This window comes from Myodes glareolus, chromosome 18, assembly GCF_982192425.1.
Source record: "Myodes glareolus chromosome 18, mMyoGla1.1, whole genome shotgun sequence".
Taxonomy (NCBI): Eukaryota; Metazoa; Chordata; class Mammalia; order Rodentia; family Cricetidae; genus Myodes; species Myodes glareolus.
This window is the reverse complement of record NC_142043.1, coordinates 41553626-41675521: the sequence shown is the minus strand read 5'-3', so window position 1 is coordinate 41675521 and position 121896 is coordinate 41553626. Positions and strand designations below refer to the sequence as shown.

Below are 121896 nucleotides of genomic sequence, written 5' to 3'. Positions count from 1 at the left end.
GATGGCAGGGGTTTCAAACAGTTTGCTGGAACTTCAAAGGGAGCTTCCGCTGTGAGCTCTTTGACTCACGTTGCAAGGAAAAATTTAAAAATCCATGCAGAACAGGGCAAAGTAGGCCGGCAGAGACTGTCCGGACCTGTGTATCCTGGGAGGCGTGGAGGTTATGGCTGAGGGAGGGCTTGTGCCAAGCCGAGCTGGCCAAGCCGAGCTGGTGGCAGGTAGCCAAGCCAGAGGCCGAGCTGGGGGTGGGAGGGGGTGGGGTGGTTCTTAAACCAAACGCTGGGCGCCAAATAACGGTGAATCAATCCCACACCAGTTATGTTTTAAGGGGTTATTTATTTTGGGGGGTAAAACTTACATACACCATAAACCGTCAGGAAGGGAACCTAGTCGCTGGAGCAGGAGCTGGGAGCAGGAGCTGGGACCAAGCGCTGGAACCGAGCTCTGTGGCTCTTTTTAAAAGAGAAATATACCACGCCCCAGTGGGCTGGTATTTCAGCGGCTATTGGCTGACGGAGTGGAAGGCTGGAAGGCGCTCCCACAGCACCGTGGGCTTGCTGCTTCAGCAACTATTGGCTGAAGCAGCGGAAGATACTCCCGCAGCATCTTAACAGTTTTCATTTGTGTCCCATAAATTTGGTTATGTTGTGTGGTCATTTTCATTACATTTTACAACATCTTTAATTTTTTCTTTTACATTTGATTCACAATATCTGTTAGTTCCCTTATTTCTCTTGTTAAGTTTCTGTTTGGTAGACCTGTCCAGTGCTGAGTGTGGGGTGTTAACGTCTTCCATTATTAGTGTGGGGTCTAATGCGTGATTTAAGCTTTAATAGTATTTTTTTTTTAACATATGAGGGTGTCCTTGTATTTGGGGCATAGATATTCAGTATTGAGATTTCCTCTTGATGGATTTTTACCTGGGACAAATATGAAATGTCCTTCTATGTCTCTTTTGATTGATTTTAGTTTGAAGTCTAGTTTGTTAGATAGTAGGATAGCTACACCAGCTTGTTTCTTAGGTCCATTTTCCCAACACTTTACATCCCAGGCAATGTCTGTCTTTGAAGTTGAAGTGTGTTTCTTATAAGCAGCAGAAGGATGGATTCTGTTTTTGTATCCAATCTGTTAGCCTATGCTTTTTTTATAGGTGAGTGGAGTCCATTTATATTATGGAATAGTAATGACCACTGATTGCTAGATTCTGTTATTTTAGTTTCCTTGTTGGTGATGTTACTGTGTGTGTTTCCCATCTTTGGGATTTGCTGCTGTGAGATCGTCTACTGTGTTTTTGTGAGTGTAGCAAACTTCCTTGGGTTGGAGTTTGCCTTCTAATACTTTGTGTAGGGCTGGGTTTGTGGCTAGATATTGGTTAAATCTGATTCTGTCATGGAATATCTTGTTCTGTCCATCTACAGTGATTGAAAGTTTTTCTGGGTATAGTAGTCTGGGCTGGCATCTGTGGTCTCTTAATGCCCACATAATGCTTGAACAGGACTTTCTGGCTATCATTATTTGAATTGAGAAGTCAGGTATAATTCTGATAGGTCTGTCATTATACGTCACTTGGCCTTTTTCCTTTGCAGCTCTTAATAGTCTTTCTTTATTCTGTATGTTTAATGTTTTGATTATTATGTGGCAAGGGTGGTTCTTTTGGTTTTTTTTGGTCCAGTCTATTTGGTGTACTGTAAGATTTCCGTGGTTTTAAAGAATTTCTTGACTTCTTCCATTTTTTCTTTGAGAGAATTTTTTATTTCCTCTTTAAGGGCCTCAAAAATTCTCCTAAAGTTATTCTTTAGGTCATTTTCTTCTGTTTCATCTGTACTGGGTGTTCAAGTCTTGTTGTTTTAGAGCCACTAGTTTTTGTTGGTGTTCTTTGTGGTGTTAAGTGTGCTCTTACTTTCTCTACCCATCTTTTCCTCTGATTGGAGTAGCTGGGACCGTGTCTCTGGTGATCACTCTTCCAGGTGCCAGTGGATCCAAGGCTGAGATGGTTGCTCCTTGTGGTAGAGTTGGGGCCACAAAGCCAGTCATCCTGGGCATCACTTGGCATTCCTGAAGGTTGCTGCAATCTTGGAGGTCATTCACACCTGCTCCCATGGAAGTTGCTGGCTTGGGCCTCTTCTGCAGAGGTCATTGGCTCAGGCCTGGTGCCATGGAGGTGGTTGGCTTGGGCCTGCTCCAGTGGAGGTCGCTTGCTCTGGTCTGTTCTGGCTAAGGTCACTGGCTTGGGCCTGCTCTTGTGGAGTCACTGGCTCAGACTTGCTCCCACAGAGGTCATTTGCCTGAGCCTGGTCCTGATGAGGCCACTGGCTCGGGGCCTGCTCCTGCAGAGGTTGCTAACTTGGGCCTGCCCCTGTAGAAGTCTCTGGCCTGCTCCTGTGGAAGTTGCTGGCTCAGCCAGGTCCCACAGAGGTTGCTGGCTCAGGACTGCTCCCTTGGAGGCCGCTCCCTCATACCTGCTCCGGTAGAGGTTGCTCCGGTGGAGGTCACTGGCTCCCTGGGAATGGTATTTTATGACAGCTATAGAAAAGTAACTTAGCCATAACCCAAAGCATAAAGTTTCCTTGTATCTATATATAGATTACTGAATAAATTATTGGTTTACACCTCGTCATTCCATGTTCACTGGTCTACCTTCTCCATGGAATCAGGAACTGACACACCTCACTCAACCCTAAGATACACATTATCAGGCATTTAAAAATATATAGGAACTCACATTTTTATGTTTTATTTCACAATAAGGAAATTAACTAAGTTATTAAGCAACTAAAAAGATTAAAGATATTTCAGTTCATAAAACACACTAGTAAAAATCAACCAAAAGCAAGGGAGAGTTTTGTCTTTGCAGTTATTTTTTGCTGTTGTTGTTCAAAATGGCAAATTACCAGAATATTTTCCAAGTTCCTTGATTATAACTTCAGTCTTCAAATGCAGTAACATTAAGATCCTGGCTAAGGAATCAGTCATTTAAGCTCAGGGCTGTGCTCCTGACCCTGAAGAGGTATAAGCCAGAGGGCTGTGGTGAGGCCACCTCTGAAAAGTGCTCACCCTCCCCGGGGTGGGGGTGTTCGCTGGTGACTTCAGGTCATTTGCCCTAAGTCAGGTCAATCAAATTTCTGCTTTGTCCCATTTACTCATTGTTCAGGAATACTTGGGAATGTGCATCTTCATGTCAATCAAGATGTCTCAAACATGGCATCATTAACTGCCCTCTTGATCACAACAGGTGATCAGGCTGGGCTGTTTGAGCACAATGAATGCAATATAGAAAAGATTATGCTACACACAATGATACTTCCTGAAGCAGTTTCTTCAGTCACATCAACTTAAATGAATATTTTTCCATTTTATTTGTTTTGCAAATGACAGTTCTGCTCAAGATAATTTTATTCAGTTTATTTAAATAAGGACAGGGCTACTTAAAAGACTATACATACAAAAACGTACATTACAAGGTCAACCTTTTCTATACTGAATTACAAAACTTACACAAGCATTTAGTAAAAGCACACTTAAAAACATGTTGACCAATTAGTAGCAACTCAACAAGGCTCAAGTTCCACAGCAGTATGTAGAGGAAGCTCTAACACATGGGGGTGAGTTAATCTACTGGCAGTTTTACTTAATGTAAGTTTTTAAAAGATTCATTGCTGTTGAATGAGTCTCTACATCAGTTTTAGAACTGTCTCTCAAAGTCAACCAAACTAGAATTTCAAATAAAAACTTCGATTCTGAAGATTTTAATACCAGCCTCATGGTAAGAGTGAGCTGCTCTTCCAGTGTCTGGCAGCTGTCTAGACCAATAAGGCTACTTTGGAAAACTATGCTGCTGTAACAGCCTTTGGGAAGCAATTTAGTGCCCTGGTGCTGCAGGGCTCCAGACTGCAGGACCCACACAGTGGTCTATGATCCCTCAGATGTAAGAGGACTGGGGTCAGACTGTCTTCACCCCTTAGTGAATGGAGTAAGGTCACAGATACAATACAACTTGCAAATCTAAGTCTGAAGCTGAGACCTAGAGAAAAAGGAGAATGGAAACGAGAGTAGGATATACACAGGTGGGAGAAAACACGGCCGACTTGCTGATGGCAGATGTGGTACCTCTTGTACCTCACAGGCTACCCACTGACTCTACTGCCATTTGTTTGTCCAACCCAGTAATCAGAACAGCTGGCCTCATTGGGACACAGAATCAGAAGCAACACTACAAACCCTATGTTAGTAAGTGAAGTTATTCCAGAGTAGCTCGGCACTCACACTGAGTCCTTCTAACCCACACGGAAACACTTCTAAACAAGACTCCCATAGTTGCTTCTCCAGATTCCCAGGGCTTGGCATGCTTCATCACATGCAGGAAGCCAGTTCCATGATCCCTTAAGGAGGCACAGAGCTCTGTGACAGAGGGAGTATGTAATACACAGTGCCTGGTTCAATGCTTCTCCACCTCGCAAACTCAAAACAGCTCAATAATATGCTGCTATGTGAGCGTAGATGCTGAATGTTCATAGTATAAACTTCAATTTGAAGCAACAATGTTACACAGTTCAGCTGTTATTACCAACCTACTCTGTAAGTTAAATATACAAATTAAAAATTAATTTCACTGAGTAACTAAAAATAAGTTCCCACTGACTTAAAACTGTCAAATGGCTAACTCTCTCTTCAAAGAGAGAAATGCCGGTGGAAGCAGAAGGGTCAACTGAATATAAAATATAATATGTCATTCTACTCTAAAAGCTGCACTTTTAAAATTTCCCTTCACAGTTACATATAGGAGCACAGTTCCCATCAACAATGTTAATTAATCAGCCCTGCAGATAACAATATATTTAAATCTTACTGTAGCATCAACAACTCATGCAACACTAAGATGCATCAAATTTGTCTTATGTGTACAAAGTCTGGAAAAAAGCAGAACACTAAAAAACTACAGGATTGCTATCTAAGAACAGTACATACCTGCAAGGCTGAATTATGGTTTGTAAGGCTAGTCAATAACTGATCTAAAACGCTTGTTTTAACAAATCAAAGTAAGGAGATGACCCTAAGGTCTACCAACAAGGTAAACAATCCAATCTCAAGATTACACATGGAAAAGGTATAAAGTATCTTTGCTGTTAGTTAGAAATATAAAGAGGGGAACAGATACTAGAAGACATGAATGTAAAGCAAATAGTATGTTTTCACTTGCCATTATTATACAAGTGGATAATGCTACTTGCACAAAAATAACCCTGCATGGGACAGCCCTGCAGGAAGCCAGATTATAGCCCAGGAACCTCGTTCAGTTAGGAGTCCACTTCTGTGCTGCACTCTACAGTGAATTCCAATTCCAATGGCCTGACAAGGATGACTGTCCACCTCCCACCACCACTGCCACATGGTCTGGACCTTCCTAATGTCTAGAATTCTAGCACCCTCATCCCATGCTCTCTGCCATCAAGTACTGCCTCTCACCTGATCACCCAGCCTGAAGACTTTGAAGTCAGTCTCATTTTAACAAGATAAAGCTCAGAAGAAATAGCTGAACTCACAACGAGACCTCAAGATGCACAAGAAAAGAATAGGCAAGACCCTGCACGACAGAACATTCTAAAACTGCATGAGTAGCTTCTGACGCTGAGAGGGAAGGGACAGCAAGCCTGACGTCCCTCCTGCCTTCTGTGGGACAACGTGGCGCAAGCAACCCAAGAGTAGAACGCTTTTCCAGCAACACCATCAACACTTTCTAGGTGAGCCCTTCACGAAAAAGGTGGTAATACTTCCCAGAATACTGAGAACTCTTATATGCTTTTGCTTGGGAAGAGAAATTTATAAAGGATGTGTACAAAGTTATATTTAAAAAAAAAAATTCTTCCCTAATTGGGACATGAAAGTCAAGACATTTTAAGGAAGGAAAGAAGGAATGGGGGAAGGGAGGAACAATACTTTTATTTTTCCCAAACCTATTTTAAACCTCAAGAAAATCCCACAGTGATCAGGACCTCAGTAAACACTGTGGACTCATCTGAAAACTGCAGCTGCAGCTCTGGTGACTTCCCAGAGGCGCCCTTCACGGCCACGTGACGTGTTGTATCTTCCTCTTTGTTTCTGGAGGCTTCAGGGCATTCTGGAAGACAGGAGCAGAACCAGTTTACAATGGCAGATGCCTCAGAACAGCTCAGAGGGGTACACACTCAGCCAGGGGCAGGCAAGGCTAAGTCACTACAAGAGCTCTGCTGCCACCTAATGGGAATGGTGCTCAATTAAAAAGTAAGTATATCTGGCTCCCATTTGTCTATTCCTGGTTCTCAAATGTTCTGCACCAGTATCTCACACACACACACACACACACACACACACACACGCACACACGCGCACACACGCACACATCCTGACCCTTATCCCACAGTAGTACCATTAACTGCAGAAGACAGAGGGACAGGCCTCTCTTGGCTTTCTAGAAGCTCTTATAGTGATTCTAACAGGAAGAGCTGATAAGTCTGGCTGCTGCAACCTGCCTGCCTCCTCCCCACCTAGCCCACCTCCTTCACCAACACCACAGTCTAAACTTCGTGAGAAACTGTGACTAAATATTACATTTCTAAATGGTACATATACACAATCATACAGAGATCATAGCAACATAAATGTCTATTTACGTTGAGTGGACCTCAAAGGCTCACTCCTCATAGTAACTGTATTTCAGATGTGGCTTACTTTTCTGCCTTTCATCCCATATTCTCCTGTCTCACAGGTGGTTAACACAAGTATGGGGCAGACTGGTGTGCCATGTATGCCCTGTAATCAAAGCGTGGTCTACCACCTAACTGGGAGCCATGCACCTGCGACTCGTGTACAAAACCCAGGCACCCACCCAGACACTTCAGTGTAGTAGAACACACTGTATGTGAGAGACTCCCCTCAGAATTCCTCTATCCTTCCAAAGTAAAGAAATCTGGCGTTTGGGGAAGAGCAGTCTCTAGGGTATGTTTTATGTAAGTACAAACAGATTTAGGTCCAGACCCAAACACTACTGCATAAATGAGCTGCCCCAAACAGTAGCATTTTGAGCATCACTAACAAGTGAGTATTTAGCTTTTTAATCCCTAGAAAGAGAACTTTTTAGGAAATCTGCCTTCCTGCACTCATTTTACACAGAAAGAAATGCAGAAAACTTTCAAAAACAATAATCATTGTAGATTTTTAGATTCCAGGATTCGAATATATGAGCAACGAGACATAAAAACCAGACTACTGTGGGTGGTGGTGGTGCCCACCTTTAACAGGTGGATTTCTGTGAATTCAAGGCCAGCATGGTCTACAGAGTGAGTTCCTGGACAGTCAGGAACACACAGAGAAATCCTGCCTCAAAAAACCAAACCAAACCAAACAGACTACCGCAGAGCTGAAGGGCAGCGAGGGGGCACTGTGGACTGCGGAGTCAAGCATTTGCAAGCCCTCTTCCCTGTAGGCATTGATGAGCCTCGGAGATGCAGCACCCACCCACCCTGGAATGGCACTCACTGAGTCATAGGGACCCCACCCTCTGCTCCTCAGCCCAGCTCAACCAGTGAGACATGCTGTGCTGCTACCAGCAGCACCGGACCTACTGGGGCAGACTGAGAGGCTGGGGAGGGGAGGGGAGGGATCGTTCTCTCAGGGCTTCAGTGGGTTCTGTGTGGATGGATCCACTAAGCCTTCCCTGCTGCAGGGACTGGTCTTAGGGTGATCCTTCACAACATCATAGTAAGGAAAGAGGTATCAGCTTAACTATCAAAATTCCACAATAGCTTGACATGGAGTCAAATTTTAAACTCTAAAACTCTTTTCAGATCTTAACCCTTTAAACAGGAAATAAGCTTGTTTTTAGCACCCCATCCCCAACAAAAGACAAGAAGCATAGTTGGCTGATCTGGGGCTGCAGAGTAGATGCTTGGTGCCATGGTCAATATGAAAGACACACTTACCGTGGTCTCTGTCTCTTCCTTAGGAGCAGCTCGCTTTAATTTTATGGGAGTAGTTCCCACAGGGGACAAAGGCGGCGACTTCACAGGACCGGAAGGACTTTTCCTATGTGTTAAGTCATGGTTCTGTTTAGTGTCATTATTACTGTGCTCCGTTTTATTGTTCATAGGCAAATTGGAAAACAATACTAGGGGTGAAACCCTCGAAGAGGAATTTGATAATTTCTGCAAGGCATCACGGGTAGAGCCTGTCTGGGCAGGGGGCTTGAGGCGCTCGTCTGCTCCATTCTCCGTCTTTTTCACTTTGATGCTTGTGCTTGTTGAGCTCCCATCGAACACGATGAGGGGTCTTTTCCTTAATCCATCCACAGCACCACTCCTGAAAGCAGAGAGACATTCTCTTGAGAAGCACCACACGTGCTGGCAGATCAGAACAATAAGCAACAAAATTTACTGACCAGACTGAGGTAAAGGGTCCAAAGAAACAGTTTTCTAGTGCTTTAAAGTAAAAAGGTATTTTTTATAATAAATTCTGTCATCTTTTATAAAAACATTTCTAAAATGTTGAGTGAGATGCCCCTCATAGTCTTGGGAATTGAATGCTTGATCTCCTTTTGGTGATGCTGTCTGGGAAGTTTAGGAGGTGTGGCCTTGCTATAGAGGAGTACCTCGGTGAAGGAGGGTGTGAGAGTTAAAGACTCCTGCCAATCCCAGTTTGTCCTCTATTTCCTGCCTACAGTTCAAGATGTGAGCTCTCAACTGTGTCAGCATGATGCCATGATCCTGTCTTGGACGCATCCTGGAACTGTAAACCCCTCTTTCTACAAATTGCTTTGATCTTGGTGTTGTATCAAACAAATAAAAAAGTATGGGAAATAAATATTAATTAGCTCCACAATAAAAAAGAGCAGCTTATTGGTACACTATCCTGACCATGCAATCACATCAATTATTGTTTACAAAGAGAAACTATAAAACAGCAACAAGACTCCCACAGTGGTAGCTCACAAACAACAAAGAGAAACCCTATTGTAGACATGAAGTGTCTCTAATGTCTGAGCATTTTATAATTAGTGATTAAAATATTTGTACAGCTTTAAGTATGAGGTTTGATGAGTCATCATAACCACTGGTTAATTAATTGGTGCATCTCAGTACTCTGAAGCACAGGACTGAATATTGCAGGAAATTATATTTGTGAATTTAAACACATATAAGCACATAACGCATAAAATAAAAACAAGGTATAGAAGATTTGAATGGTAGCCAGCACAGGGCACTTGCAGGGAATGGAGCTTGCGGGGCTGGGTACCGCTCTGGACGAACGATGGGAGAGGGATGGTGAAAGTGAAGGCAGGGGCTGTAGGGACGCTTCAGTGAGCTAATTTATTATTTACAGAGCACAGGTACTCTACAAATCTGCTGTAAACTAAGTGCATGGTGTTTATAGGCCAAGGGAGCGGGCTCATACTGTGAAACACAGCCTTATTCTTCATTCAGGCAGGGCGAGGCCTCCATGTCCACTTTCATCTTAGGTCAGTTACATCATCTGAGGGAGGGCAGGCATTATGGAGCCACAAGGCTCTAGAGCAGTGCTTCTCAACGTTCCTAATGTTGTGATCCTTTAACACAGGTCCTCATGTTGTGCTGACCTCCAACCATAAAATTTTTCATTGCTACTTCATAACTATAATTTTGCTACTGTTATGAACTGTGATGTAAATACCTCTGTTTTCCATAGGTCTTATTGGTAAGGGTCCTTCAACCTGGGTTGAACCAAGGGTCGAGAACCAAGGGTTGAAAACCACTGGCTCAAAGACTCGTACCATTTGGAGTTTGCTCTGATTCCTGTGTGGAGTTTGAGATGTGAGCCCTCAGCTGTTCCTGCCACCCAGCTTTCTACAGTGCCCTCCCTGGGATGGTGATGGGCTCTCTGCCCTCTGGAGTCATAAGCCAAATAAACTCTTCCTTCCACAAGCTGCCCTGGCCATGGTGCTTTATCACAGCAACAGAAACACAACTAATAGACTGTGTGGCACCTTGGGCAAGTTAGGGCATTCCTCTGAATCTCAGTTTCTCCACACAAACAATAATGAGTTCAACAAAACAGGACACTTCTAAATCCTTTCAACTATAACGCCCTGGTTCCAGAGCCAAATTGTAAAATTCTGGGTATGTGCATGAGTGGGGTTGGGGCAGGGGTCAAATGGTGCTGGGTATCACACCCAGACCCTGTGCACTGTCTAGGTAAGTGTTCTACAGCTAAGCTGAAACTCGGCCCCCAAACCGCTAATTGTTAAAATAGAGCCAAATCTTTTCCAAACAATACCCAGCGGCTGTCACACGAAGTTTAGCTTTGAAGGAAAGTATGATCAGCACTCAAAGTTTTGCTCATTACTAGGACAAGTGCTAATAATACTGCTTGAGTTTATGAATATAAACAAGTAAACAAAATGAAAGGTATATTTAACAGTTAAGAGGCTTGTGAAAGTTCCACTATGTGCAGCCTGTACTAACATCACTCCTGCGCAAAGGCAAGACTACATCCGTATTCCTTTTCCCCAAGACTGAGAGCATACATATATCCAACTACTCACACTGCCCAATGACCTCAGCTAAGAGACTCAGGAGGGATCAAAACTACTGATTAAGTTAGACTTACAGCCTCCTTGTCTCCCCAGCTCTCCAGTCCTCACCCTCTTATCTCTAGTGCACTGCCTATGACAGAGCCTTACATAGAGTAGAGAAAGCCCAAGTAACTGATCAATACTATTACATATTACATAATACATACATAATATACATAATACATATTAGAGCAAACACTCTTTAGAATGCCATCCTCACCAGGTAATAAGTAACATTCATTAGTACTATGTGATTTTCTTTTAAAAAATAATTTGCTTACAGTTTTATGATAATTTTTCTGAAATTTAAGTCTTTTAAGAATTAAACGACAATGCCCAAAGTTAGGTAACAGATTCTTCATTTCCACATTAGTCAAGTCTTACCTGACTCCTCTTTTTCCTCAAAAGTCAACAAATACTACTGGTTCTACCTACAAAATACATCTAGACCCTAGTCCATCAAATCACCTACTTTAGTCAAAACTATCGTTTATTGCCTGGGTTATAGAACTGAACTCAGTTCTCAACTGAGTTCTGAAACCATTCTTGAAACTGTCCATGTTAAATTACTTCTTAGTTCAGTAGGGAGGGTGATCCTGTTAAAATGCTGTCTAGTGGGGTCACCACTACCACTACCTCAAAACCTTCTCACTGTTTCTCATCACAGAAGAAAGCCAAAATCCCCCAAATCCACAAGCTTCACTTGAACCCACAATCCCTACCATTCACTAATAGTAGATGTTTTATCTCCATCTCTTTCCAAACCTAGACCTGATACGTGGCGGGCACTCTGTAGATCCAGGTTCTCAGAGAGTGGAATAAGAGACAAATCTCTACTTCTTACAGGTCTATCTACTGAAATGTCACTCTGTAATGAAGCAGTTCTTGGCCATTTTACCCAAAACTGCCATTACCTCTCTAAGGTTCACCTGTCTCCATAGCATATATTCAACTTGATGGAGTTTCTCTCAATGAAAGCAGGAAAGAAGGAATGTCAACATTGTCGGCTACAGCAATCACAGTACTTGGTGTTCGATTAACAGCTACCAAATAAATGTCTTTTTTTTTTTTTCTGCCTAAGTTAATCTGGTAGGAAAAAAAAAACAAAAACAAAACCCTTCAGTCATGAAGGATTAGATGAAGCCATGAAACCTAAAACCACTAGAAAGTACCTTTTGGTCTCAATTTTTACTTCATGTTGTTCTCTTTTCTTTTCCATCATCTTCCCCCATCTATTCTTTGGCAACTCCCTCTGAGGCAGTGGTATGGCATGCTGGACGTAAAGGTCAGTAAGGTTGTCTTTGTTTACTCTTACATCATTTTCAACAGCTATGTTCTTCTGTAGGAGAGGAAACAAAAATTATCTCAAAACAACATCTTTTATTTAAAAAACTACCTATTTGCATAACACAGTAAAAAGCATTATGCTTAAAAATAAATTATCAAACTATTTTCACAATTATATCCAGTTAAGAGTCCTATAAGGTATTATTAGATAGGGTATTAAAGACCCACTAAACTCTACAAATATTAAATTGATTCTCATCTTAGAGTGGTCACATGCCCTCACTGTAGAGGACTTCTGCCTATAACCGTCCAATTCTTGCAGGACAGGGCCATTACTGCCACCACCACCTCAATCTAAATGAAAATGGGGCATTATCTGAGAAACATAGAAAAAAGAAAGCGTATTATCCAATTCTGTCCATAAACTACTTTGAGTATCATCATCAAGGTCAAATTGGTGGGGTAGGATCTCAGCCTCACCCTGTGTTTATTTTTCTCATGTTTTTTTTTTAATGTGGGGGGGTGGGTACCTGCTTTTGTTTTTTGTTTGTTTTATTGGTGCTGGGAACTAAACTCAGTTCCTTTAAGTATGCCAAGCACTGCCTTTACCATGGAGACCCCCCACCCCAACACACACACACACACACACACACACACACACACACACACACACACACACGGACACACTGATATTTCCTGAATTGTTTTTGAAATGACAGTCTCCTGCATAGCTTTTTGAAATGAGCTTAAACTACTCCTGCAGAAGGCAACTGAACTCCCCATTCTGACGACAGTAACAGAACACCACGCCCCACATTTTCACCATTCAACTCACTATCCCACCCCGCATGCCTAAATAACCCCATTCTCTCACATTCCCCAACTTCCTCTCACCGTCACGAAGTACACTAAAGCAAAGCACATTAGCAAAAGCTGGAGAAATGTATGAATGCAAAACTGAAAAAAAATCAATGCCAGCTGGACTAGCTTGACTACTCCATTTTTTAAATATTAAATCATGTCTCCCTTATATAGTGTATTGCTGACTTTCATCTTGAATTCGCTCAGGGGTGGAGTACCCTGAAATTCTTACACAACATTCCCAGAGGATGACATTTGCCTGGAAAGCACTGAAAAGCTGGCTTCTAGCAACAGTGCTTAATTAAAACTTGCTGTCCTTAGCCGGGTGGCACAGGCCTTTAATCCCAGCACTCGGGAGGCAGAGGCAGGCGGATCTCTGTGAGTTCGAGGCCAGCCTGGTCTACAAGAGCGAATTCTAGGACAGGCTCCAAAGGTACTGAGAAACCCTGCCTCGAAGAAACAAAAAAGTGTTGCTCTTGGGTCAAGAGCAAGAATTAGTTAAAATGCACTTTCTGGGCAAATCCGGAACCTACTTAATGAGACACTGACGATGGAGGTCGGTATATGTTTATAAGTCCTCGCTAATCCTTGAGTGCTTAAAAGCTTCAGAACCACGGGTTAAAGGCCACCTTTAAAATAATGTACGGAGAACTGCAGTTAATGAAACATAGGGTAGTTAGGGGAAGAAAAAACACATGGAAAACAAAGTGTGTCACATAAAACCCTAGCGCAAATTTCATCAATTTGGATAAAACTGATCACGTTTTTCTTTGATGTTTTGCTTATTATCTTAGGTCACGCCAGCTTGGGTGGGGGGAGCAGACCACGGGAAAGCCAGGTGCCTTAAGTTCTCCTAAGGGTGACCGTGTCCAGCTAGTGATCCTAGGAAGTAAGGCCATCTCTCTGGGACTCAGTTTCTGGGTCTCTAAGGGAGGCGAAAAGCTGAGTAACAGACTATTTTTCAGATGCTCTGGATCCAGCCCTGGCTGCACCAGACTTTTCCCGTATGTCTGTTCCCCCAATCCCTCTCTTCCGTAGGCCGTTGCTTGCACAGAGGCAGCGGAGGTCGTCCGAGACGCCCTATCCGAGCTACTGAGGATTTTTTTTTTCGGGGATTCCAGCCACTCTCTCGAGGTTTCTTTGGAGCTGCGAGTGAGGCAAGCCCCACCGGATCTGTGTGGGCGGGGAGCGGCCACGAGCCTCCCCGCAGGCCTGCCCGTCCGCCCGGCTGCCCGTCGGTCCTCAATCGGGCCCAAATGCCCCACCTGCTCCAGGGTGAGAAGGAGAAACTCCTGGGACAGCAGCTCAGGGTGCAGCAGCAGCTCGGCGTCCGTGCAGCTGCGACCGCCCACATCCCCCGCCATGGTCGTCGCCAGGAGACCCCGGCCGGCTACCCACAAGGCACCGCGGCGGAAGTGTCGCGGAAGTGACATACGGGGGCGGGACTCCGGTGTCACTCGGCGCGCCCGAACTCTGCCTGATGCCTTCTGCGGAGGGTGGAGTGTGGGGCCGGCTGCCCTGGTTGAGGCAGCTCAGCCGGGAGGATGGGCTAGGATACCGAGCTCTGGGACGGCCGGGCCGGGCGGGGTCTCGTCGGAAACACGGAAGGCGAAGCCACCCGAGCGGGCCGCCATTGGTCGCGCCTCCTGTGACGTCCCATGGCAGAGGCCGCAGGGATTCTCCCGACTGCGTGGAGAGACAGAATCGAGCGAGAGGGCGGATAACCCTGACCCCGATTGGCACGTCCTTCTTTTCGCTTTTTACGATGTCTCTATCGTTGATGGCCTAATTTCCCTTCTACATAAAGTAAGCCCGATATGGCCAGGCCATAGAATTAATTCTCTGTAATCCCCGTACCTAAGCATCTAAGTTTTGTTCCCTGGAACGATACTTTAAAGCAACCAGCTCACATGTGAAAAGTGACTACCACTAGCAGAAAAAGTGGTAGCGACACAGTTATTCCGCAGAACAGCCTGGTGTATTACTAGGATGCTTGTTTCTCGGTTGGGGAAAATGAGGCACAGAAAGGGTAATTGGAGATCACAGACTGACAGTAGCGAAGAATCAAGCAAATTGCCTCTGCGCTTACTAATAATTACAATGAAGTAATAGTTTTTACTTAAGACAAAAAGTTGTTGGCTTCAACTATGTTTTAATAATTGTGAGAAGTCTGTTCTGCTTTTCTTTAATCATTCATGGAAAGAGATGAGACCTCGAGTTTTGCACATTTAAAAGTTGTACTTCATACGTGTTTTGAGCGCTTATTTTTTTATGTTCTATAATATAACCCTTTATTGGAAACCGTTGAATTGTCTATGAAAATATGAACAGCTGGGAGTGAGCTGCTAAATTATGAGATAAAGCTGAGAGACATCTTGCAAAATTTTCAAGTTGTTTATGTAATACTTTAGGGATAGGAACAATTTCAGAGCTGGGGGAAAATTTTAAAGTTGGTGTACAACACTATCCAATCCAGTGCTTTCCTTTTTGTGTCTAGGAAGCTGATCTAAAAGAGATCTTATGACCTACCCTGAAATGAGCAGTCTTAAAGCTGGTCTGAATGTACAGGATTGGAATTAAGTGCCTTAGCTTTGTAATATTGCAGTGATGTGCTATATTCAAATTAACGTTTATGTTGTCATGTAATAATGAAACCAGTTCGGGTGGCATCGTTGTCTCCATTTCCTTCACTGGGCGGTCATCTTAAGTGGCTAAAGCAGGTGCCTTTCAGGGAACCTGTACTTGAAACCAAGCCCAGTTTTCATTGCTGCACAGTCATTGGGCGAGCAGGTCTCTTGGCCTCAGTTCCTTCCTCGGGAAACAGTTGAGGAATGAGAAAATAGAGATAATACATGAGGTGTATGTATTTGTGAAGCACTGAGTGGTGTTAGAAAGGTGTTGGTCAAAGAATGCAAAGAAGGAGAGAAGGGGCCGGTTTTGGAGTGGGTCAGCCATGGATTCTAACCCCATTCTCACTCTCACTGAGGACAGCTACTTCCTCTCCCTTATAGCTTCTTATCGCCAAGATAAAATTATAATTGTCTCACACCTAAAGTATGTCAAATGCCTCTCCAGTTTCTTCCATCTTGTAACCTGTTGATTGACATCACGGGAGAGAAGGAGCAAGAAGCCAGTGTATGAAGCAACAAGTTTAATAGTCTGAAAATGTGGTCCCAAGCCCTTGCAATACTCCTTTTCCTTGTGGCTCTCCAGACCCTTCACCCTAGCTGAAGCTTCAGATTTTTCATCTGCAGACATATTGTGACAGGTAAGATCTGTCTTTTTTTTTTTTTAAAACTACTCCCACTACCCAAAGCACTTCTTGGCTTAAAATAAATCCACTAGAACTACTCTGGGTGCATCTAAAACAGAAACCACAGGGCGGAAGACAAAAAAGAAAAAAAAAAGATTATGAGAAAAGAAACTATAATGAGTTTCATATCAAACTTTTCTGACCCCAGGGGAAATAGGCTCCTGTTGCGATGCCTGCCTACTCCTCCCCAGGCAGAGCCTCTACAGAAGGAAGCTCTGGGGAGTCTACACTTTGCCAACTGTGTTTCACTGGAGTTTATTTCTTAGGCTAGTGAAAAAGCCCTAGACTGGAAATTTAAAAAAAGAAAATTGGGATCATACTTTAAGTATGTCCAAGCTGAAGGGCTGCTTCAAGAATATTTCAACCACACTAAATGACAAAGATACCAACATCAAGCTCCAAAGCAGAAGCCAGGAACCCAAAGACTGAAAATCAATTATCAATGAGGGAAAGGACTCCCGTGGGCTGTGAGAACCTAATGCCTCTGGCATCTCCTCTTGACATATATGAGCTTTGCAGTCTAGACACAGACCGGAGGAAAGTCTACCATGGTGGTGAGAATATTGTCACTGTAACATGATGGGAGCTTCAAACAGAAATACTCGTTAACATTCTGATTTGGTAACTCTAGAGAACAGAGACAAAGCCAAGGGGAACCAACCAGCCATGGGTTTCATTCACCCCTCCCTCGATGGTGAATAAGGCAAGTTCCCTGAGTTTCTAGCCACTCCCACACCAAGTTCACTAGTGTACATCATGTTGCATTTAGTTGGTTCTCAGCAGGTTTTGGTGGCCAGGATGATGAGACATGCCTTTAATCCTAGCACTTGGGAGCCTGAGCCTGAGGCAAGTCTGGGTTATGCTATGAAATCGTGTCTCAAAACGAAAAGAAGAAATAAAAATGTTTGTAGGATGAGTAATTGAGGAGAAAAATATTCTCTATGAACTTTAGGCATTGATTCTGTTTGTAGATCAAGGAAACCTTAAGATACTGTGCTACAAATGTTTATTTATGTAGTCTATGGTTTTTATGTTTGTGAACTTTGTATGTGCCCCGTGCCCAAGGAGGTCAGAATAGGGCATTGGATTTCCTGAAACTGGAGTTACAGATGGTTGTAAGTTGCCATGCGGATTCTGGGAATGGAACCTGGGTCCTCTGCAAGAATGACTAGTGTGTTTTTAATGACTGAGTTGTCTTCCTAACCTCTAGAAATGTGTGTTATTTCTCAATAATTCATCTGAGCATAAGGTAAGGAACTTTAAAGTGAAGGTAACAGTTAATGAAATGCTTCACATTCTGGATTTGTGTTTTTGCCTGCAATATTAGTGCTTCTCATTCCTCAGTGTCTTAGTGTGTACAGACACACTGACGAGTACTAGGTGGCTCACAGACACCGGAGACACATTCTCACAGTTCTGGAGTCTGGGAGAACGAAGGCACTGGAGAATTTGGCATCTAGTAAGCATCCATTCCACAGAGGTGGTGACATCTCACTGTGTCCTTCATATGGCACGTGGCAGAGGGGTAAAGGGTTCCACTCATGAACTTTATCCTAAAGGCATTGCCTCTTAATACTGTTTTCTGGGGAATACGTTTCTGCAGGAATTTGGGAGCATGGAAACATTCAGATCAGGGCACTTTTCTCACAGGTTACCTCTTTTTATCTTTTGAACTTGAGCCTCCAGCACATTGCCTGCCACACAGCAAGAACTACTAAGTTTGTGCTGGATGATTCTTAGGCACTTCCTACCTGAGCTCCATTGTCACCAAACCTCTAAAGCACATTATTTTTGACTTTGTAGTTTGGTTAGGTAAGTTTTTATTGCGCACATCTTTCTAATTTTGTGGTTTTCAAAACAGTAAGCTCCCCGAGACAGTCTGACTTAGCCTTTGACATAGCACTTGGCATGAAGGAGCTGCCCAGGAAGTAGCTGATTGAGTAATAACTGAAAATTTTATTTTGCTAGAGCTAAAGTACAAGTATATGAAATGATTATATATCATTAAATAAGCTAGTATTATACAATAAAAGCTCCCACAACCTAGCATAAGCCATGTTTACTTTTAAAATCATAAATGTCTTTAACCTGGTCTTTAAAAGTGATGTCCAAGCATGATAGATATTAGCTAATCGTCAACCATTAGATATTTTCTTAAGAATGTATACATATTAGAATCAGAGATTATTAGCATTAAAACCTTCTGGGGTTAATAACATTGCTGTGTGATAAAGAGCATCTTCAACATGAACAGGTCCCCAGTTTCACCCCAGCATCACTAGTAAGGGGCTTTTAAAGATACTTTAGTATATTAATGTTGAGCGTTAAATCACCCAATTTTTAAAAACTGGCTGAGTGCTTTTTATATTTTATATAAGAAGATAAAACAGAGCAAGCGCGTAATAGAATTGGAGTACATAGCACAAGACAGAAGATACTACCTTTTGGAAGTGTTTGCCAACTGTTGAAGCATGCAGTCGTAGTTAGGAAATGCCTCATTTTCTTTAGTCTTCTGTCAGAACACATCTTTTCACATCCTGTGAAATGTCACTGCAGTGTTTGATATGGGCCCAAGGGTTTCATTTGAGGGCTAGAGATGACTCAGCAGTTGAAGTGCCTGCTGCTCTTACAGAGAACCTGACTCTGTAAGTTCTGTAAGTTCTGTAAGTCTCTGTAAGTTCTGTTGGTTCCCAATATCCACCTGACTCACAGCCATCTGTAACTCCAGGTCCACATTTGATGCTTTCTCCTGAGCTCTGTGTGCTCTTATACCCACGTGATGCACATACATGCAAGCAAAACACTCATACATATAAAAGTCATTTTTAAAACATTCATTTGAAAATTATGACACCATATTTGTTTTTAAATGGACCCAAAAGAAACAACGTGAAGATATCTAGGCATGTTTCATAGTCCAGGCATTACCTAAAGGGAGTTCATTTGTGATGTAGATGAATCATATGTCCCAAGAACAGATGTTTCAACCACAGAGCTTGCTATTTAAAAAACCTATGGTAAGCCTTCTCATGAAGAAAATATTTATACTGGACAGTGGTGGTGCTTGCCTTTAATCCCAGCCCTTGGGAGACAGAGGCAGGCAGATCTCTGTGAGTAGACCAGTCAGTCTGATCTGCAGAGTGAGTTCCAGGGCAGGCTCTAAAGCTATACAGAGGAACCCTGTCTCGAAAAACAAACTAAAAGAGAAAACATTTATTTCTGATTTACATCTTTTTTGATTACTCTCTTCACTCCTGGGTCATCTAAAGTGGAATGTAAAAGTTGTTACATAAACTATTTTAATAATAGAGCTTAATTTTTTGTTGCAAACACACTGTTATTGAATTCTGAGTTTCTTTTTTGAATCTTACTAGAATGAGACTCAGGACAAGTCATTTACTTCTCTTTGCCTCAATAAAATGGGGAAATTGAAGTATGTACCTCGTAAGGGTAGGACAAGGTATAAATTGCTGGACAGCAGGTCCCCTCAGAAGCTAGTCTTTCTAGACCCTCATCTCCACCAGCTTTCCTCCTCTGAAAAAAAGACTACAGAATAGTGTGTTGCCCACTCTTGGGGCTTGGGGTGGCATCTTTTCTACACACTCTGGGGACAGGGCCATGTGGGTGGGGAAACTCTAAGCCACCTCAATAGCGCGCTCTCAAGTCAGGGGAAATAACTGGAGGAACCTGTCTGGTTTATTTGTTGCTGATAGTACTGATGATTCTTCCTAACCCTTAATCGGGAAACTGGGTTTTAATTCTACACGGAAGAAGGATTCTAGGATTCTTCACCACGGCTTGACACAAAGGAGTGGCCATTGATAGATAGCCCTAAAAGAAGTGGGTGGAATCGCCCCGGGGCTCCCAGCTAAGAAGGAATAACCTGCAAAGACGCTCCTCCCTCCAGGACCTGCAATCCTACATACAGCCTGGATTAGCAGTGGGCCTGGGAATCTACACGGCGTGCCCCCAGTTGGCACACTGCGGTCCAGGAGGCATCCCCACTCGCCAAGTCGGGTCCGGGCTCTCAGTCCGTCCACCCGTCTGTCCAGCAGGCATTTCTCCGAGCCTCCACCTGCCCGGCGCTGCTGTGTAGTAGGCAGCCATGGAGGGGAAAGCAGAGAAGATGAGGCTGCGCTTCCTCCGCGCTTCCCAGGCGGCCGGTGGAGACTCTGCCCTCCCGGGGGTGGCGGTAGGGGTCGGCGCCGCCTGCGCACTGGCCGGCGCGCGCTCGCCCTCCGTCCGCACCACCGAGGCCTGATGCGGAGCCCCCCAGCGGCGCACGGCGGCCTGGGCACCGGCGAGCGCCCGCCCTCCCTCCGCCGGCGCCGGGCGGCGGCCCACGTGACGGGAAGCGGCGGCGGCGGGGCCGGCAGCCCAGGAGCCGCGGCCGAAGCGGGCGGCGGGGCCCCAGGCCGCGGGCGGCGCGGGACGGCTGCGCTGCGCTGGTAAGAGGCGAGGGACGGCCTGGGGGAGCCGCGGGGGTGCGCGACCGGCCCTGGCGAGCGCCCGCGCAGGTGCAGCGGGGCGGGAGCGGTCGGGTGCCTGCATGACTGGGCCAGCTGTGCCGCCGGGGCCCGGCGTGCAGGCTGGGGGAACCTGGGGTGTTCACCCGCGCGGGGTCACTGTGTACCCTGTGATCTGGGGGTGTGTCAGTGTAAGGCAGAGGAAAATCCGAGAGACCTAGCCCTTGAACTTGCGTTTCTGGGGAGAGAGAGATCAGGATCAGGAAGGACTGTGTTGGTGCGCCTCCACCCTTCGGGTGTAAGGGTTGGGATGCGTGCTGGAATTGAAGTTTCCCGAGCTCTGTGGATTAAGGGTTGAAATCGGGGTCGGTCTCAGGTCTGAACTGAGAGACTGGGGAAGACTAGGCGGGGGAATGTTGAAGAGGAAAGAGGAGGCCTGTATCTGATCACCCTGGTCCCAGTGTTTACCACGGGTGCACCAGATCAGGGAGTTGCTCCCTAGTGGGACTTTTCCTTCCGTGGCCTTCTGCCTGACTTCTTAAGAATGCTTCATGAGGCTGTCCAATTGCCTTCTGGTCTTGCTTCTGTCAAAGGACTGTTGGTTGAGTCTCAGAGGCCGCTGCTCTGGGGCTACACCTGGGTGCTGAAGAGTTCACACTGCTTCTTAGTTGGGGACTGGAGTCCAACAGATATGATTGATCACCCCTGTGTTTTGGACAAGGCCTGCTGGGGCAGGAGGGCAGGCGGGCAACATTGGTGTTAATGTGGTGGCCTGGGAAGACACTGGGAAGGGTTGCCCTGTGAGCTGGCCTGCCTGCTGCTGGCCGGAGCATGCGGGCAGAGACCTACTGGTGTGTGCTGTGTGCTGCACTCTGTTGTTGGTGGTCAGGATTCTTTCTTGGTCAGCAAAGCTGAGGACTCACAGCTCCAGGGTCAGAAAGGAAGAGACATTTGGACAGCTGCTTCCTTTTCATTTTCCTTTCCTTTCTGCTAACCAAGCAACTACCATGTTGGTGTGGAATCAAAGACTGTGCTTGACCAGAATCCCCAAGAACCTGCCCATAGCACTTTTCCCCAGACCCTGGTTTATCACACTCTGTGGCCATGATGAGGGTGAGGCTGTGGGTGTAGATCCCACTCCTGTCACTTCCTAACAGTGACCTTTGGGTGCCATTTTCCTGATCAAAATGGGACTAATAGCAGGGTGTGGTGGTACCTGCATTTGGGAGATAGAGGTAGAAAGACAGGGAGTTCAGGACCGTCATCAGTCATCCATGACTGTATCACGTTTGAGGCCAGCCTAACTTACACAAGGCTGTGTCTTATCTCCCTTTATTCACTAAGTAGGGCTAATTTTACAAAAGGTGTGTGGACTCCCATAAAATATTCATGGGAGGCATCTATCATAAGACCTGACACATAACAGAAATACAGTAAATGATTGCTCACCAGTAGAAATGAGAGCATAAGGCCATGCTTCCACTCTCAAAACCCAAGGTTCTGTGCTGTGAGCAATCGTCGATCCCATGGAGGCGTGTCTCTGGAGTTAAGCTGTGGATTCTGGATTTCAGTTCACCGTCCATGCCAATGTGAGCGTTTTCAGCTCATTGGTAAGACTTGGTAGGACTCTTGGCCTTCCTTTCCTCTCCCATTCTTCCTCCACTCTTATCTGAGGAGCAGTCCTTTGGCAATCCTAGAGCTGGGGACGGAGCTGTTCACTGCAGCAGGCTTGCAGCACCGAGTCAGCCTTGGCCTAAACTCTCTGGAGACAAAGATTGGTACTGCCCTGTGCTTCACAGTAGCTTCTACTAGTTGTGAAGCTCACAATGCCTGGAGTCTCCTGTTTAAGAAGCAACTCTGGGGGCCTGAGGATGGAGCTCAGAGGGTATGGAGCTAGCCTGTATGAAGGAAGCCTTGGGCTCCATCTCTAATGCCACATGAAGGCAGGTGCAGTGGCACAAGGCTGTCATTCCTCCACTTGGGAGGGGAAGCAGAAGGATCCGAGTTCAAGGTCTTCTTTAGCTACAGAGGGGAGCCTGGGCTACCAAAGTCCCTGTTTGTTTGTTGTTGTTTTTTTTTTTTTAAAAAAAATTCTGCCCAAATGAATAGGGGCCTGGCACAAATGTAAATGAAGGTTTTGAAAACAAACAAAAACGGTACATGTTTTTTTCCAGACCTGACTTGCAATTAGCATTTCTGCTTTTTACAGTTATTAACAGCCTTTTATACTAATGTTAAAGCTTTGATCCTTTATAAAAAATGACTCAGTTTCCCTGAATGGGTTAAGCATCTCTTCTTGGTCAGGATCCAGTCCTCATCAGAAAGACATTAAAGTCATGATTTGTGGCAGGCGGGTGTTTGGGTTCTGCAGAATAATTTGGCTGAGATCTCACAACTCGTCTCCTCTGTGGCAAACCCGCCTGCTTTACTATATGAAAAAATACATGACCACTAAACAAACGCAAAACTTAACTCAGTCTGGGACTGCCCCAAATAAGGTTGAATGCTTCTTGCAAAATACCCTTAGATATCTTCCTGAAGTCTGGAGATCAAGACGTTTCTTCATAGTCAAGTAGCTGCTGGAGAATAAATTAAAATCCAGCAAAACAATGTATGTGCACGAGATAACTGCCTGACGTCTCGTCGGCATGTGATAATTCTTTGCTGGTGTTTGGGGATTCAGTGGTAGGATGGTGTTACACGGTACATGCCTGCGAGACCCCATTATCATCTCGTTCCTTTCCACTTCCCTCACACCTCGCTTCCTCAGTTATAACCATTGATGTAACTCACTTAGGATGTGTATGATATCTACATGCCTAGAGACACACTAGTCATACTTGTGTCCATACCATCTGTCTGGTAAGTGCATACTCTATATGTGAATATATAGTACGTGTATGTGATGGACAAATATATGTACACAGTCACCCTTAGTATCTATAGATTTAGGTCCCAGAATTCTCCTTGGATACCAACTCTGTGGGGCTTAAGTAGTATAGAATATAAGATGCTGCAGTATAGATGTATGTAACATCTATATGTGCAGCCATATGCTTTAAGTCATCTCTAGATGAACATGTTTGGTACGGACAAATATAGAAGCTTTACATGATACACATGACATGTGCCAAATGCTTTTGATATGGGTTCCATTGAATCCTCCATCCATGGGTTCAGATATGGAACCCATGGATAAGGGGACAACTTATACTTCCATATTTTTATTAGCATTTGTATTTGCACAGTGAGGAGTTGTTAGGTGCAGATGTGTGCCAGAGTAGTATCAAGACAAATTAGACCACAGCTGACTTCTCCCCTCTATCCCCTCCCTCTGTCTCTCTCAGGTCACTGGAACAGGCCAATGTTCTATGACTCTCTCTCTCTCTCTTTATGCACCTAGTTTTTTGCTGTCTCTTTTGTACTCGTTTTAATCAAGTGTTGTCTGGTTACAAGCTAATGCATTTGTTGTTGGCTTCTAGCAAATTTCAGGGTTGAGTCACTAAACTGAGGTGCCTGTCAGCAAGAACAATTTATGTCAGGTAAATATATATCCTGATTTGATGGGAATGTACCTGAGTCTCAGCAAGGTAGGTGGAGTCTGAGGCTTCATCCTTGGGGCCCACAGCAGAGAAGTAAGAGCCCTGCTGGTCTCAGGAATCACCTCAGGATCAGTTACTACTGGACCAGCTGCTTTGAATGATCCAAGCCTCTTGTTTAAAGTTGTCGCTATGGTCAGGAAGACTTTAGCTCAGAGGAACTAAAGTCAGCACGATCCATCAATCAGTAGAGTTGGGAGAATGTAGAGTTAAAAAAACTGGGCCCAATCCCCGTGTGGCTGTGTACCATTAAACAAGCCATAGGACATCTCAGTTCTCTGTCATTGCTTCTCCTCAGTCTGTCATGTTCTCCTCAGAGTTGTTGTAAGGAAGGAAGCTGGGCTTGCTGGTGCATTCTGGCCATCCTAGCACCCCAGAGACTAAATCAATGGAATTCTGTGTTTGAGACTAGCCTTGGCTACATGACAAGGTCCTGTCTCAATCTAGGCATGGTAGTGCACATCTGTAATCCCAGTACTCAAGAGGCCAAGATAACAGGATCAATTTGAGATAGAGGCCAGCCTGGCTCATAGTGAATTCAAGACCAACCTGGACTACAGTGGTCTCAGACAAACAAGTAGCACCCTGCTACCACACAACACAAACAAAATACGAAGAGAGAAATGGAGAAAGGAAAAGAGGAAAGGAATGTAGCGAATTAGAAATAACTATGACCAAGCCAGTCCTTGGGGCTCTCATGCAGGTCAGCCATAGTGTTCTCATGGGTGTGTTGCCTGGTACCCATCCAGGCTTGAGCATCCTTTGCACTATACATGTTAAACACAGCACCCATTCTTGAACCAGCATGACACCTGTTAAGGGCCTGTTGCTTTGGCGTTAAGATGCCTAGATTGGAGTCTCAGTTCTCCAAATACCAACCATGGTCAATCAAGCCATCTAAACTACCCTGTCCTCCTTAGGCAGCTAGGTGACAGTGTTGAAGAAACCTACAATGGAATCCAAACCCTGTATATAGATGTAGAGACACCACCTCACACAAGCTCACAAGCAGGTGGCCAAGCCATAGCCAGAGTTCAGATTCTCAGTTAACACTGGGAATGTCTGTCACTTACTGTTCCTACTGTCATCATTCTGTGGGATAGTCGAGCGCTGGGAACTTGGTCTTTCCAGAGTGCTTTGCCCTTTCCAAGGCCCATCTAAACATCTCCGCTGACTGTTGCTTTCAGCTCAGACTCCAGTTCTGCCCCTACCAGGAGTCTGCTTCTAGACTGTAGAGGTGCATCAGTGGTTAGTAGCACTTGTATTCTTCCAGACAACTCAGCATTGGCAACATAGAAGTGCCTGTCACTCCAGGGGATCTGGTGCTCTCTTCTGGCCTCTGCATGCACCTACACATGTGGCATACACAAATAATTTTTTTTAAAGATTTGTTTATTTTGTATATAATTTCTGTTTGCGTGTTTGGCTGCAGGCCAGAAGAAAGCACCAGATCTCATTACAGATGGCTGTGAGCCACTATGTGGTTGCTGGGAATTGAACTCAGGACCTCTGGAAGAGCAGCCAGTGCTGTTCTACTGAGCCACCTCTCCAGTCCACACAAATGATTTTTTAATAAAAAAAAAAAGTTAATTTTCATTGCCCCAGTCCAGTTTAAGCCAATCCATGTAAAATATTTCAAATGAGCAAAAGTCCCAATTTTCCTCTTTCTGGGGTGGGGTAGAATGAGGAGATGGGGCCATAGTGCGCTTCCTGCCTAGGTTTGTCTTGAACTGTGATCTCAAGTAGTCATATCCTGCCCCACCTTCCGAGTCGCTGAGACCTGAGGCTGGCTAGGCCTCAGACTGCTCTGAAAACCTTTTAACTCCCAGGTATTGTCAGGTGGGCGCTAAGCTAGGACGCTCTAGTGGAGAGGTCACCTGCCAAAGTCATTCAGTGCAGATCCTAAACCACCACACAAGCCCCAGGTATGTAAAGGGAGCCTTCTCATGGACAGCTGACATGCTCTGCTTCCTACTTAGTGGCTGTGGGCATGCACGTCAGACCAATTCCTTTCCTTCAAAAAAAGGAGTCTCAGTCTCCCAGAGTCACCCTGTCCTTGTCTCTCTCTTTCCCCCTTTTCTCCCCTCTCCCTTCTCCTTCCTCACGCTACCCTCACTCATTTTTCTCTCCCTCTCTCTTAGGAAAGCCTTGCCTTTGTCTCCTCCAAAAGGCTTCCCTACAGAAGCATTGTTTGCTGTGCCCGTTTCCTTGTAAAGCGTTTTAAAGACTGAATGACCTCGTGTTCTGGGCACAGGGTCCACCTTGCTGCCCACCTTTCCACCTGACTGAACTGTGGTCCAAATGTCAGAATGAGCATTTGGCTCCTGTTCACTTTAGTGTAACTTCATAAACTAAAAATGAAAAGAGCAAAAATTGACCTTGTTATGAGGAGGAAATATCAGAGCTAATTTTAGGCAGGATGTCTTTTCAAAAATGTAGATGAATTAATCTTCAGCTTGTTGTAGGAGGCACCTTCAGCTATAAGGCTGTAGTACTCATCCCTTGAGTTTGGGGATCTCCGCCTTATGCCCAGTACTGACAGTACTGACAGTGATGCTCTGGTACACATATAGCTTCCCAGGGGCTCTCCAGAATGTATCTCATTTAAAAGTGTTAGGTAACTCCAGAATATTGAATATTGAGTGTTTGGGTTTTTTGTTTGTTCTACCAGCTGCTCAGGACACCAGGCCTGTCTTAAAGGTAGCCTTCTTCTCAATGTCTGTGTTCTGTGGTACAGCTAGAAATGTTACTCTGCTAAAACGCCCGTCTCAGTAAATGCCACTTTGTCACAGTCTCTTGCAATATATATATATATATATATTTTCTGTCCAGAGCAGGAGTTGGTCTAATTTTATGTGTACATAAATTAAGATACTGTGATGTATCTGCAAACGTCTTTCTGCTTTTAGATAACTGATCTTACAGCTGCCTTTATTTCATTTGTTCTTGTGCTGTGGCTTTTCATTTTGTTTGTTTTTACGTGGACTTTTTGTGTGCATGAGGATACATGCATGTTTGCAGGTTGGAGAAGAGCTTGCAGGAATAGGTTCTTTTCTTCCACCACAATGTGGGTTCCAGGATTAAACTCAGGTCATCCAACTTAGTGGCAGGTGCTCTTATTTGCTGAGCCACCTCCCTAGGCGTCCTGCAGCCAACAACACAAGAGGTAGTGGGTGGCCTCGTGTAACCTGCTGCTGCAGACGGGGCAGACTCACCTAGTGTACGGCATCTGTCTCATTGAGCAGTCTCCCACATGCTCGCCTTGCCCTTTATCTTCTAATATAAGAGGCATTTATGGTTAATTATTATGAAGATTTCAAATATCTGTGATATTTGAGAAAAGGCCCTTAAATATGGATTTGATATAAACTAAGTACTGGATTTAGATGAACTCAGAAATTGTGAGTAGATCACTTACATATGGGATAAATATATGCTTCCATGAAATGAAATTCTAAATGAAAACTATGCAAATTGTAAATTCTAGTGAGTTTGCTGAATGGATACTTTTTATAGTCTTATCATTAAACTAGTTTGGGAAAGCAAATAATTTGTAGGTAAACATGTATCGTAAAAATTAATGTGTAAAGCTAATAAGAAACTGTGTGGTTACCCTACATCAGTCATGCCACTATTGCACCAGTCAAAATACATTATATTCATGTATGGAAATGTCATAATGAGGACGGGGAGATGACTCAGTGGGTCAAAGCACTTGCCACACAAACATGAGTATCTGAGTTCAAGACTGCAGAATCCATATAAAGCCAGGCATGGTAATATGTGTCTGTAATGTCAGTACACCTATGGCCACATGGATGCCATAGACAGGAGAATTCCTGGGAGTTCATATGTAAGTGGAGGCTGCACTTTTGCTTCCTGACCGCCCAGACCCAAATAATCACACAAAAACTTTATTAATTATAACACTGTTTAGTCAATGGCACAGGCATATTTCTAGATAGCTCTTATATCTTAAATTAACCCATTTCTATTAATCTATTTAATCACTATGAGTCTGTGGCCCCCTGTAAGGTTCTGGTGTCTTTCTCCTTCGGCAGCTACATGGCTTTTACCTGACTCTGTCTGCTTTCCTCCCTGCATTCAGTTTAGTTTTCCTGTCTAGCTCTAGTCTGCCTTGCCATAGGCCAAAACAGCTTCTTTATTAACCAATGATAATAAAACATATTCACAGCATATAGAGGGGAATCGCACATCATTCATAGGTTAGCTAAAGAGGTGCCTTCAAAATGGAAGGTAAAGACCAACATCTGAGGTTGTCCTCTCATCTCCACATGCATGTCTTGGCATGAACATACCTGCACTCATACATGAACATACACATCTAAGTTCCCATTCCCACAGGTACACATAAAGATTTTTAAAAAGACAAAACAAAATGTGATAATGAAACCTGTGGCATGAGTAATAAAAACCCAGAGACAGATACTGGGGTTCAACCTGAAGATCAGAAAAGCAAAGCAACCAGCCACAGGCTCTTACCTCGACCTCAGTCCAAAATAGTGATCCTGCCTCCACGAATCCTCATAATGAGACTGAGCATGAGCCCTGTCTCCTCCCATCTTATATCCCTCTTTAGTGCTGAGATTAAATATGTGCACCACCACCACCCAGCCTCTATAGCTAAGTAGTGTGGCTGCTGGTATTAAAGGTGTGTGCAACCACTGCCTGGCCTGTATGGCTGACTAGTGTGGCTGCTTTGCACTAACCCTCAGGCAAGCTTTATTTATTAAAACAAATAATACACCACTACGAAATTCATTATATAATTGATATATACTAATAAAAATTTAAAATTGTTTAATAACATGTAGAAAAAATTTATAATCTGTAAAGATGCAGTAAATAATAACAGCAACATTCAATTTAGGAAACTAAACATTCTGTTGTTTTAGAAATATGTCATCTGCCCATTTCCAGGCTCATTACCTATGAATTTATTTCTTCTCATGAGATTCCCCATGAATGGATTCAGCCCTGTACATAGCTGTAAGTCATTTTCTTATTGCCTTGTGCAGTCCTCTGTCCTGTGGAGGAAAGCTGGGGCGTTTCCAGTTCCCTCATCTCAGACACGATCGATGTTCCTTCCTTGTTCTCACCTTTGTGAACATAAAATAAATTCCATGTGGGGAATCATCAGCTTACTCAGCTGTGTCAAGAGCTTCACAGAAAATGCTAGAACAGTTTTAGCAGTTTGGAATCTTCCACAGGCAGTGGAGTTGTCATTGTGTCCTGTTCTTAGATTCATATGCAGTTACCATGTGCTTGTTAAATTCATGGATATAAATTAAAATCTCTTACAGTGGTCACCTGAAGCTTTGTGCTCATTGTAGCGTCTTACCTTTTCAGGGAAAAGTCTGTGCTGGTGATTTGCTGGTTCCCCATGACATCCAGATACCTCTGGTCAAATATATGAGCTCCTTATTATAATTTCAGGCAGTCTCCCTGTGCCGATTAGGCTGGCCTTGAACTCCCTGTCCTGCAGTCCTCCAGCATCCTCGTGTATCGTCTAGGATTACAGGTGTGCCTGGGGAGATACACATGCCATACAGGTTAATTAAGTTTGACAAGTGTAGTAGTTTGGATGAGAATGGCTTCCACAAGCTCATATTTGAAGGTTTGGTCCCTAGTTGATGGAACTGTTTGGGATGGATTAAGAGGTGTAACTGAAGGTGGGATTTGGGATTTTAAAAGCCCATGCCTTCCCAGTTAGTGCTCTTGCGCGTGCTCTCTCCTTTTCCTTCCTGCCCTCCCTCATCCTCCCCCTCTCTCCTTCCCTCCCTCTTTCATGCTTTGCTCCTCGCCATAACAATCTGGGACTCTAACTCTCTAAAACTATAAGCCTTGAATAAACTCTTCTGTGAGTCGCCTTGGTCATTGTAGTAGAACAGTTACTGAGACAGCACGTCTCCATGCTTTCACAGCAGACACCTTAAACGAGACGTAGACTCTTCCTGTTCCCCAAAGAGTTCCCTTTGTCACTGGCCATTTAGTCACTCTGTTCCTAAAATAAGCATTAATAAGAGTTAAATCAGCACACATCAGTGCTGTCTACTTTTGATATTCATGTAGTGGAAGTGTATAGGATGTGCAGTCTTATTATTTATCTTGTGTTTACACGTGTGAGAGTCAGAAGGTCACTTGCAGGAGTTGTGTCTCTCCTTCCACCATGTAGGACTTGAAGTCTGGTCGTAAATGTCTTTGCCTATTGAGCCATCTCATTCGCCTCATACAGTGTCCTTGACATTTGTCCACGTGCTGTTTTCTTCTGTTTATTCCTAACTAGTTTTCTACTATATGAATGTTTCCCAAATGGCTGGGCTGAGAAGATAGCTCAGTCAGTAAGTGCTTAACTTAAATGCATTACTTTATGATTCTAAAACACGGCTGTTTTTAGTTTTCAGACTATGAAAAATAAATCTGCTGTGTGTGTCTTGTGTAATTATATAGAAACATTAAGAATGTAGTGGCAGGCCGTGATGGTGCACGCCTTTAATTCCAGCATTCGTGGGGGCAGAGACAGGTGGATCTATGAGTTCAAGGACAGCCTGGTCAAAGAGTGAGATACAGGACAGCCAGGCCTAAGCAGAGAAACCGTGACTTGGGGGAGTGGGGGCAGGAAGGAAAAAGAAAGAAAAAGTAAAAGAATGGCCAAGCAAGGAGGTCCAGCCAGTCAGTCATTCTGCACTCCAGAGTTGGAAGAAGCAGGTCGGGCTTTCAAGGTCACCCAGTTACGTACTGAATTTGAGGCCCTGTCTAAACAAAATAAAACAATAAACAAAGTAAAATGGATGGGGTAGCCAGATGATGCTTTTACTTTGGTAAAAAGAAAAATCACCAAATAGAATCTTCAAACAGATTATACCACCTTAAACTGTATTGATCAAAGCCTGAGATTTCCATTTGATCTAAGTTCCCATTGACACTTGGCATTCATCTTTGCATTCTTGTTTATTTTCTTTTGTTTCGATAGTACTTGATTCTGATCCCAGGGCTTTATTGTTGGCATTCGGGCATCTGTACTGGCCCCCGCCTTTGGGGTTCCGACAGGCTGCATCCCTCAGCTGCAGCCACAAAGAGCACACACCCTGTGCACTTCACCTTTTAAAAGGGCCCTGCCCACTTCCCATCCCTCTCCTACTCTTTCTCTCTGCTTCTCTGCCTGTCTCCTCTCTTCTCTTCTGATGCTCCTGTCCCCAGAGGCCCATCTTCCCCCTCCCCTTTACCCTAATAAAAAACCCCTCCATGTGAACTCTGTTGCATGGTGTCTTTCTCTTGTGTCCTGCTTTTTTTTATATTATTATAACATTTATAAGTCAAACTATTTTTTTCTTTCTTTTTATTTATTTATTTTAAAGTCAGAGTCTCAATACGCAGGCTTTACTGGCCTGGTTGCTCTTACTCTTTGACTCTTTTGGGGGACCCTCCACCCAGCTCCCAAATAATCACACACAGAGACTTTTTTTTAACTTATGAATGCCCGGCCTTAGCCTGGCTTGTTTCTAGCTTCAACTTAAATTATCCTGTCAACTTCATGCCTCTGGGCTTCTTTCTTTCTTACTCTGTGACTTACTGTGTTCCTGGGTGGCTGACCCCTGGAGTCCCCTCTCTTCCTTTCTTTCATACTTTGATCCTGATTGCTTCTTAGATTTCTCCTAATTATTCTCTCTGCCTACCAGCCCAGCCGCTCAGCTCTTTGTTAGACCAATCAGGTGTTTTAGACAGGCAAGGTAACACAGCTTCACTGAGTTAAATAAATGCAACATAAAAGAATGCAACACATCTTTGCATCATTAAACAAAGGTTCCACAGCATAAACAAAGTAACATACCTTAAAATACTATTCCACAACAGGAACTTGCTCTATACACCAGGCTGGCCTCAAACCCAGGGATCTGCTTGCCTCTCTGCTTTCCCAGTGCTGGATGGAGTTGGAGGCGTGTGCCACCGTGCTCAACTTAGTGTCAGTCATCTTGCTGGTAGCTGTTCTCTTAGCGGTGAAGTCAGCTCATGCAACTTAGCCCAAGTTTTTCTGGTATCTAAGAATGGTGATAGTCTTTTCATGTTCTTTTTGGTCATTGGCGTACCTTGTTTTGTAAAGAGTCCTCTTGATTTTTTTTACTCGTGGGAGGAAAAGTAAGCATTTCTTATTTTGACTGTTGGCTTGTGGGAGTTTCTATCTTCTCATTTGATTTGGCAGGTGTGTAAGCTGCATTTTTTTTTCTCCCAGTACGGGGATTGACCTGCTTGTTTTTCTTGCCTCCCTTCCTTCCTTTACTTTACCTTTTTGAGGCAGATATGTTGCCCAGCTAGCCTCTAGCTTTTAGATACAAATAGACAGGACTGCAGTCAGGCACTGCAGTACGGGATAACCTTATGTTAGTTCCATGCTGTTGTTTGATAGCAGTTTCTCAGCTCTCTTAGTCTAGGTCCTGTCATTTCGTGCTTCAGTTTCAACATTGTTTGGGCAATTCAGGGTCCTTGGATTTCCATGTAAAACTTAAAACTAGTTTGTCAGTTTCTGCAGGGAAAAAAACTGCTAAGTTTATAATTTAGACCTTCCTTAAGGTATAAGGAATACATAAGGGATAAAATAAGATTTTATTCAGAGATTTTTTTTTTCCAAGACAGGGAAAAACATAGGCCTGGCTCTCCTGGATCTCACCTAGACCAGGTTGGCCTTGAACTCACTGGGCTCCACCTGCCTCTGCCTCCCAAGTGCTGGCATTAAAGATGTGCACCATCACCACCTAGCTTATTTAGAGATCTTGTACATCTTTGTTAGGTGAGTCTTTCATGTGTTATAACAAATACATTTTAAGATTAAAGTTTTTAATCGTTATTTATGTGTAGAAATACAGATTACTTTGATATAAATATTTTTAATTAACTACTTCTAAACTCTTACTAATTCTAAGAGAATCTTTGTAGACCTGTATGTAGACATTAGTAGTTTTATGTCTTTGATTTTTTTATATCTTCTTATGTACTGTTTGTTGACTTGGGTTTTGAGTCTTATCCTGACAAACTCCCAGTGCAGCTTAGAATAGACACAGTGTATCGGCCTGCAAGGACTGCTGTAACAAACCAGGTGCCTTAAGCATAGAAATGTACTGTCACAGCTCTGGAGGGTCCAAGTCTGAGATCAAGGGTGGACGTTGCCAGTTCTCTGAGAGCTGGAGAATCCGTGGAACTCCTCTTCTCGTACCACCAGCATTCATTGGGTTATAGATCCTGCTCTTCCCCTCCCTTATTAATATCTTTCCTCCCTGTGTGTCTGCAGTCTGATTCCTCTATTATAGAACATAGTCATATTGGGTTAGGGCTTGACCTGAAGATTTCGTGTTCATCCAGTCATCTGTAAGATCTTGTGTTGCAGAAGGTGGTGCTCACAGGCCCTGCGGTTTAGGCCTTTAGCATTTTTAGTAGGACTCCATTCATCCCACTGCAGATGGTACTAACAGACATCTTTGTCTTCTTTTAAAGTAAATAGTTGTAAAGTTTTGCTGTTGAAGCCTAGAGAGATGGCTCAGTGGTTAAGAGAGTATGCTTATAGAGGGCCTGAGTTTTGTTCCTATTACCTGTGTCTGTAGCTCCAGCTCCAGAGAGGAATCTATGCCCCTTGGCCTCTGTGAGTACTTATGCATGTGTGTGTGTGCGCACACACACACACACAATTAACAAATAAAATATATCTTTTAAACATCTTCCTGTTGTGGATTAGGTTTCCTGTGTTTTAGGTATTAGGATAATATACTGCAAGCTTTTGATATGAATGAATGTTGAATTGAGATTTTATGCAACTACTAAAATAATGACATTTTTCTTTCTTAGTTTGTAACTGTGGAAAATTAAACCAACAGATTTTATCTTTGTGGACTTTCCTGTAAACATGCTGCCAAAATAGTATTCCAACATAGCTACATTTTTTATTTTAGTGTATATTGATTGGTTGCTGCAGCTGCTAAGGGACATGTTTATTTGTAAGAATGACTTAATTTTCCCTTTTGAGAAAAACACTATTGGACTTTACTATCAGAGATTATATATTTATATTGGCTTCATAAAGGGGGATATGAACCCCCTATTTTTTAATTCTCTAGAGAGTTTATTATGCAGAACTTGTACTATGTGATTCTCAAAGGTTTTACAGACTATGCATAAAGAATCCTGGGTTTGCTTTGGGGAACACAGTGTCCATGAAGCCAGGGCATAGCTGGTGTTCTGCATAGCTCATAAACTCCCTCATATCTGAGCTGCTGACCTTGGCTGTGTGCTTTGTAGAGGAAGCAGCAAGGCCCGGGGAAGCCTGCATAACTATTGTCTCCAAGTCACGAGAGCAGGTATCTTTAGAAACACATGGGCAATATCAGATTCTCTGGTACCTAACTCTCCATTCTGGAGCTTGGGTTTAGGAAACTTAAAAATCTAAAGGAAGACAGCCAAAAAGGCCAGTTCTTACAGCAGCACCTACAGATGCTAACTAAACAATACTGCTTTTGTGTTCATTAGTAGAAATAAATTAATATTTTTAAAAGTTTTATTTTTGCATACAAAAACATACTGTCACCATATGCATGTAGAGATCAGAGGACAGCTTGTGGGAGCTGATTTTCTCCCTCGGGCTTGACAAGCATCTTTAGCCAGTGAGTCATCCTGATGGTCCTACACTGGCATTTTCAAAGACACATTCACAATCATTAGTGGCAGCATCTTTCAAAGGACAGAGTGCATAATCTCAAATTGGTAGAGAACAATGATTAAGATTGTTACTTTGTATAATACTTCCCAGCACTGTGAAAGCCAGCCAGTGGAATGAAGCTTCCAGGTCAATACCACAAGGTATCTTCATGTTCTGTGACTCAAGTATGTGGTGCCTTTCATAATATAGTCTTACTGTCTTGTTCTGCCCTTGGGCTAACCAAGAGCCTTGGCAAAAGCCTGTAATGTTTGGAATCTGTGAGATCTCACCAGCCAACAACTCCAAAAGTAGAAACCCATTCCCGGTACTGAGCTTTTTATTTATTTGTTTGTTTGTTTGTTCATTTAATATGTTAGCCTGTGGTGTCTAGTAGCAGCATTGTTGCTCCTTATAGGGTAGTTTCAGTGTGTGTGTATGTGTGCATGTGTGTATGTGCGTGAGTGTATGTGTGTGTGTATTGAAGTTTCTACAGTGGTAGGTAGTTCACAGTTCACTGGAAGGCATCACATCCCAGAATATATGGGCAGTGCAAATTAGACTTGATGGGTAAAAATCAACCAATCAGTCAACAAATAAATAAAAAATAAGGACACAAAGTCAAGTCAGTGGGTAGAGAACACATTGTATGAAATTCTTGAAGGACTAGTGAAAGAGAGTGATGTGAAAAGCAAAATATTCGGCCTTTAGGCAAATTTCTCTATTATTCCCCTTGTAATTTTAGTCAGATGTCCTTCCTGAGGTTGTGAGGCCCGCAGGAAGTGAGGCGCTGTCTTAGAACTTTTTACTTTAGTTCCTCACTAAGAGGAACTTGCTGCAAGTTGGACTTGATAATAGCATAGATGTGCGGTCTAATGTTTATCTTTTTATAATTCTTACAAATATGTCATTCGAACTAATCATGGGAAAAATGCTGCTACTGCTTATAAGAATAAACCGTTTTTAGCTGGGCGATGGGGCGCACACCTTGAACCCCAGCAGCACTCTGGAGGCAGAGGCAGGTGGATCTCTGTGAGTTTGAGGTCAGCCTGGTTTACAGAGTGAGTTCCAGGACAGCCAGGGCGACACAGAGAAACCCTATCTTGAAAACTTTTTTAAAAAAAAAAAGTAAACGATTTTTGAGTTACGTGTTCATCTTTCACTTGCCACTTTTGATACCTTATTGCTTAACTACAAGAGCAGGCTCTTAGTAGGTGTGGTGAAACATGCCTAATAATTGCAGTGCTTGGGGGGGGGGGTTCAAAAACAGCGCAAGAGACCCTGTCTCAGACAGCAACATGGAAAGAAAAGAGTGGACTTACAATTTAAAGTCATATTAGTATTCCTTTGTATATGAGTATTTGCCTGCATGTATGTCTGTGTACCATGCGATGCTTGATGCTTAGGAAGAACTGGTAAGGGCATCAGATTTCACTGGGACTGGAGCTGTAGATAGCTGTAAGCCATCATGGGGGCGCTGGGAATTGAACTCAGGTATCCTGGAAAAGCAGCAAATGCTCTTAACCACTGAGCCACTTGTCCAGCTCTCCCCCCCTTTTCTAAATTTTAAAGGCCTCTAGTAGGAAATTTGCCATCAGCAAGACTTGAGCTGGCAGATGATGAAACTACTGCATTTGCATTTGTTTTGAAGTGTCATAGAATCATAGCTTTTTCATAAGACACACAATCGCCTTATGGTTCCCGCTCCTTCCCCTTCCCTGTTCCCCTTCACTCAACTAAGCAGGAGGTATTTGGCTTTGCTTGGCATTCTTCACTGCAAATGTGGATAGTTTATCTCTATGCTGAGGGAAGACGGAGACTAGAATTACATACAACCTGCTTTACGAAGTTAAATAAGAGGAGTGTGATTGTAGGTGGTGCCCAAAGCTTATTTCTCTATTCTTTCCCAAAAGCGTGAGAAACAATTCATATTTTAAGTGGCAGAATCTCTTTATTCTGCCATTTTAGACGGTAGTCCTGCTTGATCAACCAATGAAGGAAGACGTATTTTTGTATTATTTCCACTTTTACTGGCTTAGTTGTCTCCAAGGCTACATTTCATTATCTGTGGTTGACTCATTAGCATTTAAATGGAAAAGTTGTCTAGGTGGGTTCTGGTAATTCTATTTGGTCTTGACAAATAGATGGTACTGTTTTTAAAAAGAGAGAGAAAGTTGGATGTCCCAGAAATTACTTGCAGATGTCTATATGGGTTGTTCTTCCAGCTGTCCCAGGGACTCTGAGAAGTCCTGTTGCCTAGAGACAGACAGGCCTTCACCTGTGATGGTCCCTAGTAGGTGGGATTGCAGGCTCGCATCAGGGGGCCAGGAGTAAGTGGGTTCGCGCGTGCCTCTCTCCCTCCCTCCCTCTCTCCCTCCCTCCCTTCCTCCCTCTCTTCTTCCCTCCCTCCATCCCTTCCTTTCTTCCCCTCTTCCGCTCTTGCTTTGCTTTTCCTTTCCTTGTGAGACAGGGTCCTACTAAGCAGCCCTTGAACTTGTAGCTCACCTCTGGCCCGCTGATCGCATTGGTTGGCAGGTGTGCACTAGCATACCCCTGCTGGTTCTTGTTTGTTTCCCTGTGCCCTTCCGTAGAGGTCAGTGAGATTGCCACAACCTTGGGAGTGTGGTAGTGTTTCCTTTCTTGGAGCCCAGGTTGGGAAATACAACAGACTGGGGGAGGGGGGCTGAGAGCAGTTGAGCCCACCATGAAGGGAAAGACTTAGTCTTCATGCTGAAATAAATAAACAGCTTCAGACTGCTGTGTGCCTGATAGTAAACACTACCCAAGCAGGTTTGTTCCACCTCAGCCTTGTGAAGTAGGGGCTGCTACTTTACATTCCTTTCACAAGGTGGCCAGCCTGGAGGAGTCTTCGTCCTGTTACAACACAGTGCTGTGGCCTGGGTGGTCTGTAAGAGATGCTGCTCTATTGCTCACAGCTATGGAGAATGTTAAGCTGGAAGGATTGTCAGTCAGTGTCTGGTTGGGGTCTCTCTTCATAGAGGCACCTTTGCCATGCCATCACACGGTAGAAGGGACCCCAGCTCTCTGCTCTCTTGAAGGGCACTAACCCCTTTCCTAGGGCCCTTATCCTCAAGTCTCAATCTCAAAGCCATTTTTCCTCCCAGTACTACTACAAGGGAGATAAAGTTTGAACTGATGACGTAGGGAGAGACATTCCAGCTTCACTTGAAGTGATGGAGGTGGTTGCTAAGAGCGGTCTGTTCTCACAGACAGGCCTCCCTCTTGGGCATGTGGGCTGGAAGGGAGTCACAGTCTGATGCAAAACACCTGCCACAGCCCCTATGGGGGAGGGGTGCACAAAATACCTGCCATCACCCCAGTGGGGGAGAGGTACTTAAAATTGTGACACTCTGGAACAGCCACCCTCAACCTGTGGGTTATGAGCCCATTACAACCTTCTATCTCCAAAACATATTTGCATTATGATTCATAACAGCAAAATTACAGTTGTGAAGTAGCAGTGGACACAGCTGTATGGTTGGGGGTCACCACAATATGAGGAACTGTATTAAAGAGTCTCAGCGTTAGAAAGGTTGAGAACCACTGCCCTAGAATCTTTGAGTGGAAAAGCATCAGAGACGTTATGGGACTCCTCCCTTTCTCTGAAGTAGCTAATTTCTGAGGTCTCTCTACCTTCCTTGGAATGTGTCAGAGAGCGGGAATTAATGTCTCATAAAGTGATCCTATTCCATCTCTGAGAAGCTTGATGTGGTAGAGGCCTGATGGTGTCCTTGTCACTTCTGTCAGCCTTCTATTCCATCTAAACTGGCGGATCCCTGCCTCATGGGAGTTAAGAGTTGTCCTTGGAAGCTGAGAAGTCAAGGAAGGCTGTTCTGCTTCTGACTTTGTGGAATGTAAAACCAGAGTCCGTGTCAGAAGAGACCTTTGGAAGCCCGGGGTGTTTCTTCCAGTGAGGCTGAGCATTGACTGCTGTTCCAGTGACCGCTCCCAGGTCTACGGAACAACTCATCTCACCACCTGCAGGATGGGAGACTGACGGCTCCTCTTTGTTACTCAGTGTGAGCGTGTTTATTCTTAGAGACAAGTGTGGAGCTGAAGCTGACAGGCTAGACTCCCAGGGAGCACCAAGGGATTCAGAGCATAGCTTCCACTATTCTCTTAAACACGCATGCAAGTAACTATAGACATCAAAGAAGCTTGGTGAGGTCTCTGCCTGCGTTTTCCAGAAGTGTATCCCTCACATCATCTGCGGATGTGAGTAGGTGTGGGTGGGTGCTCTATCTGTGATATGTCTCCCAGGAACAATGGAGAAAATTCTGTGGAGCTTGCAGTTCCCTTGGGAATGGGCAGATGGGCAAGTAATCCTAAGCGCATGTGTGTGTTTTCTTTTTCAGGGTCCCCAGCCTCCTAGTGAGAGAAGTTATGGGGACTCTTTTCTTTTTCTCTTCCAGTGGCATAGGAGTCTTCTGATGAAATGGGGGGATGGGGAATCAGTGCATCTGCATTGCAGCTCGTTGTTTATGCTTCTTCTTCCTCCAAGATGAAAATTTTTATCCGTCTTCCCACAGATCACCCGGTAGACATGATGAACATCAAGGCCTTCACCTTGGTCTCCGCAGTGGAGCGGGAGCTGCTGACGGGTGACAGAGAGCATATCAGCATCGAATGTGTGGAGTGCTGTGGCAGGAATCTCTATGTCGGCACCAATGACTGCTTCATCTACCACTTCCTGTTGGAGGAGAAGACTTTGCCTACGGGGACGGCCTCATTCATTGCCACCAAACAGCTACACAGACACCTGGGCTTCAAGAAGCCTGTGAATGAGTTGTGTGCGGCCTCAGCTCTCAATAGGCTGCTGGTGCTCTGTGACAACTCTATAACCCTGGTTAATATGCTGAACCTGGAGCCAGTCCCCTCAGGGGCCCGCATCAAAGGGGCCACAACATTTGCAGTGAACGAGAACCCTGTGAATGGGGACCCTTTCTGCGTGGAAGTGTGCATCATCTCCGTGAAGCGAAGGACCGTCCAAATGTTTCTGGTGTACGAGGACCGAGTACAGATTGTCAAGGAGGTGTCCACTCCAGAGCAGCCTCTTGCTGTGGCTGTGGATGGCTACTTCTTGTGCCTGGCCCTGACCACACAGTACATCATCCTGAACTACAGCACAGGCCTTTCCCAGGACCTGTTTCCCTACTGCAGTGAGGAGAAGCCACCCATTGTCAAGAGGATAGGCAGACAGGAGTTCCTGCTGGCTGGCCCCGGAGGCCTGGGTGAGGAGGGGCTTCAGTCAGTATTGCAATCAGGACACCTGCATCCTGCCTGCTGTCTTAGGGTTTCGGAATACACCTTGCAGCGGGAGAGGGAGGGTTCCACAGCCAAGTGCGTCACTTACAGACACAGTCCTAAGAAACGCATCATTAGGTGATTTTGTCATTGTACATTTCGGAGATCTGTTGTTCAGTTAAGATGGCTTCATTCGGAGGATCTGTTGGTCAGTTAAGATGGCTTCAGTGTCACTAGGTGGAATAGTAATCACATGCAGTTCACTGAGGACCAGATAGCACGTGTTACATGACTGTACTAATGAGTGCCTGGCATCCCTGGAAATGTGTGGCCAGGTCATAGCAGATCTGCATGACTGATGTGTGCTGAAATTCCATCAGATTTAAATGGGGGGATGGGTCATCATTTCCCACCAGAGTGGTATTTTAGATATAGCCAGTGAACCCGATTAATATACCTCATTAATAATCAGAGTTCAAAATCACATTAGGGCTTATTCTTGGTGATGTACACTTGACAGGTTTGCACAAATGTGTAGTGACTTATAACCACTCCTGTGGTAACATACAACCTGCTTTCACTGCCTTAAAATCCCTGGGCTTGATCTTGTCCCCCTGAATCCCTGCCTTGCCTCCTGGCAACCACTTACCTTGTACTGTCTTCATAGTTGGCATGGAATGTATAGTTAGAATCATATGACATGTGGCCTTTCAGACTGGCTTTTACTTGACTGTGTGTTCAAGGCTCTTTCATGTGTGTTCATGGCTTGATGGAAGAAGAAAGTGCTTGGTCCCAATGTCTTTTGCTCTTAAAAAAAAGACAAAAAAACCGAAATTATTATGGAAAGAATATATACATATTTATATATTATTATAAACCATATGTGTTTACATATAATTTATATGCTATGTAAATTATTCTATATCATTTATATATTAACTAAATATAGATTCCTTTTTATATTTATAGATTATATATTTATGCATATATAAATACATAATTATATTAAGTATACAATTATATGTATTTATATACAATTACATATTATATATGTTAAAATATTGTTAAAATCAATTAACTAAAAATAAAGATATATTCTATAAAAATATTATATAACACAGATGCACATATATATGACTGTGAGCATGGCATAAAGAAACTAGGTCTTTTCTCTGGCTCTCAGCCCTGTCAGTCCCTTTGTATACCTGTCCTCTCCCTAGCTGTTGTTTTGAAGCAGCTCTGGACATCACAGCACTTCTTCTGTAAATATTTTGCTGTGGTTCAAAGTTATAGACATGTGAAAAACCACGTATGTTAAATACTCCATATATCATCAGTACATTTAGATGTGTTATAGTCCTCCTATTTTACCATATGTAGTTGACACACACAGATACGTCTGCTTACGTGTTTAAAATGTCTGTGTAGTTTTGGTTTGTTGCTGTGTTTTCAGTTTTTTTGTCTCACTACCATCCAGGGCTCAAACACTGTAATTGGCTGATAGGCTTGTTAAAATTTTATTTTTTTCTTCAGGTCCCTGCTTCTCTTTATTTTTTCCTGAACTTTTCCTTTTCCCTTTGCTGAAGAAGTTGGATGGTTTCCTACACTCCGGACTTTTGATAGTTTTATCCCCACAGAGTCATTTAACATGCCACTCTGACCCCTCAGACCTCTGTTGACTACAAGTAGATAATTAGAAGATTTAAGATTGTGTGTGTGTGTGTGTGTGTGTGTGCTTGCTTTGTGGAGGGAGCAAGAACCTTCATAGTGTGGGTACTTCTTTGAGGGCTTTGCATGGCTTTCTCCCCTCTTGTGATGGTAGTGGCTGCTGATGACCTAGGTCTGTGCCGTATTAGGCCTGACAATGGGCAGCATTGTGTTTCTGTCTGTTCTTCCCTTCATCTGTCACTGGGAATGCCTCTGTGGAGCAAGCTTTCCCTTTCTTACCCACTTGGCATCTCTCAGGCACTATGCACTATGCATGAAATCAAGGTGAGACATTAAGGTCCCTTCCATCAACTTGGGATAGTTCCAAATGATCCTAATTGTAAACTCATGGGTTCCGTTAGATATCTGTAGTTTCATGGTTCTTTCCGTTGAGCTTCCGTGGTGGATTCTTGAACCACTTTGCTGTGTCTCTGGAAATCCAAGAGCTTTCACATTTCATACAGTCTTGCACCAGACTGGTGTCAAGTCCTTCCTCCACAGAGCCATGCTACTTACAGACCACAATCTGGGTGTGGGGGTTCTTGTCCACTTTCTCTAGGCCTATCAATGGACAGTGCTGGGAATCCTACCTCTTAGGATAACTGTATCATAAGATCAGTTAGGATCCTTCTTCTGTACCTTAGTGTCGTCTTTCCACCACACAAAGGTTTCCTCTCCTTCCTCCTGCAAGTACTCCCGTGATAGGAATCCCCACAGAGGATCTCTTCTGTGTCCTGCCCACAACTAGCCTCCTCCCTTCGGTAGCTTATTTACTTTTTGTTTATCATTATTTTGTTTTCTACTTTAGCAGATTTACACTGAGTGAGAGCATGAATGCGTGTGAGCTGAGCCGGGTGTTACCGGGTGCTACCGTGTCTCCTTTAGTAAGGGTTACTTTAATTCTCCCTGGTGACACGGCAGTGCTTTTCCCCAGGCCTGGCCATCAGAGTATACTGCCAAACTTGTGTCTTTGGCAGCATAACCATTTCCTTGTGAACAACACTGAGAATTCCTCATGTTTAGGAGTCTGTTCTGCTTCCTTGGGTTAATAGGGATTACCTATTTTGTCATCTATTTTTAATTTTTTTATTCTGCTAGGGACTGAACACAGGGCCTCATTCATGCCAAGCCCATGTCCTACCCCTCACTGACTCCCACCCCACGCCAAACCCTCTGTTATCACTAGCATTGTCTAGCATTGTTTGATATTCTTTATATATTTGAGATTCCACCATTTCTTCCACTTACCTTTTAGGTACTTGTTTTTAATTTTTGCCTTTCAAAATCTCTTTGTATTTACAAAGTTCTATATAATCTAATGTTTCAGTCTTTTAAGTTATTACTTTATGATTTTGATTTGTACTTAGGAGGCTTTTCTGTCTTTGAGTTTATAGACAAAGTCATCTGTGTTTTCTGATATTACCTTTATGGTCTCATGTCTCTCCATGTAAAGAAGTGGTTCAATTGCTATGTTTTTTATAAGACTGTTCACTATGCCCATAAACTGTTGGCAGAGTCTGTCTGGTCACTGATTTCGATGGTTACCTTTAGTAGACACTAACTTCCTCATGCCCTGGGGATGTATCTGGAATTCCCATTTCGCTCCGCCTGTCCCCTACTGTAGCCCTAACTGCTCTGATTCTGAAGGCTTCACGGGGAAACTGTTAGAGTCCCATGTTCCTTTCTTGGTTATAGTGTTAGAGTAAAGGGAAAGGATAGTCATCTTTCAGGTGCATTTCCCCCCAAATTTTCTATGTCTCATCTACATGAGCATCATGCTAAATGAACCAACCTACTTAGTTGTCTTTCTGTTTGTAATGAATGTGGTTGTAAGCACATAGAAAGATTTGTAAAGTCTCTTACATACACCTTCTGTAGCTATAGGTTCTCCAAATAGCGTCATTACATGATTTCAGAAATTAAGAGTTCAGACAAATTATTATCGAGATTATAATCAATGGGTCCACCTCTCAGCATGACACTAATTTTTATTTTTTCCTTCTGCCTTTTTCCCTGAGTGTAACTTGTGACCACTCACATCATAAGAGATCATACTTGGCTTTTGTAAGGCAAGTTTACTAAAGTTTTATAATACTTTAGCTATGCCCCTTGATGGCCCTTCTTAGACAAGGGAAAGAATTCAGTTGCCCTTCGTGTTGTGTGGGCTCTTCTTCAGCTTGGGCTTAGATCAGAGGTGGGCTTGAACCTAGAAAGAGCATGACCAAAATGAATGATTTTAAAAGTTGGCGTGCCCTTCCCAAATCTCTCAATGCTGTATACCAACAACACTCCTATAGTAGTATAAAAGCAACAGACTTTATCGGCTGCTTGGCAGAAGAGAGTTAGCTGGGGCACTTAGCAGCAGTCTAGTTAGTACCCTCTTCCTAGGGGTACTTGTCTGGCTTCACTGGACCTTCTCATTTGCCAGTTAGGGCTCTGCTCCTTTACCCTGGTGAAACTGTAGAAGCCGTAGTTCTTGGCATCTGGCTTCTGCCCTGCGAGGGTTGGTGCAGCGACCCTGACTGGCAGTGTTGAGACGCTCTCACCCAGAGGGTCCCTGTGTTAGAGTCTTAGTTGTTGGGGAATATCATGTTAAGGTGTGTTGCTTTTGTTTATCCTACGTTTGTTTAACTCTGTGAAGCTGTGATTCTTTGCTTAACTAGAACACTTGATGGTCTAATAAAGACATGAATGGCCAATAGCGAGGCAGGAGAAAGGATAGGTGGGGCTGTCAGGCAGAGAGACTAGAAGGAGAAATCTGGGGGTGACACATGGGAGGAGGGAAGAAGTGACTGGAGAAGGAGGGGGACATTAGGGGCCAGTCATCTAGCTACATAGCAATCCACAGAGTAAGAGAAAGATTTACAGAAGTAAGAGAATGGGATTAAAAAGCCCAGAGACAAAAGGTAGATGGGATAGCATAAGTTAAGAAAAGCTGGCAAGAAACAAGCCAAGCTAAGACCGGACATTTCTAAGTAAGAATACGGCTCCGTGTGATTCATTTGGGAGCTGGGTGGCGGGCTCCCCTAAAGAACAAAAAGAGTAAACAACATCATATGACTGTTACATTTAGTCTCTGTGGTGACAGTGGAAAATGGGGGAGCCTCTAGGACAGCGGTTCTCAACCTTCTTAACGCCGTGACCCCTTAATCCAGTTCCTCATGTTGTCGTGACCCCGAGCCATAAAATTCTTTTATGCTGTCTCATAACTATAATTTTGTTACTGCTGTGAATTGTAATGTAAATATCCCTGTGAAAGGGGTCGCAACTGACAGGCTGAGAACCACTTTCTAGGCCCTTGAGAGGGACCGGGAGGTCTAGGTTCTCCCTCCCCACTTTTGTTTGTTTGCTTCCTTTGTCATGCTCCTGCTGGAATGTGCTACCTCAGCAGAGACCCAAAACAATGGGGCTCTCAGCCCCTCCTCGTCTCCCTGCCTTCTTTCCCACCCCCTGTTATCACAGATGCCCTTGGATTGCTTCCTTTGGAAGCAACTAAAGTTAAAGTTAAAATGGATTGACACCTCAGTGAAAATATTCATCTCAGTAATCCCTAATATCAGTGCCTTATGTACAGTATAAAGTGTCACAAATCTTCTATGGACAAAGGCTTTACAGCAGTATGTTCAGTACAAAAAACCAGTTTTCTCTGTTATAGCATAGGTGTTCTTATAGCGCATATGCGTTCTCAGTGATGAAGGGGTAAAACCGACTATCAGTGCTCAGACCTCAGCCCGAAGCATAGCCAGCTTCTGAAAGGACTCTAAGTAGAGTGTGCGGCACATAGTAGGTGCTCAGGAGACATGTAGACCAAATGTGTGAAAAAGAGCTTGACGCATAGAGGCAAAGTAGGTGGCGTGGAAGAAAGCTTGCCACGCTTCCTGAGCGGTTTTCTTTCCGTGTGGGGAACTTGTCGCTTATACATGGGCACCTGAGTTCGGTGGAAATATTTTAAGGTCTCATTTGTAATTAGAAGCAGACATGATAGGCATTCTGAATAGGGTAGTTCTCTTCACGGTGATAAGTCATGCATGGTTCTTTGCACATAAGTATAATCTGTTATTATTTTTGAAATGCAAGCCTGTCATTTCTGTGGCAAAGAATACGTCATAGTTATTTGAAGACATCTCTTTTCTATTTTTCTAGGCATGTTTGCCACCGTGGCCGGGATTTCCCAGCGTGCCCCTGTGCACTGGTCAGAGAATGTGATTGGGGCGGCTGTTTGCTTCCCCTATGTCATAGCACTCGATGACGAATTCATCACGGTTCACAGCATGCTGGATCAGCAGCAGAAGCAGACCCTGCCCTTTAAAGAAGGTCACATCCTGCAGGACTTTGAAGGTACCTCTTATAGAAATCTTAACAGCATTTTCATTCCAAACCTACTGGTCTTTCTACCATAAATGATACTGGGGATGCACTAGGAACTGGGCCTTATACTGAGAGAAGATATACAAACAGCTGGAGAGATGCCTTGTGGCTAAGCGCACTTGCTGCTCTTGCAGAGGATTGATTCTCAATACACCAGGCTGCTCACAGTTATATGTGTGCACTGTATATGTGCATCACACACACACACACACACACATACACACACACACACACACACACACACACACACACACACAAGAAATCTTTAAGAAGAAGAAGACAGTCATTGCAAAGCAGTTTTTGTGCTTCAGGAACAGTAAGGTTAAGGGGATGACAGACATTTCAGTAAAGAGCACAGCAGTTTAAGATTTGCCTGGAGATGGAATAGGCCCCCTGAGGAGTCCGAAAAGAGTTGATTCCTAGAGAAATCAGGGAGGACTTCCTGAGGGTGATAATTAATGTCAGGACACACAGGAGTCAGCCAAGCAGATATATGCAGAACCGCCTATCAGAGAAAAGGGAGTATCTGAACAAGAGCTCCCACAAGTGAAAGTCTGTGTATATGGGGTGGGGGTGGGGTGGCAATGTGGTTGGGCACAGTTGGCAAGTGGCCGAAGTGCCGTGTGCATCAGTTTCACTTTCCCTCCATTCCATTTTGAACGTTTTAAAACATTCAGAGAGATTGAATGAATAACCGTAATCCCTCCACCTAGACTGGAAGCTTGTTTGTGTTTTGCAGCATTGTTCTTAAGTAAATGGAAGACACTGACCTTCCTCAGCACAAACCTCCATAGTACCATCTATTAGCCCGCCCATATTCATGTCCAGTGAATGGCTTTGAGCATTTTTAATCTAGATTCATTCCTTGTACTTGCCATTTGAAGATCTTTTTGTCCTCTAAACGCCACCTTCCTGGCGTCTGAGATGCTGGGGTATAACCTGAGTGAGAAGTGTAGCCCCCACCACAACTGGGATCAGGTCCAAATAGGCACTGACTCACGAGTTGGAGTAGCATCCCTTGGTACACACATGGACAGGAGTATGTTTTGGTCCTTTCTTATCGTTAGCCTAGAACTTACATGCATACTCCTATTGGCTTTGAATCATCTCTAGATGATTTGGACTATTTAAAGCCATGCAAATGCAATTTAAACAGTTGTTACTTTAGTTATTGTTTGGGGAATAAGGACAAAATACAATCTATCCATGTTCAACTCCAGACATCCCTAGTGGATTGAACCTACAGATTCAGAAGCTGTGAATGTGTAATCTGCAGATACAGAGGGCTGACTGTATGCTCAGGTTGTAGGACTTTGAATATTGAGTGGTGCAGACTCGCATGGGGCTTATTGACATAGAGCAGACCAGTGTTGCCTACCTTATATGGGAGCAGAGAGGCTCCTGGGAAGAGTGGCTCCAAGCAGATAGCCAGAAAACAAGGAAACCACTTTAGTTGAGGTACAGGAGACAGAAGGAATAAGTTAATTACTTCCAGTGAACAGGGACTGCTGAGTAAGGAGAAGGGTCAGAGTTTAGTTTGGAAATGCAGTGGTAAGAGCTAGCCTAGACAGCAGTCCTGACTGATCTTCCACAGACTTCCTGTAGAGGGTCTTGGGTACAAGGGTTACAGTGATGGGCAAAGGGAGCTAACAGGATGGTAGGGAAATCAGTAGTGAACAGAAAGACTCGGTGGTATATGGATGGACCGGAAGCATGGCATATTATCTCATAGTTCAAAATATTGCATTAAAATCTTAGTTTATGCATACAAACTTTGGAAGGAAAAGATCTTCAGTGAGTTTTTGGCGGTGTTCCATGATGGAGGTCTGTAGCTCCATTGGACTCTGTATCACCTGTCTCTCCACAGGTATCTAAATCAATGTGCACTTTCATCTAGAAAAGGGATAAAGAGCACATTTTTTCCTTTAGCAATGTGACATTAAAGTTTGCCCTTCCCAACAGTTGTCAGTGTGGGTGGAAGAAAAGGGAGGCATCACACCATAATTTCGTTTGGAATGGTATGGGAAAGCCGGTGGGAGTGATTAGCAGATCAGATAAGAGCCCAGTATGAGGAAGGCAGTAATGCATGGCGGGAGGCAATGCTTTTCCTTTTCCAAATATGTTAATGTTTTTTCTTCCCTTCCCTCAGGAAGAGTGATTGTTGCCACAAGTAAAGGAGTTTACATCTTGGTTCCATTACCTCTGGAAAAACAAATACAGGATCTGTTAGCAAGCCGAAGAGTGGAGGAGGCTTTGGTTTTAGCAAAAGGAGCCCGGAGGAACATTCCAAAAGACAAATTTCAGGTTGGTAATTAACTGGTCACAAGAATGCATGCCTGTAAGCCGCGAATTAGAAAGCATTCAGCTTTAACCGCATGTGTTGGACTCTGTCTACACAAGATCATGTGCAGGGCTTTTGTGCCCACTGTGAACCTTTTACAACACATCTCACCTGCCATAGGTAAGGAAGCAGGTTACAGAGCAGCAGGGCAGCTCTCCTAAGATTGCACAGCCAATCATGGGAAGGTCAGCTTGTCAGTTTCTCACTTGATACACTAGACTATATTTGAAATCAATCCCTTCTTCAAATTCCTCTTGAAAATGGTTATGAACCTGATCCTTCTAAACTGACTGAGTGAAGTCAGGCCATTGGTCTCTGATTTTAGAGTTTGTCTTTGTTGGGGCTCAATTAATTTCAATGTGTGTCCTCTATGTAGACTGTGTTTGGAGGTGGGGCCCATGTATCCAGGATACATGCAATCCATGCATTTGTAGACCACACATTATCATGTCTCAGTGTCAAAAGGTTGGCTGCCCCCCAACCCCAGCAGTCTGTCTTTTATCGTCTGTAGGCAGTGCTCTGCCCACTACGTGGATGAAGTACCCCTCATTGCAGGAGCCCAGCCATTTCCTTAGACAACCTCAGCCTTCCAAGTCCAGGAATCACAGGCACGAATCACTACATCTGGCCAGGAGAAAGCACGTTGTGCACTGAAGAAATGGTAGCTTTGAATGTCATTAGTATAAATATAGCCAATATCAGTCCCATTCCCTAAAATTCCTGCTTTATCAGATGTGCCATTCAGGACACTCTACATATTTGAGCTGAACCTGGAGGCATAGACCTGTAAAGCTAGCTACTTGGAAGCCTAAGGTAAGGGGGCCTCAAGTTTAAGGATTGCCTGAGGTACAGAGTGAGTTCAAGCCAGTCTGGGAATTTAGGGTAACCTTGTCTCAAAGTAAAAAGTGGCATCACTTTCCTAGCATGGATAAGGCTTTAGGTTCCATCACTAGTGCTGCATTAGAGCAAAACACACACCCAAACCATGGTGCTGCAAACCTGTCCCTAACAGTTCTTAGAAACTAAAGCCAGTCACATTTTACCCATTACTGATTGCTGTGGCAGAAAAGACATGCTTGGATATGAGTTGCCTCAGAGAGCACAGGGCAGCTTCTGCCAGTGGATGAGAAGAGCATGTGACTTACAGGTGGTTAACACTGAGAGGGTCTCCTCCCCGCTCCTTACTTGCTGAAGTGACACTGAGATATTCAGCAGGGGGCAGCAAACGCAAAGGCACAAAGCTCTGACTGCTGGCACTCCCATCACCTCCCGTGTCCACATAGCTCAGGCAGGGAGTTAAGAGGAGCTGCAGGGGCAGTGTGCAGCCATAGCATTGTGTCACAATTGCTGTTGTAGGGGTGTCCTGTCCTTGTTCAAACAACATTTGCACTGTGCTCAAATTATATAGCATGTTCTTACGGAAGTTTTCAGTGTTCTGTGTCTGAATTTTGCTTTTTTTCCCTCTGCCCTTTTTGACTAAGAGCAAAGATGCATAGCCAACACCTGGTGACATCACATAAGTTCTCTCTCTTTCTCCTGCTTATACTGGGGGTTCTGTGCCTTTGCATCTGATCCCTACCTTCTCCCTGTATTGCTGTGAATTCAGTTCTCTTGTTATGTGGGTATTATTTTCCCTGAGCTATGCAAACAGCGCTCTCTCTCTCTCTCTCTCTCTCTCTCTCTCTCTCTCTCTCTCTCTCTCTCTCTCTCTGTGTGTGTGTGTGTGTGTCTGCAGTCCCATGCACATGCCACTGTTCAAGAGATGCACCCCATCCTCTTTTCTGGACATATCTTCTACAGCTCAGGCTACCCCTGTGAAGCCTGTGTCTAACTCATACTTTCCAACCCCAAGGCATCACATAATGAAAGTAAATGCACCAGCTCTGTTCTCATCTTTGGACACAAGAAGGCCACTAGTGTCATTGTAGTGGCCCTGCCTTCATGACCTTATCCATCCTTACTGATGGTGACCTGGGAAGTTGGTGGTGGTTTTGTCTCCCTCCTGGGGTGGAGTGGGAGGACTTTCAGTTTGGTAGCCTCACAAAGATACCGCTGTCACTGATTTCTCTGTAGCAAGCCTGGATATGGCTAGGAATTCCCCCACACCTGGTAGGTCCTTTTAATTCTTTTTGCTACAAGATTGGCCCATATTATTTCTACTTCCAGAAGCAGAACTGGAGACTGGGCAGCAGGGCTCTGCTTTCTGCTTAAAGCATGTAGGACGATATGCATAGGTCTGTGGGATACAGTGCTGTTTTAGCTCAGGGACTGGAGCATATGTTGGTATCTTTGGGGCCCTAGAACAGTACCTTTTCACTACTGAGGGATAACTACATATATTCAAGTACATTTTATTTTTTTCTGTAACTAAGAACTTGTTTCTATAGAAGAAGGTAAATTGGGTTGTGGATGACAAGCGCAGCCTACCCCTGTGGTGGCGGTTGTGAATTAACCCATGTTTCCTTACAGGTGATGTACAGGAGGGTTCTGCAGCAGGCAGGCTTTATACAGTTCGCACAGCTTCAGTTCCTGGAAGCCAAAGAGCTCTTCAGGTAATGTGAAATGTTGGTGGCAACGCTGTTACTCGGTGTCCCCTCTGCTGGGTCCCTCTGTCATCTGACCCCGACCAGATGGAGGTGTGGGTGGGAATGGTAAGAGCTGTTTGTGCAAGGTGGTTCCTGGGCTCTACCGCCTGCCTTAGTGTGCTCACTGCTCCAGTGCGTGAGTTTGCAGGCTGAGGAGAGTCCATGAAGGTAGCAGGGTTCCGGAGTGGGATTGCTAACATGTGGATCCCGAGGAGCATTTACTCTTGCCTTCTTTCCAGAGATTTCACTAGAGCTGAGTTTGGAGAAAGCAGTGACTTCTGGGAAAAACTTTCTGTTGTTGTTGTTTCTGAGATAGGGTTTCTCTGTGTAATAGCCCTGGCTGTCCTGGAACTCACTCTGTAGACCAGGCTGGCCTCGAACTCATGGAGATCTGCCTGCTTCTGCCTCCTGAGTGCTGGGATTAAAGGTGTATGCTGCCACTGTCCAGTTTATGAAAACTTTTAATCATCATGTAGACTTTAGGGTATATTCCTGGTTAGGCCACTCAGGAAGTGAGTTTGTCTTCAGGAGGACAATCGTCTGTCACTCTTACTGATCCTGCAGCTGTGGGGCTCCCCCGTGAGCCCTCGCAGGCATCCCTTTTCTCCCTTTTGTCTTCTCCCCACTTCTCCTGCTCATCTGCTTTCTCACAGTCTTTCTTGCTCCTCATCTTCTTCTCCTACATGTGTAGGGAGCACACCTTCGTCATCACACCTGCCCTTGTGTCTGTCCTTTGCCCTCACAGTGTGTTCCGAGACCATGGCTTCTCACAGACTTGCTCAGCATCCTCCAGGGAAATGAAGTTGGACCTACTATGATTGAAGCCTTTAAGTATCCTAAAGCGCAGTGCTTCACTAGAGCATTCTTTGGTGTAGAGATTTCTAGCAAACAATATATATAGGACACTCTGTATAGACCCTGTTCATCCTAGGGAACTTAGCAGCACCCTCTCTGGTAGGCTCCTCCGTCCTTCCTCAAGGATGATCGCTTATGCCCCAAACATGTGCTGACATACACAGCAGGTATGATGGCTTCCTCTGTCAGAGTGGGGCGTAGAGAACAGGGTTCTGAGGGAAGAAGTCGTTTGCTGAGGTGTGACTCCCAGTAGCACTTTTATCCATGCCAGTCCAGTCGCTGCCGTCATCTGCTCCTGTAAGACCACGGTCTTCAGTTTAACTTGACTCCTTACTCATTGGTGCCTCAGCTCCATCTTGTTTGGTCCTGGCAGTGTCAATGCCCTGGACTTCCACGACGTAGGTGCATCCCAACACATCTTCTTGTCAGTCTAAGAGACCAGGTGAATGGCCATGCCTAGAAAAGTCACCTGCTTTGGTGGGAGAACAGAAGCCGGGCCTGCCTGCCCTTAGAACGAGTTTCTCATGCCTTGCCTCTGCCCTAGTCGCTCTACAGTACAGCATCAGGCTGCTGACTGCTCACCTTGTCAAGCTGTCACTGAGAGCTGATGTTTGGGTACCAAGTTTCTCAGACAGGAGTGGTTGCTGTTGCCCTTCCTGTGCTCTGGAGGAGTTCCTCACTGTCCTGATAGGGCCTTGTCCCCAGACTCCACTCCAGAGCTGTGCCCGAGGCCATGGTGCTAGCTCCTTATGGTTGGCACCTATGAGAAAATCCACATGGTGTTTGTGTAGGGGGGTCCACACTATATGTCTTCCTCTGGAGATGCTTAGCCTGTGTTCATATCCTTTAGCAAATTTGACCTAAGTATTAGAATAAAGAACACAAGGGCATGAGACAGCCTGTGCTTCTGAAGAGCCATACAGGGTTGGAAAGGGGCCGCTTCCATCTAGTGTGGGCACTACCCAAGCCAGGAAGTACTGCATGGACTCATGTTTGCCAGGAGGAGAATCTTCCTTTACCAGGTTCACCCTGGATCTGAAGCAGTGAGCAGATGTTTCCTGATTCAGGAACCCTCCTATAGGCCTCAGTGTCTTAAGCATGACAGTGTTGGTTCTTAGGCCCGGTGGTTCTTCATTGTGGGTGTATTGGGGCAGGGCTGTCTGGTACATTGTAGGGTGCTCAGCCCTGGATTCCAACTGCTAGATATTAGCAGTAGCACAAACAAGGTTAGGATAAAATCCCTTATTTAAGAACCACTGAGCAACCTGTTTGGAAACCAGAAGATGCTGGTTTCCAAAGGGTCGTTACCCTGTCCTGGCTCAGACTGATGTTACATTGTTTTTTGATGGTTTTTTCTTACTCAAGGAATCCCAGGTCTCATTGGGTTTTCCTCACAACCCAGGTATCTTGATGTCACACTCCCCAGTCATCTGTTTATGTTCCTCAGCCTTGTCTCCTCTGCTCTTTTTGGAACCATGTTTGATACGGTTTCATTGGCACTACAGATTAGCGCGGTCGCTCAGTCACACTCGCCCCCGTTAACATGCGCCTACAGGCACTGCCCTCCAGTGTTGTTTGTGTGCCTATGTGTACTCTCTCTCTCTTTTTGCTTCATTTAGTTTGACACTGTAATTGCAGAAGCAGCCAGCTGGATGTCCGGGAGCTGATCTCTCTGTACCCCTTCCTGTTGCCCACCTCCTCTTCCTTCACCCGGTCTCACCCTCCTCTTCATGAGTATGCAGACCTGAACCAGCTGACCCAGGGTGACCAGGAGAAGATGGCCAAGTGCAAGCGCTTCCTCATGAGCTACCTGAATGAAGTTCGCAGCACAGAGGTAGCAAATGGCTACAAGGAAGACATCGACACGGCCCTACTCAAGCTGTATGCAGAGGCTGACCATGACAGCCTGCTGGACCTCTTGGTCACTGAGAACTTCTGCCTGCTGACGGACAGTGCTGCCTGGCTGGAGAAGCACAAAAAGTGAGTGCTCTTAGCACCATGTGCTAAAGCTTCCTGTCCAGTCCTCTTGCACTCCATGAGGCCTCTCAAGGGGATACTCTGAAACTGACTCAGCCAACGTTGTGTTTGGGTTCTCAAGGGTCCAGGCAGTAATCACTAAGAAGTCATTGTGACAACAGGCATCAAATGATCCTCAGATGATAACATTCTCCTGATCGAAGGGACCTTGGGGGAATTCACTCTTATGCTTGTTCATGTTTGCGAGTACAATGTGAATTACCGTGAGCTTTGTTAGTAAATGCAGCAGTTGAAAACGTCCTGTTGTCAGACTCAGACTCACCCTTGAAGATGCTGCGTGCTTGGTAATAATAGTGCAGTTGAGTCACTCATGAGTCAAATTGGTTAGATAGGCATCTAAAGCTATAGCTTTAGCTTTCTGGATCTTACTGATCATGGTTTGAACTGCTTTCATTATGCCTAACGGTTAGTAGGCTGCCCTAAATCCATTGGCAGTGAATGCCCAGTGACCAGCTTGCTTAGGACTGGTAGCTCCTCTGGGTTTTTATATGTGATTTTTAAAAAGGTTATTTTTACTTTTTAATATCTATTGTGTAGATTTGTGCATGTGCGTGCAGGTGTCAACAGAAGCCAAAAGAGGGTGTTAACGCCCTGGAACTGGAGTTAACAATGTTGTGAGCTACCCAATATAGCTGCTGGGAACTGAACTTGGGTCCTCTGCTTAAGAGCCTAGCCATCCCTCTAGATCTTCTATAATTTTTGTTTAGAATCTAAAATGAGAAAGGACTCATGAAGACGTGGGGCCACCATACCAGATCCGATTTGATGCCTGAGGTGGTGTGGGCATCCTTGGCAGTGTTAGCTCTTTCCATAGCTTGCAGTGAACACGTTATGGATTGGTGGTGTAGGTTGCATATCTCTTAACCAAAATGCCTGGACAGAAGAATTTCCAAATTCAGAGTTTTTCAGATATTTATTTATTTATTTATTTATTTATATCCTTAAGCAGTTTCCTAATCTGAAACTCTAAGATCTTATTTTGTGTGAAGACCTGAACAGGCTAGAGAGAGGGCTCAGTGGATCGGTGGATAAAGCACTGCTCTATAAGCATGAGGACTGGAACCTAGGCTCCGGCAGCCACACAAAAGCTCGGCACGTGTGGCAGCCCACCTGGGACCCGCTGGCTCCGAGACTACACAAACCAGTGGGCCTAAACAGAGTGGAGGGTGATGGAGGAAATGACTAAGGCAAGGGTTGGCCTCCATAGGAATGTGCCCCCAAACACATGCAAACTACACTTGGAATTACACATGCAAGCACACGTGCGCACCACACATACATCCACAAATACCCTAAGCTTTTTGATCTCTAGTTTGCCCTTAAAGTTTCATGTTTTGGCATGTTTCAGATTTCAGGTTTCAGATTAGTGCTCCTCAGCCTGTTGGGTTTCAAATCCAGAGTGCACACTGACACCTGGTGGTAGTGGCTCGGGATGTTGTATCTGTAAAAGTCATGTTGCGTTCCCAGAGATTTTAAAGAGAAGGTTCCGGCTGACACTTGAGTGTCTTGAGATGTGACTCACTAAGGGGTCACCTGCAGGGTGGGAAGAGCATGAGCTGTGTGTGTCCTAGAACGTGTGCCTTGCCCTTGCTTATCCTTCCCATCCTTCTCTTTCCAGGTATTTTGCACTAGGACTGCTCTATCATTACAATAAACAGGATGCCTCTGCAGTTCAGGTGAGTTCAGAAAGGCTTTTGTGGGCTAGCAAGGTGACTCGACAGGTAAGATCACCTGCCATTCAAGGCTTGACACCCTGAGTCTCAGCCTTGGAACCTATGGCATCGGGAAAACCAACATTCAAAAGTTATGCTCAGACCTCCACATGCGTACTGAAGCACACAGAACTTCCACATTTACACACACACACACATACATACACACACACACAACTCACATTTTTTTAAAAGCATTTTAGTGTTGTTAAAAGGCCAGTAATCTTTAATTTTGCATTACTTTTTAAGTCAGTAGATAGAAACCACTTTTACCTGATCTGACCTTTTCTACAGAGAGCAAACATAACACCATTTTCAAAAGTGAACTCCTTGGAAAGGGTTGACATCATGTCTCCATTCTTTTTCCTGACAAACAGGCCAAGAAGTGATGTCTTTACATCTCTGTAAAGAATATTCTGAAGCTTGAGTTTGTGAAAATTGAAGAAAAAAAAAAGCTGATTTCCTTTTTTACAGTGACCAGGGTCCCTGGAGAGATGGCTCAGTGACTAAGAGCCACTGCTGCTCTTCCAGAGTCTGTTTCCGCACTCACATTGGGTGGCTCCCAACGGCATAGCTCCAGATCCTAGGGATCGACCCCTCTTCTGGCCTGGGCACTGCACACATGTGACATCTGCACACAGACATATACATACACGTCAATATGTATTTAGAAAATTGTCACATGGTAATGTACACGTTTCTTGGATTCAGTGTCCCACTTGGCACGTGCCTACAGTGGAAGGTGATCTAGTCATGGTCATTGGTGTCCCCACCTTCTTAACTGGTCACTGTTTCTGCACCGGGAAACCTGGAGCTCGTCTGTTTTAGAGGTTTATTCACTCCAGTGAGCACAGATAACTAAGGATTTTTTTCTCTAACTGTATTTTAGTAACCCTTATCTAACTTCCCCCTGCCCACCCTGTCCCTGACTTCCTAACTGCTAATACCTATTGCTTTTCATGACTTTTATGAAATTAGCTTTGAAAATGTGATATTTTTGCTGGCATGACTTTTATGAAATTAGCTTTGAAAATGTGATATTTTTGCTGAGCCAGCAGGCATATGACATCGCCTTAGAAAATTAGGGCAGCAGGTAACAGTTGTATCTGTAGTTTCCAGTAGTAATAACAGCAAGCATTGCCAGTGAATTGGGCAGGTGCTTCCTGTACAGCACCATTGAAAAACCACAGTGATGAAGTTCCTGCTCTGTGGTGGGGCTGCGATGTGAAGGCCAGCAGGGCTGTTGGGCCTCAACTGAATGCCATTGATCTGTTAGCCTTGTCTCTTGGCTCTCACCTTGCAGCTTCCCATTGATCTTTGCAGAGATCTTCTCACACCCTGGGGAGATGTGCTCCCGTCTGCTCTGTTATGCCTCAGATTGCATTGGGTGCTAGTTTCCTCGGGAGACCTTTGTGTAACATGAGCTCCCTGGCTTTGGCCGTGCATTCGTGAGTTTAGTCTGCAGCTACTTTGCTAAAATCACAGTAACATAATTTCAGAGAGAAGAGAACAAGAAAATGAGTTTCCATCAACACATGCCTCAAGGCCAAGAACAGATTTGGATATTACAAACAAAACATTTATTTTTAAGACATGGTAGCAGCATCTTTAGATTACTGCACGTGTGTTATGATGATGTTAGCACACTATAAAGAAAGATTTGCATACTTGAATAATATAGAGTAAATATTCATAAGTGGCAAAAGTACCATAAAAAAGTCAATATTTTTCAGTGGACCTTTGATGCAGTTATTTAAGTGGTGAACTCAGGTCTGAAAAAACTAGTACACATTAAGCATCCTAATCCGTTTTAATTGGGGGGATCACCACTGTTTTGAATTGCAGATTATTTTAGATTTTATTGTAGTATTTGCATGTATAAAATGAAATGTCTTGGATGTAAGACCTGATCCTAAACTAAATTTCACTGTGTCTTACACAAATAGCATGAAAGTAATTTATACAACACTTTTTATAAGTCTGTGCTCAAAACCAAGTTCTATGGTGTGGAATTTTCCACTTTTAGCATGATCTCACATTGTAAAATAATTATATTTTAGCACATTTGGGTTTTTAGATTTATTTCTAAAAAGAAATTAAAACTGATCTAAGAATTTACAGCTTTCTGTAGCATAGGTGGGGCACCCTTTGTTCAAAATGCTCAAGACCAGAATTGTTTTAGATTTCAGAGTTTTTCCAGTTTTGAAGTAATACATGGGTAGAGAGAGCCACCACAGCCAGCCACCCAGTCTGCAACCCTGACATCCAGGCTGCACCATCAATACGCTGGCCTGTGTTCAGATTCTAGACTCTCATGTGAGTGATGCTTCATCCTGTGTTTTTGAAAGCCTTAAGAGAGTAAGAAAACAAGGATTTTCTGAGATAGTTCTACAGGGTATTTAACATTCTAGATTTAAAATTTTTTGGTTTCTATTACTTTTCAGTTGTGGGTGAAGATTGTGAATGGGGACATCCAGGATTCCACACGCTCAGACCTGTATGAATACATCGTTGATTTTCTTACCTACTGCTTAGACCAAGAGCTGGTGTGGACCCATGCTGACTGGCTGTTGCAGAAAAGTGAGGAGGTTTGTGTTTCATAAATGCTTTCTCTTCGGAATGTCTGGTAAAAGACACCAAAATCCTAAACTGCGGGCAGTTTTAGGTGCAAGGGTGGGGAAGCTACATTCATATCCCCCACCCCCAGCCCCATTTTCTGTGTGCCATTTTAAATCCCTCCCTTTGAGCATGAGCAACTGCCACAGTCTGCTGCTGCTGCTGCTGCTGCTGCTGTCTACAGAACCCTCTTTCTGCAGAGGCCCCTGGTAGAAATACAAAGAGCCTAGCCTGCGCATGCTCCCGGTGTTCTGAAAACTCTACAGTTTCCTCTTCCCCTGCTGTGGGACAGAAATCTGCATTCTGTTGTCTGGAATGGGTGTCGGTTGTTATTCTGCACAGCCTGGTCTTCCCCAAGTAGTCCCCAATCTGGGCCACATCAGGAAGAACACCTTCCTCTTCTGTTTCCATCACCCTTCTTAGAGGCTGTGACATGGAGGTGTGACGTGGCTTGAACAGGACCTGGCTCATCTTGAAGGCTGGAACAGGACAATAGAGAAAAAACAGCTGTTGGCTCTTGGCTGTAGAGCAGGGGTTCTCAACCTTCCTAATGGTGCGACCCTTTACTATAGCTCTTCATGTTGTGGTGACCCCAACCATAACATTATTTTGCTGCTACTTTATGACTGTAATTTCATTGCTGTTATGAATCATACTGTAAATATCTGATATGTGACCCCAAAGGGATCATGGCCCACAGGTTGAAAACCACTGCTCAATAGCTAGACAGCAATGCTCAGAACAGAAGGACACAGACCTCAATGAGACTCCACAGCTTACCCCGACAAAGGCAGCAAGCTTAACAGGCCCATTTCCTTGCCCCCTCCCCTCCTTGGAGAGACAAGATCACATAGACAGGTTCAAGGCAGAACTAAGCAGACTCTTCTACTGTCCATCCTACTTCCTGAACCAGGTCAGAGCCCTTATTCCTTGCATACTAAAACATTTTAAAATTACATTTATTTAATTTATGTATATTTATGGACATATATGTGCATACTGTATGTGTGATGGTCAGAGGGCAGCTGAGGTTCTCGCCTTCCACCATGCATGTCCCAGGGATTGAACTCAGACATTCAAGCTTGGCAGCAAGTAAACTCCCTGCTGGGCCAGCTCACCAGCCCCGCCTTGTATAGTTTTTATTCCATTCCTCCTTTCCCTCTACTCATGCCTACAGAACACAGCACCACATGTTCCGATGGTGTGGATGCAGTGTCCCTGAAAGGGCTTAGGTCTCTTTCACTCACCAGGCAATCAGCCAAATTCACAGAGATTCTGTGCCACATAGTAGCCCACCACTTGACCTCTGTCATCTCTTGAAGGATGGTTCACAGATAGGGTTAACAGACCTTTTTTCTGGGTGGTGGTGCACACCTTTAATCCCAGCACTCAGGAGGCAAAGGCATGTGGATCTCTGTGAGTGCAAGGCCAGCCTGGTCTACAGAGTGAGTTCCAGGACAGACAGACAGGGCTACACAGAGAAAGTCTGGCTCGGAAACAAACAAACAAACAATAATATAAACAAACAAACAAACACCTCAAAAAAAGAAGACTGAAGACAAAAGGAAAAACCAAACAAACAAATAGCAGACTTTTCAAGTTCATGTAGGCAAATAGTGCTGAGACACAAATCTAAAAAACATGTCGGTGTGTTGTGTTTCTCATGTTTGTGGTTCACAGGGTGTGGGGGTGTGCATGTAAACCTGTAGGCATGCAATAGTACTTGCACATGTAAGTGTACAGGGGAACCCAACAATGTGTGATGGCTTTCTCAGTATTTCCTTAGATGGCAGAATTGGCCCAGGGAGCTCCTCATGGCAGACATAGGAAGGCAGCCTTACAGTCGTTCAGGGACCACAGGTTCAGATGGTGGACTAGCCAAGCGCAGTAAATAATCTGCTAGCCAGACAATGTGTTCAGAGAACCAAGAGCACACTGTATTTTCATACTTTGCAAGGGTCAATCTCTATTTAGGATAATCTTCATAAACTATTGTCTGTTGCATGGCTGTCAAAGCCTATTACCAGTGACTGCTGTATTCCATAGTTTCCAACCATTCTAGAAGAAATCCCAGCAACGTGGGGGATTATTTCAAAATGCCAGCCTCTTTCCTGTCTGCATTGTGTCCTTTGTTTGCTCTTTCTAGGGACTTCTTGCTAGACTGTTTTCTTCTATAGTTTTGAGATAAGTGTGGCATATGAAAAGCTGCACCTGCTTAATACATTAGCATATTCTGCATGTTTTTGGCCAATCCCTGAATGCTAAGTGACTAAAAGAAAGATCAAGAAAACTGAATTGCTGTTCTTTCTGCAGATTGGAGTTCAAGTTTTTACCAAGAGACCTTTGGACGAGAAGCAGCAGACTGGTTTTAATCCAGATGACATTATCAGTTGCCTTAAGAAATACCCTAAAGCCCTGGTTAAATATCTGGAGCATCTTGTTATCGACAGGAGCCTGCAGGTGAGCGCACAGAGCCTGGACGTAAGGGCTCTGGCTGCAGTGTCCCTCCCAACTTAGGAAAGGGAACCTGAGTGTCACTTTTCGGGCAGGCCACGTCCCCAGGCCACTCAGTCTGTGCTTGTTGATTATCAGAGGGATGTGAGCCTTCGTGAATGAGACCTCCAGGAAACGGGGGAAGCTACGTCACCTATAGGATACCTAAAGCCTTTGCCTCCCCCGCCAAGTGTTAGCCATCTTTCCAGCATATGATTAAGCCCCAGGCAATTAACCTCTGAAGAGCAGATGTTTCTTTGGCCCCACGGCTCTAGAGCTTTCAGTCTGCGATGGGTTGTCCCGTTGTTTTTGATGCAGAATCTTGGCAGAAGAGGGCAGGGCAGGGCATTTGTTGAGGTCCCACTGTCCCTGCTGTCTGTGGTCCTACTCCTTCCCCTTGGCTCCAATCTTTCCACGTTTCACCCCCAGCGCCCAGTAGCATCCCATGGAGGCCAGCCTTTAAAGTGGACTCTGGGGGCACATTCAGCTTCCAACTATAGCAACGTGGCTGTAAACCCTCCCTCTGTGTTGGAGCTTCTGGGAGCCTTCCAGTGCCCTGCCGGTGCCCTGACCACTGTGCTTGAGAACGTACCACAGCCTCCCTCGTGTAAATGCTGTGTCTGGCTCCTCCCTGACTAATGCAGAAAGAAGAGTACCACACCCACCTGGCCGTCCTCTACCTGGAGGAAGTGCTGCGGCAGAGGGTAGCCACTGGCAGCAAGGACGTAGACGCCACTGAGACGCAGACCAAACTCCGGAGGCTGCTCCAGAAGTCTGACTCCTACCGCGTCCACTTGTTGAAAGGTGAGGATAAGATTGCGTCCCAGTGAGAGACTTCTGGGGCTGGGGCAGGGAGCCATTGTCCCAGAGTACAGCATTTGGGTCCCATAGGGTGCTTGCTTGAGCTCCTTTTCCTCAGAGCTGTCCTGATGAGTTTTGGATTGAGCTTTAAAGGACCACGATTCAGGTCCTTCTAATGACTTCAGTTCCTTCACCACTCAGTATCCCTGGGGTATCGGACCCCAAGGAACCCCCAGATCTGCAGTACTCAAGCCCTGAAGGGAAATGTCATAGTCTGAGCATAGAATCTGTGTAACTCACACCTTACCTTTGTACCTTTGTCTGTGCCTTAAATATGGCAGCTTCTTAGTAATTATTTCCTGACTCTCCACTCTGAGGAGAATGGTGATACATGTGTGTTGTGGTGTCTGGCTGCTGCTGCTGTACTTGACACAGGCTATACAGCCAGCCCTTTACCCCCAGGCTGGTAATATCTGCCTCAGGCACCGGGCCTGAGGAGCAGCCCATAGTGACCAAGCTACAGATGCCAGCGCCTGTCATTTGCTATTAACCTTGGTCCTCAGTTGTCCTGGGAATATCCCATTGCAGCAGGGAAAGATCTGCCGTCCCCTATTTCATAGCCCGCAGGGGAGCAAAGTGATCCCGGTAGTGAGACTCAGCCTATCCGCCCACAGAGAGAGCCTTGATCAAGACCGGCACTGCCCCGGGCTGCGTCATTTTTTGGAAGCTTAACTGCAGGGGGAGCAGAGAAGACGTTTTTGTTTCTGTTCTGGAAACTCACTGGATACAGATAATATAATTAGGATTTTTTTTTTAAATACTGTGAACCCATGTTCCTTTCAGTTGAAATAAAGGGGTTGAACATGGATTTTTTTGAGTAAAGTGGCTATTTGGATTTTATCCATGGGTTCTGCATCTGCAGATTTAACCAACTGTGATTTGAAAGTATTCCCCCACTAAATACCATAACCTCATAGTCAGCTGCATTTAAATCCTCCAGGGGTGATCTCATGTATAATAATGTTAGTTACTTGAAAATAGTACAGAGAATTTGGGGCTCTTTCTGGGAGGGCCTTGACTCTAGACCCCCTGAAGACACAGAGGAAGGAATAGTTGTTCCCCTGTGTGTTAGTCATGACATTTCATACTGGAAGGACAGTGATGCTATGGTAGCTACAGACCAGGAGCCGGGCTCTGGTGATGCTTAGGGGCCTTTTGAGAGCAGACACACCTGCCGGTTCATTCCCTGAACATTAGCAGTGGAGTCTGACTTGAGTTTATCTAAGATTCTGAGTCACCAGGGGAAAATCCAAGGAGCCACCATCATCAGCCATCTAGGTGGCAGTATTTAGCAGTGTCTAGGTAGCCTGCTCTTGCTGAGGCTACAAGAACAGGCAGGTGAGCTCAGCCAGCCAGCCCAGTCTGTTACTGAGTGCCAATTTTGTCTGACAGAGAAGATCCAGGGTGCTGGCCTACCCATGGAAAGCGCCATCCTCCACGGGAAGCTGGGCGAGCACGAGAAAGCCCTGCATATCCTGGTGCACGAGATGGGGGACTTCTCTGCAGCTGAGGACTACTGCCTCTGGGGCTCCGAGGGTCAGGACGCAGCCTGCCGCCAGCACCTTTTCCACACACTGCTCGCCATGTACCTCCATGCAGGCCCCTCGGCCCATGCGCTGACTGTGGCCGCGGTGGACTTGCTGAACCATCACGCCAGGGAGTTTGATGCCACCCAGGTCCTACAGCTGCTGCCTGACACCTGGTCGGTGCAGCTTCTCTGCCCGTTCCTCACAGGAGCTATGAGGGACAGCATCCATGCCAGGAGGACCACACAGGTGGCTCTTGGCCTGGCCAGATCAGAAAACCTGATTTACATGTATGATAAGGTGAGTGCTTAGCCCTTGTGCCAGCTTGCTTCTCTGCGAGCCCTTGTTGCATGAGAGGTGAGTCTTTAACTTGTGAGAAAGTGGTCTTCGTTAGTTCTTATTTCCTCTACACGTATTGATTGCTCCCACCAAGATGCGGAGATCTATGTGGGCAGAGGCAGAGGCTGCGCTGGCAGGCAGCATCAGTGAGGCATCTTCCATTTGGACACCAGGAATCGTGAGAGTGTGTGGAAGCTGCATGTGCTCCCTCACTTTAAGTCCAGCACTTGGGAGGCTGGGGCAGGAAAATGGTCAGGACCTCAAGGTTAACCTGTGGTGCAAAGAAAGTTTCAGACCCATTTGGGCTTCAGTGCAAGACCCTGTCTGAAAACAAACAAAGCCAAACCAGGGAGAATGTGTAGGGAAGGTGAGTGATGTCTGAACAATGATACTCCCCAGACACATTCTTTATGCCTTTGGCGCACTTTATAGCATTACGCGTGGTGTCTTCTGCTGTCCTCTCTATTGCACGGAGGAGAAAACTGAGCCTCGTGACAGTTACATGGAAGAGCCCGGAAGTACCTCCTAGACCAGTTCAGAAACCCACATTCTCTTCTCCAAGATGTAGTCCTTTTCTGGAAACGCCATGTGGCTGGCCAAAAGAGCAGAGTCATTTCTTGTCCCACACATGGGTCTTTCTTGAGACCCTGTGGCCTGGGGTATTTAGTCTCACCTCTGTTTAACTCCTCGCTTCCCAGCACATGTCCTGGCTTTAGTTGCCTGGCCATGTGGCATGCTGTCTTACCTCCTATCCTTGGCACTTGCTGACCCTACACCGTGCAGTATTTTACCTTTTCTGCGTGAACACCCAGTCAGCATTTGGCCTACTTGTTTTTCTCTACCTCAAAGTCTTAATTAAGCTTTAAGTCTTTTGCCTACTCACATCCCTTGTGTGTGCACTGACAACTTCCTCTTTTCCATATAGATTTTGAGGGCAGGGACTTTTATTTATGTTTTCCTAGTGCCTATCATGGGAGGCTGCAGGACTGCAGGGTGAGGGCACTAGTTTGTGCAGAATCCCCTGAGTTGCTGCTTGTCCTGTCAGTGCTCCAACTTGTCCAGACTGACAGAGACTGTATAGAGAAACCTTAGCATGTGCAACTCCAGTCTAAATTGTCAGACTAGAGTCACTAGTGACAGGTACTGTTTCTTACTGACTTCCAGAAAATGTAACTGTGATGTGGGAATGTGTCACTAATCAACTGAGGAGCAGTGACCAAACCCCTGATTAGGGTTCTGCTTTTTATTTGCAAGCGAGCATCCTCCTTGGTCCCCTCAGCTCTGATAGTCATGACTTTGTAGCAGTTCAGGGTTTAGACAGTCAGGACTTTGAGAATGTTGAAGGGAAGAGTTTGTGTAGAAATTTCCAGATACACAGTGGTTACTTTAAGAAAACTAACTGCTGGGGCTGGAGAGATGGATGGCTCAGATATTAAGAGTGTTTACTGCTCTTCCTGGGGACCTGGGCTCAGTTTCCAGCACCCACATAATTGCTCACAGCTCCAGTCCCGAGACTCTGATGACCTTTTCTGGCTTCTGCAGGCATGTGATGCATGTAAACCCATGCAGGCACACACATATACATGAAAAAATGAATAAATAAACCTTGAAGAATAAAAGGCAGGGAGCTCTGTTGCTTTCTCTGCTTGCTCATTAAAAATAGCTCTGCTCATTTCCATTTCTCAAGTCCCATGTCAAGGAGTTGATGGGGCGCAATCCTGTGGGCAGTCGTAGTCCCCTGTAGACTGTGCATCCGTCCGCCCTGACTCAACAGCTTCCTCATGATTGTTTTCTGTTTGCAGGTGAAGTTGAAGGGAAGTGCAGTCTGGCTCTCAGACAAAAAGCTCTGCCAACTCTGCCAGAACCCTTTTGGGGAGCCTGTGTTTGTCAGATACCCAAATGGAGGGCTCGTGCACACCCACTGTGCTGCCAGCAGACACACGACCCCCAGCTCACCCAGCCCTGGCACTCGGACTTGAAAAAGCATGGTTCCAGGCTGCAAAGGGGATTCTGGGTTCGTTTCCAAACCTGCTTTGTGCCAGCCAGAACAAAGGGAAGGCATCTGGGTGCCAGGGAACTGCCAACCCTGGGAAATGAGGGCACCGCAGCACTGATGTTCCTTGTGTGAATGTAAAAGGAAAAGGCCTGAAACCTCGAGACTAGCGGCAGGCCAGAGGCTCCCCGTCCAGGAGGTTACAGTCCTTCAAAGCACAAGCCAACTTTGAAAAGCAGGCGCTGGTGCCTGGGCGATCCGGACACAGGTGGGGCCAGGGAAGGAGCTCAGCTCCACCTGGCTCAGGCAAGCATCCAGGGTGCAGAGTCCTGAGGTGGGCGCCTTGCCTTTTGGGGAGGTGCGCTCTTCACATGGGCTCCGCATCTGCTGCTAATGTGGACACAGTGTCTGTTCTTCCCATCCAGCTGTCAACCTCGGGAAGCCACTGCCTTGTCGTGGAAGCACTCACTCGGTGTAAAGGCCTACGCTCTGACTGCCTAGCACCTGGAGATCCATTTAGAAACATAAGCTTGAGGCAGGCGGGATGGTGAAGTGATTCAGTGGGCGAAGGCACTGGCCACCAAGCCTGATAACCTGAATTCAGTCCCCAGATCTTACATATGGAAGGAGAGAACCAACTCCCACAGGCTGTCCTACCTACACACACACACACACACACACACACACACACACACACGAGAAGAAAAGAAAAAGGTCTGAGTAGAACGCTGCTTTGCCCGTCCTGAAGACTGCAACTAAGGGGGCCCAGGTTGTGTGATGGGCCAGAAACAGGTTCATTTCCATCCACTTGATTGGAAACACCTTGATGGACATCCACGACTAAATATTTTTATTTGAATTCCTATCATCTTTGTCGTTTTCTGTCACTTGGAGTTTCCTCAGTCACTTTCATTACAGAGATCTCTTTCCTCATTAAAATGTACCTCCTACTGAATACTTGGGAAGCTCAAAGGGAAATGTGATGAGTGGCCGGTGAGCCTCCCTGTAGGGGCTGGCATTGGCCTCCACCCTGTAGCCGGCAGAGCTGCTCGTCCTGTTCTCCCCGCAGGTGTTTCTGCAGGACCTCAGGAGGCTGTCTGGCCAGGCCACGTGATGTGCCAGCACTTTCTATGCTTGCCTGAGCTTTCCGGAACCCGCAGAGGCAGGGTCTCCTCCGTGACTAGCTGGACGTGGTGTTTCTGCGTCACTGTCACGCAGCAGACAGGCTGCAGCTCTTGCCATTTCACTGCCCTCCTCCAAGTCACCCGGTCATCCCAGGAGGCTGCTTTATGAGGACCTCAGGGGAGACAGCACACCCTTTACTCTGATACCTGAAAAACAGCATCTCCTGGGCTGATGGGATGGCCCCAGAACACACCCTCCCTCCGCCTGCCGGAGCTCCCCTCACTCTCCACTCTTTACAGAGTGCTCCCATACTTAGAATGATCAGTGTGTTTCTTTTCCTTTTGGGGTTCTGAGTAAGCCAGGAAGTAAAAGCATCTGTCACTGTTCAGGGGACAGACACCCCTTTCCCTGCGTGTGGAGTGTCTGAGAATAAATGAAGTCTCCTTGCAGCTCCAGTGTCCCAAGGATGACTGAGGACACTCTTCTCCCTGCTTGTCATTATACCCAATGAATTGGCGTTACAATTCTCAAAGCACGAGTTATCCCATGAGCAGTGTCTAACCTGAAAGCACTATTCTCCCTTCCCAAACTGGGTAAGATCTCGGAAGGGGCTGTGTCTGCTCACTCCTAACCTGGGGACACTAATTTCTGCTCTGAGTGTTGACAAAGTCAAACCGTCCAACCCCCACCCAATCCGTTAACATAAACAGTTCTACAAGGCGGAGAATCACCTCAACTGTTACAAGTCCCATTCCCTCACCTTCCTCACTCTCCCAAGGGCCGCTTCTCAACCCCCTTTTGAAAGATGAACCCATGGTCCTATCACAGCCCGTGACTGTCCACTGGGTGGTGCAGTGACCACTGGATTCGGGCCTTGTTCCTCACTTTAGGCTCTGCAGCCGTCCTGGTTGGAGCAGCATGGGCTGAGATGGGTTCACCTTCATATCTGCTGGGTGGGACCGTTTAGTCTGGGAAACTGTTTATCTGCTGTTGCCTGCCAGGTGCCACCTAAGCTGTGGGCACTGGGTGTGAGAACAGAGCGGAGAGGGGCTTCCTGAGCCATACTGGATGCTCCTGAAGCACAGAAGCGGGCACTGGGTCCCGCTGTCACATGCACCTGTTACACAACTGGGCAGTTCTTGCTTTCTGCTTGCTCTCCCGTAGGAACCTCTGTCCTCACAGCTTCCTTTGCCTCCTAATGGGTCCCAAATCCACACGATGTACAAATGTAAACTTGTTGATTTTATTAAAATTCTTCTAATTCTTTGTTCCTTTTTTTTGTCATTTTTTAAAAAAGAGTCACCTTACTAAAGTGCTGGCTTTTACATATGCCGCCCCGTTGGGAGGTCTAGAGTCCAGCCGTTCTCTGCCCTTTCCCTGTGCCCATGGAGGTACCTGCAGCAGCTTAGGTACTTAGCCCCTTAGGCTCTGCTATGGGTGACTGGGTTTTAACCTCTCCACCTCCGTATTTATCTCCTGTGCATTCTTAGAGCACTGCTGTACACGCACTGTCTTCGGGTGAGCCGTGCACTCAACAGTAACGCACCAAGACGTTGGATGACTTGACCCATTCTCCTTGAAGCCGAATGCTCTTCCTCAGTGGATAAGGGTGATCGCTACAAACACGGAACCTGATTTGCGACCCCTGAACCCTTGTGGAAAGCCAGGAGCAGTTGGTCTATTTGTGCCGAGGAATGGAAGGGCACAGACAGCATTGCTCCAGGTCCAGAGACAGATCCTCCCTGCCTTCGAGGGCGTGAAGCAGAGTGGTAGAGCCGGGCCCCTGAGACCGTCCTCTCGCCTCCGTGACCCTGCCCTGAGATGGTACACGGGCGTGCACCAAGGTTTTTGTCAAATCAGCCCCCCTCCCTGCAGTGTTCACAACAGGTCGTTGAGCAATCCTGTTGGATGTCCGTACTCATAGACTTGCATTGTGGGTACTGCTTACTGCTCCATCCCTGAGCAAAGGGGACTACAAGCATCTTTTAGACTCTTCTAACCTTCCTCTGTCATGTGGTCAGGTAAACCTCACATCCGTGGAGTGAGGCAAGCTGTCGGAGCTCAGATTTCAAGCAGAAAACTGGGGTATTGTGGTAATTTTAGTTTGGCACCAGATGACCACCTCATTCCTCCACACCTGAAAATTCTCTTGTCCAGCACTTCGCCAAGCAAGGAGACCCCCCCAAAAAAACTAGCTCAGGTTTTACTGTTATTCTAATTACCATGGGTGCTGCTTTCAGAGAAGTGAAGCCACAGCTGGGATCATCTTTTTTGCTTTACACACGGGTATCCTAGTGTCTATTAGCATATTAAATAGTAATAAAGCAAGAGATGGTAGAGGCTAAACTGGAGCCTAGAAAGAAGAGGCTACATTCACACCGGGTTGTGCACCTACTACAAAGATAAGAGACAAGGCTAAATGGCAGAGAAAGAGTCAATTGTCCTAAATGTGTCTTGTGGAGGCAAAGACTGGCGTCTGCCTCAGTTAAATGGACTGTGACTTGTGGTAGGAGTAATTAGATATTAACTAATACCCCATTTGCTCCTAGCGGATCTGTCAACCTTAGCGTTTGAAATGAAAACCTACAAGCATCTAGACCATATGGACCAGAGACCTTCTCACCTTCTCAGAAAAGCTCCGTGGCCGGAGCTCCATCTAAAGGCTTGTTAGCCTGCTATTTGGAGAAAAGCACTGAATTAATGATGCCTGTTTTTCTTTGGCTTGCAACCGGGGAAAGGAAGCAAACAGCTCTAATTCAGTCTGCAGCCTAGAGTTGTCAATTAGCTAAATGAGATCACGTGGCAAGCGAGAATTAGAGGACAGCACACAGCTCCTGGACCACGTGAGACTTTTTAACAAAAAGATGTTCGATACCAAGAGACTTGGGTGCCCCTGACTCTGCTACTCTACCTGGACACAGCCATGTCCCTTAGACCTTGGGGTCTCATCCATGATCAGGGGGTACAGCTGGGTAGCATCTGATGTCTCTTCAGGAGTTAACTTTCTGATCAAGGGAACTGGGGTAAGGGAATGGACATGATTCAGCCTTCAACGCTCAGTGCTGCCCTTCAGGGCTTGGGGAACCCCAATAGCACCCAGCACAGAAACTCCTATTTGGCTGTGTGGCTGTGGGTATGCCTGCCGCTATGAGCGGTCAGCACTTCCATAACTCACTGCATAGTCGCTGTCCAGGAAAGTGACCACAGCCATCCACATGGGTTCTAGCTGTCTGGCGTTCAGTTGGTCCTGTCTGTGCTCAGAAGCATTCTTTTGCCTCTGGCATCTTCGACTCCTTCGTCACTCTGGTCATCTTTCTCTACAGAACATTTTCTGTTTGTCTTAGTTGAGACAGTAAGCTTTCTCTCCAGATTTCTTGCGTTCTTCTCAGCTCAGCAGACCAATCCCAGTCGACTCTCAGGAATAGGAGCTAAAGTGACCTGGTTTTCATCATTACCTACAATTAAACTGACTTGCCCTGCCTCCCCCTCAGTGGTCCACACAAACATTTGTGATTTACCTGGGTCAGCTGATACACATGACAGAATTAGGGGAGCCCGACTGCTCACTGTCCTTCACTCCCTCCTCTCTAGCTGGGATGTTACAGGAAAATCCCTCAAATCCATTCTAAATTGTTTCAATACATTGCTGAGCTACAGGTCACTGTTGACTAAAGCCTGTAAATATGTCTAGCCAAATGCTAAACGTTTGCATTCTTGGGAATTAGAGGACAACAAGCGTTTCCTTGGTTATTTGCATAATAATGCACACCTCTGAAAACAGTTTCTTTGATTTCAAATAATTTACCAGAGTATATTTAGTTTATATGAATAAACCACATCAAGAAATCAGTGTTTTGTACCAAAGAAAAGCAATAACTGTTACTATGTCACCAATGTGACAACATTTAAAAAGTATTCCCCTTTCAAACCATAAGCATATACCCCATAAACATTATCATTGTAAGTACTAATATTTTTTTCATCTATTTTTTTAAAGTGGGTTAGTGCAGGGTTTGCAATCACACACATCTAGGAATCAGAGGACAACTCAAAGGGATCAATTCTCTTTCATCAGTTGGGTTCTGGGGATTGGACGCTGTAGATGGAAGTTTCTGCCCCATATAGTCCTACAGCCATTCAGTCCCAAATAAACACACAGAGGCTTATATTAATTATAAACTGTTTGGCCTATTGCTCAGGCTTATTACTAACTACCTCTTACAACTTAAATTAACCCATAATTCTTAACTATGTTTAGCCTTGTGACTTGGTACCTTTTCTCAGTGAGGCATTCTCATCTTGCTTCCTCTGCTTCTTGCTTACTACTGCGTCTCTCCCTGTGTTTGGTCTTCTCCTAGTTTGCCCCACCTATATTCCTTGCTTGGCTACTGGCCAATCAGTGTTTTATATTGCCAATATGAGTGACAAATCTCTATAGTGTACATGAGCATTAGCCCACAGCAGGACTCTGTTCATTAGACCTGACAGTAATCATTTCCAACCACTGAGACATTATACCAACCCTGAAACCACTTTCCTTTTCCATTTTATTTTTGTTTTATGTGTATGAATATTTTACCTGCTTGCATGTCTGTACACCACATTCATTCAGCGCCCACAGAGGCCAGAAGAAGGCATTGGGACTCCCCGGGATTGCTATGATTATTATGTAATGTATTATATATTATGTAATGTGAGTGCTGGGAGTTGAAACCTGGATCTCTAGAAGAGCAGTGTGTGCAATTAACATCTGAGTCATCTCTCCAGCCCATACAGCCACTTTTAAGTGTACCTTTCAGTGACATGAGTCTAGTCACGTTGAAATACAACCATTGCCATTATCCATCTCCACGTGTTCTTGATCCCAAAGAGTCTGTGTTCAGTGGGATATAATGAATTCCCGTCTCCCCTTTGTCCATTGCAACCACACTCTTCTTCCTGTTTCTGTGATTCTAATAATCCCAGGGTTGCTCAAATAAGTCAAACCATGTGGTTCTTTGCCATGACTGAATACACTTGGCCTGTTGTGTGACTGTGTCACAATTGCCTTTAAAAGAGCAAACCTACAATTCATTTCATGGTTCTAAATAGTGTGTTACCATCAGTGTATGTGTTTGCACACTGACTATTTCTATGCATATATATTTGATATAAGAATTTACTAGATTATTTTTTTATTTATTAAAAATTTCCACCTCCTCCCCTCCTCCCAATACCCTCCCACTCCCCCGACTCCCTCTCTCCCTACCTCAAAAAAAAAAAAAAGGATTTACTAAATTAGAAATCATTGGATTGTATTAGAATTTCTATTTCCTATATCTAGACCGTGTAAAATAAATTTTTCTAACAACTCATCTAAATATCCTCCATCTATGGTCTGGATCAAGTGGGTCCTTAAGAATGGGTTTAGATGTTGTCAGCACAGACTCCCCACCACCCATCTATGATGTGACACTTGCTTTTCTACAAAGGTTTCTGCAAAGTCTATTCAACAGCTCATATAGGGAAGTAGAGCAGGGGCGGGTGCCTACAGGTCTCAGTGTGGGACAAAACAGGAAGGGGTGTATTTCACAGTAGTAGGTCTCCATAATTGTCGCCAACCTCTCTCTATATACAACCATTCAGTCTTGTGGAGAGGGGAGATACCCCATTCTTAGATCCTTGGTCATGTCCCTCCTTGGAGAATTGCTGAAGTTACCGTGACCCCCATTTTTACCTTTGAGGGGGTCACTACCCCTCCATGATGTTGATATCCAGGGGTGCTGACAGCCTGACGAATTGGCTAGGATAGGGGGGTTGGGTGCAGAGTTCTCTGCTTCACTTTGTTGGGGGAGCAAGGTGACCTTTTGAAGAGTGTAAATGGTGGGGGTGGGGTCTGGTTTGGGATGGGATGGGATGAGATGAAGCACTGGTGTTCCACTTCTCCATGGGCATGAGCTGAGGAACAGTATCTGAGGAAGTCAGAGCCAGCCTGTTTCCTTTTCCTGCCACCACGGGGAGCCTGGAACCGCAGATTCCCCAGCATGCTGGCACACCTGCGTGGCAGGCCTGTGTCCCGGGTAATCTCTGTGGAATAGACGGAAGCAAAGGTGATCTAATTATAGAGGCAGGGCATGCCGAATGGGCGAGCATGCTGTGAGCGAGCGCGTCATTATGTCTGCCCCGTCACTGTAATTTCACGCAAGCGAACACAAGAAGCAGGCAGGGCACTGTCTGTCCTGTGTGAGCTTCATCTGCCCCCACTGTTGTCGCTTTCAGATGGTTTTCTGTGTACGTAGATGCTGGGAAATGAACTGTTTCGTTAACAATGGACAAAAGAGGTCAGCTATTCCCAGCCCACCGCGGCCTTGCCAGGGTGCTTATTACTTAAGGGGAGGGGGGATAGCAAGATAATAAACCTACTGCATGTGTGAGGAGAGGAGGAGGGTGGATAAGAATTGGCCGATACAAGAAGTCCCACAATGTGTAAGAGACGTGGAGTGGATGCTATGTATGACCACCTATAAAAGTCATGAGCTCTGTGGTCCACTGATGTTGAATGTATGTCTTTCCCATACATTCACAACCCCATTCAACCGAGTGTCGTCTTCTTCTTCTTCTTCTTCTTCTTCTTCTTCTTCTTCTTCTTCTTCTTCTTCTTCTTCTTCTTCTTCTTCTTCTTCTTCTTCTTCTTCTTCTTCTTCTTCTTCTCCTCCTCCTCCTCCTCCTCCTCCTCCTCCTCCTCCTCCTCCTCCTCCTCCTCCTCCTCCTCCTCTTCTTCTTCTTCTTCCTCCTCCTCCACCTCCTCCTCCTCCTTCTTTTGTTTTTTTTTTTTTTGAGACAGGGTTTCTCTGTGGCTTTGCAGCCTGTCCTGGAACTAGCTCTTGTAGACCAGGCTGGTCTCGAACACTCAGAGATCCACCTGCCTCTGCCTCCCAAGTGCTGGGATTAAAGGCATGCACCACCACTGTCCAGCTTATTTCTTCTTTTAAGTATGGGTCTCTGGTGCAGTTATTTGTCTTGGGAGGCAACCCTCCCCTCAAAACCCCAGAAACTCCAGCAGGTGCCCTCTGGAACTCAAATCCATGCTACAACAAACAACCCCAGTCTTCAGAACCAGAAGCCTTAACACATCTCGTTCCTTATAATTTGTACAGTCTGAGGTGGGGTTATAGCACTGGATGACAAGACCCCCTCCCCCCGGAAGAGGACGTGTCTGCCGATGGCTTGGTCGAGGTGTGACTGATTTGGAAAGTACAGAGTGGGAATGTGGAGGGCAGCCAGGAGCACTCGGGTCGGCTTGATGGGAAGGAAACCCAGTAGTGACCCCAACCTCCTGATCAAGTCCTAAGATGATGCCCAGAGTTCTGTGCATGGGAAAAAGTCTGTTGTCGGGAGCTTAGGCTAGCTGTTTCAGTAGATCCATCCCAACCCAGAGGCAATCTGGAAGCCCTGAGGGAGAAAAGCTTTGCGGTTCAGGTAATGTTTCTCCCTTATTGTGTTCACCGGTGAACGCATTTCTCTTCTTTTTTTAAGCTCTCCACTTTTCCTTACGCATGCTTGTCTTTCATGGTGAGCGGTGACCTCCCTTCATGGTGCAATAAAGCATTCAAAGGCTCCCTGATACCACTGCAAAGTCCCGACATGGAGAATATGGCAGCAGCGTTGCAATGAGGGAGGAAACTGGAAATCTATTCCCCCAGGACTGTGCATAAGGAATAGAAAGCCTTTCTGATAAAAATGCTGAATGGGCTTGATCATTTTATTTTTTTTTTTTCTGGGAAGTGCTTGGCAAATGGACACTGGATACCAGAGTCAGCAGCAAAGAGGGTGGAGATGGAAGACAGAGCTACGGGGGAGTAATTTGTTCTTCCTAACTGGGCCGTGGGGATCTGCAGGTGCTTATTTACACACTAAGGGAGGCTGGGCCAGAGTATCAGGGAGAAGCGACGTAAGAGTCAACAACTTTCTTTCGGCCCGTGTAGGGTGTAGTCTTCTACACCTTTCGGAAGGGTGTAGTCTTCCATCATGAAGAATGACATGGTGGTGGGAGTGGCTCTCAGCTGCGGCAGCAGAAATAGATGGCTGCTTGGTCCCATCCAGGTGGATCAGGACACAGAGCACCGGAGACTTGTATGCTCAGCTGACTCTCCTTCTATTTAGTCCCGGTCCCAGCTCACAGCATGGGCCATCCACATACAGGCAGAGTCCTCCTGCCTCAGTTTACCCTTTCCCAAATCACTTTCACAGACACACCAGAACACCTGTCTTGGTGATTCTGAATCCGGTCAGTTCACTATGATATGAACCTCACCGCCATTAGAGTTGAGCTCTTCTCATTAGAAAACAAAAGCAAACAAATAAAAAGACCTCTTTCTGCCGCCATGAGACTAGCGAGTGATGAAGCTGTAGAGTGGCCCTCTGAGGAAGCTATGTATGGGTCCTCGCTTGTCCCTCCTTTGACCATGCCTTTCTCTGGCACCTCTCCTCTTCCCAGAGTGTCTTGTCACTACAGGACTCTCTACTGCGGTCACCTGGGACACTTGCCCAGAGTGACACACACCCCTCATGCCTTGTCTGCTATTAGTTTAAAATCCAGACACTGAGATAACAGCAAGAGCCCCCAAACCTCTCCTTAAAGGTTTAAATTACCACGGTGATCTGGTCAGCCCATGACGCGCTCTGTCGGTAGCATCCAGTCTCTACTACACAGCAGCCGGGGCTTCGAACTAACCCTTTCCTTCAACCTAGGCGGATTCTTAGAGTTCTGTCCATTAGTTTTGCGTTGATATTTTTTTTTTATTTGCGTTAGCGAAGTTCATCCCTATGTGGCTACAAACTTTCCCTTTCACTTTTATGTCTCCCATTGTCTGAGAAGTCTAAAAGGTCGCCTTTCCCCTCCTTGCAGGCAGTCACCGCCTGCAGTCTAGGCCACTACACATAAGGCTATAACTTTTGAGGACTTGAGGTAAAAAGAGAGCCCACCTTCTTCAGTTGATGGAATAGCGATATGTCTGTTTGTCAAGGGCAAAAACTCATGTATGAAATTCACACTTAGGACTTTAGAGATGCTGTGCATTCTGGGATTTCTCATCTATTTTAAAATTGTGTGGCACACTGGGAGATACTATGGGGAATGCTCTACATCCCTCCTTTTCTTCTAGGAGTAGCAAACTATACTAGGCATATAGCCTCCTGAGAAAGCCCTCCAGTTCCTAACCTTCTTTGGGGGCTGCCCATGCTTGTATGCTCATGGGAGACAGGTTATGCTTTGAACATTGACGACACATGCTTCTCCATTCCGGCCCCACCCTCCTGTGCGGGAGCACCAAGTGGTGGCAGCCCTGACTAGTCCACACTACGAAGGCTGTAACTGTGAAGAGGGTAATGGGGAACTAGGCCAAGGAAACAGCCTGAATGACAACCAGCGTGCCTCGCCACTTAATAGTTAACATTTGCTTCCCAGATGCCCTTCAGTGCCGGCTTTCGTTGCTGCATGAGCCCTGCAATTCACCTAGACGATGACTTCCAGCTCATTCTGCCTCCCTGGTCTTCCATGTGCTGTAGCCTTCAGCACGGCCCCCTAAGAGCAGGTGTGGACATGCAGCTGTTGTTTCCAGGTGTAGGATGGGGGCTGCACTCGGTGTCCAGGCCATTCTTCCCATCACCCCTATAGGTGGGCTCACAGCCCATCAGAAATTTGCGTGGAGTGAAGGGATGCTGCCAAGGCCATCTGGCAGACATTTACCTTGGAAGTCCATTAATGCTTTGAAATCTTTAGCCACGTGAGGGTGAACACCACGCCATAGCATAACAAATACACATGGTGGGGGCTGCCCCTTGTTCTGGCATGCAAACTCTGGGATTCTCAGATCAGCCATTTCTTATGTAGGCTCTTGTGTGTGGCTAGGGCCTCCAGGTTGCTTCCAAGCGGCCCTGGCCCCTAGAGAGCTCAATACAGTCTAGAGGAAAGAAAATTTTCAATCCTACTCCAAGCCCCGATGAGAGGAGAGTTGATCACAATGACAGTTGTATCATTGACAATCCTTGTATAATGAAGTCTCCAAAAAGGATAGGTGCAGATGGACTTCTGGGAGCTGCCTAGTGGCTTTGCTGGATGGTCATTCTGTAGAGAGGGTGGGGAGGCAGAGTGCTCCTCCCTTCAGGCCTCCTCCCACTCATTACCTCCACCTACCTGCCCAACTGTACCCTTTGCAGTTTCCTCTGTGAAATCAGGATAAGTGGAAGCAAAATGGCTCCCTGGGTTCTGTGAGCAGCTGTACCAAATTTATCACACCTAGCAGGGCATTATGGGAGCTCTGGCTTATAGGCCATCATGCACTTCTGCTACTCTTTGGGCTGTTATCTGAAATGTGTGGAGGGGGAGTTGTCTAGTCTGAGGGACTGAGCCCCCAACCTGTGGAATTTGATGTCACCCCCAGGTAGACAGCACCAAACCGAATCAAGCCAGATGCTATTCTAATTGGAGAGCCCTTTCTGTTCTATTTGAGTTCAGAAAAATTCGTCTGCCTGTCTCTCTAACCATGTTCTACCTTAGCCCATGAAAAGGACAAACTGATAGGAAGAAGCAGGTGCCCGGTCCCTCTGAGACAATTACAGTCTCCAAATCCCAGTGCCTACCACGGACCAGGCCTTCTTTGGGCTCTATCCGATAGATATATAATTTCTATTTGTTTGTTTGTGTTGACGGGGCTGGGGGTGGAAGCCAGGACCTTGAGATTGCTAGACAGTCCCGCTCCTACCAGCTACACCACCTCATTCTTTGCTTGCTCTTCATCAAGGCTTTGTGCCTGGGACGACTCCCTTTATTTCCCAGATGAGGGGCATGAGTTCAGGGTGCTCCGTTATACTCAGAATGAAACAGGGAGTGAGCAGTTGTATGTACTCTGTCCCAGACTGTGCTCAGTCCTGAACTCAGTCCCACGTGTCCAGAAATAGGAGAAATTGACCTAGATTTCCATGACTCCTTTTAATGATCCCAACACTTTTGGGACTTTGCTGTTTTTTCTTTTAAAGATTTCTTTACCTCTATTGACGTGTGTGAGTTTCTTGCCTGCACATATGTATGTCTGGTGATGTGTGTGTCTGATGCCTGCAGAGGCCAGCGGAAGGCACAGGACGCCCTGGCGTTGGAGTGAAGGACACTTGTCCGTCATCACGTGGATGCTGGGAACCAGAACTGGGTACTACCCCGCAAGAGCAGTGAGTACTCTTACTAGCTGAGCCATTGCTGCAGCCTGGAACCTTTGCTTTTATTTTTCTCCAACACTGGAGACCTAGGTTGAAGGTGAAATGATTAGGGCTGGTGAGACAGTCCAGCGGGTAAAGGTGCTTGTCACCGAGCCAGACAACTCAACTTCAGCTCCCTGGACCCACATGGTAGAGGGAGATACCTTACTACCGCAAATTACCTTCTAACTTCCACACACATGCTGTGCCCTGCTTTTCTACCACATAGACACAAATAAATGCAAAGAATTGAAAATAAAAGTGATAGCGTTTTTGGAATTCATTATAATTAGAACAATATCCTTGGGTCCTACATGCATGGAGTCAACCACCCAGGGTTGGAAAATAGTTGAAAAAAAAAGTCTTTGTGCTAGATACCAACAGATTTCCCCCGTCATTCTTTTAAGAAAGAAGTGTGATATGTTGTGTACTTGTGTGATGTGTGATATGTTGTGTACTTGTGTGATGTGTGATATGTTGTGTACTTGTGTGATGTGTGCTTCATTTAGTTTTAAATCATCTACAAGTGCTTCAAAGTACCCAGAAGTGTGTGCATTGGTTCTTTGAATATTATAGCACTTTATATAAGAGACAGAGCCTCTCTAAATGTAGCTATCTATAGGGAATTGGTTCCCGGACCCTTTGAGGATATGATACTGTGTCTCATGTCTAAGGCTCTTCCACATGCTTCAGGCATCTTCCTGGGGTGGGAATTATTTATTTTGTGGCTGAGAGTTTTCTTTCTCTTCCTCAGGCCTTGACAGAAAAAAAATATATGTATGGAGCTGTTCTGACATCACAGAGCCCAGAAATCCCAGGACCTGGCTAAATTGTGGGCCAAAGAGAATGAGAAATAGAGAAATGATTCCGAAACAAAGCAGCACTTGCTCCATCCACGTCCATCTTTGTCAAACTTGCTGGTGACTCACCGGCTGTCTGCTTCAGGGAGCTCACTGTGTTTTTGGAATTGCTGCAGTTTTAAAGTGTTTCCCTCAAACTCTGAGGTTGCAACCTCATACCAGTGTGATGGTGTGAGGAGATGGAGCCATAGGGAGGTGATTCAGTCATGAGGGCTCACTCCACTCTCCTCAGTAGAATTAGCATCTTTATTCTATGTTTTCAAATATAGAGAACAATAGAGAAGGACAGCTGATGTCAGCCTCTGGCCTTCCTATGCACACACACATACACACACACAAGGGAACACACATGCTCATGTACACGTATGCACACCCCCCCACACACACATAAGGAACCTCCTCTTGTGCTTCTGTGTGTGATGACATAGCACCAGGGCACCTTCTGTGACTCAAGAGAGTGGTCCTTTCCAGACTCTAAACCTGCTGGTTCCTCGATCTTAGACTTCCAGCTTTTAGAACCATCAAACCTGTATTTTTGTGGTTTGTAATTACATAGTTAAAGATGTGCCATGAACAACCAGATAAGTAGGTACTGGGCACAGGATTCCAGGTTTGTAATAGTAGCTTTGGTTAAAAAAAAAGTTTAGGCAAAAACATGACTTTATACACTGAAAGAGCCATAATACTTTATTTAAAATATATACAAAATTATTACTTTGAAACATATATATTACTATCCAACATATATCATATAACACACATTGATGTAAATTTTAGTACCTTCACTCAGCCTTGTGATTTCTCTTTGTTCAAGGTTCCTGAATACAATTTCTCTAAAATACCACTGGAGAGGAGGTGCCCATGGGCTTGCCCCTCGCAGTAGTCTGGCAATTCTCTTGGGCACCACTGGGCCCTGTGAACTTGACCCATGGAAGCCGAGACCAATCCTTGCCTGGTGGATCACTGGGAGAGGCATCGGATTGGTGGCACCAGCCTTAATAAGCTACATGCCCGTCCCACCTTCTCTCTCTTTCCCTCTTGGCTGATGAAAACTGGTCAGTCGTTCTCCTGACAGACCCTCCCCAGGGCTGAGGTTAACATAAGTTATGGTCTCTTCACACCCCACCTCCCTCCACTGCCTCCATCACCATTACCACAGGAAGAGGGTAGGAGAGTAGGGAGCTGGTCTCTGAGTATAACTTGGAAAGAAATAAGAAACAAAGCCAACCGGAACGTCTGTGCTCTTGGGCTGAGTTCTCGCACCCTGGAGATAAATCAGACTACTATTTCTGGGTGCATTTCAGCCTTCTTTTGGTCACTGTCTCTTGCACAGCACATTTCTTCCATTACATTCCTTCCATTAGGCACTTACTTGATAGATGCCCATCATACAAATGAATAAAAGAATGTAAGGGATCTGGTGATTTCAGGCTAAAAAAAAAAAAAATCACCCCGTTTAGAATCAAGGGGACTAATCTCTTCCAGGTCTTTTGGCTATGAACAAGTGTAGAATCAAGGGGACTGAAGTCACATAGACTCATTTCCTCCTTTGACAAATGGGTAAACTGAGGCTGACAGAAGATGAAATGAACAAGATGACTGACTGGTCCCTGATAGAGTCAGACCTGGACTCGTATTTCCTTAATTTCTCCCTCTCTTCACATCTGACTTTGCAAAGAGAGCTCAATAGACCCACTGCTGCGTCCTGGGCATGCAGAACTCACCTTCCTACACCAGAAGCCCTCGGTCATCTAGGTGGCCACGGGCATAGTGGCCAAGCCAAATGTCTCCTCTAAGGAGCTTCCCTCCCAGGCTCAGGTCCTGGGCAAGAGGATTTGACAGCAGCAGGTGGGCATGAGTGAGGTAGGAGGATCAGAGATGGACGGGTGCAAGCCCAGCTTTGAGGAGGGGGTATCTGTTCTGTCCCTGTAGCAATTCTGGTGCTGATGTGGATTTGGTGCCTCACAAGGCTCTGGGTCTTCCAGAGGAGATGTGTAAACAAAGCTAAGCCACTGGCTGCTTCTGCTTCGGAGAGCAAGTCGCTACGAATACTTGCCCAACAGACGAGTAACACTAGGTGTGTTCTTAGCACACTGGAAAGGATGAAAACCAAGAATGGACAGGGACAAAGGAGACTGTCGCGCTAGCCAGATAGGGGAGGGGTGAACACAAGCCCAGGTGGACTTCTCATTTCATTTTTGCCGTCACAAAGTACATTTCTGAGCTCTGGGTCACTGTTACCCCCACCACCACCACCACACACACCTTACCCTGACACACTGGTGACCTCAAGAACATCCCAATGTGATTTCCGTTTCTTTCCAGAAAGGATAATTTGTCATGATCAGAAACACACAGTTGAACGTTATGAAGACCTCTGGGCCACACCCAGGCCCTGCAGATACAGGTGTCAGCATGAACAAGGGCACCACAACCTGCCACCAGGGTCTTCCCCTGAGCATGTGGAGTGGGGGCTGGGATGCAAGGGATGTGCTCTGTTGATAGGCCCTCCTCTTGCCCCACCCTCAGCCAGCTTCACTTTCCCCTTCCCCTCATCCCCTCTCACTTTCTGACCAGCTCCTGCAAGCCCCGATTCCCATTAGAACTATATAAAGTTTTCTTTTTTTTCTGAGAGAGAAAAATAATAACAATTCGTCTTATGGAGATGGGAAAATTGAAAGCCACAGATCACCTGGTAACAAATGAGTACCTTTGTGCTTGTATAGTCACCACAAAACGCAGACAGCTAAAAGCTAGAGAGCAGAGTCCGGGCCGGGACCATTCGGAGAGGTCCGTGGCCCTGCTCTGACCTGCTCCCTAGACGGTGGATTGGTTTTCATTGCACACGTAGACGGTGCTCGGCTGGATTCTCCTCTGGATCCGCTCAGGCACTTTAGGGAGGATTTGGAAAGTTTGGGGAAGTAACTCTATGCAGGCCTCGCGGAATTTCTTGATCCTCCAGCAGTAGACGATGGGGTTGAAGACGGACTTGAGGTAACTGAGCCACAGGACGCACGTGCTGGTGGTGTAGAAGGAGGCGCTGTAATAGAACCGCCGACTGAACGCAGACAGCAGGCTATAGACTGAGTGGGGCAGCCAGCACAGCGAAAAGCCCACGAAGAGGATGAGGATGGTGGTGAAGGCCTTGGTTTTGAAGCTCAGGTCCAGGCTGACCTGCTGCTGCTGCCGCCGGAACCGTCTCAGGCCAGCCTTGGACAACTGTTTGAGGTCCAGGCTGTCTGACTGGTTGTGCACGCGGACGGCGTTCTTCCGCACCGTGTTGAGGATGCACAGATAGGAGCACAACATGACGCCAAAGGGCGCGAAGAACACCGCTACCACCAGCATCACCACGTAGGCGCGTTCGGCTGGGAACTCGGTGTAGCCCAGGACACACTGTGGGGCCCGAGCCGGCACCTCCATGAACGTCCAGCCGGTGAAGGAGGGCGCAGAGATGCAGAAAGACAGCACCCAGGAGGCTGCGATGATCACCTTGGCCCTGTGTGGGTTCAGCTTGTCCTGTCGCTGCACAATGATGAGAAAGCGGTCCACGCTAATGATGAGCAGGATGGCCACGCCCTCTAGGACAAAAAACCAATAGAGTGTAGCTGAGAGCCGACAAAAGTGGTCCCCGAAGTGCCAGCGGACGGTGATGAGGGTGATGGCGGTGAAAGGCATGCAGCATAAGGACAGCATGATGTCAGAGAAGGCCAAGGTAGCCAGCAGCAGGTTGATGGCTGAACGCATGGCCGGCCTCTGATACACGATGATGCAGACGACCGTGTTGCCGAGGAACCCTACCACGATCATTAGCAACATCGTTATTGCCAACGAGATCCTGAGCGGTGTGGACAGTGGTGTGGCCCCGGGGTCCGAAACGTTGCTCCCATTCAGCAGCAGATGTTCGTATGTCCCAATGGGTGTGCTGTTACAGGCCATCCTGACGAGAAACTCGGGACCCGGACAGAACTGGCTGCAAGGGCACCCTCCAGCGCTTGGGTGGCTTTCATTTTCTGTTTGCTGGCTGCATCTTTTCATTTGATGCCGAGGGATCTCTAGTGCTCTTGAATCGTTGGGAGAAATCTTCCTTTGGAGTGGCTAGCTGGGGTTTGCATTCTTCTCCTGTCTCTCTGGGAGCCATGTGTTTGCACAGCTCCCTAGTAGGACACTACAGTCTAGAGCAAGAAGGGAGAGAGAAAAGAGTCAGTTATTGGAAACCTGGCGGAGTGGAGCATGGTCTAAAGTTTACAGGTACTGGTGGCTTAACATGTGAGAACTTCACATCTATGCATTTAGCCAGCCAACCCAGGAAATACTCAGAAAGCCCCAGCGGAGACTGAACGGAACATAGGTAGACTCCTCCTTGCCACTGTTCTCTAAGCAATATGATTTGCATGCTGCTTTCATCACAGCATGTCATACACAATCTGAAGAGGAGTTATAGGGTTATAGGCAATCAGCTCCCTATCCTCTATAAAGGAGTTTTAGAATCTAGATATGGTAGTCTGTAAGGGAGTGTTGGGATCAATTTCTTGTGAGTTTTCAGGGACAGGAGAGCATAGAGAAGAATGATTGATTCCTTTATTTCTGACTTAGGACAAAGGCTGGTATTTACAAAGATTGAGTCTTGTCAAACAGTCCAGGAAACCTAAGCAGCTAGCTATCATCTGGGCACTTGGAAGCTCTGCCTTGTAGGTACTTTGGAATTACCATTTATGTAATGATGTGGAATTCCTCTCTGTATGCTAAGAATACCATTGGTTAATAAAGAAACTGCTTTTGGCCAATGACTTAACGGAATGTAACCAGGCTGGAAAAGATGTAGAGAGAGAATAGGCAGAGTCAGGGAGAAGCCATGTAGCCTCCACAGGAGACAGATGCTGAATGCTAGATGGAACCTTACCAGTAGGCCACAACCACATGGCAAAACACAGATTAATAGAAGTGGGTTAATTTAAGGTATAAGAGCTAGCCAAAAAGAAGCGTGAGCTAATAGGCCAAAAAGTGTTGTAATAACACAGTTTCTGTGTAATTATTTCGGATTTGGGCAACCGGGAAATGAACAAGCGGCCTTGGCCAACAATGTAATTTGAATGGATTTTTATGAAAATCAATGGAATGGGGCCTTGATCAAACCACCTGCTTTGGGATGCTGGCTTCAAGCAGGCAGGGCTCTGGCCTGCTTTAGACTGTGTGTCCTCAGCACCTAGGACAGCGCCCGCCTGACAGGCAGGTGGTACTTCCCAGCTCCTCGATGAAGAAAGAGATGATTAGTTTTTTATACTGTCACTTTAATATTTATTTATCCTTTCTAAAAAGGAGATTATGGACTATCCTTTGTTCAGATATTTTTATCTGCAGAGTTAAAAGTGGAGTTTTTTTTCCAAAAGTTAACTTTATTATAAAAAAAATCACACAGCAAAATTAACCAGACCCGAAGTCTATAACCTAAGTCTTAACTTAAAAAACAACACCACCTTCTTGAGGTGTGAAAGGTAAACGTGAACAGGTGTATGTGTTTACATCTCAATAGTGCCAGGGACACGTGTGTACGTGGACACCATCACTACCACCAAGGCCGTAAACACATCCATCATTTCTGAAAGCTGGCCTTCTACCCATCCTTACTGAGATCTACCTTCGGAGAAAAAAAAATTATGAAATGTGCTCTTACTAAAAACATTAGGTACATTTGCTTACATTTGAGGCAGGTGTAAGCTCACACTCATGTGGCGTCATAAGACTATAATGACCTTGTGTAACCTTTGTCTTGTTTCCCTGGCAGGAACATTTCAGATGAGTAGAAAAGCTGCTGTAAGATTCTTCTTGGAAACACAAAGAAGGAGGGGAGAGGGCCAGTTCTTAAAAACAGCATTAATTTTTCTTGCTTTTCTCAGAGATGTGGGAGGAATGGTGTCCAGGAGCCGAGGTCTACAGTCAGAAGTCATTGCTTGGTGAAATGAATCCCCCCCCCAAGCCCCGCCCCAGGCTCCTCCCATGTATTCACTCCCTGGGAACCCTCACTACTAATCCCTTCTGTTGCACTCCCTCATCTAGAATGCTTCAGGCCCAGGTGCAGGGTAGCGGTGCCTATCACAGAGCCATATCACCACATCTGGATGGCAGAAGGCTCTCTGGAGATGGCACTGTTACCATTTAAGCCCCAAACAACAAACGTGACAAACCAGTCACGTTGCTGCGATGGTTACTGTTTCATGGACAAGCATTTGCACGTGGAATGGGCCTGCTAGCATTGGTTTGAAGTCCTGCTGTGTCCACTGCGGCTGATTGCACTAGGATGGTGGCCCCAGGAAACTGACCACAATAAAGCAGACTCCAGGCCCTCAGCTGGAAATAGGAACTAGGAGTTCACAGCAGTCACAGCTACTGAGTGATGGATGACAGAGCTGTGTGTGCATGGGTCTGGAAGATGTGCTGGAGACTGTCTTGTCCCTTCCAGACTCCCTGCCCTCTCCATCCAGCCCTTACCTGGAAGGATGGACCCTAATCCATGAAGCAGGGTGAGAAATGAGGTCTCTTTGCCCCAGCCAGCTTCCTTCTGCCTGGTTGTGGGTGATTCTTCTGCAAAGCCCCAGCTACTGGGGACAGCTGTGCCCTACAACCTGGCCCTCTTCTCAGGTTCAACGTATGTTTCTTATCTCCCAGCAGGCCTCCTTACTTCCCTCATCCTAGCTCACCAGCAACAAGAAACTCTATTAGATCTCTTTGAGTATCTATTTTCAGCACCATGCTGAGGGTCAATCCAAACAGAAATTAACAGGAAGCAGAAAACAAGAGTGAGTAGATAGTATGGGCAAAGGTGTGTGCACACATGTGGATGCGTGCGTGTGGGTGTATGTGCGTGTATCTCTCTCTCTCTCTCTCTCTCTCTCTCTCTCTGTGTGTGTGTGTGTGTGTGTGGTTTTCAAACAGTTATACATCCCTATGCATCCCTATGTACCTTTATAGTATTTACTTCTTTCCCAATGTGTAATAATGAATGGATGCTTTAGCGGTTTGTTTTTATCTGATCTGTTACCCACCTGCATCTTTGGGTACCCACCTCAAAGGGCCACTCCCAGCAGTTTCTGGCTTGTGTTATGCTGATGATGCTAACACAACGCTGGAGGACAGGCTTGTAGTCTTTGTTCCTGACTTACTCACTTTAAATACTATTGTTCTCACCACAGTATGACAAGGTTGAGCTTGTTTTATTACCTCACTGGGGTGGTTTGAATAAAAATGGCCTCCATGGACTCATAGGGAGTAGCATTGTCAGGAGGTGTGATCGCGTTGGAATTAGTGTGGCTTTGTTGGGGAAAGTGTGTCAGTAGGGGTGGGCTTTGATGTTCTGAAAGCTCAATCCAGGCCCAGAGGCTCTCTCTTCCTGTTGCCTGCAGATACAGGTGTAGAACTTTGAGCTCCTCCTTCAGCACCATGTCTGCCTGCATGCTGCCATGCTTCCCACCGTGATAATGGACTGACCCTCTGAACCGTAAAGCCAGCCCCAATTAAATGGTTTTCCTTTATAAGAGTTGCCGAGGTCATGGTGTCTCTTCACAGAAGTAAAATTCTACTACTAAAACACTACTGATCCCTTAATGACAGGTGAAGAAGTGTTTTAAAGTCATCTGAGAAGCATTGTAACCATAAGAAGATAATGTCTATGTGATAGTCCTCTGAGCATGGACAGCATCCCTTTTACCTCTACCATATGAGATGCACACTTTACCACATTCTTTACCCACAGTCTCTCAGTCTTCTGCGTCTATTTGACCATCAGCTACATTTTTATTTTTGCCTAATTAAAGCCACCCATTTATCACCTGTTATTCTGTGATATTTTTATAAGTAGACTTCAATAATTTAATCCCCAATAAAGCTATTTACATTGTTATTACAATATAATATTGCTCAGTTTTGGGTATTTTATCTGCTAGAATCCTATTTTTCTGACTGACTCAAGATTATGATCTACCGGGGCTGGATATACCAGGAGTACATTCCTACTATAAACGTCAAGTTAAGTATAAATTTTTGGTAACTTATCAAAACTTTGAAGCTAAAAGAATCACATATGACAGTTTGTTTTCTTCATATATGATCCATGACGGTCATGTACAGATTTTTGCTTCCCTTGGGTTCTTTTTTCTTTTTCATACTGCGTCGTCCTTCTTTGGTCTAGTATTTTTGACCGGGCTTGCTGTCCCTCCTGGAGATTTGCCTCTGCTCCACTTATGGGCTCTGTCCAGTGGGTCAATAGCACGGCCACTTCTGATTCATCTGTTCCTAAATGCACCGCTGTCTCTTTCCTGGAAAATGACTGTAAATTGCTTGCTAAGAAAATGTTCCAGGCACACAGGGAAAGCTTCAAGCTAAGAAAGCGTTCTGAGCCTTTGTGTCTCTGAAAAAAAGGAAAAAGGTATTTTTCTTCTACCTTCGCACAAATGGGTACTTTGCTGACAGTTGAGACAGCAAGAATTTACTGCCAGAAATAGGAAGCTTTGTCCCTACAACAACTGGTATCACTGATGCTGACTTTAAAATAGACTCATTCTTTTTCTTCATTGATGACAAGCGTTTTTCTCTTGAAGTTTTGTTAGTTCTTTTTTTAACTGAAAATGTTGCTGAAAGGTGTACATCTGGGTTATTTTTTACTATGTGGGATACTCACTCACTGAGTCATTTAAACCCAAAGGTCCACAGAGGTCAAATCTAGAAAAATCTTTTCCTCTGTAGGTTGGGTATTCCCACCGATCCTGTGGAGAACACAGATGGATTTGAAAGCTAGGCCATTCTTCCAGCCTCAATTTTCTTTTCCATTAATTTTTTTCCCTTTTATATTGTATACTCTGTGATGGTTTAAAAAACTTTTGTATTTAGTGATTATTTTCAGCCTCATGTAGCTCACGATGATCTCAAAGTCACTATGTCGCCCCAAATCCTAAACCTCCTACCTTCTACCTCCCAAACTCTAGGACTGTGGTCAGGTGCCATTATGTCTGGCTCATTTAGCTTTACTTAATTTTGTTTTGTTTCTTTGGTTTTTTGTTGTTTTGTTTTGTTTTTTAAGACAGAGTTTCTCTGAGTAACCACCTTGGCTGTCCTGGTACTCACTTTATAGACCAGGCTGGCCTCCAACTCACAGAGACCCACCTGCCTCTGCCTCCTCATGCTGGGCTTAAAGGTGTGTGCCACTACCGTCCAGCTTTGTTTTTGTTTTCATTTTTGTCTTTGAGACAGGGTGTGTGTTTGTGTGTGTTTGTGTGTGTGTGTGTGTGTGTGTGTGTGTGTGTGTGTGTGCAGCTTTGGTTGTCCTAGAACTAACTCAGGCTGGCTTTGAACTCACAGAGATCTGCCTGCCTCTGACTCCGTAGGGCTGTGATTAAAGGCGTGTGTAACCGCTGCCCAAGGTCAGTTTGTTATTACTTTGGGACACTTTAAGAACTAACCACGCCCACTCCAGCCACTTTTGACCTCCCCCTCGTCGCCATCTTCTCTCTCTGGTGTGTTTGTCTCGTGTCGTGTGGTGTGTACGTGTGTCTTTGTTCTCTCTACGTTTTTCCTATGTCTCTCTGTTTTCCTCATCTTTAAGCAATAAATGTCTCCCTTTTCTTTAAATAATACTATGTCCTGTGAGCCTTTTATTCCCCCGTAACCGCCCGCCTGACTTTCCAGGCCGTATGGCTCTGCCACCCTGGAGACTAGAAGCTTCTCCGCGAGCCACCCGGGGCATCCCAACATCATATTTATTTTTAAAAAGAACAAAACAGTTAACCCCATCTGTGAACCATGCCTTTCCAGAGGTGGCAGGGGTCAAGTGGTGGGTCACTGGCTTTACTTCCGGTTTTAACCATCAATCTTTAGCATCTAAGAGTATCTTTACATTCTGTAATAACTACATTGTGCTGCATTCCTGTTTATGGCTGAATGACATTCTCAGATGCCTCCAAAAGTATGAAATATTTAATTGAAGTTTTCCTTTCATTTTTCCGATTTATGTGTGATTCCTTTAGAATCCCTTAGTTTAGCTTTGTCTGTCTCTTTAAGATTGCCGGCAGTTCCTGAGTTTTGACCATCCTCCATGTCTGAGGCCCAGGAATCGCTACGAGCCAGTTTTCCACAGGCTTTCTGGTGGGTGTCAGGATGATGGCAGGGTGTGCATCAGGGCAGGAGGACAAGAAGCTATCCCTTCATCCGGGGTCATTACAATAGCTACAAGGCAAGTTTCCTTCCGCCCATATTATCAGCTTTCCCTACCAATGTAAGGGATAGAATCACAGAAGATTCCTCTACATATAGCTTACGGGAGGAGAACTAGCCAGAAATTCAGATAAAATGACTATATTTTAAAATCACACACACTCATACACACACACACACACACACACACACACACACACACACACACACCCATTTAAGAAACTCTCTGGCTTTTTTTTTCAGTACAGATGTTGAGTATTTCACAAAGCATATAAGGAAAGTACCAATTTCATCAAGTCATCATTATGAAGTGCCAATGTGGGCCATCTCTTATAGGCAAGGCTTCTTTTTTTTTTTTTTTTTTTTTTTTTTTTTTTTTTTTTTTTGAGGGGATGCAGTGAACTTTATTGATGGTATTCAAGAGAGTAGGGCTCCCTAAGCCCCTCCTGCTATCTGGGGGTCTGGGATGGAAACTGTGAGGGAGAGCTCAGTGTCAAGGGTTGAGTTAGGACAGGGACTGCTCAGCAGCCGAGGGCTTCTCTCTTGCTGTGTCCTTGCTGGGGTGGGTGGTCCAGGGCGGGCTTCTTACTCCTTGGAGGCCATGTAGGCCATGAGGTCCACCACTCTGTTGCTGTAGCCGAACTCATTGTCGTACCAGGAAATGAGCTTTACAAAGTTGTCATTGAGAGCAATGCCAGCCCCAGCATCAAAGGTGGAAGAGTGGGAGTCACTGTTAAAGTCGCAGGAGACAACCTGGTCCTCAGTGTAGCCCAGGATGCCCTTTAGTGGCCCCTCGGATGCCTGCTTCACCACCTTCTTGATGTCGTCATACTTGGCAGCTTTCTCCAGGCGGCATGTCAGATCCACGACGGACACATTGGGGGTAGGAACACGGAAGGCCATGCCCGTGAGCTTCCCGTTCAGCTCTGGGATGACTTTGCCCACAGCCTTGGCAGCGCCAGTGGATGCAGGGATGATGTTCTGGGCAGCGCCACGGCCGTCTCGCCACAGCTTCCCAGAGGGGCCGTCCACGGTCTTCTGGGTGGCTGTGATGGCATGGACTGTGGTCATGAGTCCTTCCACGATGCCAAAGTTGTCATGGATGACCTTGGCCAAGGGGGCTAAGCAGTTGGTGGTGCAGGAAGCATTGCTGACAATCTTGAGGGAATTGTCATACTTGTCATGGTTCACACCCATCACAAACATGGGGGCATCCGCAGAAGGGGCGGAGATGATGACCCTTTTGGCCCCACCCTTCAAGTGGGCCCCAGCCTTCTCCATGGTGGTGAAGACACCGGTCGATTCCACAACATACTCGGCACCGGCATCACCCCATTTGATGTTGGCGGGATCTCGCTCCTGGAAGATGGTGATGGCCTTCCCGTTGATGACAAGCTTCCCATTCTCAGCCTTAACTGTGCCTTTGAACTTGCCATGGGTGGAGTCATACTGGAACATGTAGACCATGTAGTTGAGGTCGATGAAGGGGTCATTGATGGCAACAACGTCCACTTTGCCAGAAGTGAAGGCAGCCCTGGTAACCAGGCGTCCAATACGGCCAAATCCGTTCACTCCGACCTTCACCATCGTGTCTCTGGAACAAGGCTGGCACTGCGCAAAAAGAAGCGGCTGTCTCTAGAACAGGGAGGAGCAGAGAGCCTAGGCAAGGCTTCTTTAACAGAACTAGGTTGCTTTCATTTGCGTTGTTAGCCAAGGGGGTCCCGTGGAAATCCCCAAAGAACTCAGGCTGATGCTAAGACAAAGGGTTGCTCTCCATAAACTGACAGAGTGGCCCCATTGCTGAGGAGCACCCACACAGCTCATTGAACAAGGAGTTGAGCTGGTACTGGCAGGGAGCTTTCATCCCTACATTCTTGGGTGGTTTTTTTTTTTTTTTTTGGTATGGAAAGGTACTCTTCAGGTTACCAAAAGAGAAAAATGGACACCCATCCAGCCACAAAACCTTTGGCCTATAATCTGGCTTGCCTGAAAATATGCTAGGGCAATGGGATTTGTGGGAGTAGCTAACCCATGTCTGACTGACTTAAGGCCCACTCCATGAAAAAGAACCCATGCCCGGCACTGCTTGGGTAACCAAGAACCAGAGATTAGAGAGTCAGGAGACCTAGGGTAAAACTAAACATGACCAATATTTAAATAAAAAGAAATCAATAAGATGATTCCTAATGATTTTCTGCTATCCGCATAGGTCAGTGCCTATCCAGTCATCATCGAATGGCTTCCTCCAGGAATTGTCTAGATGAAGGTTGATATCTGACACTGCCTGTGAGGGACTGTCTTGACTGAGTTAACTGATGTGGGAAAACTGCTTCTTGCTTACGGAGCGAATGTGGCTGGTTGCTTCAGACTCCCGATCCCCTGACCCCCGTGCCATGATGGACTCTTTTAGACCTGTAAACGGTGAGATGAAGTAAACCCTTCTCACATGACTTGCTTTTGCCATGGTGCTTTTATCCCAGCAGCCAATATAGCTTCATTTACAAACTCTGTAAAAACATAGTGGAATTTATAAACTCGGGCTTCTGATGAGCTAACGATTTGACTAAATTTTAACCAGCTGCACGTATAACTAGAGATAGATAGGTGTGTAGTGTTTTCCACAGCTGGGCATGGTAGTGCATGACCGTGACATCAGCACTCAGCGGACTGAGTGAGGCACGACATTGTAAGGTCAGGGGCCAACCGTAGCTATATCATGAGACCTTGTCACAGAAAATAAAAGGATGATAATAATTTCAGCAAAAAGAATGTTGTGGTTGAGAATAAAAAAGCTATTTGAGTGGCCATCATATCAGGAAGGAGGAGCAGGTGGCTGCTTCGAGCCCATGTGTGTTGCCTAACAAATCTCCATTGACTGGTGTTACAGGCAGAAATCAGCTGGGGTGGCACCAATAGTCTTCAAGAAGTTCTAAATCAGAGATTGGAATTGGCTTGTTCTGTCCTCCACTCAAATCTATCTATCTATCTATCTATCTATCTATCTATCTATCTATCTATCTATCTACCTACCTACCTACCTATCTATCATCTATCTATCTATCTATCTATCTATCTATCTATCTATCTATCTATCTATCTATCCATCCATCCTATTTGAGAAATAGCATTGCTAGAAGTCTGTTGTTTTGGAAATATCAGAAAGTGTAATTACACGTACTAGGATGGACCTAATGTCACGAGGTAATGTAAACTGTGAGACCGGCATCATACGCTTGGCCCACCATTGCTTGAAACGTCTTTATTCAGTTCCTGTCTGTGAGTTCGAGGAACTAGTTCTGTCCAAAGCTCCTGGAATGGCAAGGGCATACCGCCAAGCTCATTATTCTGCTTCACTCTCACACAGAACCTACTTCTCTCCACATGGCAGGGACAGCTGGGTAAGGTCTGAATGGGAATGGCTCCCATAGGCTCAAATATTTGAATGCTTGGTCCAGGCTGGTGGAACTATCCAGAAGAATTAAGAGCTGTGACCTTCTTGGAGGAGGTGTGTCACTGGGTGGGGGGCAGCACTTTAAGGTTTCAAAAGTATCCTGCCGGGGCTGGAGAGATGGCTCAGTGGTTAAGAGCACTGACTGCTCTTCCAGAGGTCCTGAGTTCAATTCCCAGCAGCCACATGGTGGCTCACAACCATCTAATTCTATCTGGTCCCCTCTTCTGGCATGCAGATAGAACACTGTATAAATAATAAATAAATAAAATTTTAAAAAAAGTATCCTGCCATTCTCAGTATGCTTGTTCCCGGGTACCCTTTCTCTGTCTCTGTTTCTCCCTCTCTCTTTGTGTCAGTCAGTCTGTCTGTCTGTCTGTCTGTCTCTCTCTCTCTCTCTCTCTCTTTGTGTCTGTCTGTCTGTCTGTCTGTCTGTCTGTCTGTCTGTCTCTCTCTCTCTCTCTCTCTCTGTTGCAGATCAAGATGCAGGCTTTCTCAGTTACTCCTTGGTTTCACCATCATATATGCTAACCCTCAGACTGAAATGATAAAATTGAACACTTTCTTCCAGACAGTCGCCTTGGTCGTGGTGTTTTTTTCCACAGCAGCAGAAACGTAACTCAGACAGTGACCCTGGAGAGGGACCTTGTGATCCTAGAGGCTCCAGCAGCTTTCTGAGCTTTGTAAGTTGTGTTTATTTCCTGGCCTTTCTGAGTTTTGCTAGCCTTTGCCGGAGTGTTGTAAGCTTCCCTTCTCCCTTGGAGACGATGTTTCAATGCAGAAGAAACAGCTACACAGAATTCCATCCTTTGGTTTGGCTCTTGCCTTCTTTCAGGTTCTTCTTTGATGAGCCCTGAATCTTGGAGGAGGTGATAAAAAGAAAATCTCATTTTTTTTCCATCTGTGGCTGAGAATGGCCAACAACATCATAAAAATTGCCACTCGGTCCACGGAAGTTGATGGGCTCTGACTCCCTGCAGCACATCACTCATTGCAAAGAAGAAATGTCCATGCACGGGTCCATGCATGGCCAGTTCCGACGGTGCCAGCCATCTATGGCTGTAAACACGGATGTTTAGAAGGGAATTTCCCATAAGACATTGCATGCATTTAACAAAATATAATAACAGTTGGGACCTAGGCCTTCCCCTGCCTCAAGAGATTCGCCCTGGCTTATCAGTGGTGACTTCTTTTCTGTGGAATAGGCTTAAATGAAGCCATAGAGCAGTTGACTGTATCTTAATAGTCACACTGCAGTTGTGCCAATGGGCACACTTTCCCCTGGCCTACTGATACTGCAGAACGCAGGATACGTAACTGTCTTAGGGTTTCTATTGCTACCCTGAAACACCATGGCTAAACAAGTTGGGGAGGGAGGAGGGTTTATTCAGCTTACACTTCCACATTGCTGTTCATCACTGAAGGAAGACAAGGACAGGAACTCAAACAGGGCAGGATCCCAGAGGGAGGACCTGATGCAGAGGCCATAGAAGGGAGCTGCTTACTGGCTTGCTCCCCATGGTTTGCTCAGCCTGCTTTCTTACAGAACCCAGGACCACCAGCCCAAGGATGGCACCACCCATGCTGAGCTGGGCCCTCCTGCATTGATCACTAATTGAGAAAATGCCTTACAGCTGGATCTCATGGAAGCATTTCCTCCACTGAAGCTTCTTCTTCTCTGATGACTCTATCTTGTGTCAAGTTGACATATAAAGTCAGCCAGTGCAACAAACAAGGAAAACTATGGTTGCCACTTCTTTCCCAACAGCCTGCACGATACTCTCTAGCATTGTGAAAAACAGCCGACAGAGAAGGAAGTTCTAGCTGAGTCCCAGGAAGCTAAAGCATGCAGGAATCTTTATAAATGAGGTCTTGACAGCTAGTTCTGGCATGCACCACCCACGGTGACAATAACCTTAGGGTTAGGGTTTCTGGTGACCTCCCTAGCCTACAACTCATAGGGGAATCACATTGTGACGCTAGGATTTTTACCCAATAATCTTGGAGCTCTTGGGCGTGCTAATTTGTATTCATTTAGGATGTTCTCATGTCAACTCCTTAGCTTGTCTCTACTTTCCTTCCAGATCTAATCTAGATGGCTCTCAATGGGTAGCACTATATAAAGAAGGACTTTTTACAGAAAGTGAGCAAGATTTCTGAAGGCTTGCCCATGCCTGCTTCAAGCAAGTACCAACTGGTCTTGGGTGGTATCTTAGTAAGGGTCTCTATTGCTGTGAAGAAACACCATTACCATGGCAACTCTTACAAAGGAAAACATTTAATTGGGTCTGGCTTACAGTTCAGAGATTTAGTCCATTATTATCATGGTGGGGAGGTGGTGCGGGAGAATTATCTGTATTCTGTCAATCATATTTTAATAAAACTCTGATTGACCAGGCAGGCAGTATAGGCAGGAAAGCCAGACAGGAAGTAGAGGTGGAGCAAAGAGACTGGGAGTATTCTAGGAAGCAGGAAGCTCCCTCCGCCACTCCTGACCAGACCACCAAAGAAGCAACATATGAGCTGACAGCCGGAAAAGGTACCAAGCCATATGGCTAACATAGATCAGAATAATGGGTTAAGATAAGTCATAAGAACTAATAAGTAGCCTGACCTAATGGGCCAATCAGCTTTATAACTTATAGATATCTCTGTGTGATTGATTTTCTTTGGGACTTGCCGGTTGTGGGGTACCGGGCGGGACAGAAACCCCAACAAGGTGGCCCTCATGTTACAGGGAGGAAAACCACATTTGGGCATCCATGGTGCTGGAGTGTGTTTGAGTGTACTACATCTGGATCTGCAGGCAGCAGGAAGAGAGAGTGGAGCTTCTAGGCTTGTCTTGAGCTTCTGAAACCTTGAAGCCCACCCATAGCGACATACTTCCTCCAACAAGGCCACACCTCCTAAGAGTGCCACTCTATGAGTAGATGGGGGGCGCTTTGTATTGAGAATACCACAGGTGGCTAAGGAGATACTAAAAAAGAGACATTGACAAGGTGCTATATAGCACAGAGTGATCTCATCACTCAGATGAGCTATTTCATCAAAAGGACACACTTGGATACCATGCAGTGGCTAGGGGACATCACTCCATTGAGCCCACTGTAACTTACAGTCATTTTCCATAAGCCATCTGTGCTTCTCACATTTGAGTGTTGCCGCTGCTCGAGTGGTACTGGGAATCTCCCCAGCCCTGGTCGTCTTTGCTGAGCTTCCCTGTACGGTTCGGCTTGGCTCAGGCCCAGAAGGGAACATGGTGTCCGCTGCTAGAGCCTGACAGGTTCTGTTAGTTTCTTCTCTCAACTGTGAGCTTTAGGAGGCGTCCTCTGCGTCCAAGCACCCTGGCACATTGGTTACTGGCACATTGACAGTAACCAACAGGGCAGAGCCACCACCCGCAGATAAGCGAGCAAACTATTTGTATGCACAACCTTATGGTGCATGTGTTGGCTTTAAAACATGTAGTATGTGCGTGCATGCGTGTGTGTGTGTGTGTGTGTGTGTGTGTGTGTGCACATGCTTGTGCACAGCCTACTTGTGGAGGTTAGAGGACAACTCACCAGAGTTGACTTTCTTTTCCACCTAGTGGATCAAACTCAATATTCAGGCTCGGAAGCAAGCACCTTTACCCACTGAGCCTACTCACCAGCCCAGTGTTTATAACCTTTTAGAACTATTTTTTTAAAGACTGGAGAAAAGACATGTACACTGGGTCCACAGTACGCACGCACGCACGCACGCGCGCGCGCGCGCGCGCACACACACACACACACACACCTACCTAACAGAATTTGTTTTATTTGTTTTCTCTTTACTGGTCCAGTTCTAGCTAAGTGGCAGGAAAACTTGACAGACTCTGTTTCCATAGCATCTAATAATTAATAACTCATTGGTGTTCTTAATATTGGGTTTCTCATTCTCGTCTCCAGAAGAACATATTGTTTCTCAAATGCCAAATCTGGAAACGGAGTCAGTTTTGGCAGATGGAGAAGTGGGAAACAGCCCTTTGCTGTGGAAACAGCTTGACTCTATCATTACCTGCAACCTTGTCACCTGCCTCCTCGACACAAGCTCAGACAGATGGCTTATTTCAATCTCAATAACTTTATCGGCAATTACAAAAAAATACGCAAGGGTTGCCAAAAGCAATACATCAAGTAGCTGTGTTTAGAAACAGGTGTTGGGCCATGTGTCTCAAAGTCTAAGAAAGGTAAGCTGGAAGGAGCCTGGAGTTTTTTAGTCCTCAACTCAGGTAAAGCTCTTGGGGTAGGGTTTCCAACTAGGGCAGAATCGGGGATGTTTTTAGTGAAGCAAATCTTTACTGCTTGTTCCCCTTAGCGGTGGTTAAACTTCCTTCTGTGAATCTCCCATGCTAGGTGAAGCCCTTTACATAGTTGGGCAGCTCTGGAGCTTGGCCTCGCGTTGGCTACATTAGCATCCCCAGCATTTGTTATATCTTCAGGGCCCCCTACTGCTGTAGACTATTAGTTTAAGATGTGTGACATTTGTTTATGCCGTGGAAGATTTGTTAAAAGGCGCACAGATGTGTTGTATTCTTTTCTGCTGCATTTGTTTAACTCGGTGAAGCTGTGTTACTTTGCCTGTCTAAAACACCTGGTTGGTCTAATAAAAACCTGAATGGCCAATAGCTAGGCAGGAGGAAGAAATGGCGGGGGGGGGGGGGTGGCGCTGCCATACAGATAGAATAAATAGAAGTAGAGAAGAGGAAGGAGTGAGAAAAGGAGGAGAGGAGGACGCCAGAGGCCAGCCACTGGCCGCACAACCAGCCATGGACTAAGAGTGAAAGTAAGATATACAGAAGTAAGATATACAGAAGTAAGATATACAGAAGTAAGATGTACAGAAGTAAGATGTACAGAAGTAAGATATACAGAAGTAAGAGATACAGAAGTAAGAGATACAGAAGTAAGAGATACAGAAGTAAGAGATACAGAAGTAAGAGATACAGAAGTAAGAGGTACAGAAGTAAGATGTACAGAAGTAAGATGTACAGAAGTAAGATGTACAGAAGTAAGAGATACAGAAGTAAGATATACAGAGTAAGAGATACAGAAGTAAGATGTACAGAAGTAAGATGTACAGAAGTAAGATGTACAGAAGTAAGATAAACAGAAGTAAGAGATACAGAAGTAAGAGATACAGAAGTAAGAGATACAGAAGTAAGAGATACAGAAGTAAGAGATGATACAGAAGTAAGATGTACAGAAGTAAGATGTACAGAAGTAAGATGTACAGAAGTAAGATGTACAGAAGTAAGATGTACAGAAGTAAGATATACAGAAGTAAGATATACAGAAGTAAGAGATACAGAAGTAAGAGATACAGAAGTAAGATGTACAGAAGTAAGATATACAGAAGTAAGATATACAGAAGTAAGAGATACAGAAGTAAGAGATACAGAAGTAAGATGTACAGAAGTAAGATATACAGAAGTAAGATGTACAGAAGTAAGATGTACAGAAGTAAGATAAAGGTAAAAGAGGCAAAAGGTAGATGGGATAGTTTAAGTTAGAAAAGCTGGCTAGAAACAAGTCATGCTAAGGTCAGGCATTCATAAGTAAGACTAAGTCCCCGTGTCTTTATTTATGAGGCACCAGTTGGCCTTTAATAAGCCTTCTAGGAGGTTGGGCGTTCTCAGTGAGAACTCTAAGCAAATGCCTGGCATAGCTTCTCTTGTTTAATGCTCATGCTAACTCCTTTTTACTGGTAGCATTTAGAACAGCGGACCCTCCGTGTGAAGAGCTTCCAAATTTATTGATTCAACCAACTGAAGATTGAAGCTATTCAAGGAAAAATTTGTATCTATGCTAAGCATGGTCAGCCTTTTCTCCCCTTGGCATGCTGGTGAGTGATCCACAGTAAGAGTGTTTATAATAGCATCACAATAGTACCATGCCACCTAGAGATGATGTGCAGTGTGTGGGATGATGCAGTCACCTTGCCATTATACACAAGAGACCTGGGCTTCTGCACACGGGGAGGAGAGTCCTGAAATCATTTTCATGTGAATTCTGTCAGATGAATGCTGGGGGATTCAGCATCAGGTCCATGTGGTTTGACTCCAGGACTCCGGGCCTTAAGACCTGGGCTAGGCAGAGGCCACTTACCTAATCACACATTGGGAAATCACATCTAATGTTTACATCAGAAATGGATCACTGGTTTGGAGCAGCAGCCGTGTCTTTCACAGGAAAGATAGGAGCAAGAAAGTATTCAGGGACTCTTAAGGGAGCACCCTGGATTCTTGATGCCATAGGCAGATCCTGGACCACCAGGCTTCTTGCAGTCTGGATCAGACCCTCTGCAATAGAGGTAGAACACTCTTGAGATACGGATTAGACCCATATAAGTCCACTTTTCATCACTATGACAGTATACATTAAACAGTCAACTTAAGAAAGAGAAAGGGTTTATTTGGGTTCATTATTTTAGACTCTTAGATTTGTGGAGAGTTGACTTAGGTGTCTTGTGACCCTAGTGTAGCAGTACCAAAGTTCATGGAGCTTAAGGAGGAAATAGCTCAACTTCCTAGCAGCTAAGAAGCAAATACTGAGAGGCAATGTGGTGACTTGGGTGAGAATGTCCCCCCATGGGCTCAGATATTTGAATGCTTGGTCCCCAGTTGGTGGTGCTGTTTGGGAGACAGTGGAACCTTTGCCAAATTGAGCCTTGCTGAAGGAAGCCCATAATTGAAGGCAGGCTTGGAGGTTTTAAACCTGTACTTAACTTCTAGTTTGTTGTCTGCTTCTTGCTAGCATTTGAAATTGTGAACGCTCCACTTCCTGCACCTGCTTCCATGCCTGCTGCTTCCCTCCATACTTCTCCACCATAATACACTCAGACCCCTGGAACTGTATGCCCACACGAATTCTTTCTTCCCTGCAACTGAAAAGTAAGACAGAAGTTGGTACCTGAGCATTGCTATTTCTGTAACAACCTTGACCACATTGGTCTTTTGAGGAATGTGGTAGATTTAGGAATGCTGGACTAAGAGTTTCAATGCTATAACATTTCAGAACATAAAATGCCACACGAGTAGGAGCCTAGAAGATAGTGGTGCTGAGAGCAATGTGGACTATGGAGGCCTGGCTCAAGAGGCCTCAGAGGGAAGCCAGGACCTTCACAGTTACCCAGGGAGAAGCTTTGTCTGTGATAGTCTGGCAAAGAATCGTGGCTGTCTTCTGCCTGTGCTTTGAGAACTTGCCCAGTTAAAAAAGTAGGCTATTTTCTTTGGTAACAGAAATTTCAAGACAATGAAGTACAGAATCTGTGGTCTGGTTGTTACTAAAACTGCTTTGCAAGCCTGTAGTTAAAAAAAGAGAGAAAGGGGAGAGAAAGAAAAAAATGTACAATCTGTAGAGGAAAAGCTCACTAGGAAGCTTATGTTACAGCCAAAGTCCATGCCGAAGAGAAGTTATAGGAGTCTATTTTAGTGCCAAGAAGGAAAGGCCTGCTCCACACTGGAATAAAGGGAAGGGTGTCCTCAGGGCAAGACTCCACCCAACTACTTTTCTCACTTGTGAAAGAGAGTATAAGGAGTTTTCCACTCCTAGCAAGACCGAGTGAAAAAGCTGCTACCAAGTGTTTCAAGGAGGCCAGACCCCATCCCAAGCTGGAAGCCAAGATGGGCAGTGTATATACATTGTGCTGGTTGGATGGAGAATGCAAGAGTGCTGGGATTCTTCCTCCCCAGTTTCAGAGAGCTGCAGCTGAGACCAGGCTGTGCATGGCAGGGGAGCACCTGTGTACAGGCCCCGAGGAGGCAGAAAGCCCCGAGACGCCATTGTGAAACTGTGAAACTGAAGCCCCCAAGATGTTGGAGATGCCAGAACCATGGCATACATGCTGAGAAGAGCTGCATACAAGGAGTGGAATCAGCTAGAGGAGAGAGAGGTGGGTGGGAGAGGGTGGGAGAGTGGGGGAGTTGCAATCTGAAAGGTTGGAAGGGAGGAGCTGTTAGACATGAACATTAGACATAGAGCTACAGGATCTGGAGTTAGCCCTGCTTGTTTTCAGTTTGCATTGATCCAGTATTTCCTCACAATGCTTCCATTCCTTTCCACTGTATGTCAGAAGTATGTGATTTGATTTTTTGTTGTTGTTGTTTTACAGGGGATGACAGTTAAGTGATTGCCTTGAGTCTCCAAGAAGATTTTGTACTTTGAATTTTCTAACGGTGTTGAGACTACGGAAGACCAGGGGGACTTATGAAGTTGGACTATGTGTATTTTGCATTATGATATGAACATGAGACTATGGGAGCCAGGGTATGTAATGTGGTGGTTTGAATGAGAACATCACTGTCTTAATTAGGTTTTTATCTCTGTGAAAAGACAGGGGCCGTCACGTTGTTGCCATGGTTGATTGGGTTGATGGCTTAGGCATCAATAGCCCCAAGGCCATGGATGATGCAACCTATCCTAATAGCCAACTGAAATCATTCACCAAGCCTCCATTTACACAAAATCTAATGATCAAAGAAGCACCAGAACATCTCACATTTGTAGAAGACTTTCAAATGGTAAAATGCTCTAAAACTGCTTCCTTCCTTCCTTCCTATAGTCCCTAATGACATACAGTTGTCCCTTAAGGGCTCCAGGCACTGGTACAAAGTTTTCAAGTTCTGTAAGTCCTCAAGTTCCTATATAAAATGGCATCGTGTCATACAGAGCCTGCACTTGTCCCCCATACACTCAAATTCCTTAGCATATTGAATACCATGTAAGCCTGGTGTAAAGTAGCACTGGTTAGAGAACAGTTACAAGAAAAATAGACATAGTCAGTATAGGTGAAAATTTTAATGGTATCTTTTTGGCATTGCTAGGGACAAAGGTTCGCATGCACTGATATACTGACCATCCCGCATGTAGGATATTTTCAGCCCGCATTTGGTTGTCTCTGAGAGGTGGAATCCGCAGATATAGGTGGCCCACTGTCTTGGTAGCCCCACTTATACACAAGGAACCTTGATCAACACAAGGACCTTTCTGTGATACTCGTGGAAGACAGAGAAATCAAGTCACACCTTGGTTTGTTGAGATGGTGTGGTGGTTTGAAAGAAAATGGCCTCCAAAGGGAGTGATACTAATGGGAGGTGCGGCCTTGTTGGAAAAAGTGTGTCACTGTGGAGACTGGCTTTGAGGTCTCATATGTGTTCAAGTCACACCCCGTCTCTCAGACCACCCCCCGTTACCTGTGAAAGATGAAGAACTCTCAGCTACCTCTCTAGCACCATGCCTGCCTGCACGCTACCATAGCTCACCATGATGATAATGGACTGAACCTTTGAAATTGTAAGCCATCCCAATGAAATATTTCCTTTGCAAGAGTTGCATGGTCATGGTGTCTCTTCACCATGAATAGAGACCCTAAGTAAGAAAGTTGGGGTCTTGCTATGCAGCCCCAGCTGGCCTTGAAGTCCTAACCCTCCTGCCTTAGCCTGTAGGGTACTGGGATTACAGTCATGTGCCACTGTGTCCAGCTTCACACCTTGGTTTTGACCATGCTACTTTCTCCTTTCCTATGTCTTGGGGAAGCCCCAGTCCGGACACCTACTTAGTGTACAATGTGAGCTTCATTATGGGGATACATGTTTCAGCTGGTGACCCATCAACCGGCTAGATGGACTTGATCTAATTCTGAGAAAGAACCATTAGTTCTTTGAGGCTTCTGAAAAGCCCACACTAACCTGGAGGATATTCACACATTTATTTCCTGCATCTTCCTGTTGCCACCTTTCTTTGGGGGGAAGGCAACGCAAGGCTCTCTAAGGGTTATCAGCTTCCAAGCTGAGCCTTGAGAATTTTATCTGTGAATTTCACAACTAAAAGCCAACATTTTCACTCTGGTTCAACTCATTTAGAGGTCGTGTCGCTAAGAAGGGGTTTTTAAGTCCACAAACCAGGTATGAAGATTCCGCTGCAGGCACAAAGCATATGGTACTAGTTTAAAAATGGATGTAGTTTGATATTTTAACAAAATCTGAGACAATTATCACATTTTCAAGATGCTAAAAAAAAAAAAATAAGGTCTGCCAATGTTGAGTTTCTTTAGCTAGACCATGTGACATTCCCAAGCAGCCTGGCCCAGGGGCTTGGAGGACAGCTAGGCTGGTGCTGGAGTCAAACCAGATACTGACACCTCAAGCGTCTCCAAGCTGCTTGATGAAAAGAATTTTTTTTCCCTCCCAAACCACACCTGTATCACCCTTCTTCCTTTTACCTGGTTTTCTCAGAAACTAATTTTAAACTCCTTTTTATGACTCTGTGAGTTCCCTCACATTTTTAATCCCATAATGTCAGGGAAAAGAAAACTAGACCGAAAAACCCACCTGAGTCTAAGTTTTAAAAATACGGGTTTCCGCTTCTCAAATGACAGCGAGGCTGGAGCACCGCAGCCAGGACAGAGGCTGATGACAGAGGACCACTCCCCTCCCCTCCCAGATGCCCACCTCACCAAGAAGTTGCTGGACTTTGTTCAGCGGCCATGTAACTACAAGCAGCTTTGAAAAGGAACCAGGGATGCCACCAAAACCCTTAACGGGGGCATCTCTTGAGTTGATCGCGAGGGCATCAGAGACGGAGCCCTTGGAGATCATCCTGCACCTCCCCCTGCTGGAGAAGGCAAGAAATGCCCTCTAGGTATTTGCGCGCTTCAAACAGGCGCTAGGATGGACTTGTCGGGGCTCGAGGCCTGACATCCGTCAAGTCTGTTCTGTTACCATCAAAGAAGGCTCTCAGTGAATGCAGTGGATCCAGTGCATTGAGCAGTCTATTGAAAGGCTCTCAGTATGGGCTTACGGCCTCTGTCCTTTCCTGCCGTCTCCCGCCCTAGTTGTAGATCACATGATCTGTTAGCATGTAATGTTTCCAGCCGGTTTCTATTATAAGTACTGTAAAAAAAAGAATATGTTTCTCCACGTGTAATGTGGGGAAGGAGACATGCACCGCTCTTTGGATAGATGATATACATCAAGCATTTTCCCATTGTATGTTTATGAATTGATGTTTCGCGCCCATTTAAAATGTAACTTCACTCACTGTGATCAACTTAGAGAACATTCCTCCTGCCCCAGGGAAATTCCCTTATGCTAGTTTGCAGTCACCTGATTTAGTTCCTAACAGGGCTTTCAAGTAGTTTTCAAAAGAAGAGGGATTGCTATAGCCTTAGTAATTCTAACAGCGGGCCTGGTGATCCTAGCCACTCCCTACCCATCCTGGACATTCATTCCTGTGCTTGGGATACATGGAAGTGAACTGCTAAAAGTCCATCTTCTCTGAAGTCATACCAGGCCTGCGTCCTGTCCTGGTATTCATGATCCAGAGCTAGTAAGTCTTGTGGGGCAGGGAACAAGGCAATGTTAAATTATTTTCTCATTTGAAGTCACCAAAATAACCAGCTGCCAAGGAATCTATTTAATACAGGAGACCTGGGGACAAGGTAGGTACCAGGTTCTTGGCTCTGCTTCTCAACATGTAACCTAGAACAAACTCCTAACTCTTGAGCCTCAGTTTCTCCTTTTGTAAAATGGGATTGGAGTACCTATCTACCATATCCTTTGTGCAAACCAAGTGTTTGAAAAAGCCCCCTACAAGGCATGAGACACTAGACAAAGGCAGGGAGAGATCTTTATGGGGACAGATCTAAGTCCAGTTCCTTAGTACATGATGTGCCGGATACGGTGGGTCTGCTGGCTGCAGGAGGGGGCGAATCTTAACTAGCTGCTAGCACCTTGGGGATTTGCATTGTGCCTCCTCTTATATTCTGATTTAAAGTAATTTGTTTCATGCTTTGTGGTAGCCCATTATATCATGGGTGATCTATCATGATATAAGGGGTGATCTCATCACCCATGCATGGCACCTGAAGTCTCCGAGTGATGCACAGCCTTGCACAGTACATCAGAACTTCCTCCCTTGGGCCATCCCTGAGTGTCTCTAGGGTGAACCTCTGCAGCTGTCTTCTAACAGAGGAACAGCCCCTTCTGTATCCAGAACTTCACTACTATTAGAGAGAAAGAAAGGAACTTAGATTTAGGTGCTAAGTTTCTAAAAGTCTGGGTAAGATGCTCATTTATTAATGTTTTAAACCAGTATTTCCTGAGCAACGGCTATGGGCAGGCCCAAGGACAGGATGATGAACTCTGTCTTTTTTTAAAAAAATATTTATTTATTTATTTATTTATTATGTATACAATATTCTGTCTGCATGTATGTCTGCAGGCCAGAAGAGGGCACCAGACCTCATTATAGATGGTTGTGAGCCACCATGTGGTTGCTGGGAATTTAACTCAGGACCTTTGGAAGAGCAAGCAATGCTCTTAACCACTGAGCCATCTCTCCAGCCCACGAACTCTGTCTTTAGGGATTTATAATCTTGATGGCTTTTCTCCAGATGTAGTCTGGAGATGAGCTGCATAGAAGCAGGAGGGAAATGGGACATGGGAGCCTGTGTTTTTAATTCTAGCACTCAGAGGCAGAGGTCGATGGTCTCTGTGGGTTTGAGGCCAGCTTGGTCTACGTAATGAGTTCCAGGCTGGGTCCCATAGTGAAAGCCTGCCTTACGAAAGAAAAATAAGGGTCAGAAGAGATGGCTCGGAAGTTAAGAGCTCTGCCTGCTCTTCCAGACGTCCTGAGTTAAATTCCCAGCAACCACCTGGTAGCTCACAACCATCTATAATAAGAGCTGGTCCTCTAATAGCATGCAGGCAGAACATTGTACACATAAAAAAGTGGAAAAATTAAAAAAAGAAAGAAAAATAAATGATAGAGTCTATGGTGATTTGAATGAGAATGTCCTCTATAATCTCAGACATTTGAATACTTGGTCCCCGCTTGGTCACTGTTTGGGAGGTTTAGGTGGTGCAGCCTTTCTGGAAGGAGCACATGCATCACTGGGACAGGCTTTGGGATTAAAAGGCCACCAGCTATTTCCAGTTTGTTCACTCTGCTTTGTGCTTGTTGGAGAGGATGCTCCCGGGTTCCTGTTCCTGCCACCTGCTGCCATGGGCGGGGTCAGCACAACATGAGGAACTGTGTTAAAGGATCGCAACATTAGAAGCATTGAGAAGCACTGCCCTAGAACCTTATGGTTCCATAATGCCTGCCCTCCCTCAGATGATGTAACTGACCTAAGATGAAAGTGGACATGGAGGCCTCGCCATGCCTGAATGAAGAATAAGGCTGTGTTTCACAGTATGAGCCTGCTCCCTTGGCCTATAAACACCATGCACTTAGTTTACAGCAGATTTGTAGAGTACCTGTGCTCTGTAAACAATAAATTAGCTCACTGAAGCGTCCCTACAGCCCCAGACTTTGCTTTCACTCATCCCTACCCCATTGTTCATCCAGAGCGGTACCCAGCCCCACAAGCTTCATTTCCTGCGAATGCCCTGTGCTGGCTACCGTTCAAATCTTCTATACCTTGTTTTTATTCTACATGCTCTACGCTTTAAATCCACAAATCTTCACAATTAACCTGCAATACTCAGGCCTGTGCTTTGGAGCAATGAGATGCCCCAGTTAGCCAATGGGCAGTGGGCAGCAGCACCTAGGCTTGTGTGAACACACTCTATAATGTTGACACACACCACCATCACTCAATGATGGATTTCTCAGAAGAAGCATTCACTGTAAACGATGCCCGACTGCACTCTGGAATCAGCGGGTTAGGAGGAGGATAGGGGTAGGAGGAGGAAGAAGAGAGGCATTCAAGATGATAAATTTAAATGAAGCTGGTAACGACTGGACAGATGCTCCAAATAGCCACATCTGGTTCAATGCTCACATTGTTTTTCACCTTATTTAATGTTTCTCACTTATCCAGAGTGAGAAACTTGCCTGTCCATAATCGAGGGGTAGCTTGGGAAGGGTCTCTGAGAGACCAGGCCCAGTTCTAATATTGTCAGTCTTTTTATCCTTGGGACAGAGGACCTCTAGGGAACAATAGCCTTCAGCCTTTCCAAAACTAGGTCATGCTACACCACAGCTACTCAAGTACCTACCCAAGTCCCTGGTGGGACAGCTTGATGTAGTAGCCACTGTGGAGAGTGGCCACCAACCCTGTTCTGGGCACAGGGACCTGAGAGCTGGTCTAGTGAACTGTTTACTAATGTTGAGTCAAACATGTCTTCAGAAGACACTGTATGGGGAGGGCATCCTCCCTTCAAAGATACCCAGTCAGACCCACAGCAACTCCTGCCTTTAAATTGGCTGGCATCACTACGGGACTCCTCTATACATCTGGGACAGTTTGTTCCTAATTGTTAACTTTGTTAAAATTATTATTTCTTTGCTACAGCAAAAGAATGACTTTGAAAGTCCATTCTAGGACTCTACTATAGGGAAACAAGTGTTGATACACACAGAGACTAGCCATGGGGTATTTGTCCTTCCACAGAGAGAGGCTGTAAACCCACTTAAACCAAGTGACAACAAGGCACTGAGGAACAGAGAAGGGTGGTTTGAATATTGCCCCAGACATTGGTGAGCTTTTGGTCGTTTTCTTCTCTCATCTAGAAATGGGCATCAGGAGAGATTCCCACGTCTACACTGGTGTTGGGTGAAATACTACCGAGCCTGGATATGGTGAACTTGAGCCACAGCTAGCTCCACAAGCACAGCAAATTAGTTCTCAGGCAGAACTGGCAGCAGACACGAACAACAATCCCACACCACCAGTTCACACCGCTGCTTGGCACTTCCTCCATATGTTGCCTCTCAGGCACATCGAACAGTTTCCGGAACTTAGTAAGCGTTTAGTAAATATTTAGCGTGCGGATGAATGATTTTACTTCTCCCCCAATAAAAAACATTTTACTAAGGAAAAGCAGCCTATTAAAAAAAGTAACAAAGTGACGCTTTGTCTATGAGTTTGCACTTTGCATTTCTTAAACGTGATGGATAAGAATGGGAAACGGTGACAAGCAGATGAAGGGAGGGAGACGGAGTGACCCGCTGTGTTAGTCTGCCCTGGACAGCAGCCAAATCCATTGCAAAATCAGGGCCTGGAATCTAATACCACTTCTTATCAAGAAAGCCAACTCACTAATTTAAACCTAGGGCTAGAGTATTTCAATACCAGCTGCTTCGATTCCTAATAATTCCCAACATGTTTTAATTGTTCGGACTCCGACCGACATCAAACACGTGCCTTCTTAGCATGAGGAACACATTTAGTTCAAAAAGAGTCAAGATGGAAACATCTGAAGGCCACAGTCAAGCCACAGGGTACCCCAGCCTCCAGGTTAGCCCACTCCCATGTGGGCGCCTCTGAATCCAGCCAGAAGAGGGTCTTTTGCCATTGTGGGCACTTAGAAAGGTCACCGGAGATGATGTTTAACAATTAGCCCAAATATGCACCTGTTCTGTGTTACCCTCCTCAAAGCAGTATTATCGGAAGGTATGTAGCAATAATGACCTGCCGTTTGCTTGCATTCTAAGATCTTTCCAGAGACAGAGGGGGAATTCCAGGCTGTGACTGCGTTTCCTGTATATTCTCCCAGGCCATCACTTCTAGTGTTCTAGAATGTGGCTCAGTCTTGGGTCTGTAAGCCTCCCTCGGTGCTCCCCCTCCCCCCGACACTTATTCCTTTTTTTATTTTTTTTAACCTTTTATTGATTGATTCTTTGTGGACTTCACATTATGCATCCTGAGTCCATTCATCTCCCTGTCCTTTCGTATCTGTTCTCTGCCCTTGCAACCGCTCACCCCGTAAAATAAAAGAAAATTTAAAAGAAAAAAAAATCTCATCACGAAAGCTGCAGTGTGACAGTGAATCACACAGTAGACCGTACATCTTACTTGAAAATGTTCGTTGCAATGAGTCATCATCGGTCTGACTGGAGGCCTCTGACTTCTGCTACACACTACACTGGTGACACTGGACCCTGACCGGGACTCCTCTTGGATATCCTGTTGTTGCCCTGTGTCATGGAGGTCCTGCAGCTTTGAGTCTGCAGGACCAGCCCCTTCATGTGCTCCAGCAGTTCATAGATGGCGTGGATGTCAGGGTGGGCCAACTCATAGCCCTGGTTCAGGGTCTGGGTGGTAACTGGGCTGATCAGACTGCCAGCTCTCGCTCATCCTCACCACCGGCGTTAGCTCTCCAGCACCGTCTGGGCTAGGCTACCTCGCCCAATGCAGCAAGCAGCAAGGGGTGGGCTGATTCTCCTGCTCTCACACCCACACCACCAGCGCCAGCTCTCCTGCCTGCTGAAGATGACAAGGGGCGAGGAGGGAGGGCATCTTTCCCTTGCTTATATCACAACATGGCAGACAAGGACACAAGGGCCAGTTCTCCTATTCTAATCCCTTAGGACCAGCTCACCTGAACCCCTGATACTTGGTTTTAAGCTTTAACTGCGGTCATCAGTTAATGGGTAGAACAGTATCTTCACCCCAGTAGACACCACACTTTTGTTGCAATCAGTATTACCAAAACAGAGTCCTTCAGCCACCCTCATTCCTCCTCTTGACTCCATATTCACACCTCCATTCAATGTTCTCAGTCTTAAGAACACACACACACACACACACACACACACACACACACACACCCCAATCTATTTTTTTCCACATAAATTGCCAATTCTCATGTTTGCGGTATGTTCATCTCTCAACTGGATTATACCCACTCACTCAGTCCCAGGGGACCCTCTAAGACAGTAGTTCTCAACCTTTGGGTTGCAATCCCCTTCAGGGGTCCCATATCAGATATCTTGCATCGTAGATATTTACATTAGGATCTATAACAACAGTAAAATTACAGTTCTGAAGTAGCAATGAAATAATTTTACTGACGGGGGAGGGTCACCACAGCACGAGGGGCTGTATCAAAGAGTCCCAGCATTAGGAAGGTTGAGAACCAGTGCCATTCACTCTGCATCAACTGCAGTATTGATCATTCCGGGAAGGTAAAGAGGCCGGAGCATTTCCACCTCAGTGGCTCCCCAGTAACCTTGGCACCAAGCCTAGAGAGTTATTAAAAGATGAGGAAATCAATTTATCCAACCATAACCAACACTGGAAAACCCAAATAAAAGCCGAGCAAGGTGGTGTGTGCTATAACCCCAGCACTCCTAAGGCTGAAGTGGAGGATAATCGTTCAAGGCCAACCAGGGCTACACTGTCAAACGATGAACAGTGTTGGGGATGCAGCTTAGTGGCAGAAGACTTGTCGAGTACGGTTGAGGCACTGGGTCCGTCTTCAAAAGACAACCAAGCAATGAGCACAAACAATCCCCTCCAAATAAAACAGGATAGAAATGGCATCTTCTGTGCATTGCAGGGCCAGTGATTGTAACTATGGTTTCATACTCTGTGTGCCCTGTAATGTAAGATGAAATTCTCACTACAGAGCACAGTACAGTCACTGCTGTCTTCCTGGGGCCCAGGCTCATGTCTCCCCTTTTGCAGAATTCTCCAGCTACATGGGAGATCTCAAATACATCTCTTGGCTACCTATTTCCTTGACATACACTCTTCTCTTTCCTTGAAGCCCTTTGCTTGCCATGCGCCACCAAGCTTGAGTCTTCTTCCTTCATGCACATGGAGGGATAGGCCACCTGCCACCGGCCATATGCTCACTGTCCTGTTTTCGGTCTGCTTTCCCACTGCTGGGTTCACGGTATGGGAATCAGGTCTGTCTGTGCCTTCTCACCTCTGGGGACCCAGCACAGATCAGAGGGTTCCATGTGACACAATTTGCTCACTGTGTTGAGCAAACAGCTCAGCCCACTGACACAGAACCCTTTGCCTTCTTGATAGGCCAGATCCCTGGGGATACAGAGAAACAAATACGGCAGCCTTCCTGACTTGATTTCAGAGAGAATGGACTCTTGACCATAAGGAAAGCATCAAATAGTTGCACATCCTAGTGAACTTGGGGAGGTTCTTTTGTATCCCAAATAAAAACCAGGCAAAATTTTTGACACTTACACTTTTACCTTAATTTTCTTCCTAGATAGTCCTTCCCTGGTTTAATCAGAACTTCATTGTTTTAGCTTGAAAAGGTGTTAACCAATGGGCATAAGCCAGACATAGGGGCCCTGCTAAGGTCCTAACCAGGAGAGAAACATATGGTAAACATCAGTTATTTATATCTCATGATAAATCTCTTTTTAAATAAAATAATGCCGGTCAGAAGAAGGGGACAGGGCATCTACATCTTCAGAGTAGGAGTTTGGGACAGAAGGGAGAAGGAAATGGAAGACAATTGTTCCCTTCTTCCTCAGGGCTTTGGGGTCAGTCTCTATGAGTTGCTGTCAGGAGCCTTTGTCAGGGTACCTGGCCTTGTCAGAAGGACAAAAACAATGGAAATGGGAGTCTAACTTTTGGGTAGATTCTCAATACAGGGTGCCTATGGCTGTGAGGGCAGCTGGGAACATCTCCATAATGGCTAGAAGTCAAGGAACATTGCTCTATAAGACAGATGAGATATTCTTTACCTGGTTATGGGTGGAAGCAAGGTCAAGCAACTATCACAAACTGCAGGCCATAGAATAGGTCAGAGTCAGACTGCCCAGGATCAAGGGTGTGAAGGGTTCTGACAAGCCATAAAGTCCTGCAGAATCCTTCTCTGCATTTGCCTCATTGTCTTTTCCCTTTCTGTATGAGGTGAGCTTTTGAGTCCACTGAACACCTCGGCTGAGGTAGAGGCTGTCTTCAGGGCCCCTCACTGTGAGGAAGTAATTACGGGAGTGGACAAGGCACACCTTGTTATTTCCCGCTGGCCTTGGAGCCATCGACTTATCTGATGAGTGAGCCCAGAGCCCCAGGGTTGAATGGTCTCTGTTTCCTGCTGTGCTGGGAGATGGCAGGAAATGAGGGGCAGGCGGGGCCAGCAGGATCATGGAAACTTAATCCCCAACGTCTTTGTTCACGATAACTCGAACTCATACTTTTGGGGAAGCTAATAGGAACCATGCGAGGGAGTTTTTTTTTCATTTCTCTAAACATTTAATGTAAAACATGTACAAAACATTCCTGGGGGCTTTGAAGACAAGGTGGTTTGAGTTTTCAAAGATGGTCTAGGGGTCCAGTTGAGTTTTCTTTTTCCATAAGAAAGTTGGTTCTTCCCACCTTGGGGTGAGGGGTGGGCAAAGATGGGCTCTACTATACCTGATGGAGCTGCATGGCTGGGGCGAGTTGTCCGGACGGAGTTGGATGTCTACGGTGGGTTATGAGGAAGGAGCTGAATGGCTGGGGTGGGTTTAATATATATTGTCCATTCCAGTTTGATATCAACCCTCTCCCTGTTTGGTTCCCAGCCTGCTTGCCTGTTCTTCAGACTTGAAGACTGACAAACCCAATTCTTTCATGGCCCAATCACTGAAAATAAATCAATATTCTTATATCTACATATATTCAGAGATCTAGAAGTCTATATATGATGTGTGGAGAACTATGTATCTATCTGCGTGTGTTTCTTCTTACCCTTGGTGACTGTGGAACGTTCAGCTTTATGTCATTACATTTCTCCAGAAATACAGAACCAATAATCCATATACTGATGGGTGGGGCAACTCTCTGTCACAGGTAGGAAGGAAGAGGGGCTGCTCTGATTGTCCTTGGGCATGTGTTGGTGGGATGAATGTGAGTCTGAAGTGCGCATGTGTTCCCAGCCAGCGACAGCATGCTCCCACCGTGTCCTCCAGTCGCTTGTTCACTAACACACACACCCACACCCACACCCCCACACCCACACCCCCCGCTCAAAGGCTGTCTGCAGTCACTGGGAAGCATGTAAAACCAGGCCAGCATGCTTAGAACAAGCAAAAGCAAACTTACAAAGAAACATCGGAGAAGGCAAGGGAAGGACCCTTGGAGCACTTAGTGTGGGAGGACAGCTGAGAAATGCAGCCCTAAACTCAAAGTAGCAACAGCCCCTTGGGGAGGCTGCCCTGAATGGGCAGACAGAACTCCAGCTCGCTCCTTCTCTCTCTTTTAAATCAACTCATCAAGTCCGATTTCTGCAGCCCATATACTAAAGGGTGTGTGGTCTTTATGGAAGGGTGGTCAATGGTTGGGTGGGCTGGAAAATGGGGAGAGATCTGGCAGAAGGATGAACATGATCCAAACATTCTGCAGACATTTCAAAGAATTAATCAGACAGATTTTGGTGCGGCAGGTAATGGCCATGAGTCATGAGAGATGATATAAAATGAATTGTTTTTCAAGTTCTAATTCTGTCATGGGTTTTCTCGTGTGGCTTTGGTAATGGATAAGAGCATAGTATACTCAATACACAAAGTGTCAGATTTAATGCGAAGCCCCGCAGCTTCTGCTCCGATTCCAATTGTATAGAAGTTCATTACTTTCTAGAGACTATGGGATCTGTTAACTTTTGTATATGGTGTCTTTATATATTTGCAAGTTTTTAAGTACTAAAGTTTCAAACATTTTTAAAGAACTAAAAACAATGAGAAAAGAAGTTCTTAAAAGCCGAAACCCTTCAGTTTGATGGAGGACACTGTCCCATGAAGCACCAAGAGACTCAGGGCACTGAGGATTGGCCCCTGAGGACCGCTTCAGCACTCTAGAGCAGCAATGCCCTTGCTGCCAGCCCATCAGCCTGCCCTATGGAGATGATAGGACAGTAGAGTTTGCAGTCTTTGGCCAGGCCAAGGTGGTTCCAGGGCGCCATCTCAGCGAAGGCACTCTTAGGGAGCTGTGTCTTCTGACCTTGGTCTAGTGTATTCCTGCAGGCCTAAGGGCTGCGTCTTCTCTGGGGTCATTTCAGTATGAAGCTTGGCCGGCAGAGGCAAGACAAAGTCAGTGACTTGTAGAGTCAGAACCCAGAGTCCTGAGGCAGAAGTGGGGATTGTCTTCTACCTCCCACCTCTTCCTTCTGTCCCAAACTCTACTCTCAGAGACTTGGGTCTATACAACGTCTAGTTTAGGATGGAAGGAAGGAACTTCTCCACCCTACATAGAAATGCCCAGACTAGGGAAGAGGGGAAGGGAGAAGAGAATCCAAGACCAAGGTTCATGTAGGAGGACAACCAAGCTGACTTTCTACCTTGGATGCCAAGTTGTCCTCATATTGAGTCTAATCTCTGAAGTCAGCAGAAGGCACCAGAGCGTTATGGAGTTGGCCTTATGGCAGTGGGTGGCCTGAACTATGAAGAAGTGCTCTTTGTCACCAAGGACTTTCAGAAGAAGGTGAACACGCTAAGCCACTGAGTGAAGGATGGCCCCTCGGTCATTAGCTATGTTCTTGTAGGCCAGGCTTGCTCCTAGCCTTGGCAACTGTTACTACATGTGTACATGCTTCAGAGCCATTCCCTATGATCAAGGGATGAAGGGAAGACCCTGTAACTTATAGCAATATGGGGGTACCTCTCCATTCATCAAAAGATTAGAGGAGATGCAGGCAGAAATAAGTGGAGGATCCCCAATACCTGCAAGGATAGTGAAGGACAGTCTCCTGACATAGAGCAGAACTGTGAAGAACAGGGGTCCACACTGGTCACACACTGATCCCATGCTCTTGCTGGTGATAACTTACTTGAGAGAAAGGATTTCATGCCTCGACTTTTATGTTCCTGCCACTAAGGTACAGAGACAGATTTATACCTGAGCGAAGACAGTCAGAGTTTATTAGATTCAAATGCCCTACAGAGAGCTCTCCGATTTCCATATTAATGGAAGCCTTCTGTGGGCAGAAGAATGGAAATAATATCACAGGGGCTATTAGCAATAATAATTGTCACCTAAAGACTTACCTATGAAGCCTACAGAACTCTTAGACAATGGCAGGAGGGACGGCTTGATGATGCTAGATTTGGCAATATTTGCTTAGTTATGGTACTTGCAACAAGAGCCAATGTATCCCAGCGTGCTTGTGCCAAACTTAAAATCTTGTGCCAAAGGAAACTATCTTCAGAGTGGAAAGGTCACCTAAGGAATGTGGCGGCTGCTCAGAGTCCCTGGTATTGATAAGGGGTTCAATATACAGACGAGATGGAGAACTCTTCGCGCATCACTGCTTGTACCCAGCAACCAAAATGTGGATAACTCCAGTTCTAAGGGACTCGCAAACTCGGCAACAGTGGGGACTGCAGGAGCAGGGGCTGGCCTGCCTAAACGGCCTTCTCTGGATGGTGCCACATTCCTTAGGGGAAGTAATACACCTTGCTCATTCCAAGACTTCACAGGAGGTAGTCCTTGATCTCAGTGACATCTGCAACAAGGTTTAGAACTTAGAATAACTTAAGACTCCTTTCAGTGACAGTGCTCAGAATTGCCACTGCACGGTTATGATAAAAAGTAGACCTGTTTTTAGTTAATTATTGCTTTTCAGTTCTCTATGGAAAACACAGTCCCTTGTTCCCTGAGGAATTTCTTCCACCACATCCTCCATAGTGCCAAGTCCAGACGACGTTGATCTGCCTCCATCCAAAGGTACTGGCCATAGCACGGGCTCTGTGCTTGCTTCCTGTCTTCCTTCAGTCATTTATTATTATTATTAATGTATTATTATTATCTCTTATGAAGTCTTGCTGGTTTTGAACTCTGACTTCCAAGTGTTAGGTTTAAAGGTGTGTGCCATCATGCCCAGCCAGGCACTGAGCTTTCTTGATTTGGCCTCCTTTCTTCACTTTGCTCCATCTCAGATCCTCCCCACATTCAAGGCTTAACGAAAAATCTATGCAGTAACATCATTTCTCTTTCTCTTAAACCCAAGTCACTCCTGCTAGCAGATTCTGTCCGTGTTATCTTTGACAAACACTGGGAACCCTGTCTGACTCTTATCTGCTCCACCTTATTGTAACCACCATGGTGCTTTGATTGGACCACCGCGGCAGCCCTCCGCCACCACTCCTGGCCCTCTACTGGCAGCCAGAACCATCTTTTGAAGGTGTAAGGGATACTTCTTGTTGTACATAAAACCACCTTTCATTTTGCTCAACATAAATCCCAACATCTTTACCAAAGCATTTTAAGTATAACAAGTGAGGCAGGAAGGATGGCTCAGAGGTTAGGGGCACTTGTTACTCTTGCAAAGCACTTGAGTTTGGTCCTGATGATCCATGTGGTGGCTCAGAGCCTCTATAATCACAGTCTGGAGAATATGATGCCCTCTTTTGGCCTTCTCTGGTACTGCATGCATATAGTGCACATACATACGGGCATTGTGGTCCCGAATAACCAAAGCTTCCACCACCTCTTATGCTTATCTACTCTTAAAGGTAACTCACCCTCTGCAGCTGAGCTGCTTCCTAACTATTTCTCAAAATTCTGTACTACTCTGGGCCGCAGGCCCTCTGCACCAGCTGTTCCCTCTTCTTGGAATAGTCTTTCCTCAGACACAAGATCCATTCCACCGCTTCCTCATCCCGCTCTCCAGGTACTTTGTAAGAATTGCTTTCCTTGCCAGCCTGCCCTCATCACTAACCTCTCACCACCTCCTCTTAGCTCAGGCCACAAGATGGCATCTCAGACACCCATTTTTATTTGCTGATTTGCTCATTTTCATCAAAGTGGCCAGCAATGTGTCTACATAACTGCTTAGCAATGGGCCTCCAGCGAAGTTTAGACCTGGAAGGGCAGATGGGAATCATGGATGTTTATCACCGTCTGCTCTGACCTCAGAAAACTTTGCTAATGGGTCAGTGTGATCTCTGGCATGACTGAGAGGGTTGGCAAATGTGGAAATATTTCTTTAAATTAGTCCAGAGTAAGCATTTTGTCCCCATGATGAATCCTGACGTTCTCATTTGTGCTTTGCCTGAAGGACCAGGAGACTAAGATGGGTTGAACAACGATTGCTTCAAGTCCTTAACTACCTCCAAATGAGCTTCCCCGTGCCTTCCTCTGAGGGCTTGTGCTGCCTTAATCATCCCCCAAATCTCCAAAAATTCATAGTGTGAAAACTCCCCCCTTTCCTGTCTCCTCAGATCAGCGTTTGCTCTCAGGAGATCTGTAGAACTATGCCCTCCCAGGTTCAACACCAAGGCCCTTCTTGTGGTTCTCACCATCATCTTGTCTTAAATTTTTTGAAGATATCCTTAGTTCTTGTGTCCAAGCTAAACCAATATTCTTTCCCTCTAAACAGGGCCACATCATCCAAGTCTTTCCCGGACATCATCCTTGAGGTTCACTCAGGGATGCTAAGACAACTGTGCAAGCTGAGAGCCGGGGACATTCCGTGTCCACCACATCCTCACCATGATGTCTGAGTGGCAGCGTTCTAACTCTGACCTTGCCCACTTGTCTTTGGCACTTGTGCCCATTTAGGGTTCTGCTATTTATATACTTGTTTATTTAGCCGCTGTTTACTGAGCAGACGCTGTTTTAGAAACATGGGTGAGAGCCAGGAGCAAAACCATCCAAGTCCCCACTATTACTAAACTCATGGGAGGCCAAGTACACAGATACATGAAATACATGTATGATTCGAGGACAAGCATGGCGAGTGCTGACAGAAGGGTCAAGACATTGTGAGTGGGTGTCTATGTGGCAGGATACATGAGTTGTTTGGAAGTGGAGGAGTCTGTGACAGGGGCCAAGCAAAATGTATCAAAGAAACAGAGGCCTATTTGTTGGAGACTGGATGCAAAGCAGGCGCCATGGAAATGGTCTGAAGGCTTAGAGATGACCTTGTAAGCTTTAGAGGACATCAACCATGACCCTTCTGGTTCTTGGGTAAACAGGCACATGTGAAAGTGCTGGGCGGGGCAATCTGTGCAGAGAAAAAAAAAATCACATGGTACAGAAAAGTCACATGTTATATCTAATGGACTCCAATCCTTGTCTGAGTAGGGCCAGTGATGGACACTGAGGGTGGCTTGCAAGAAGACTAGATTGGGTCCCAGTTTTGCTTGTCTTTGGCTGGCTTTCCAGCGTGAAGCTGCTCAAGGCTAAGTCTTCTTAACTTGAAACAAATATAATTGAATATTGCAGACTTCTGAATAGCACGTCACCCAGATCCATCCAACCTCTTGATTAAGAGTTCGTGTTAACTTTCATGGAGTTGCATATGTGTACATGTTCATATGGGTTGTACACGTTGGTACAGGTAACATGTGGTGCGCGTTCATGCAGAAACTGAAAGTAGACTCCGAGTGTCTTCTTCAATTGCTACCACCTTACTTTCTTGAGACAGGGTCTCTCAATGAATCGACTTATCTAGGCTTGCTGGCTAGCAAGCTCCAGGGACTCCTCCTGCCTCTGCCTCTCTGGTGGCTGAATAAGAGATGTGTGTTGCTATGTGCGGGAAACACCTTTTTCCTTAAGTACTAGGGACTTGAACTTGAGACCCCATGCTTGCACAGCAAGCGATTTGCTGACCGAGTCATTTCCACAGCACCCATAAGCCACTGTGTCATGCCATTCTCAGAGGCTACCCTACTCTGTCCTCAGCCTTGTAGGCAAAGTGGAGGACATGCTGGACCCGTGTGCATCACACAGCCTGGTGTGCTGTCAATGCTGCTGGTTGATGCTTATTTGTATTATTGTTGCTCTAACCTCCTCCAAATCCTGAAGCCCGCACACAAGAACTCCTTCACGATCTGCGTTGTCGTTAATTTCCAGGGCAAGCTGTCGGAGAACAGCGTGTACCGCCTCAGCGTCTGTTTTCACTCTGAAGAGACCGAGCTAAGCGGCCTCACTCCCTTGCTTGTGTTCAACCCTGAGCCAATCCATCAAGATGCTCCACTGAGGGAACAAATTAGAACGGTCTTTGTAGGAGGCAGTGTGAGCTCCCCTTCGTGTTGCCTCTAAACTACGCTACTGCGCCGCAAACTGCTGAGAAATCTCCACGCGTCAGGCATTCTTCTTCTAATTGATAAGAAAGTGCTCAAAAATAGAACTGTCATCTGACAAATTCTGGAACTAATTGCCTTACACCGCGCAGGCTGCTAAATGTGACTGACATGCTCCCCTCCACTCGGTGGTTCCCAAGGAAACGAGGTTAATACATTCATGCCTACACTCGCCTTGTCAATCCCAGTTCCCCGCAGCCCGCATAGAGTGTGGGGGGAAAGTGCTGAGACCGTCGTTTCATGCTTTCCCCCTCTGCCTGGAGTGCAAAAGTCTCAACCAGAGATTAAACAAATGTTCAGCCGACCATCAAAAATTAATCAGCATGCAAACATCTCCCACTGTCTGAAGGCTTGCCTGGGTGTTCTGCTGGCGTTGAGACCCAAGGTGCTCAGAGTCAAGGACCACGAAGCTTTAACCCTTCAGTCACAGGGGCAAAAGTTTCCTCTGGGTGTATTTTGAGACTTCAAAATTTGTCCACAGATGTGTGCCATTCTGTTGAAAAAACATGAACTATTTCAGCCCACTGAGATCTGTGGTTTTTAGAATGAGCTCTCGTGTGTGCTTCACGGACTTTGTTTTACATTTACGGGGAGCGGTCACAGCAGCAACATCAACAAAGCTCTTGTCCTGGTTTCACTTCTGCTGTTGAGCTAAAATACCCTGACCAAAAAAACACCTTAGGGGAGGAAGGGTTTATTTTAACTCACAATTCCAGGTTAAAGCCCCTCAGTGTGGGGAAATCAAGGCAGGAATGTGAAGCGGCTAGGTCACATCACAGCCAAGAAGAGAAGAAAATGGATGAGTTCATGTTTACTGCTCAGTTCATCTTCCCCCTTCCTCCTTCCCTCCCTCTTCCCCTCCCTCCCTCCCTCTTTCCTTCCTTCCCTCCCTTCCTTGCATCCCTCCCTTCCTTCCCTTCTCAACTGCTCTTATAAAATCCAGGGCTCAAACTCCATCAAACAGGACCACTCACTTCCAAGCGGGTCAATCAACACAATATCCCCCCCCCCGCGGCAGACCGCCCTGACAGAGGCAGTCCTTGAGTCCTTGCAGAAATTCTCAGATGAGGCTAGGTTGTAGCTGGTGAGAATTGAAACTAACCATCACTCTACTTCTGTGCAATTCAGTCTTCCCCCAAGTTACCATTCCTGGCAACAAAAAGCTGAGGAAATCCCCACAAAGCCCTTGGAGCTCTGATTGAATGTTGTCTGCTCCGCAGCCCATGGGTCCGACTGGTCATTTCCTTTTTAAAATTCCCCCTTGGGGCTTGTATTGCCACCTTGTTTTAAGAATGGCTGGGAATAGGTCTGCCTCAGGATCGAGCTGCACCACTCCTTGGCGTATAACCAAAGGACTCGCCATCCTACTCCACAAGTCCTGTCTAAGCCACGCTCTGCGCTGCCCTGTTCACAAGAGCCAGGAGCTGGAAACGGCCTAAACATCCTTCAGTCCATGAGTGGATAATGAAGATGTGGTGCATATACACCACAGAATACTATTCCGGTGTAAAGAAAAGTGAAGTTATGAACTTACAGGGAAGTGGACGGAAAGAGAAACGACAATAGTGAGTGTGATAGCCAAGACCCACACTCACAAATGACGTGTTCTCTCTCATTGGAGACTCCCAGTTCCAAATCTTCCAGCATGAGTACACAGCCTGGAGTAACTAGAAACCAGGAAAGTGAAATAGGACCATTGTCTGGATAGAAAATGCTGGGGAGCAAACCGATCAAGAAGGGAATGCCAAAGTGGATGGAAGGGAAACCCCCCTGAGGCCTCAACACTACACAGAAAACTATAGGCAAGGAGGACAGCTGGGAGCAGGAGAGGAGGTATTCCCCAGGGAAGAACACACCAACTGGCTTTCTAGTTGTTTCTAGTTTCTAGTGTCAAAAGGTCATTCCCTGAAAACATACATACACATTATATGGAGCAGGTTCTATTGGGGAAAATATATCTATATACATATATATGAATGCAAATGGTGTGGGAGAATTGTCTGTATTCCATCAATCATGTATTTTAATAAAATGCTGATTGGCCAGGCAGGAAGTATAGGTGGGTCAACCAGACAGGAAGTGGAGGCGGGGCAATGAGAATAGGAGAAGGCTAGGGAGGAGGAAACTTCCTCAGCCATTCCTGCGCAGACCACCGAAGAGACAACATGTAAGCTGTCACACTGAGAAAGGTACTGAGCCTGTGTGGCTAACATAGATCAGAATAATGGGTTAAGATAAGTCATAAGAACTAATAAGTAGCCTGACCTAATGGACCAACCAGCTTTATAACTTATAGAGTTCTCTGTGTGATTGATTTTCTCTTTGGAGCATGCCGGTTGTGGGGTACCGGGTGGGACAGAAACCCCAACAAGCCGGCCCTCATGTTACATGCAATAATAACGGAAGAAGAGGCCGTGAATGCGAAACACAGTTGGGAGGCATATATGGAAGGGTTTGCAAGGAGGGAAAGCAAGGCAGAAAAGTAATTATATTTCAATATCAAAAACTAAAAAAAAAAATCTCTAGGCACTGAGAATGTTCAGGGCAAGTTTCGGAGAACACACATAACATGCTGGGAATGTGATGTATCCTGATGCCACAAAGTGTGTGCAGAGATGCTCTGTGCTCCACAGCACCAGCCCCAGGCCTTCCTATTTGGTTGCCTCTTCTTGTTGTGTCCTTTATAATGAAACTCGGATCTGAAGTACAGTTTTCCCTGAATTCTGTGAGTTCTAGAAAATTATAAAAGCTGAAAGGCTTGTGGGAACCACTGAATTTTTGGAGTAGTTTGGAAATGTGGGGGACACTGCCTCCTCCAGTTATAGCTGAATCTGAAGGAACAGTAGTCTTATTAGGAAGCGCAACCCCTAGCAAGTGAGATCTGTCTCGTGGAGACATTACATCCAGGGGGATGTTTTCAATCCTCAGTTGGGGTTGAAGGAGAATAGAGTTCTGCTGTGGTTTTTAACGTGAATATCTCCCATAGATGTATGTGTTTGAACAATTGGTTGCCAGCTGATGGCACTGTTTAGGAAAGTTCTAGAATCTTTAAGAGGTGGAGCCTTGTTGGAGGAAGTGTGTCACATGGGGTGGGGCTTTGAGGCTTTGTAGCCTAGTGCCACTATCTGCTTGCTCTCTGCTTCCTGAGTGTGAAGGCAAAGGGACCCCTCAGCCTCCTCTCCTGCCTGATGCCACGTCTTCCCCTCTGTGACAGACTATATCCCTATAACCAAAATGAACCTTTCTCCCCGAAGCGGTTTTAGCCAGAGTATTTTATTTTATTTTATTTTATCATTTTAGCAATCGGAAAAGAAGACACCAGCTTTCCTTTTATAATGTATGAGACTGAAAAAACGAATAACAAAACTCTCTCTGAGCCTCAGTCTTCTAAGAATGTTGTGAGCAATGCCTTAACCCATTCAGTGTATTAAAAACAAATTAGCTACACAGCATTTGACAAAGCTTTAACCAGCTGAGTGCTAGAAACCCCTACTCAGATGCTTTCCCACGCTGAGAGCCTATGAGTCTACACCTCCCTCTAAAAGAAGACATTCTCTCTGTTCCCTACGACTTCCTTTTTCTTTTAGCACCAATCACCACTTCTACGACTCCCTAATCCCTGAGCGAATGCTTTGTCACAAATCAACCCACAAAATCACTGACCTTTATTTTTATTACTACAGTCCCATTGTTTGGGCTGATCTAGACTGGGTTCAGCTGAATGAGTCTGCTCTGACTT

The 121896-nt window shown here is 45.5% G+C and overlaps 4 protein-coding genes and 1 pseudogene across 5 annotated transcripts; 2 read left to right on the top strand and 3 right to left on the bottom strand.

The window, feature by feature from the left end:
• Positions 1 to 3387: 3387 nt before the first annotated feature.
• Positions 3388 to 14151, bottom strand: Tslig2 (tRNA splicing ligase complex subunit 2). The gene is made up of 4 exons (XM_048430195.3): positions 13993 to 14151; positions 11752 to 11918; positions 7956 to 8331; positions 3388 to 6115 (listed from the first exon to the last, which is right to left on the bottom strand). The coding sequence occupies exons 1-4, from the start codon at positions 14089 to 14091 to the stop codon at positions 6059 to 6061; spliced, it is 699 nt and encodes a 232-aa protein (XP_048286152.1). The 5' UTR covers positions 14092 to 14151; the 3' UTR covers positions 3388 to 6058.
• A 173-nt stretch (positions 14152 to 14324) lies between these two features.
• On the top strand, positions 14325 to 67893 carry Tgfbrap1 (transforming growth factor beta receptor associated protein 1). 2 transcript variants are annotated; one of them, XM_048430194.3, is made up of 13 exons: positions 14325 to 14533; positions 15803 to 15995; positions 39355 to 40056; positions 45920 to 46114; positions 48294 to 48448; positions 50955 to 51037; positions 53564 to 53905; positions 55581 to 55638; positions 58119 to 58262; positions 60604 to 60750; positions 61428 to 61587; positions 63037 to 63470; positions 65312 to 67893. In XM_048430194.3, exons 3-13 carry the CDS (start codon positions 39369 to 39371, stop codon positions 65486 to 65488), a joined length of 2583 nt encoding a protein of 860 aa, XP_048286151.1. In that variant the 5' UTR covers positions 14325 to 14533; positions 15803 to 15995; positions 39355 to 39368; the 3' UTR covers positions 65489 to 67893. The 2 variants fall into 2 exon arrangements, with proteins under 2 accessions (XP_048286151.1, XP_085535750.1); XM_085679624.2 differs by lacking the exons at positions 14325 to 14533; positions 15803 to 15995 and adding an exon at positions 20367 to 20488.
• An 11483-nt stretch (positions 67894 to 79376) lies between these two features.
• Gpr45 (G protein-coupled receptor 45) lies at positions 79377 to 83676 on the bottom strand. Its single transcript, XM_048430196.3, has one exon. It carries the CDS (start codon positions 82752 to 82754, stop codon positions 81534 to 81536), a length of 1221 nt encoding a protein of 406 aa, XP_048286153.3. The 5' UTR covers positions 82755 to 83676; the 3' UTR covers positions 79377 to 81533.
• A 5747-nt stretch (positions 83677 to 89423) lies between these two features.
• Positions 89424 to 90574, bottom strand: LOC148119123 (glyceraldehyde-3-phosphate dehydrogenase). The gene has a single exon (XM_087898112.1). The coding sequence runs from the start codon at positions 90504 to 90506 to the stop codon at positions 89505 to 89507; it is 1002 nt and encodes a 333-aa protein (XP_087754238.1). The 5' UTR covers positions 90507 to 90574; the 3' UTR covers positions 89424 to 89504.
• A 12228-nt stretch (positions 90575 to 102802) lies between these two features.
• The window catches only part of LOC146890781 (NHP2-like protein 1 homolog), a 19341-nt pseudogene continuing 247 nt past the window's right edge, over positions 102803 to 121896 (top strand).

Coding starts and splice junctions, on each gene's coding strand:
- Tslig2 (XM_048430195.3), bottom strand. CDS start 14,091: ATGGCGGGGGATGTGGGCGGTCGCAGCTGCACGGACGCCGAGCTGCTG. Junction 11,919..13,992: donor TCCTTCTCACCCTGGAGCAG/GTGGGGCATTTG, acceptor CCTCTCCTACAG/AAGAACATAGCTGTTGAAAA. Junction 8,332..11,751: donor GTAAAAATTGAGACCAAAAG/GTACTTTCTAGT, acceptor CTCTGCTTTCAG/GAGTGGTGCTGTGGATGGAT.
- Tgfbrap1 (XM_048430194.3), top strand. CDS start 39,369: ATGATGAACATCAAGGCCTTCACCTTGGTCTCCGCAGTGGAGCGGGAG. Junction 60,751..61,427: donor TTATCGACAGGAGCCTGCAG/GTGAGCGCACAG, acceptor TGACTAATGCAG/AAAGAAGAGTACCACACCCA. Junction 61,588..63,036: donor CCGCGTCCACTTGTTGAAAG/GTGAGGATAAGA, acceptor TTTGTCTGACAG/AGAAGATCCAGGGTGCTGGC.
- Gpr45 (XM_048430196.3), bottom strand. CDS start 82,754: ATGAAAAGATGCAGCCAGCAAACAGAAAATGAAAGCCACCCAAGCGCT.
- LOC148119123 (XM_087898112.1), bottom strand. CDS start 90,506: ATGGTGAAGGTCGGAGTGAACGGATTTGGCCGTATTGGACGCCTGGTT.